The sequence below is a fragment of the Antennarius striatus genome, chromosome 10 (assembly GCF_040054535.1).
Source record: "Antennarius striatus isolate MH-2024 chromosome 10, ASM4005453v1, whole genome shotgun sequence".
In the NCBI taxonomy this organism is placed as follows: domain Eukaryota; kingdom Metazoa; phylum Chordata; class Actinopteri; order Lophiiformes; family Antennariidae; genus Antennarius; species Antennarius striatus.
Genome location: NC_090785.1, coordinates 12,400,316 through 12,540,000, shown reverse-complemented (window position 1 = coordinate 12,540,000; position 139,685 = coordinate 12,400,316). Strand labels below are relative to the sequence as shown.

The 139,685-nt window shown below is 40.2% G+C and overlaps 3 protein-coding genes across 3 annotated transcripts; 1 reads left to right on the top strand and 2 right to left on the bottom strand.

The window, feature by feature from the left end:
• Positions 1-70,047: 70,047 nt before the first annotated feature.
• Positions 70,048-87,718, bottom strand: LOC137602759 (CCR4-NOT transcription complex subunit 6). Its single transcript, XM_068325750.1, has 12 exons — positions 87,584-87,718; positions 86,433-86,554; positions 85,559-85,745; positions 84,769-84,854; positions 84,570-84,674; positions 83,597-83,665; positions 82,407-82,564; positions 81,338-81,492; positions 79,187-79,341; positions 77,334-77,567; positions 74,790-74,992; positions 70,048-74,646 (listed from the first exon to the last, which is right to left on the bottom strand). The coding sequence occupies exons 2-12, from the start codon at positions 86,542-86,544 to the stop codon at positions 74,434-74,436; spliced, it is 1,677 nt and encodes a 558-aa protein (XP_068181851.1). The 5' UTR covers positions 86,545-86,554; positions 87,584-87,718; the 3' UTR covers positions 70,048-74,433.
• Positions 87,719-87,949: 231 nt separating this feature from the next.
• Positions 87,950-101,506, bottom strand: simc1 (SUMO interacting motifs containing 1). The gene is made up of 10 exons (XM_068325460.1): positions 101,006-101,506; positions 96,310-97,551; positions 95,757-96,004; positions 94,152-94,233; positions 93,688-93,848; positions 93,066-93,149; positions 92,774-92,905; positions 90,626-90,782; positions 88,883-88,967; positions 87,950-88,319 (listed from the first exon to the last, which is right to left on the bottom strand). Exons 1-10 carry the CDS (start codon positions 101,156-101,158, stop codon positions 88,108-88,110), a joined length of 2,556 nt encoding a protein of 851 aa, XP_068181561.1. The 5' UTR covers positions 101,159-101,506; the 3' UTR covers positions 87,950-88,107.
• Positions 101,507-123,309: 21,803 nt separating this feature from the next.
• On the top strand, positions 123,310-126,304 carry adra2db (adrenergic, alpha-2D-, receptor b). Its single transcript, XM_068325641.1, has one exon. It carries the CDS (start codon positions 123,666-123,668, stop codon positions 124,941-124,943), a length of 1,278 nt encoding a protein of 425 aa, XP_068181742.1. The 5' UTR covers positions 123,310-123,665; the 3' UTR covers positions 124,944-126,304.
• Positions 126,305-139,685: the final 13,381 nt, after the last annotated feature.

Sequence of the window (139,685 nt, the reverse complement as noted above, 5' to 3'; positions counted from 1 at the left end):
CAAAAAATAAATGCTCATGTCTGTAGACCAATTTTGACTATACCTATTTACAGTGAACTCTTGAGAACAAAGTATTCATTCTATTGCAGTAAAGATGGTAGAGAGTGCTGAACAAATATCACAGCAACCCGCTTAAAACACTGATTTATGCTTTTACAGCAAGGTTAATTGACTGATTGTGTCAATATTTTTCTCTTTTTGATGGTTGGAGTGCTGTGAAAGCCAACGGAGCTCTATGGGCCATTGGGTCAATAGTGCCTACTTATTCACCAGCAATACCAATATATCATCATCCACAGCAGGACTCTGTCGGTCACCCACACTCCCACACTCCACCTTGCTATCGACTGTTCATGCATCATATGTTATCTAAGCTCTCAGTGGGGGCCACTGGCCTATTTCCCTTTATACCCTTAACTGGGTGCCCTTTCTGATAAGCGAACTACGTACATCCAGAGCATAGAGGGGTGTTTGTTTCTCACCAAACAGCTCAACAAATAACAGTAACCAAGTATGTTTTTACTTAGCATAATTAAAGTATTATTTGGTAAAAGTAAGCTTAGTACACTAGGAAAAAAACTCCCGAAAATATTCAACATCTGTTGGGAAAAAGTCCAGTTTATTTTCTCTTCTAAATTCCTTTCTTGTCTGGCACTAAATGAAAATTGCTTAATCTTCCTCTCTATGAAGGAGAATAGGATTAAAGTTACTATTTTTCTGGATGATTTAATTCTTCTTTGGACCTGGCTTCTGTCACTGACCAGGGCAACTGGACAAGTGGATTTTCCCAGACTGTGTCAAGTCAAAATGGTCCTGGATAATCAAGGGCAGTATAGCCTGTAATTCCAACATCCCACATAGAAGCAACTTGCCAGCAAAAACAGACTCCTCCGTACGACCACAGCTGCACAGTGGTCACTGAATTACACCTGGCCACAGGAAGCACACCATCCTGCTCAGGAATGAGTGCAATCGCAATGTAATTACTGACACAGAGAAATAAAGAAAAAATATGGCTTTCAGTCTAAAACTGACTAAACTGGTTTTCAAAGAAACTGTCATAACTTTAACACAGCCAGTTTCAGAGTTTGAAAATTGATTACTTAGCCTTTGGTTGTTAAGTGAAGTACACAGACACACACACACACACACACACACACACACACACACACACACACACACACACACACACACACACACACACACACACACACACACACACACACACACACACACACACACACACACACAAATAAAAACTCCTTTACTCTGTCACCAGATGTGCTCTCTGTTCATTTTTAGGTAGGGATATAAGAGCAAAGCATAGACAGACCACAGCACAGCTGTACATCATTATTGCATTATCATCTTCCCATGCAAAACACAAGTAAAATTTTTTATGCAACAAAAATGTGGGATTTGACGTTGCTTAAGCTATTTTTGACAATTTCTGGATACATCATACTTGCATCGGAGATAGGATCATTGTCCTGTCAGTGAGTCTCCCTGGTTTAAACATTAGCAGTTATGCTCACTGTATTAATATATGCAAACTTTATGCCTATTAACAAATCAGGCAGCCTCACCTAAATGCTCTCCTCCCTTGTGTTACAGTTTACAGAAAAAAGGTTTGCTTAAATTGCTTTCTACCTCCTCAGCTTCAGTGTGCCATTTGAAGGTATGTCACCTAGCCATTTAAAGTATAGCACCCACCATGGTCAAATTTGAAGCAATTTGAACTTTGAACACAGAGCTGGGTGGTAATTTGGAGCAGCGCACAGTGGCACAGTTAGAGCAGTTTAACAGTGATGATACATCAGCATAAGTATTTTTCACAATCTTGAGAAATCTGGTAGAATTTTTCTCATTAATTTGGTAACATGAGTGCTCTCTCTTGAGCCAGATGCCAAAAGGTACTCCAGAAAAAGGTGTAACAGGTTGCACACAAAAGGAATTTTAATTTCATTCACACATGAATGAATTCTTTAGGGCTCATTTACATATCTGTTAGGACGCTCCAAATTCAAATCATTTCTATACAAAAGCTTTCAGTGCTTGTGTCTTGTAAAGAATGCTTGTATGGAGTTGCACTGGCTGTCCAAAGACATGCTGTCTGGTTTACCCACTACTGTACAGGTACAAGGTTTTATTATTGATGTTGATGCTGAGTTTATAATGGTGAGTTTAAAGATGAGATTTATGACACAAATCTATAACAGGGTGCCATTTGACCAACTTGGAGATATGAATGCTGCAGTTTGCAAATAGCTAAATTTTCTTTGGCTAATTTTGATACAGTTCAGTATTAAACCAAAGATAGAAAGACAAGGGAGAAGGTCACTGTGAGTAACACCATAGATCAAAGCTAGTGCATAGGTAGATCAAAGCACAAGCTTTGATCTATGGTCTTGCAATGGCCTTCTCCATATGCACTAGTCTATGCACTAGTCAGGTACTACTTTCAGTGTACCCTGACTTACCCTGAAAGTAGGTCAGGGTAAGTCGTGGGATGTTGCAGTCTTTGACTGCCTTGTTTTGTATGTATCTGCTCACATTTGCATTCTTAGATTTGTAAAACAGTTTTCAGATGATTCAACCAGTCTCCTGTAAAGGAACACTATGTCTTCTAACTCAAAAAGAAAATAAATAAATAAATAAAACAAAACACCAGATTGAAAATAGTTTTCAGATACAGTATGTTCCAGTATTTAAAAACAGGTGGAAATAGAAATATGACCAATAATTATGTGCTATGTTACATGTACGTAGACTAATGTAGCCACAAGAGGACACAAGCCAGTGTCTTATTGTGCGGGTCCCAGGCCCGGACAAAGAGAGAGGGTTGCATCAGGAAGGGCATCCAGCATATAACTTTTGCCAAATCAAACATGCAAATCAAACCTGTGACTTTCATACCGGATCGGTCGAGGCCCAGGTTAACAAAGACCCCCATCAGTGCTGTTGACCTACAGGGTGCTGGTGGAAATTGGACTACTGTTGGTCGAAGAAAGAGAGGAGGAAAGTGTGTTCGTAGGAAGAGAGAGAAGAGGAACACCAAGAGTATAGGACTGAGAGTAGAGACGTTGAATGTTGGAACTATGATAGGAAAAGGTAGAGTTGGTTGACATGTTGCAGAGGAGGAATGTACACATACTGTGTGTCAAGGAGACCTGGTGGAAAGGTAGCAAGGCTAGAAGTTTAGGAGCAGGGTTCAAGTTGTTCTATCATGGTGTAGATGGGAAGAGAAATGGAGTAGGAGTAATCTTGAAGGAGGAGTTTGTTAGGAAAGTCCTGGAGGTAAAAAGAGTGTTGGATAGAGTGATGAGTCTGAAGCTAGAAATAGAAGGTGTGACGTTCAATGTTGTCAGTGGGTATGCTCCACAGGCAGGATGTGAGCTGGAGGAGAAGGAGAAATTCTGGCTGGACTTTGATGAAGTGATGCAGAGCATACCTAGAAGTGAAAGAGTTGTCATTGGCGCAGACTTCAATGGACATGTTGGTGCAGGAAACAGAGGTGATGAGGAAGAGATGGGCAGTTTTGGTATCCAGGAGAGGAACACAGAAGGACAGATGGTAGTTGACTTTGCAAAAAGGATGGAAATGGCTGTAGTGAATACTTTCTTCCAGAAGAGGCAGGAACATAGGGTGACCTATAAGAGTGGTGGTAGGAGCACACAGGTAGACTACATCTTGTGTAGACGGTGTAACCTGAAGGAGATCAGTGACTGCATAGTAGTGGTAGGCGAGAGTGTAGCCAAACAGCATAGGATGGTGGTGTGCAGGATGACTCTGGTGGTGAGGAAGATGAAGAGGGCAAAGGCAGAGCAGAAGACGAAATGGTGGAAGCTAAAACAGGAAGAGTGTTGCATGACTTTTAGGAAGGAGTTAAGACAGGCTCTGGGTGGTCAGGAGGTGCTTCAGATGACTGGACAACTACAGCTAATGTTATCAGGGAGACAGGTAAGAGAGTACTTGGTGTGTCATCTGGAAGGAAAGTAGATAAGGAGACTTGGTGGTGGAATGAGGAGGTACACGAGTGTATACAGAGAAAGATGTTAGCTAAGAAGAAGTGGGACACCGAGAGGACTGAGGAGAGTAGACAGGAGTACAGGGAGATGCAGCGTAGCGTGAAGGTAGAGGTAGCAAAGGTCAAACAAGGGGCTTATGATGACTTGTATGCTAGGTTGGACAGTAAGGAGGGAGAGACTGATCTATACCGGTTGGCAAGACAGAGAGATAGAGATGGGAAGGACGTGCAGGAGGTTGGGGTGATTAAGGATAGGGATGGAAGCCTATTGACAGGTGCCAGTAGTGTGATGGGAAGATGGAAAGAGTACTTTGAAGAGTTGATGAACGTGGAAAATGAGAGAGAACAAAGACTAGAAGAGGTGACTGTTGTGGACCAGGAAGTAGCAAAGATTAGTCAGGATGAAGTGAGGAGGACATTGAAGAGGATGAAGAGTGGAAAGGCAGTCAGTCCTGATGATATACCTGTAGAGGTTTGGAAGTGTCTAGGAGAGGTGGCAGTAGAGTTTCTGACTGGGTTGTTCAACAGGATCTTAGATAGTGAAAAGATGCCTGAGGAATGGAGAAATGTGCTGGTGCCCATTTTTAAGAACAAGGGAGATGTGCAGAATTGTGGCAACTACAGAGGAATAAAGCTGATGAGCAATACAATGAAGTTATGGGAAAGAGTAGTTGAAACTAGACTAAGGGCAGAAGTATATATCTATGAGCAGCAGTATGGTTTCATGCCAAAAAAGTGTACTACATATGCAGTATTTGCGTTGAGGATGTTGATAGAGAAGAACAGAGAAGGCCAGAGGGAGTTGCATTGTGGAGAAAGCTCATGACAGGGTGCCCAGAGAGGAACTGTGGTATTGTATGAGGAAGTCTGGAGTGGCAGAGAAGTATGTTAGAGCGGTGCAGGACATGTATGAGGACTGTAAGACAGTGGTGAGGTGTGCTGTAGGTGTGACAGTGGAGTTCAAGGTGGAGGTGGGACTGCATCAGGGATCAGCTCTGAGCCCCTTCTTGTTCGCTATGATGATGGACAGGCTGACAGACGAGATTAGACAGGAATCTCCATGGACTATGATGTTTGCAGATGACATTGTGAATTGCGGTGAGAGCAGGGAACAGGTGGAGGAGAAGCTAGAGAGGTGGAGGTTTGTCCTGGAAAGGAGAGGAATGAAGATTAGCCGCAGTAAGACAGAGCACATGTGTGTGAATGACAGGGACCCAAGTGGAAGAGTGAGGTTACAGGGAGAAGAGATCAAGAAGGTGGAGGATTTTAAGTACTTAGGGTCAACAGTCAACAATGGAGAATGTGTAAAAGAGGTGAAGAAGCATGTACAGGCAGGATGGAACGGGTGGAGAAAGTGTCAGGTGTGATGTATGATGGAAGAGTTTCAGCTAAAATGAAAGGAAAGATGTACAAACTGTGGTGAGACCAGTGATGTTGTTTGGCCTAGAGACAGTGTCACTGAGGAAAAGACAGGAGACAGAGCGTGAGGTAGCAGAGATGAAGATGCTGAGGTTCTCTCTGGAAGTGGCCAGGAAGGATAGGATCAGGAATGAGTACACCAGGGGGACAGCACATGTCAGAGGTTTTGGAGATAAAGTCAGAGAAGCTAGACTGAGATGGTTTGGACATGTCCAGAGGAGAGATAGGGAATATATTGGTAGAAGGCTGCTGAGTTTAGAACTGCCAGGCAGGAGGCCTAGAGGAAGACCAAAGAGGTGGTTTATGGATGTAGTGAAAGAGGACATGAAGGTAGTTGGTGTGAGAGAAGAGGATGCAGAAGACAGGGTTAGATGGAGGCAATTGATTCGCTGTGGTAACCCTTGAAGGGAAAAGCCGAAAGGAAAAGAAGAAGAAGAAAGAAGTTAGAGGTAAGTAGACACAAGTAGTGGAGATGGTGGTTAGAACATGCACATCACTTGTAGTCCTCCAGCAGTTGGTGTGGGTTCAGTTCCACTTGTGGCCCATATCTTTCCCCGTCTCTCTCCTACTTTTTTTGTTAACTGTCCCCTGTGCTAATCAAAATAAAAAAATAGCTGAAAGTTATACTTTCGTTGTATTTTTTCCTTCAGAACAGAGTAATACCACTGGAACTGGTTGGCAGTGAATTTACAAGTCAAGCGAAGAAAAACATACATGATTGTAAGTACTGAAGGAATTGACGGGAAAAGGTCAAAAATAAACCTTTATGCCCTGGACATTTCCTTTTATATACAGAGAGGAAGTGTGAATGGGCCTAATTTGCGAAGCATAAGGTGGGATAAAATGCAGTCCAGATTTTTGAAGAAATATAAAGATAATATCCCAACCACACAAATGTATACGCATGTTATGTTCACACATACACTGTTGGTATGATGTTAGTACAGTGTCAGATATAATGAGCTCTGCATTGTGTGGGTTATGAGATATTAGTAATTGAATGGAAACGTTAAGCTTCTCCTCCATGGTTCGGTTTCAGGGTCGAAGTCGACACAGTCGCACATAAACCATTCAGTTCTGTAAGCATTGGTGTGATGTTGATGCTACAGTCACACAAAGCCAAGACTTAACAGATGCAGCTTATCCCTGGTTTGAATTCTTTGACTATCAATTGAAGATATTGTTGGATGTCAACAGGATATGCTATTCAGTGTGAAGATACCTTACAGCAAAAGTTATAAGCTTGTAATTCTACCGGTGTTGTGAAGTATTAGGAACAGTCTGTACTTGTTCAATGCACAAAATGTTTTTATTATCATTTCACCATTTTATCTATCTGTCCGTCCGTCCGTCCGTCCACCCACCCACCCACCTATTTATTTATTTATTTGAACTACCTTTCACATATTTTGAAGTAAAAACTTCATGCAAACCAACGACTAATTTTGTCTGTCATCGCTTTTCTTATTCATACATTACATAATTTCAGAAATACTCAGTGCTTTCTGGGAAATTGGTATCAAAATGATAGAATTCTTGGTATTCACTCTCTCCTTTCCCCTGTCATGAATTTTCTACCTATTCATTTCCTTTCAGCTTTAGACATTCAAACTCTTTCGTACACTTTGAGTGTGTTCATCTTTAAAATACTATTAAAAACTTTAATAACAGTCAACTCTCTTTAAAACTTAGCTACTACATAAGTCAATGTAAAAACGTTCACCCACTCATTCATGCACTGGCATAGAAGCTTCATTCAAACTTTCACATGCTTACCATTTTGAGCTCATTCATATTCAATCAAATTTTGGAAAGCAACTAGAGTTATAACACAGTCCCAGTTTTGGGTTTCATGAAATTTACAGCCCTTGTCAGATCTTTATCTTTCTTTACTGTGTGTGGGGGTGGAATGTCCAGAGATTTGGAAGAGAGAACCGGTAAAATCTCAAACACATTCTTTCCCTTACACAACTTTTTTTTCATATACATCATTCATACAGTGAAACATAAAATCTGATACAGGAAAACATGTTAGACTGAGACATGTTTTAGCAGAAGTAAAATATTTGTGCTTTTGACTTTGGGCATTCAAGCAGCTTGAGCGCCAATCAGTTGCAGCAAAAGCTCTTCCAGAAAACCAACCCCTACCTTCAGGTAGATAATAAATAGAGCAGGAGGAGAGGAAATATTTCAAACTTTCACTTATTGCTGCAGGAGTCACAATGAATTATCAAGCACAGTCATGATTTTGTTGCGTCTTGCCTCAAATACTTTACGTACCTTTCATTCAATTTGCTTCCTATGCGTTAATATTTTGATGAAATATGTAATACACTCTTTGTATGGACAAAAGTGTTATGTACTATCATTTTTACTCATAGGTCTTATATGTGCTCTATGTATAATTCATTATTGTTTTGTCCAGGGTTGTACAGATCTGTACATTTGCACTACTCCCCAAGGCATTATCTTATCTCATGTTTCCACATTTTTTACATTCTGACACATTTGGCATCATTTATTGGAGACATATAGCTCAAATTGCAGTATTTACAGTATTTATGCTTATGTCTGTTTTTCTTTTGTTCAAGTCAGGGTGTGCTTCCTCCCACCTCCAAAAAAAATGCAACTTAGGGGAGTTAACCACTTTAAACTGACCATAACTGTGTAGGTGTACATGAATGTGTACATGAATGTTTGTCTTTCAGTGTGGTCCTGCAACGACGACTTGTCCAGGGTGTAACCCATCACCTGCCCAATGTCAGCTGGGATAGGCTCCAGAATAAACCCGTGACCAAGATTTGGATAAGCAACTGAGGATAAGGATGAGATAATTACTTATTGTGCTGTCATCAAGAACAACAAATGGATGAATGAATGAATGAATGAATGAATTAATGAATGAATGAATGAATGAATGAATGAATGAATGAATGAATGAATGAATCTATTTAACAACAACCATATCCAGCATTCATACTGTCATTTCTGCAGCCTTCAGTTATCTGGCTAAGGCTCAATATCTTTAGAATTTGGATCACTTTTTCTTAAGTTTCATCAACGCAAAGAACATGTACTGTAGAAGAAAATTTGTACTGCAGAAGAAAAAAAATGCTTAAAAAGTCTTATAAATCATATTCTTCTCAACAGAAAATATACACACGTGTGATTCTGCATACAAAACCAGCAGGAGTGGTGGTTTTTCCCGTAGTCTGTGACCTAGGTCAGTAAAATCAGACATCTCAGGTCAAAGGTTAAAAGAGTGAAAGTGTCGGGGTAAATGACTGACAAAGGAGGGCACTGATGAGAGTGATAAATGGAAGACAATGTAGATAAGAAGTATGGCCAAGACATCTAGTGACAGTTAAAGCAAGAGAGCAGCAGCAGCAGAAAGACAACAAACAACAGGAGAAAAGAAAATGCAACAGCCTGTTGAGGCTTCCTGTTTAAAGCCAGCAATCATTACTCAGTTATCCGTACAAACAAAGCACACATCCACAGAAAGCGGACTAAATTTCACAACTTCTTCTCTGTGTTTGGCCTTCTGTTCAAAGTAAGCCCCCATCGATCTTATCTTAAAAAACTAAACTTGGTGAGGAATGTCGCTGAACGGTGATGTTGAAATGCCTTGTATTTTTGTGGGGAACTATTAATGATGCTACTCAAGCAGTTTGGGCACAAGGTCAAAAAGTTAGATAACATTATGCCAGCTATATTACCCTTTGTGATCACTCATTTAAAAGGCATGCAGTGCAGGACCCCACAGAGAAAAGGGAGAGTTGAAACAGCAAATCAGGATCAAAATAAAAAAGAATCTGTTATTTTTCCTTTAAGTTAAAATTATTGATGTTTATTGCTTGTCACCACATCGTGATGCTTGTTAATTTTATGACAACAAACACAGGAAAATATGTACAGAGTTACTAAATTATTAGGTCTGCTTTTCACAGTAGAAGTGTGAGCCCAGATAGACAGTGAAGGAACTCTCCAACTGTTGAGCTGATGTAGGTGGGCTCTGATTTTTATAAAAACAATCAACAATATTTAGAATATACATATTTAATTTAACATACACCATAAACAAAATTATAGTTTTTAAGTACCAAATATATAATTTTATTATAAGCTCGAAATACAGCCTTTTGTAAGATAATTTCCAAAATGTAACAGTGACTTGTAATTCAAATTTGTTGTCAAGCTACATCTGCATATTTTCTCTGGGAGCCACGTCATGCTGTTGACTCATATAAGAGGAATGACCATTCTCTCCTTCCAGGAGATATTTATAATCTGTCAGCAGGCTGAGAACTTTCACGGCCAGACACTCCACACATGGAATACATCAAGACAGATTCTGATCTCTGTAATTATACTCCCATCACTCAGTACGCAAACATGTGTGCAACATGAACACAAAAACTTATGTGATTTACTGTTCTGTGATGCTATTCCGAGTATGCAAAAATATGGAGAAAAAACAGAACTTCAAAGATGGAGAACAGACGTTGTTGCAAGTTTAAGTCCAAATAAAAACCGAAAGGCGGACACGCAAACAGTGAGATGAAAAACTCACTGTTCTAATCTATGTTTGTCTCTGAATAATAAATACTTATCCTTGGATTAATGGTAAATGGAAAATGTGTCATACAATTATTGCAATGACAAAAAACACAATTACTGGCCTACTTCTAAATGAGGTTCATGGAATGTTTTCATATCGTCCAGAAATACAGCGATGCACAATGAGCCATATTTAGGCCAAAAAAAAGGACCAAACCCATGAAAAAATGGATTTCACAATTTTGCAAAGCATTGACCCTGTTTAACTCTGGAATTAATGAGACTCGGTGAGGAGGAAAATGTCACATATGCACATATTGGAGTTCCTCAAAATTGTTAATGTATACATGATGGTACAGAGTAATGTAGCCACAAGAGGACACAAGCCAGTGTCTTATAGTGCCGGTCCCAAGCCCGGATAAAGACAGAGGGTTGCGTCAGGAAGGGCATCCGGTGTAAAACTTTTGCCAAATCAAACATGCAAATCAAACCTATGACTTCCATACTGGATCGGTCGAGGCCCGGGTTAACAACAGTTCCCATCAGTGGGGGTTGTTGTTAGGCCGGAGTGAGGTTACAGGAGTGAGGTTGCATGGAGAAGAGATCAAGAAGGTGGAGGATTTTAAGTACTTAGGGTCAACAGTCCAGAGCGATGGAGAGTGTGTAAAACAGGTGAAGAAGCGTGTACAGGCAGGATGGTACGGATGGAGGAAAGTATCAGGTGTGTTAAGCCGCATTTTGTAATAACTTTTTCATTTCATTTTGTAATAAAGCCGCATTTTGTAATAAACTGCCCCATTTTGTAATACATTTTGCCGCATTATGTAATAACTTATGACATTTTGGACGTTTACTACAAAATGCACCGTTATTACAAAATGTGGCTCAACAAGATTTGATGTGTGATAGAAGAGTTTCAGTCAAAATGAAAGGAAGAGTGTACAAAACTGTGGTGAGACCAGCGATGTTGTTTGGTCTGGAGACAGTGTCACTGAGGAAAAGACAGGAGACAGAGCTGGAGGTAGCAGAGATGAAGATGCTGAGGTTCTCTTTGGGAGTGACCAGGAAGGATAGGATCAGGAATGAGTAAATCTGTCACAGTCCCTGCCTCTCATTCCCCTCCTGTCACACTGCTGCAGTATTTTTCCACACTCCCCTCCCTCTGCTCCACTCTACCTGCCGGCCACGCCTACTGCACCAGCCCACTCTGCTCACCTGCTGCAGATCAGTGTAATCAGTAGTGATGGGCTGATGAAGCCCCATGAAGCCTTTGAAGCATTGAAGCCTTTCATCCCAATCGGTTCACAGTGGTTCGGAGCTTCATGGGGCTTCATTTGCTCTAGTACGACATCTACTGGATGGTAAAATATCAGGTGGCATGAGTTTGAAGTGTGCGGCACTTTGCAGAAAGCCTGTTAATAAAACTGTCAGCAAAATAACGAAGTAAGAAAAACATGTATAGTTTAGTGATTATATATATATATATATATATATATATATATATATATATGTATATATATGTATATATATATATAAATATATATAAATAATAATAATTTAAAAAGAAATATATATTTATACATACAGTATACTGAATACATATACAGGCAAACCTCGGTTTCCTACCACAATTCATTCCTGAAGGCTGTTCGAATAGCGATTTGTTCAAATTCCAAATATAATTTTCCCATTTCAAATCATGTAAATGGTCTTAATCCATTCCAAGACGCTAGAAAATTACCTTTTTTCAAAATGTTATGTCATTTATATATCAAATTGTATAATAACGAAATGTATCAAAGAAATGTAAAAGAAGAAAGCAAACATGAGAAAGAAATCTGGTTAGCCCAAGATGCAAGTTATCGTCGTCTTTGGGACCGAAGTTCACGGTACCGTAACTCGTACCATAGGCAATGGAATGCAAATTAAGTGAAAAATGATTGAATACAATAAACTAAAAGAAAAAGCACATTACCGTCATGTTTTCTCTAGACTTTTTGCACGCCTGGCGGCGAGAAAAAGGCATTTGTTTTGCATTCAACTTCCAAATTTTTTTCGACTTCTAAGACAATTAGTTGCACATTTTCTGGTTGAATTCAGATTTGTTCGATATTTACAGTGTTCCCAAACCAAGGTTTGCTTGTGTGTATGACACACACACCAGCACTATGGAAAGTGATTATTTTCTTTTTCCTCATGTCCAAATAAACATGTACAGTGAGGGGAGGGTGGTTGTGGTTGGGACAATGATTGTGTTTCTGTAACACTGAGGTATAGCCAGTGATTATGCTTTGGTGACATCATTGGTTTTTATTTAGAAACAATTTCTCCACTGGGGCAGGTTCCATTTCCTGAATCTCCTAAACCGACTCTCTCCACACTATCTATACCTCACTCCAGAATGTATCTAACGCTATCTAAATTCCTAACTGTCTCCACACTATCTAACCACAACTCTCCACCAATCAACCAAATTCTGAATGGAGTGTGATGCTTTATATCGGTGTTAGAGCATGTGTCGTGAACCGAATCAGTCACGTGGTATCGGTGGCGGGGCGTTCCCGTGATGGGAGCGTCGATACGGAAGACATGCCTGAAGCCTCGCTGCCGGTGAGGCTTCGGACGTCATCAATTACAGCTCCTCCCATCGATGATGCAAGCCTCGATACGCGCTTCGCGGAACGCCCCTCTCCTGTTCGGCATTCGCTTCGGAGCTTCGATCCCCAGCGTCACATCACTAGCAATCAGGCCTGCATATAGTCTCTCCCGCACCTTAACGCCTTGCCAGATTGTCCTTGAGCGTCATGCGAGACTTTCCAGCGTTCATTCCCTGTCTGATCTCCCGGTGTCGACTCTGCCTGTCCCTGACCTGCCATGCTCGTCTGCCTCCCGGTAAACTCACCTGCCTTCTGTCCCTGACCTCGTGCTCTGCCTCAGCATCTCTGGTATCTGGCTGCTCGTCTGGTTTTGACTCCTCCGCCTGGCCTCGTCTCCTCTCCTGCCTGCTCCCCAATGGTGCCTCTGTCTTCGCTGACTGCTCACCTGGCTATGACCCCCCCGCCTGTCTCCGACCTCTCTTCAGCTCACTCCTCGTCGGCCTCACAGCACATGCAGCCGGCTCTCCAGAACGCAGAGCGTCCTGCTCGTCTTCTTAGTGATAATAAAGGTCATTACCAACTGTTTCTCTGCGCCTCTGTACTGCATTTGGATCCAAACCACACCCGTTTCAACATCAGATGGACAGCACATGTTACAGGTTTTGGAGATAAAGTCAGAGAGGTTAGACTGAGATGGTTTGGACATGTCCAGAGGTGAGATAGTGAATATATTGGTAGAAGGATGCTGAGTTTTGAACTGCCAGGCAGGAGGCCTAGAGGAAGACCAAAGAGGAGGTTTATGGATGTAGTGAAAGAGGACATGAAGGTAGTTGGTGTGAGAGAAGAGGATGCAGAAGACGGGTTTAGATGGAGGCAACTGATTCGCTGTGGTGAATCAGTTGTGGCGAATCAGGAAAAGAAGAAGAAGATACATGATGTTACAGAGTACATATGAAACCTGTGGAAATTCAAAAGGTAGTGTGGCGTATTATCCTATATCCTTGGTAGAGAGGGTAAGGAGGACAGGCCGTCTGATACCTTTTCCCTTGCATACCTGTGGTTCACATTCATTTCCCTCCTGTTGGATTACTTTCATCAATATGGAGCAATTGCTATATTTTTTTCTTTCAATTGGCAATACAGAAATTGAAAAGATGTGGCCAAGGATACCAATACCCTGGGGCAAAAACAAAATGTGCAGATAATTACGTGAAGTGTTCTCAAAAGCAATTTCTGATAGTCACCTAAAGAGATGTGGAACTGTGACAAATTAACTTTGAACAAACCAATGCTGACAATCCGCCTGTCACTATTGAGCTAAAAACCACATTGTTTTGACAGCTTCTCTATTATGAGTGAAATTTAAAAAAGGTTGAAGATACAAGATTCGTGTTGTTGTGGTTAGCCAGCAAACATCAGCTGACCAAATATTTACAAATCTGTTTTATTATAAAGTGTAGAAACTTTTGGTTGAGCTACGAGTTGGAGGTCAGACATCATCAACAGATTGTTACAGATTCCAACTCGCTAATGTTACCTGCAAGGCAGCAAGTGCTCCTGTTGAGAGTGGCTAAAATCATTGGGCAGGATGACTCTCTTTTTCATGCCTTGCTACATCATATCCTTCCAGGGCATGGCCACATTCAGCATTACCAGGAGAAATATAGTTTGTATAGTTTGTATCAGAGATGATATAGCATGCTATTCAAAAATAGTTTTTGAGGACTTTCATCATTTAGATGAATATTGTAACTGGGTATCCACAACTAATTGCTGATACTTAAAATTGGAATGGCAACAGGGCACAAAACAAGTGAGCATTCTTCTGTCAAACTACGTTTTGTCTACGTATACTGCCAAAACTATAGAACCATAATTTACAGACTTTATGCAAAACAATAAATGTAACTTAAGAAATTGAAAAACCGTACAATATTTATCAAAAAACTTGGCATTAATTTCTGATGTGACTGTATGTCCCTTGGAATTTTGGTAGTTTTTAAAAAAAAAAAAAATCTTGTTATGTATTAAGGAAACTATTCATTTTAGGCTGTTTCAATTGTGAAGTGTTTGTCCAAAACTTAAAAGTGTATTTCATAAACCTTTTGACAAATTGCACACATGATGATCCATGGGCAGCTGTGATTGAACCATTTTAAAGAAAAGGCTGAAGTTCATTTTTTTAGTCCTCTGTCTTTCTATTACACACACACACACACACACACACACACACTCACACACACACACACACACACACACACACACACACACACACACACACACACACACACACACACACACACACACACACACACACACACACACACACACACACACACAAACACTGATTAAATAACCGCTCTTGAACATTTTCAGCAGTAGCAGACAAGGCCGACAGCAGCCACACAGGCTCATGTAATGATGATCAAAACATCAACGGGTAGAACTGCTTTCAGTAAGTGAATCCCTGCTAACAACAGTTCCAAGTTTTCCTGCTCTTTTTGTACCATGACATGTTTTTGTGTGTATTATATTATGTGCAAGCATGTATGTAGCCTCCAGAGCAGCAAAACGTTTTAACAACCCAACCCAACACAATTTAATTTTGTATAATCTCAGATTTTCTTCAGGGAACGCAAAATATAATTAAACTTTATGGAACTGCCACACAGCTCACGCAGACAGGCAGGTTGTTACACACATACAATAACCACAAGAATGGGGTAGCAAGAAGGAAAAAAAAACAACCCAAAGAAAATTGTGTCAACTCAATGTATAATATGATTATCATGTTATTATTTAAATTCATCTAAAAATAGGTATTAATAAATCCTGAGTCGATGGCTGTGCATAATTGAAAGAACTGCATGAATAACCATGTAAACACATCCCTATATTACATGAAAGTGGGTGGATTTCATTGATTTGATTCTGTGCTTCATTATGTCTTCATGCATATTGGCAAATGTTGTGGCTGCAATAACACCAGTTATTAGAAATGATCCACAGAAGTTGATTCTAAATAGATTTTACACATTGCCGCTACTTTCTGTGCATTGCAGCTGAACATTACGAAGTGCTTCTATTAGGTTACCAAGGACATAACATGGTCATCTGTCTATCTGGATGGAGCTTAGTGTATTGGATTTTTATGAGTTTCCATGAGAAAGGAGTGGTCAGGACAATAATACCTCAGTAATACAGGGCTCAGGGTCTGAAGGCATCACCACAGAGACAGGCAGAGAGATCCACCCAGTGAAGATCACAAGTTTCATAGCCCATGGACACACATATGTTGTACCAAAGGTACATCCAAACACATAGGAAATACTATGTGTTTGTGCACCATAGACATATATTAGGTACGTGATATGTTTTCTTTTATTGCCCTCAGGGAACAGCCAGTGGTATTTCGCTGATGCACACCTATCCCCACATTATGTTGAACAAAGGTCCATTCCTCTGAGACTTCTTCTCCTCCCCTGACCTAGATTATCTGATTGATTTCTACCTAACTGCCCACTTGTATTACACCAGACACTTGGTGTGTGTGTGTGTGTGTGTGTGTGTGTGTGTGTGTGTGTGTGTGTGTGTGTGTGTGTGTGTGTGTGTGTGTGTGTGTGTGTGTGTGTGTGTGTGTGTGTGTGTTTTAGTGTGTGTGTGTGTTTTAGTGTGTTCACAAGGTTTTTAATTCTCAAGATCCCAATAAGAATAAAGCAAAAATAAATTTCAAATGAGCAATCCTTTCAGAAACCACATGTACAGCACACGCTAATTAACAACAGGAAATATATTCATAAGGTGAAGGCAATTGTTGCACAGATTGTACTAAGAGACAACTTTATTTGATATAATAAAACATAACATTTATGTGCCACTGAAGAGCTTGATGGTGGTGTTCCAAGTGTATTCCAACTTCACAATATGCAGGACTGTGACAATGGAATAAAAATTTTCAATGCACACTCAAATCGGTGGTTGTTCTGTGAGGAATAAGCTCTTTGGTTTCTGCTAAAAAAACGTTTCTGTTCAATGTTAAGTAAAACAATAAAATATACTGTATATTTTTAGTGATTGTAAAAAAATTTTAAAAAATTTAATGCATCTCTGAATTTTTAAAAAAAAGTTTACAATGAAAAATTATTGATAAAAAAATTTCTGAAAAATCTAGTTCAATGATCTTCAAATGCTTTTACCTCCTTTTCTGACATTATCTTCATGTTTTTGTCTCTGCAACATCATCCCTAGTTCTTGTTTCCACAAGTGAGCATTAAGATTCAATAGCTGTCGTCTTCAGTCATTTATCTCAACTTTTGTTTCTCCTGACTGGCATCCTCATTGTTCATAAATTTAACCAACTTAAAATTATTTAATATTGGTAATCACTGAACTCTTTGAACAGAACCCTCTCTACATATTCTCATGAGCTGTATTCCTATAATCAGCTCCAGACTGGTTTTATTTACAGACTCATTTACAAGCTCATCTTTATCATTCTCTCATATCGTAAAGTTTATAAGTAACAAGTGAAAATGTTTCCCTAATAGAATGTTACACTTCCACAAATGTCAGAATTTTGCAAATAAAGTTAGATTTGTTAAAATACAGTCAGATTTCTGAAAAGAAAGTTAGAATTCTCAGGAAATTGTTTGTTCTTGACTGTAGAAACAGTTCCAGATCTCTTTCTAAGCAGGATAAAACTAAACTAAACTAAACATATGTTTGCTTTAATTCTTCATCTCACCTCATTTGTCTTTTTTAACCTTTAATTTCTCAAGTCTATTTTCAACTCGCTGTACTTTTCTATTCCTCCTTAATCTAACCTGGAGTTAAGACAAATGAAGCTTGACAGTTCAGAGGCAAAGAGACAAGATCTTGTGCTTAGTTGGTTTTCAGTATGTGGTGAATTAAAATGTTTTTTTAAAATGGATAATTTTCCAAACTACTCTTTTTTTTCTCTTCAAATAACCTGACAGGAAACTACAACTCACATTAAGAGTTCCTCTGACAGACTTTATTTCAACACTGTTGCAGGTATGATTAAGTTAATTACCTGTGAGTGAATTAGTGAACAGAGGTGAGGTGTAGAGGAGACATAGTGAATATATTGGTTGAAGGATGCTGAGTTTTGACAAAGTTTTGGACAAAGTCTCTTGTGATCTAAGGCGTTGGAATAATCTTCTCATCTCCCCTCTGGGACGAATACCTACTGTTAAAATGAAAATATTACCTCAAATCAACTACATTTTTTCCATGATCCCATTTAAACCGACATCAAAGTGGTTCCAATACTTAGAAAAGGAGAGAACTAAAAAATCAGCGGTCAATGCATTCCAGTTTAGAAGGAATGGATATAAATGAAGTTCACACTTTAACTCACAGGTGTTGGTGTTCGGTAACTTAACAGTAATTGAAGAGATTAAGCTATATTGATGCTGTGGTCTCACAGCTGTGAGCTCCAGATTGGTCCTTTATGGGTACAAAGTCTGCCATAGCCACAGGCTATTAGTCACTGGATCAGGAGGAAGAATTCACAGCTAGACAAATGTAGGCCAGCAGTCATGTCAGCCCACCCTACTGGCAGCTATGCATGGACATGACATCACAAACTTATGTATGGACATGATCCTTCACAAACTGTATGGTTTTTACACAAAGACCAGCACATAAACCCACATTACACACACATCACTGCTACTCTGCCCCGTCTACTTTTCAATCCAGCTATGTTTTCCTTTCACTCCTAATCTTATTGATGCACTGTTTGATAGATGTGACCTTTTTGTTTTTATCTTTACCTCTTCAACTGCTTTTATCTTCATTTGCTACACTATTCATGTTAGCAAGAAACTGCACACTATCCTTCAAGCATGGAGATTAACTCCTTTTTATGGTATGAATGTATTGCTTTATGTCATAAGTGGCTCAAAAGAATAACAAACACACTGGTAGAGGGTCAAAGAGCTCCCAAGCTTTCATTTCACCACCTCCAACAGCAAAGAGCACATTTATCTTATAGGCTGCTACATAAGGCATATTCTGTCCTTTTTCATCCCAGCCTACTGGCAACATAAATGCAGCCCATTTATTTAATAGGATTAGTAGATAGGGCAGCTTTCTAACCTACCACAGTAGCAGCCCCGGACAATCTTACCATCACCCATAGCCTAAGGCTGATATTCATGCTACCACTAACAGCTAATAGCTACCACCTTCACCCATACAAAAGGGAGAGCTAGGACGCATGGATAGACATGATCCCAGCAAGTGAGCCCCAAGGCTGGATGATTTATCTTATCCTCTGCTTGCTGCTCTGGGTATGCAGTAAAGGAGCAGGGGGCCAGTGGACATGAGTGTGGCAGACTTGCCTCATTGCATTGTTGTTACTTGATCCAACAAAAACTGTATTTTCAAACTTCATTATTTCTTTGGCATCATAGAAAACACAAATTATTGATTCCAAAAAGTTTCATCAGGTGTCAGTCAGTAAGTTTAACTCATGAGACTTAAGGGTGGATTGGTCATGTGGCAGCAGTTGGCAAGGAAGAACCCTGTCACTACTGCCTTACTACCTGATATACTTTTATTAGACTTGGTAGAAATGGTTATGAAGAAGAGTTGACAAGGTCCTTTTGAATTGTTTTTTTCAGTTGTGCTTTTGTTAGTTATGCAAAGAGGGCATTATAAAAAATCTTTTTACAATGAGATGGTTAGGGTGATGGTTAGGATATTCTTCCCTTGAGCACTGTGAGAACCCTGAGGCCAACCATTTGATCAAAGGCAAAGTTGCATGAAACCTTTAAAGACATGTATTATGGATAGGAAAAGATAATTAAATATTGGGATGAATCCTCCCAGCAGAAGTGAAAAGTTGACTCTTGTCTCGTAGAATCTCTTTTCCCCGCTCCAAAAATTGTATATGGATCCTAGTTCAAGGTCTTTGTTTTCTGAGAGAGAGAATCCAAACACAGGTATAGATTTATAAATAGTTTCTCTCCATTTGATAGAGATGGGACCTTTTTGGCGTGAATGGTCATTGATGGATGAGGCTCGTGGATGTTTGTGTTAATTAACTGATAGGCTTGCTGTTGCTATTCTTGTATGCGCAAGCTGTTGACAGCAAATAAAAATATACTGTGTTGACATAACCTAATAAGGGGGGTTCATAACATTAAGATCAGCTTCAAGTCATGTTGACTGGCTACATCCAATGAGGGGTCTAAATAAAGGCAATGAAAAAAGCTATGATCCTTATCAGTCTGAAGATGCCTCTATTTCTTTGTGGTGATGTGGCAAGGGGCATAAACTTATGCCAGAAAAGAACAAGACGCTCCTGCCCTGACATTATAAAAGATCAGGAAGCTCTGAAAGGTCACAGTTGCCATATCCTCATTCTCTGTGGTATTGACACTTGGTATTTCTCTGATCTTTTGCTCTAATTAAAAAAAGAAAGGAAAACAGTTGTCAAGGCTGCAATTCAAGCACAAGTTTGTCATTTTCCATTTTTTGTAGTCTTATGATATGCATCTATATGTGCCTGTCAGAGTTTATGGGTGTTTTTAAAAGTCCAGTCAAATGATATAATGGTGAAACTTCCAGATGTATCACCAAGTAATTCCAAGAATATGGAACTTCTACATGCTCTTGTTAATGTCAGGATTTGCTGTTGCTTCTTTCTCTCTCTCTCTCTCTCTCTCTCTCTCTCTCTCTCTCTCTCTCTCTCTCTCTCTCTCTCTCTCTCTCTCTCTCTCTCTCTCTCTCTCTCTCTCTCTCTCTCTCTCTCTCTCTCTCTCTCTCTCTCTCTCTCCTCTCCCTCTTCTGACATCCTCCTAGTTTCCACCTACCTGGGTGTGGCTGTTCCTGGCAGCAGAGCTTCCCACCATTCATCGCCAGTTCGTTTGCACTGCTTGTCAGTATCTGCACCTTGGCTCTCTCCCATCATGAACAACACCAGGCACCCCCTACACACCACCTTCTCCCAGCAGAGAAGCACCTTCAGCGGCAGACTGCTGTCACACAGCGCCTCCACAGAGAGGCTGAGGTCCTCCTTCGTGCCCCGTGCCATCAGGGGGTACAATGACTCTCTCAGGAGGAGCGGGGGGGAGGTGGCGAGGTCAGCACGGGGTTGAAAATGGATTTAATTTAATTTTAATTTAATTTTATACTGTTGTATATATATATATATATATATATATAAAATTTATTTATTTATTTTTTATACTGTTTTTATATTTTAATTCAATTTTATACTGTTTAGATTTTATTTTATACTGTTTATATTTTAATACTGTAATATTTTTAAATTTTATACTGTTTATATTTTTAGTTATAGTTTAGTATATAAGTCCTGTTAGTGCTGCATGTGCCTGTCTGTTAGTGTAATGTATGTCTTGTGGTATGTCCTGTGATGTCAGTGTTTCCTTTTCTCCTGGTGTTTATCCAGTATTATTTGTTAAGTAATGCCTGAGCAGTATATATATGCAATTTCCTCCGGGATTAATAAAGTATCTATCTATCTATCTATCTATCTATCTATCTATCTATCTATCTATCTATCTATCTATCTATCTATCTATCTATCTATCTATCTATCTATCTATCTATCTATCTATCTATCTATCTATCTATCTATCTATCTATCTATCTATCTATCTATCTATCTATCTATCTATCTATCTATCTATCTATCTATCTATCTATCTATCTCTTAAACTCGCATCTTGACTTTTTTGATAACTCTGTTCTCTCCATGTTCCAGTTCCGGTCTGCTGCCTGTTTGCCCATTACCATTCCAGCCACCTGCTTGCCTTGACTTCTCATCTCCTGCTGATTCACTTGCTCAGCCTGATCATCTGGTCCATCATGTCATCACATTCGTTGTCAAATAAAGCTCTTTTTTCCTTTTACCTGACGTCTGCGCATTTGGGTCCTACAGCAAACCACGACAGTTAATGCTGATCCAATATCTGTTCCTTGAAGTCAAAAGCTGGTGATTATTTAAATGACACCAAACTAAATCACATTGTCTGTAACAATTCTCAGAAGTGTTCCTGTGCTACTATGCACTTGTGCACAGAAATTCATTCAGTCTCTCAGCTTTAAAATAGATGACAGAAATAAGACAAAAAATATGAATACGGTATGCCTTTCAGCATCAGTATAACACATAAGCTGGGCTTTTCTCTTCGTCACTATTAACACCTTCCTTACTGTTCAAACGTTCAATGTGTCAATATTTATATACAATCAGTGGCTCCAGCTCCCCGTGACCCGCTGTGGGGGATATAGAGGTGATAATCTGAAGATGATGACAGTTCAGTTGATTTAACACATGTAATGCATTGACTGTGTGCAGTTATCCAGAACACCTCCACTCCTCCCACTGTACAAAAATGAAGCCATCGAACTCTGAAACAAGACCTGGTGATGATGTTTGGAGGCAGAGTCTACTCTGTAATGTTTGGATTTAGGATCAAAGGACCTCATTATTGGATAATGAGATTAAACAAAAATATTTTCCTTGGATCGCCTAGGCAATACCTCATAATTTCTTGAAAGTGGAAACCTACTCCTAGCATTTGGAAGTACGTGTTTTTCACTAGAAGTAATGAAGAAATATATTTTTCTATGATGGCAGATCAAGTATTGGTTTTTTGATGTTGTTTGTTTGTTTGTTTTCAAAAAAGATCCTTACCTTTCACAGATACTGTCCATAAAATCTATTTAAAAGGTTATGGATTGGCCTAACTTCAGTTATTCGTGGTTGTGTCATATCTCTACTGCTCTGTTACCTTATGGTGACTCAATACATTACAGGTAGTCCTCAATTTACAAACCTACAATCCCCATTAATTATTGATTGAGTTAACTGAGAAACTTCATGAAAAAACAGAGTAATCAAACCTAATGTGACGTGTCAGACTTCTGATTACAAGGAAGCACATCAGTGTGTCATTCACCTTAAGTGCTTAGCCTGTACACCCTCAGGGTAAAATTAATTCAGCAGAGGAAAAGATGTAAAAGTTACATTATATAACAGTATTTGAATTATGTATTGTTATTCTGTCTGTTATTGTTTGTGGTAGGTTTTAGGGAATATTACTTTTGTATTTAGAGTAACAATGACATTAAAATGACCACAAATGGCGATTACAGATTGAAATTCAATAAATAACGACTTATGATCAATTCAATTTATGAACAAGCTCTCTGAACAAAATATGTTCATATTTTGAGGAATACCTGTTAATATTTTAGCCTGCTAGATCTTGATTGTAATCCTGACAGAAGGAGCCCAGATCATAGTCCAGATCTGGATCCAAGTGCATAGAATTGAGCATTTTTGGGTATTTATTGGGTTTTTGTCTTTTCTTTATTTTTTTTAAATTCCCTACCTTAAAATGTTGAAGAAAATAAAAACGTGATCCACAATCCATTCCAAGATCCACCTTTAAATCTGATCAGTACTTCCTTCTTGCAAGATGCAAAATTTCATCCAAATCCTTTTCAAGACACAAACATACAAACAAAAACGAAAATAAATGTGCATAATAACATGGTTGTCTTGACATTTCATGGGCTTTGGAATCAACACAGAAACAACACTTGGACTGAGTAGCTCAGTCCACTTAGTCTTGGGCTGGGGACCAGAGAGTCGCTAGTTCAACACCTGTGTTGGGAAAAAAAAATTTGGAGTGTGAACTGGCAGTGATGGTACTTCTGAGGTGCCCTTGAGCAAGGTGCCATCCCCTTTACAAGCTGCTTATTGAGTGCACTAAGAAGTAGCTGCGTACCGCTCTACTTCCCCATCACTTGCATGTCTACGGGGCCCTTGTGTGTGTGTGTGCGTGTGTGTGTTAGGGGCCTGTACCCACACGCACACATACTTTTTATCTAACACAGACACACACACATACACATAAGAGGCAGACACGGACAAAAAAAGTCCTTTGAGAGACTCTCCTCGGTCACAACATTTCAAGAGGCTTTTTCTGTCCTACGTCAACAAACTTTATGATAACGAGATAGATGGACAGAGGGACAAACGGGTGGGCGGAGGGACAGACAGACAGAGACAGATGTCTTCAGCCCAAATGTTGGATATAAAGGGCAGTTTTGTGTTGACCTGTGTTGTAGGCTATAACAGGCTTGTGCCAACTAAAGTGTAGGCAAACTGGAAAACTGTCAAGAAAGACACATGTGACAAATACACAAGCTATGAACGTAGAATTTGTAAAGCAGACCTGCAATTACTGTAATTACCCTCCATCCATTCTCCATGACTCCACAGGTGAGGGCAGCTCTCTTGAGTGTGCCCAGACTATAGGTTGCACGTAATTGACGAAAAATAGAGGAACTGTGGAAATACAGTATACCCTGATGAGGAGGTAATTCTTGCAGTACTTTTTTTTCTCCAAAAAAACATAGGACCATCAAAAGTTCACATCAATTTACAAATTAACCATTGTATAACATCCAATGTACATTCACACCTCAACAGATAATGATCACTGATGCTGTGGTACGGCATATATATGCTTTGCGGTGAGAACTGACAAAGAAAATCCACAAGTACAACTCACATGGTTCACAATACAGTGATACCTCTATTTACGAATGTCTCTACTTACAAAATTTTCTATTTACGAAATTTCTCAGCAGGAAAATATTACCTCTACTTACGAAAGAAATTTCGACCTACGTAATGTAAAAACAGAGTATCGGCTGATACTCGAATCTCCCACAGGTTCCTGAACGCAACATTCTCATAGCTGCTCTGCCGTTGTCTATTACCTATTACGTATCTTCCTGGCATCCCATTGGCTAAGAGGGATGCCACTCCACCTCTGTGTGGAGCTAGAACGGTGCTTATGCAGCTTATGCAGTGTCTTTGGCATTCGGCACTCAACCCGTGAGGTGTTCTGATAGTTTTGCGCAAATATAATAACTTTTTGAGGAAGTATTCATTATGGACCCCAAGAAAGTGATTGAGAAAAGAGGAAAAGAAAAGACGAAGAAAAGAGTTTTGAACCAAAGAGGACAAAAAACAGCAGTTAAAAGGTAAATGACCGTCATTATTACTCTTTACTCCATTCTTTGTTTTTTACGTTATGCACAACTGTCATTTACTATGTAATAATCTAATCGTAACATGTATGTGTTACATATTTTGATGCATTTTTATGTTTTATAAAACATTTATGTTGGAATTTTTGTGGGCTTGGAACGGATTAGGGCATTTGCATGGAAAACACATCTCTGCTTACGTAATTTTCTACTTACGTAATTTCTTCCGGAACCAATTAATATCGTAAGTAGAGGTACCACTGTATACTTAATCACGTTCTAGTTCATGCATTCACATGCAGACATGTCTGGCATTGCCTTCTGAACGTTTAGTCTCTTTCTTAAATTACATGTTACGTGACCTAGGTCACGACTTAGGGTCCTTAACCTTCCTTTCTTTCATGTAATGTTTAAATGATTACATCAGTTTAAAGGTGGAATCTGAAAATTGTGTCACACACTCTGACCCTTGTCACCCCAATTTACGCCTTTTTCAAAATGATTTACCTGTTCATAGTAATTTCTCCATCCTAAATCCTTCTGACATTGAACTTGATTTAAGCCTTTTTTGTGGCAATGTCAAAACATTCTTTCAATAAATTTGCAGAATTTACTAACTCCATGATTCATGATACACAGAAGTTGCTTATTATTAATACTTATGACTACTTATGAGCCCGCGACCTGCGTAAGTGGTTTCAGCGGGTTAAGAAAATGATTGACTGACTGACTACTTATAAGTGTTATAAGTTACTTGTGAATTACGATAACATCCATCCGTCCATTTTCTGCTGCTGTATCCGCCGTAGTGGGTCACGGGGGGCAGGAGCCTATCCCAGCTGGCATAGGGCATGAGGCGGGGGACACTCCGGGCATGACGCCAATGCACACACAAATACAGACAACCACGCACACACACTCACTCCTACGGGCAATTTGGGACTGGCCAATTAACCTGAAGTGCATACTCTTTGAAGGTGGGAGGAAGCCGGAGAACCCGGAGAGAACCCACACAGACATGGGGAGAACATGCAAACTCTGCACAGAGCGGAACTTGAACCCAACCCGGAACCGCCGTGTTGTTAGGCGACAGCTCTACCCACTGCGCCACAATTACAATAAAATAAAAATAATATGTTCGAAATTTCTTTGACAACCAAACACACGGTTTAAAGTGGCAAAAATAGCCCTGGCTGCCAGCAGCAGCTTCTCCCAGGTTGTCTCCAGATTGATGATGTACACATCGTCACTTTTTCTCTCATGCCCGTTGACATGAGTATGGGTGTGATTGTTCATTTGTTATTTCATGTGTTATTCCACGTTTCCTCAGGATGAGCAGGTGACTGGTCCAGTGAATATCTCACCCAATATCAGCTGGGATAACATCCAGCATCCCTGTGACCCTTAACAGGATCAGCGGTCCAGAAAACGAATGAATCAATGTGTTCTTACAATGACAACTACATAATCAGGTAAAAATTAATTTACAGCTACATTATTCTGAAATTTATTGAATTTTATTCAAACTTACCCAGCCTTCACCCAGCCAGGAACGTATTTCATGCAGAGCATTCACACATTGAATGTAAAGTGTAGAAATTTATATGAGCTGAATTTGCTTACTAAAGAAAAAACATTTCTACAAACATTAAATCAGTATTTTCCAGGCACACAGCACACAGAGGCAGATAACAAACTGTGAAATTCTAATGCTGTGGGATTTAATCACACCTCAGTGCCTCCCCTCACAACCTACCACAGTGCTCTCATTCCAACATAGCATGAAAAATGGGTAATAAAAGCTACTCCATCAGAACTGATCATGTTGTATCATTCGCTGCGATATCCACCGCGTGAAGTGATATTACATTACTGTTATTGGTTCATATCCATATGCCAATAACAGACAGGGCCTTTACACACACACACACACACACACACACACACACACACACACACACACACACACACACACACACACACACACACACACACACACACACACACACACACACACACATACACGCAGACAAACACACACAATTGCTCAGGGGAAAGGCAGAATTCAAAACCTCATCAACTGTTCTACTACATGTGAACGTGCTGAAACCAGACATATTTCAATAGTTTGGCAACTGTTGCAGCTGTACGTCACACATACATGTGCATGTGTAGACCAACAGTATTGCCTAAGGAATCAGTGATATCTATTTGTTTAATGAAGATAAAGTAGTGTTGGATGTTTCTGTGAACACACCTCATTCCTAAATGCTATATTCCCCAGCTGTAAAAACAGTGGATCGATCCAGATACTCATTTATCACAGTTCAGCTGCTGCCAGCATACACAGAATCGAGCTAGGAACATATGCCCCTCACCAACACACAGGGTCACAATGAGAAGCAATGGTTTCAGGCGTGCCTACGATTAGTTTAACTTCACAAAGACTGGAATTCATATCATTGCTGAAGATATTCTTTGTCTCAGGTGAAAGTATTCTCAGTTGTTTGGTTGCAAAAGCAATTGTAACCCAGTGACGATAAAGGGTTAAAAAATACAGAGCGCCGATAAGCCAATCATTATACATTATTGGTTAAGTCCCGCCTACGAGTGGACATGATTGACAGATCAATACGTATGCGCTAGGATGAGAGAGAGGAGACACGCAGAGCACAAATCGATGCAGTTTTGAAAAAACTTTAAAACTTAGTTTTGCAAGTTTTCAATCAACGTGCAAGATATTAGATATAAGATATTTGGAAGACACCGTGAGTTGGGAAGTCCCTGTGACTTGCTACAATATATCTCGGTAAGCTAGCAACATGTTTCAATGTGCTAATTGTGTGCGCAATGCTACGCAATTTATTGTACCGAGTTTAACCATTGAATAACTTGGTAAGAGTACATTTTAAAGTCCTGTTTGTTAAAAAACCAAACAGGTCAGGTCTTAAGGACAGAATGAGGACTACTTCGGGATCCAGTTCTATTGTTGGCGAGCCTCCCATCATTATTTGACCTGGACTCCGGATTCATCAAATACTCCACGTGGGGTAGGGTGGTGCCAGTCACCTGGACTGTCACCCACAAGTAAAAGGAGTGCACTCTGTTTCAGAAACTATTAGGAAGGGCCAGATTTTTGTTTTGTTAAAATGTATTTCAATATGTAATTTTTCTGTTGTTATTTACTATTTGCTTTAGTAAAACGAAACCTTTCAAAATTTATCTGGTCTGTGTACTTTCATGTAAGGTTATTACAGTTCTCTCCTTCAGCTCCTTACGAACCTGGATTAGAGGTGTATTCACTCGGAGTGGGTTACACAACATTAACAAGAACCCATGCAGTCAGAGACTGCGACACCCCTGAAATCAAAATTTTACCCTGACCTACTTGCATAGGTCAAAGATCAAAGCTGGTGCTCTGACTTAATTTTATGACCTAATTCAAATCACTAGCTTTGATCTATGGTCTTCTCCCTCGTCTTTCTATCTTATCTAGTTCCTGAGAGTACAAAAGTTGAAATTTGACCTTGACCTAGTTTTCTCAAGGTCAAGGTCATCATCTCATTTTCATCCCCTTTGCTGCCCGACTAATGTGCTTTTTGTTTCATCTTTCTATCTGCAACGGTTGCGAAGATATTTGGTAGACTAACAGACGGATGGACCGATTAACGGATGAACGGACAAACACACAAACGCTGACCATTACAATACATCATCGCTTTGAAGCGGGATGTAAAAAGATGATCAACCAACATGATCCTATCATGAGAAAATCTGCAATGCATTTGCAGTAAAACAAGGTGTTTTTTTGATAATTGCAGTTATCTAAAACAATATAGGAATACTCTGATAAAAGAGTCTCTTTTTGTTGATTTATTTAGTTTTTCATTTATATAAAATGGGATGAATTAATGGGTGGAACAATTCAACATATTATTCTGAAGAGGAGAAATTCAATCATTTGATTATAGGTAATTATTAATTTGTTACATTGCAGGCATATTCATCACATAGGATTGTAATTTATCTAAAATTAGAAGTTAATATTTAATCTTGTCTTTACTTACTAATGTTTAATTAGGAATTTGACATAAAAATTTAATTTTAGCCCTGCACCTCATTCTCATGTATGGATTTGCTAATCCTATAGCATATCTTCTAATTAATTCAATGTGACTGTAGGAGAAATTTGATAATCTGGGATTAAGTCATGTTTGCCAACTACTAAATAATCAAATGAAGTACAAATGAATGAAATACCCCAGGAAAAGCATTGTGCAGGAAACAACATGCCTCTAAGAGCATCAGAAACATCAATAGTGTGGATTTTGTATGGCTCCAGTGTTAGTATGTGTTCAAAACACCGGCCATCAAGCTGGGAGTCATAGAGGGTTGTATTTGTATTGTGCTTTGAAATCCAGTATCCTTAAATAGAATAGAGGGAACATTAAAAGGGTTGTGACTCTCTGGAGAAAAATCTGCAGACTGTGTTAAATTTAAATCTAAAACCCATTCTGCAGGCCAGGGATAAGTGAAAATTACATGTTATGTGGAATGAGATCTAGAGAGGTAAGACCCTAAATCTGACATCAATAACCCAATTTGAACATTTTACATTTCAACCTGGACCTGATTCACAGTAAATTCTACACAAAACCACCATCTGTACTGATCACTAAATAAATGTTTATACACATAAAGAATGAATTATCCTCATAAATACACAACGAAGACAATCACCTATAAAATACATATTACACACATTAGAGTTCTCTTTTGAAAGTACACACAAACACACAGAGCAAATGAAATCCCTGTCTGTCTGCTGGCTGTCCAATAATGTATTCGACTGCACACCTCTTGTATTTACTGAGCTCAGTGTGTCTGGCATCTCCGTAAAGCTAAAACACCTGGAAATATCTGTGGAGATAACCATCTTATCTCGGGGAAATGCTCTCCATAATGACCAGAATAGAGACTCCTAATGTAGAGTGGAGTAAAACATACAACAGAATGACATATCTTATGACCCCACGGGTCATTTGTGATTTTGTTTATTGTTTCCGCTCCATGGTGTGTGCGTGTGTGTGTGTGTGTGTGTGTGTGTGTGTCTTTTTTTTCTCCACCATATGTAATGGAATAGGAAGCTGTCGCTGCCTCCCTCCTGAACTGAGAGCAGCTGCTGCCTCGTTGTTGGCTGACACAATATTGGTCAGGGTGTGGAACCCCTGACTACTTGAACCCTGTACAGTCTTCACTTCTTGCTTCCTGCTAGCCTTTCCATCACCAGGAAGCAAGCATTGTTGAGACTGTTAAAGCTGTGAAAGTTTTGTGATGAATGTTTGTGCTCTGAAGTCTTGTTGTAGAACATGTGATCTAGAGGGAGTAGCCTTTTTTTCCCTTTGGCCAACCTTTCTCCCATTTCGGTTTGTAGGAAATAAGATAGATCTTTGTCATTTATTTGATATTATTTTAAGTAGGGAGATACGTAGACATGTTATGCCAAGGTTCCCCCTAGGCCAGGGCATAACAAATACAGTATCAGTAAGAGATTAAGAGTGCCACTGTATGGAGCAGTGACAGAAAATACAGGGAAGGTCTTGGACATTTGTGTGATTGCATCAGACACTGTATTGTAATGAAGTTAAATAATGTGATAAGGTGCTTGTGAAATTTGTTAAAGAGGAAATCCACTCTACTTTTATGCTCATAACCACAGTGATTCATCATTATATTTGGATAAACTAGAAATCTAAGCATCTCTTAGCATTTTTGTGTGATATTGCCTTTTGAAATGCTGTTGTGAAGATGACCCAATTGCTCCGTGTTTTTCTTCAAAGCAGGAGGTACAAACAAACAGGAAAAAGTCATGACTTTATTTGTTAATATTTTTAATAACTGAGACATGAGAGCAGATAGAAATGGTTCCAGGTTTGCCAGCTGAACACATGACTAATGACTTTTTTTGTGTGTCTTCCTCCATAAGGACAAAAGTGTCAAAACAGTTCAGTTGAACTCCACCTGTAGGGGACAATGTACTGCAAACATGAAGGACTAAAAACACCCAGAGGATGATGACACAGAAACACCTGAACATGAGAACACTCACAAACAATCACTGAACCTCACATCATGCCAGACTTATATTTTGATGGTTTCACATCATGCAAAGTAAAACAGAAATACTATTTTTAATTTTTATGTTGGTAAATCGGATTACAGTGTTTCACACTTTTTAATCCACCCATTCCCTTTTCATATCTGGCTGCTTGCACGAATGCAAAGAGTCAGAGCTAATCAGACACTAGTCGATGAACACCCAGTTCATCACAGGGCAGATTTGACAGTCACCAATTACACCATGTTACATGTTTCTGGGCTGTGGGAAGAGAGACCAGAGACAACATGCACTCCACAGTGAGGAGGAAGTCAAGTTCTACGGTCTACAGCATTACAAATTCGATCTTGTTAAAATTGACTGGCAAATAATGCATATGAAATATTTACGTGTGTTTTTGCTTTTCAATGAGTTCAGCAGCGTTGACCGTTGATTCATAGTTTGGCTCAGCAGGTTCTGTTACACCCAGCATTTTGATTCCTCTCCAGCCCCACTTTACTTTCCTCCAATCAATTATTCAATTGCAGCCGTTGATTAGATGACAGTGTGAACCATAAGTTGTCTTGGCTGCCAATTAGGAAGATGCCCATGCCTGAATGAGGAAACAGGGATGCATGATCAGACCTCTGGCCTGTGCGATTAGCTGGCTCTCCTCTCAGATGAAGAACCAGCACCTGAGAAGGGAAAGGAGAATGAAGGGTTACGCAAGTGCCTGACTGAATGTTATGAAACAATCGATTGAGGAGTGCAAACATAAAGAAAAAGCCATACCCCCACCTGAAGTCTGTGTTCCGTCAGCTAGTTCTCCCTGCCTCAGGAAGCCCCCAGACATCCCTATTGATTTAAAGAAAACAATCCGCAATGTGAATTTACGGATCTGGGCTTGCCTTATGCCTGATGCATTTGCTGCACTATAGATACAGAAAAGTCTGAATTCTATTCTGTTAGCAACCAAAACAAAAGTCACTTAATCAGTTCACTTTATCAATACCTCCACTTATATGTGTTCCAGGAGCTCCCACTATTTTGCGACCTTCGCTAACAAAACTAAAATTTCAAAAGACCCCAGTTTCTGTGAAATGGAGGAGATGCTGGAGTACTCCGGATTGTTTGGTCGATCACCTCAGAAAAACTTTTTCTTTAAATCTGATAAAATATGTGACACAACTTACAAATTAAGTTAAATGATATTTATTTTTACATTAATCTGACACTTAAGCCCAGTTCAGACTTGGTATTAAGATCTGTCCTGATCCAGTGACAGCTCCAAGTACAAGTCTGAATATTCTTTGATGATCCACCTGAGATCCAAAAAACCAACATCTCATTCAGAAGGAGTCTTGGCTACAGCAGTGTGAATGTTAATATGTCCTGGTCCTCACTGAAGGACTGCCTAATCGGCTGATGGCTTCAATGGAGTAACAACATCAGGAACAATTGGCTGCAAGTTTAAAGCTGCAGCAAACCTTTTGTGAAATATCACCAGACACCTTCAAATCTTTATCATCTCTGCATCTTTATAAATTCTGTCCACACTGCAAAACATGAATATTCTTCATAACTTGTGAAAAATGCAAATTTGTTCCTGATTCTATGTGATGGACTGAAAAGTTCATTTTTGCAGAAGTTTAAGAGCTCTATTTCAACTGATTTGGCCATTTACAACAAATTTATGAAAGAAAAACTTTTATTGACAGCAATCATGTCATATTTCTGAAATACAACAGACAGAAAAAGTATAAAAATCGTATAAACATTGGTCACCTGATGGGAAAATCTTTATGAAGGCTGAAGTCTTTTGTGAAAGGCTGAGGAGGAAACACTGTCAATGAACAATTGGCCTTTCATATTATGTTGTTGAGAAAATCGTTTCTTTGTGGCAAAGTTTTTATGTCAGTTTTTCCTGGTGATGTATGTGTTCATTTGCATATGAAGCAAGAAAGTGAACTAGGTTAACACGTTGTCTTTCAAGATATATGCCAGGTGTGATAGCCCGATTTAGAGCTGACTACTTGCTATAGGATTTCTCAAGTTCCAGAGAAAGGTTTAAGCAGGGCATTATTTAAGCTCTGAAATGTCATACAAGAAGCACACAAACATTAGTGGAAAAGTGTTACTGGCTTCACTGCACTGGAAAGTTGGAATGATCCTCAGGTGTGATGGATAACCAGAAACCTGATCTAGTCTGGGAAAATGTGAGGCATGCATCCCAACAGTGGAATGTTATGATTATGCAAGTTTCTGTCAGCATTGAGGAAATTATGAAATAGAATAATGATAATGTTTGATGCATAGTGGTCAAATTGGTGGTAAATCTTCTCTTCTTTTATAACAATGTCTCTTTCATTGGTCATACTGTTGGTGGAGTGTCTAAACACAGGGTCATAGATGTGTGCTGCAGACATAAAAATACTAATGTCATTCCATGTGCTCCAGCGTTCCCTCACAAACACAGTCACTCTTGTGTTCATGCACATTGGTGAAATAATAGTTCATCCTCTGAGAACTAGTCTGACTAGAAACGCAAAGACATTGATGACCTATTTTTGAAAAATTCTGAGACTGAATACATTCCTACAACCGTCTGGCTGGCATAACACGCACAGAACAAACTGGATGGTGAGGTGATGTCAAACATCTCAAGCTTGCTGTTAAAGAGATACCAGAGTGTCAGTAACAGCATTGTAGTTACTGTTATTACACCAAACCATTCTCTGCACATATGATTCCCAGTCTACATATATCAGGATTTTTGTCATCAAATCTATTTTTTCTAAGGTCCCACTGAATGCTATGTGAAATTGATTATTCAATATTATCCATGTTATCAAGAATTTTCTTATCTGTCTACTGTTTTTTTGTTCGTCTGCTCTATAATGCATGTTTTTACGTCAGAAGGGGTCCCTCTGTGACTTTCCAAGACATCTCATACGGTTTTTTTCACCATTTAAAGGTTTTATTAAGAAATGTAGGGGCAGAGGGTTTGTACACCATACATTTAGGAAAGCCACTTGAGTCAAAAAATGATTTTGGACTATACAAGAAAAATTCAAGTTTGGAACCTACTACTTGTTCATGTTCGAAAGGTTGTAAAAGTAATCGGTGGCTTGCACATGTTTAGTATACACAAAACATCCGCATGCATATTCATGCACATGCACACTCTTGTTATTAATACAATGAAAAAACACCTCACACCGTGGCCTTAGGCTATTATCTGATGCAGGTCCAAGCAAGACTCTCAGGATTATTGGAATGGCATTTCACTGTTTTTGGAGGGGGATTAGATTTTCTGTTCTTCTTGACCTCGCTCCTCTCTGCTTCCCTCAGGGCTTTTCAGCAAATGAACATGGTCGCCATGGTAAAACAGGCCCCGCCAAATGGCAGATTTGCTGCAGGCATGCTAGTGGCACAGCCCACCTGATCTACCCAAAAAGACAATAACCAACACATCACACTATGATTAGTTTTATGTCTGTCACCACAGAATAACACTGAGGATTAAGAGCAATTTGTCATAAGCTGGAACATTTTCAGTAACAGCTGGAGAGCTCACTGGTTTGTGTGAGGTTTGGGTAAAGATGAGTTGGTTGTAAATGGTGAGTCTCTCACCATTTATATTTTTTGTGGAATTCTTTTTAGCACCCATTCATAACACCTCACTTCACATGTTGACTTATTTCAAATGGCTGTTGGCAACTGCATAACCCTGTAATAGAGGGTGTCATTGAGCAATCTAAACACAACCCTCTCTCTAGGTCAGGTTTGTCCTGCTTAGGAGATATACAAGGGAAGGAACATGATGTCTGCTGTTCTTGTTTCAGCATTCATTATTCTCCTTATTTCTTTGTCTTCCTATTTGATTGCATATTTACCTTAATGGAATGCTTTTTATAGCCAGTAGCATAAATGGAATGGTCATTGTGGCCGTGGAGCAGTCATGCTAGTGACCGATGAAGGGGCCCATTATTTGTTAATACAACTTTTTCAAGGAGGATCCCTGATGATTTGGTATACTTCACTGGGTATTTCTTAAAATCTAAAAAAAAAATTTATATTGCTATAGTGTCTATACTTTTTTATATACTACACTTGTATACTGTCAGATACAAAGGTATTCAGTGTTGTTTGTAAGCTTTGTCAGCTGTTGAATTTAGAATCTAGTTTGGCAATAGACTTGAGAGAGTGTACAATTCTGATGTGTAATAATGGACAGTGCAAAAAAGTAGGAAAATTGCATCTTTGCTTCACTCCACAGTGAAGGACAATGAATTGAAGATATCAGGATGGAGAGTAATAAATCTATCATAGTTGCCAGTGCTAGTAGTACTAGCTCTGATTCTTTTGTTTATTTGAGGATTGTGGAATACAGGAGTTGAAAATGGAAGACAAGTCCTTGTAAACCTAAATTTTTGTTCTGGAGAAGTAAGTCCAAAATCAATAGTGAAATTCTTTAGTTCTATGTAAAGTTTATCCTTTCTCCACTGTATGCTACTGTTTCCGGTGTTGTGGATGGACTTTGTAGTTTTAATTTAATGTACATTGTAGTTTTGCATGCTGTGTCTAAGTTATTTGCTGACGGGGCAAGTACATTTGTCCTGTAGAGTGTGAAGCGGTAGTGAAATGACACCCTCATTGCATTTGTTGACTGTGTTGGCACTGCTAATGATCCTGGCTAGCAGGGATGTGGGCCTTGACATGTCTCATTGCAAGTCTCAAAGCACTTCATGATCAGTGCAGTAGGCTGATAATCATTTAAGAACGTTTATGCATAATGACTCAAGACAGGGATGATGATTGAAGCTCTCAAGAAAGTGGGTGACATGGCTTCCTTCAGTGACCCGTTGAATATGTCAGCGAAGACAGCCGCAAGTTGGTGGATGCATGATTCTAAGGTACCACATCAAGACCAGTTTGCTTCCTGCTGTTGATGTCAAGCAGGACCTACTTTACTTGGTACTGGTACAGTGCCATCGGTTTCCTCTCTTCCTGGGGGGTGGTGGATGGTGATGAGTTTTGTTGGCGGTTGAGAGAAGTTGAAGGTGTTGTTGTCACACTGCTGGGGCTGCAATCAAAACATGAAATGAAATGTTCAGCCTCTGATTCTGTCCCCTCAACTCTATCCCTTAAACCCTGGGCAACTGACTTATTTTGAGTCAAATAAAGATAGAAAGGGAAAAAAAAGGTAAAGATAATGTTTTACTGTTCAGCTCAGAGCTTCCTTTTGTTCAGGTAGCTTCTTTATGGAAGCATGAGGTCACAACTTCAGTTTTTGTTTTTTTCCCCGTACATGCTCACAGCCCAGCAGAGATTAATGTACTTCTGCCTCACAGTATGAATACTGAGACCTCTTTGCGTGGATTCTGGATTTTCTCCTCATGTTTGTGTGAGTTTGATCCAGGGGCTCTGACTTCCTTGTCCATTTCCATGTCAGGTAACTACTTGTAATTTAAATGTGTTTTTCTCAATAATTTAATGTCAGTATTATTTTTTTCAGTTCTTAGAATATTTATTCCTTTCCTTTCCTCTTGACAGGTAGGAACCACAAACATGGGGAGAACATGAGAGCACCACACAAGAAAAGTAGGTGGGTTTAAAGGCATAAAGTTCTTGTGAGGTGCATGTGTCAGATTTCTGGTGGGTTATTGTCTTTTGTACAAAAACACATAAAGTCTGTTGAATTCATTTCAATACAGTGTTTTAATACTGTCATTCTTCTTTTCCTTTTGGGTTTTACCTTCAGGGGTCACCACAGCGAATCAGTTGCCTCCATCTAATACTGTCATTACACATTGAAATATTTTAAGATATATTTTGAAAAGGTCAAACACGATATACAGAATATGTCACCCCCTAATGGTTACAAGAATCAATATTTACACAATCACATACAACTCCCTTCCATAACACATAATTCTACACACATCCTCTTCTCACTTTGGACATTTTCACCATGGATAATCAACCTAAGGCTCAGTAAGAGGATAATCGACGGTATTAGAGATGACCATAGAAATACCTGATTGGACGAGGTCACAGGAACAACATCTTTCATATTAAAAAGGTAATACCTCATCCACATGAATGAGGGTGAATCCATAAGCCAAGCTGCCTCCGTTTGAGGGAGCAGAGGGTCACACAACAATGTGTTTGTAGGAAGATGGACTGAGAACAGATGGCGGCAAAAACACAGAAATTCAGTCAACACTCCTGTGAATATTTTCTCTTTACACTGTAGTTAGTGCACACTTCCATTTATACCTAGCACTGACCATGGAAGTGTTGATTTAAGTGTGATGATATAATGTCGTATTTGATGGACTTGTACATCAATCAATATTAGTAAAACAAAGACAGACTTTTTGACCTATTTTCAAATGTGTAAATGCACAGTGATTCTTTTTCTCTACATGATTAGAAATAATAATAATAATAATAACAATAATAATAATAATAATAATAATAATAATAATAATAATAATAATAATAATAATAATAAAATAAATAAATAAATGATTAGGCTAAGGGAAAGGTTGCTCCCTCTACTGAATCTTCACAGCACAGTTGTATAACATTCTCAGTTGGCAGGTGGTCTTCTCACAGCAACTTTGGAACTTTTGTAATGATATCCCACGTTCTCCAACAATGAAGAGGACTCAAATAAGACGAACCATGGATAGCCCCCATAGCCATGACAGGATCAGCACTTGACAACTTCACAGAATTCGGGACTGTTTGTAGTCTGTAATGTTAGTGAAAAAATACCTACTACAATCACCTACAGTGACATAGCAACTGCTTTGTGTTAGGACGTGCTTGGTGATAATGCTTAATAATTACATCAACGGTTACAAAGTATTTATGTATGTATGTATTTATTTAAAATGTGCAAAACACATAAAAGGTCATCAAAGTTCGTAACATTATTGGCAGGGATTCATTTTTCTGCCAGTTCTTAGAAGCCGAGACTCCCCCTCCCCTAATTCATTTTGAGAGTTCCAGGTTCGAATCTTTTCTCTGCAGAGCTTTCATGTTCTCCATATTTCTGCGTGATTCCCACCAGGTTCTCCAGTCTCCCCCTTTTTCCAAAAATATGCAATTGAGGTGATCAGTTCTAAATTGTCCATATGTGTAAACAGGTGTTTGCTGTTTAGTTAGTGTGTGTGTGTGTGTGTGTGTGTGTGTGTGTGTGTGTGTGTGTGTGTGTGTGTGTGTGTGTGTGTGTGTGTGTGTGTGTGTGTGTGTGTGTGTGTGTGTGTGTGTGTGTGTGTGTGTGTGTGTGTTTGTGTGTTTAGGAGAAACCAATACTAAGTACTCTATCAGTTTTTCCTTGATGTCATAGAAGTGGAAATGATGTAATGATAATTAAACATAGTATGATATAAATAAAATAAAATTTATGAATACACAAGACGAATAAATGTACAGGTATGCATGACTACAGCTCAGGACCCTTCTGATAGTTTATAACCAATAAATAGCTATTTCTTAAAACTTCAAGGGGGAATGAATGACCTTTTAATGCTACTAGTCAGGATCACAAATGCACACACATGGACTATGCATGGGCAGAGAAACAGCAATGCTCAATGCAAAAGCATATATCTACAAGGAAGCAGCGTTGCCCACTGCCTGGTCTACATCTGCAGATGCATTTCCCCGGTCCATTTCAACCTCGTGTGGTCTGGTGGTGAATGAAAGAGGAGAGAAGTGACTCTGTTCTTCTCTCTAATTAATAACTGCCTCTGTTATTATGGAAGCCACACCAGTCTTTAGCAGGGAGGAGAGAGGAAGTTCTCCCACTGCATCTCATGAAAAAGCACAGAAGGTGGTGAAAGAGAAGTTTGGTGCCCATAGCTGAGGAGTAAAATACAGGACATACGAGCTGTAATAGCAGTCCCCCAGACCTTTTTGCGACTATGTTGCTTTTTCTGTCACTCCGACATATGATGATGGAGTACATGCAGCTGTTTGCAATTTTTGTAACAGTAATACAGATTATCCATTTTTTGACATATTGTATATAATTCATACATATTGGCACGAGTGTTGTGTTTGTCTACCTGTGCTGTCGTTTGTGTGCATGTGTTTGTCTTGTGGAGGTTATCAGGGACTAGGGTCTAATAACAACCTTGATGCTGTTCTCACAGAGCCCTCTGAAGTTGCCTCCACTCCATCAAGTCAGAGTGTGGTTGCCCGGCAACGAAGGGTCCTGTGTTCCAGAGCAGCGCTGTTTGTTCCCTACGAATGATTCGCCAGAGAGGAAAGATGGGTGGAGGTGAGGATGAGAGAAGGAAATACACAAATTGGTAAATGGAGGACCCAGCCTCAAGGGGCCCTAAATCAATGCCTGAGCAAACAAGCTGTGTTTGTCTCGCCACCATTTCTTCTCTACTTCAGCTTCACTGTCTTGTCTTACTCTTTCGGAGTCTCATTCTTAGAAGTCCATAATTCCTTTTTATGAAATTAAATGCACACTTCCAACTTATTGAGCCCATTTTACTTAAAAATAGTTATTAGGTTCCTTTAAATTATTCAGATGTGTGTCTGGACACACTGACTTTTATCTGCTCAGTTCATTGTCTCTCTCCTATTTTTGCCCAAAAATTTTTTGTCCCTGTACAATAAATAAAAATTGAAATTCTTTCTTCAATCTCTCTACAGCAAGTAACTGATGAAAATAATCTCATATCTTGTGCCTGGTGATTGAGTTTGTGAAAGTAAACTTTACTCCTCGGGACAAACCCACGGAGCCGGAAACACCACATGCACACCACATACTACAGATGTAGAAAATGTAGAGATAACCTATTCTTTTGGACATCAAAAATATTGAAGTAGCAAGATGCTTCTAGCTCAGCAGAGCTGTGTGGCTCCCAATAGGTCTTACTGATGTTATCAGTAGACGGCTATGAAAACTATATGAATGCTGAGTAAATTGAAAGCCAGGAACCAAAGCATGCATGAAAGTTCAGCCTGAAGAACATTATACTTTGTTCCTCTTGTTAGCTTTTTCTCAGACATCAAAATAATGTATAGGGTTTGAGCTTTAGGTCCACCATTATCTCAGAAAACTGACACATTTTGGAATGTCAATGTTAAGTGTACATGTTATTCGTTCTGTGTCTTTGCCGAGTATAGGCATGTAGGCCACAGGCCTGGAGACATTAGCAAATAGCATCTTGCTGGAACCCTGGTATTTGAAATCATAAACAATATGTGTGTCTGTTCACCATGATTTTTTTGTTCACTTATAAAGATCCAGTTCAGTTATACATGAAAGACAATCTCAGATCTTTATCAGACAAATCTTGAAGCAGACTTTAAGCAACAACTGACTGAACATGATGAAATATCAATAACAAAAGCAAACAAATCAGATTGCTTTCAGAATTTATAACTGAATTTGTTAGTTTTTGCAGAGCAGTTGGACCCAAATATACAAAAGTTAGAACACAGTGGGGGATGAGAAGTTTGAACTCAATTTTAATGATGCAGTATATGACATTGTAATCCAAATGTACAAATGAATAGTGAGTGAACTTGATGGGGCTGAGAGCAGGACAGGCGGGTGGTAATCTTCTGAGGTGGAACAAACAACTCATCAAATACAGACAGTTATCTACAGCACCACAGGAGCAGAATGGAGATGAATGATCGGAGGCACAGGACAAGAAGTCAGGAACAAAAAAGCAAGCAGGTAACAAAAACTCACTACAATTAGCAGACAGATAAATGCGTTATCACTGGGTTGCAAGGACAGGTTGACAAAGTGGGTGACCAATGCTTTGTCTCAAATTACACATTTGTAATAAACATAACCATATTGAGAGGATTGGGGCACCCCACTGCTAAACGTACCAAAGCACAGTGTAATATAAGTGCCCATGAGGCGCACTCAATACACCGTCAATGGTGACGTGACTACTGTACACAGCGTGTACAGGCAGGATGGTACGGGTTGCAATGCAAAGACTTAGTAGTTGGGAAGCAGATTGACTGTATGATTGAAATAATGCACGAAACATTTTACAAAGTTGCTCATTTTAGTTAATGCTACTTTTGTTACCAGTGCACATGCATGGTAAGACCAAGAATTACCATTAAATAGAATTATCAAAGGCAGCATTTTGGCACAGCAACAAGGTCTAAGGTTCAATCCAACTGGGGCTTTTCTGTGTGGAGTTTGTACATTACTCCCCGTTTCTGTGTGGGTTCTCTTCTGGTTCTCTGGCATCTTCCCACCACCCACTCCAAAATTGTTCATTGTTTTGAATGTGATCGAGTGTGGTTGTTTGTCTTTCATGTAGCACTGAAAAGAACTGAGGCCTGTACCATAAAGCCGGATTACGGCTTTGCGAGATAACTTCAGGCTTAACCCTGGCTTTTCGGTACCATAAAGGTGGCTGACTTTCTATCAGGCTACGTTGTCGCGGTAACCTATGCTGAATACCTAACCTGCTCCGGAGCAGGATAAATTCAGCATAAGAGCTCAGCAGGTATAACAGCCCCACCTATTGACCAATCAGAGCTCAGCGGGTATAACAGCCCCACCTACTGACCAATCAGTTCTCTTTGGAAAATGGGCCGTCCGTTTTATGAGAACCCGGTGGATCTTGGTGCACAGCTTGTGGAAAGAGCGCTCAGGCAGAGAGAATATTTAGAGATCGCTGTAATCCATTCGATTTGCCTGAACAATCACTGTACGAAAGTTACAGGTTTTGGGGAGAGGGGTTACATTACATCTGTCAGCTGCTGGAGCCGTACATCAGTAATGTAACGCACCGCAACCACGCGCTGACAGTCCTGTAGACAGTGTGCATTGCACTGAGGTTCTTTGCCACAGTTAATATATTTCTTAGTGATGTTCGTAATTATTATGATGTCCTTAAGTCCCTCGTTGGATGGGTTACAAGCAAGCCACAGATAAAATGCCATTAATCAATTACTTGTTTTAAGTAAATCATGGATTGATTCATTCATTCATAGGTACTTTTATGTATTCTGTTGGCGATGCCGAAAACCTCGGGAAGAACACAGTATGTAGAGCTCTTCATAAAGTCGCAGGGGCTACAATCACATGCCATAATGAAAAATGTCGTACACACATACATTTATGGAACACACAAATGTTACTGTAGTCAGATATACAAGTGCAGTCATAGTGGGGAAGTAATATTATAATGGCACTAACTTCTGCATTGACACAGTCGGCGATTTTGTGCCAGCGATCCTTGTGCCGTTTGGCAGCTGCAACTGTGTTGCTTTTTGCCTGGATTATTGATTTGTATTGCTCGTATTCATTAATTATTATTGTTTGCTCCTCCGTTGTGAAATATGCGGCTTGGGCCGGTTTGTTGCATGTTTGCAATTGGTCGCATGCAGCAACCTCCGCCCTTTTTATGTGAGCGCGCACTGATCTAGAGTGGACAGGCCTGAATTGAATTAGTGAGTTGGTAGCCGGCTTTATGGTACCGAAATCCGGAGGGCGGATGTCTCGGTAAGTGAAGCCAGATAAGTAAGAGGAAGCCTGGCTAGCTTTATGGTACAGGCCTCTGGTGACTTATCCAGGGTATACCCTGCCTCTTGACCGTAGCCAGCTAGGATGGACTCCAGCACAACCCACGACCTATAACTTCAGATATCAGTTGAAGACAAGAATGATTTGTCTCATCTTTGGGAACATGAGGAATGAATGAATGTAATTATTAGTGTTCTGGGAAGTGAAGGTAAATGTAGTGTTGCATGAAACTGTAAGAACTGACTTGCAGATAAAATCAATAAAGAAGTTATGTTCTTTTTATGAGCCCAATGTAATTTTTAATAGGATATAGCAAATTGGATTGTGTTTTTTTCTAGGCAGAATATTATTATAATTATTAAAAATATTCTTATATTTCTTATATATGAATGTCAAGTTTTAAGATACACTTAAACAAATAATGAACTCTAAACATACAAAGTTTGTCTGTCTACACAGTTGATAGAAAACAGCCATGAAGTGTGACATCCTGCTTCACGGGTACATAGTGAAAGTAGGAAAGTGATGTGACACTTATATTCATCTGAAGACTTGTAGAGCAACTTGTAAAAAGTAAACAATAAATTATGTTGTTATTTATAAATGCATCATTTTTTCTGTTGAAAACTCTTGAATTGTATCATTATAAATTATGGAGCTGGACAGGAGAAACATATGAAGACTTAGCTCATTCATACTGATGTAGTGTACTCTGCACCTTCCCCTCACTGTCAAGTCTTTGCAGAGCTGTTAACATTGTTCCATCAGTTTCAACAGAATCATCAGCCATCGCCACGACCACCACCACCACCTTGTGATCACATTCTCTCTAACATACAAATGATCAATCATCATCTGTGGTGTTAAGTAATTATCTTTTGCCTATGTATTGCTGTTGTATAAAGACCATGTTCTGGAATCAGACTGAACTAGTCATATAAATTACAGGTTCACAGATACTGAGCACTCTTGGTATGAGAAAAATAGGTGTCACAGCTATAACATTATATAAATGAAGTATTTAATCAACATTATGGGTGCATAAAATACTTTTCACTACAGGTATGCAGTGCAGCACTACAGTGTAGCATTGCAATCCACAACAGAGCAGATAAAAGATAAAGTAATGTTTTTATGTGAGCAGTATTTTTCACATTATTGAACAATGTGAAAAATAATGTTTGAAACTGCTGGCTTTCACAAGACGAAAAGATCATTTCACTGGCTTGCCTCTGACAGCAACAAGATTCATACACTGTGCAACCTTGTGGGGTTGTCTTCATTTTTGAATCTGTGGACGCTGCATTAAATCATGTTTCCATAAGTTTTTGTTTCACTGTTCAGCATGTGTCTATCCATTAATTATTACAAAATGAAATATTTTTTCTGGGAATTTAAGGTTACAAATACTGACAGTTCTTGTTATGCAACACTTAAAAAAAAAAAGATCTCTGTGTAGTCAGGTTCAAAGCAAACACTGGATACACAATGAAGCGTGAGAAGGCTACTTGGCCTTTCCACCAAATTTTTGCTTACGTCATCACTTAGACATAAACAGCTACAGGTCTGAAGAAGCTGACACATACTGAGCTCTGCATAGGACACAATGTATTTCAAATTTTTAATTCCTACCTTTCTTTTCACCCTTATTCCTTTCTTTACCTAATTACAACTGCCCTTATGCTTCTCTTTCCTCCCTCACACTGCAGTTCTGGTGTTTTCACCACCACTAATGACATGGTTTGATCTCACATATGTTCTATATTATCTCCTGAGCACTTCCACATGGAAGCATGCCACATTACCAAGCCCTGACACAAGCCTCTGAGCCAAAAAGCAGAGGCAGAAAAACGGACAATGTGATATCTTGGGCAAAAGAAGATAGAGCAAACAATGAGGAAAACAGAGCAAAAATGTGGGCAAAGGGAAAAGGAAGAGGTGAAGATACAGTATATGTAGAGGAATGCAGAGAGAGAGAGAGAGAGAGAGAGAGAGAGAGAGAGAGAGAGAGAGAGAGAGAGAGAGAGAGAGAGAGAGAGAGAGAGAGAGAGAGAGAGAGAGAGAGAGAGAGAGAGAGAGAGAGAGAGAGAGAGAGAGAGAGAGAGACTGGGACAGCCCATTACAAAGGAAAACCAAAATAAGAATAGTTTGAGTTTGATGGAAAAAGAGCACATTCTAGCACAACTTTTTTCCTACCTGTCTATTGGCTTAGGAGGACAGAACATAAACAGAAAAGTCTAAAATGATTAAGCACCGTCCTCATGTCAAAAGATAATCATACAAAATAAATTAAATCAACATTTCTGAATTGATTAGAAAAAGATTCAAACAGATTGGTTATATAGTATATAATTATCCTTCATATTATGTATCCTCCTCTTTCATTAAACGACTTGAGAATCTATTAATATATTTTTTTACTGCTGTTTCTACAGGTGTATAAGATGTATATCACAGTTATGTTTAATGTACGATAAGTGCTGATTTAAAAAAAAAAAGCTGTGACAACTCTACGAATTATGTGGAATTTCATTTATTTATTATTTAATTTATGTCAACAGGTGAAGTGACCTTAAAATGTCTCGAAAACAAATCAATTAATTATGTTGAGACCTACAACATCAAGTGCAATACATGTGTTTCATTAGCAAATGCTATTTAAAGTTTGGAGTGTTTTTTCATTGTTCATACTTGAAATCAACACTGATAATTACAATGTAAATTCAAAAAAGATCACTTTCACACCAGAAACATTCCGTTCTCCTGTGTGAAAGTCATGTGTGTGACCCCCTATTGAAAACTTACTGAACTTCTACCCTACATAGGACTTGCTCTTGTTTTTTATTTTTATAAACTTAATCTGACTGCAGACTGCAGATGTGTTCAAAGTGGAGGTACATACTCATTCAGTTTGCCAGATTCTGTTTGCCAGATTCAGTTGCCAGATTCTGTCTCATATATAGCACTGTTTTTATGACAAAGACAAGTTCACAATCTTCACCTTATGAAACCTCAATCACTTTACTGAGTCTGGGTAAATGGCAAATGGCGAACAGGAGATGGCAGAAGACAAACAATTTGGTTTCCATGCAGATGTGTGTGGAGGATTTGAGAATGCAGCTCTGTCAGTAATCAGCCCGTCACTCTGACAACATCAAGCCTTTTAAAGGTCCCATATTATGCTTTTCTTTAATTCATGTCATTTAGCTGCCAGATGTCGAACTACACTGTATTTGAAATGTCTTGCCCCAAAGTGAGCCGTGGTTCTCAATATCTTTGATTGAATATTGATAAAATCGCTTCCGGCCCCAAATGCTCTGTGTTAATGGGGCGTGGCTCTTAGCTCCCTATCTACACCACCCTCCTCCCTCTGAGCTGCCGCTATTACCAACTCCCTCCCTCCTTGCGTTAACGTCCATTTTGTTTGCATGAGCCACTTGAACGTGCACACTAGTGTTCCATCTGGAACTTTTTTAACTTTCAGTAACTTTATTACCACGTATTTTGCTCTGATTTTTCTTGTGTTTGTCTCTCTTGTTAATATCTGTTGATTTCTCTGGGCTGACTGCTTTCTTACTCGGCCGAACGTGACTCAGTTGTCATTATGTAAACACTACATGGGCTAATCCTATTGAGATCACCGGTAAACATCACGAAAAATTTTGCAACTGGAAAAAAATCAGTGACAACAACAGATACTTACAGACAGGAAATACACTGTTTTGCGAAAATCTTCATGGACAATGAGAGATCGCTGGAAGCGAAACTATCCATCCATCCATCCATCTTCCACCGCTTATCCATAGTCGGGTCGTGGGGGCAGCAGCTTTAACAGGGAGCCCCAAACTTCCCTATCCCCGGCCATATCCACCAGCTCTGACTGGGGGATCCCAAGGCGTTCCCAGGCCAGTGTTGAGATATAATCCCTCCACCTGGTCCTGGGTCTACCCCGAGGTCTCCTCCTAGCTGGACGTGCCAGAAACACCTCCCTAGGGAGGCGTCCCGGAGGCATCCGCACCAGATGCCCAAACCACCTCAACTGACTCCTTTCCACGCGAAGGAGCAGCAGCTCTACTCTGAGCCCCTCGCGAACAGCAGTGTTTCTCACCTTATCTCTAAGGGAGACACCAGCTATCCGCCTGAGAAAGACCATTTCAGCCGCTTGTATCCGCGATCTCGTTCTTCCGGTCATGACCCATCGCTCATGACCATAGGTGAGGGTAGGAACGAAGATTGAACGGTAGATGGAGAGTTTTGCCTCTCGGCTTAGCTCCCTCTTTGTGACAACAGTGCGGTAAAGCGACTGCAATACCGCTCCTGCTGCCCCAATTCTCCGTCCAATCTCACACTCCATTGTTCCCTCACTCTGAACAGGACCCCAAGATACTTAAACTCCTTCACTTGTGGAAGGACCTCATTCCCCACTTGGAGAAGGCAGTCCACCGGTTTCCTGCTGAGGACCATGGACTCAGATTTGGAGGTGGTAATCCTCATCCCCGCCGGGAAGTGAAACTAATGCAGTCTAAATGAAACATGGGAAAGGTAAGACTTGAGTACTGTATATTGAACTGTAGTAAGTACTGTTTATTGAACTGGCTGTTGGGCGCCGTGCCTATTTTCTCTACAGTGAGGAAAATGCAGGGGTTTTACATCCTGTAAGGGATAGAGTCAGTCACTTCTATCTCAGTTACATTGCTGTTTTGCCTCGACTTGTAACGACACAGGGAGCTGGGGGAGGTTGTGTGTGTGTGTGTGTGTGTGTGTGTGTGTGTGTGTGTGTGTGTGTGTGTGTGTGTGTGTGTGTGTGTGTGTGTGTGTGTGTGTGTGTGTGTGTGTGAGAGTGCGTGCGTGCGTGCGTGCGTGCGTGCGTGTGTGTGTGAGTGTGTGTGTGTCTGAGAAGGTATCCAGCCTTACACAAGGCTGTGAATGAGTGAAAATTTCACATCTTGATTTCTGCCTGCATTATTTCACATGTAGGATTTATGTCAGTTGAACATAACCCTTGACTGGTGACAGTGAACACGTCTTTAGGGGACACACACACGACTGAAGTAGTTAGCCAAATGGTTGATGACTTCAATAGTTTGTGAGGAACTTTCAGTGTGTAGCTCTGAGCTAGGACATTACCGCACAATGCTACCGTAGCCTGAACAAACTCCCCCCTCAGGGATGGCCATGTCCTTGGGCATGCCAACCAAATAATATTGTCAATCACTCTGTCCAATCAAAGTGCCCTTTGTGACGTTTCAAATACCACTCAAAATGTGTTGTTTTGAATCAGTCTGGGCCATGAATTCCTAAAACTCCAAATATCCATTGATGCAGGAAGTGTTTGTTTACCAGATTCTAGGAGTTGGTCGGGTTAAGGAGGACCCCTATGTATATGTACAGACCTGAAAAAATGTGATTTTCATAATAGGATCCCTTTAACATTGCAACTTACCCAGACATTGGAGATGAGACCTCCTGATAGAAGAAAGGAAAACAAGAGAAGGATGAGAGACATATTCAAAGCTACTTCCAATAAAACACTTTAGCTATGTGAGCGTGCATGCACAAAATGAAAATACACACATATAATAAGATGTAAATAGAAAGGTGTGAGTGTGTTTTCACTGGTAAAAAGTATTTTTCTCAGCATAATTGTGGGCATACTCGTTTTATATATCAACAGCCTGAGCTAAAACACCCTCCAGGGTGTGACATATGGTAATGAGTCCTATAGGGACAGAACAGACTGTTCATACATCCTTCAGTGCAGCTTGTAACATGCAGGAGACCGCATCCTTCACATGCAGCATACTGTATGAGAGACATATTCAGGAAAAAATATAGTTCCATGGGGTGATCTGGGAATAAGAGTCATGCCGAAAACACATCCTATCTCTGCATAAACAATATCTGAGCTGAAAAGCCAAATGATTTCCTTCTCTTTGACTCAACATTAACAACTTAAAAAATTTAATAAACGAATAAAGCTTGCAGGGCATCACTTTGGCACAGTGGGAATGCTGTGGCCACACATCAAGGCATTTCAGGGTTTGAGTCCCACTCTGTGCAGAGTTTGCATGTCCTCCCTGTGTCTGTGCAGGTTCTCTCTAGGTTCTCTGGATTCCTCCCACCTACAAAAAACGTGTGCTTTAGGTTATTTGGCCTGTCCCAAATTGACCATAGGTATGAGTGTGTACACCCGAGTTGGCTGGGATAGGCTCCAGCAACCCTCGACCCGGGACAGCGGATGAATTACATTTAGAAAATGAATGAATGAATGAATGAATGAATGAATGAATGAATGAATGAATGAAGTAAAGCGTGCCCTATGCTTTTGTCTAAGAGCTCCTTCTCAACAACACAAAAAGCACAGAACACAAATACATTTTCTTTGTGTGCTCTCTCTGTCAATGTTGGATATTTCAATCAACATTTCAAATAAAACAAAGACAGCACAAGTTCATTTAATAAGGAAAAACTGTTATCCAATATTTGAGTCATCAGTATTATTTACTGTCTTAGAAACTTAATCCAAAAAAATACCAAACGGAATAATAACTGGTTATAGATGGACTAGACACACCCTTGTCAGATTATTACCAGTCCTATTCAATTAAATCATCGCTTGGTTTAATATCCCTGCCTCAGGCTTTCATCCTTCTACAACTCCGCCATTGTTGGCTTTTCGCTAAGCTCTAGAGGAACAGCCTATCTCGGGTATCTGAGTAATCATGTCTGAGATGTCTGAGCTTTTCTCAGACCCACTGGAGGCCCAGGCTCAACAGGCTAACCTTCACGTCCACGATCGTCCACCAACTGCAACAGTATCAGGGTGGAGAGACTCCTTCTTGAGAAATGTATCCTGTCAAATAAACATGGTTTTCCCACCACCAACAAGAAGGAGAAACTTTCCAACAGCAGAAGGAGTCTGGTTGTTAAAGGTTGACCTCACCAGTATACAATAATACACAAGTACTTCTATAAACACTTTTTGATTCAAGGCCAGTCCAAAAAATCAATTTCTTTCTGAAGTACACTGCTGGCTTTTGACAAATATCTACAAACAACTATACATCATCTGTACAACCGTCTCATGTATGACTTTCACAACACTGAATTTAGTCACTACCTCTCAAGAATCCATTCTTAACAGCACCGCTTTCCAAACATTCATCATATGTGACTGCCTGGAATTACTTAAATGCTTTTCCATGATTCCTTCCATCTCAGAAGTTAGCAAAGTGGGCACATGCTCCTGGGTTCCTCACTTCTTATGCCAAATGTTAACCAGATCAGATCAGAGGGCACGCCTTCTGAGCCACTGCCACCCCAAGCCACCTGAGTCTGATCCGTCATGACCCCCTGTCGTCTCTGCCACCCATATGGCAGCACACCCGACCCCATCAAGCATTCCTGCAAGTGATGGGTCCACAGGGGTAAGTTATGCATTAATAATACAAAAATATACACATGTACTGTTGTACATCTGCAACACATCCCAATACTATAGTTTTAAACATAATTTGTAAACATCCATCAATCCATTTTCTTCCAGGGTCACGGGGAGCTGGAGCCTATCCCAGCTGGCATAGGTTGTGTAGCGGGGGACACTCCGGGCGCGATGCCATTGCGCCGCGGAGCCATACACAAAGAAAGGCAACCACGCACACACACGCACTCACTCCTACGGGCAATTTGGGACCGGCCAATTAACCTGAAGCACATGTGTAAACATAATATAATATAATAGTAAAACATAGCCGAGCAGAGTAGAGAGAATACAGTCGAGCGAGTAGAGTATATAGTAGAATAGAGTGCAGAGTAGAGTAGCGTAGAGTAGAGAAAATATAGTAGAGTACATACATACATCTTCAATACCTGCTTCTCCCGTGGATTGCTAGGTTGCTGGAGTCTATGCCAGTGGACTTGGGGCGTGAGGCAGGGACAGTTTAGGACCCGCCGATTCACCTTAAGTGCTAGTTTTTGGAGGTGGGAGGAAACCGGAGAACCCGGAAAGAACCCATGCAGACATCGGGAGAACATGCAAACCCCACACAGAGCGGGACTCAAACCGGGAACCGCCTCGCTGTGCGGCGAATGCGCTACCCAATGTGCCACTATGTAGCCTTGTAGTACAGTAGGTTTCATAAAATTTATATTGTAATAGAGTAAAGCACAGTAGAGTTTAGAGGATGTAGTTTAGTAAACTAGAGTAGACTAGAGTAAAGAATTCAGTGGACTAGAGGAGACTAGAGTAGAGAATGTAGTAGAGTGTAGAGATTATAGTCATGTAGAATAAAGTTATAAAGTATAGCAAAGCAGCATTTTTTTAGCAATTGACCAAATATAATGTTATGTCACATTATCAAATATAAGTCAGTGATTATTATAATCACTCACATACAAAAAGCAACGATGTACAAACAACAGTTGTGTTGCATTTGTTCAGGCAAACAAACCCAGTTGAAAGGAGAAGTCTCCACTTTCTAAAAGAGGGAAGGATTTTTTCAGGACATTTTGAGTAGAGTTTAAAAAATGTTCTTTTTAGTTCTGTTTTGGGTGTTTTTTCTGTTCTGATTGTTTTAATGTAGCAGAATGACCAGATTTAGTTTCAAGGACTTTGTGTAATTGTACGGGCTGGAAAGCCCTATTGAGACCAATATCCTTCAAAGTGTTGCATCTTGCAAGACAAGTAGTTCATCTTATACCAGGTCAGATCATTTATATGAACACATTTATTAGCACAACATTAAGGAATATCAGAAAATTATGTGGTACGACATTAAAAGTAAATATTCATGAAATCATAACTAATGTTAGTCCTCAATTACAACCAAATCTTCCAGACATGAATGATAAACTAAAATTGTTTAAAGAACTATTCTGTCAAGTAAATGACAATCTTTCATGTGTTTCTGTCACCTTCCAGAGTCTAACACCCACACATTTATGAAGGACAGTAGACAAGTGACCACAGAGAGATGAGATCCTCCCTGCACTGACTGAGATGAAAACTGCACAGCAACAGAGTTCTCAAAGTGAAATTGTGTGATTTTATTGTGATGGACACATTATGTGGCAAATTGAAAATATGGAAACTTTATTCTTGATGTGCCTTTTACAATCATTTCTTCTATTCAGCTGTTGATGTGTGTTTTCCCTTCAAAATGTCATGTGTTGCTGGTCATGGTGCTCTTGTTATTCATGCTTTGTGGGGTGGATGAAGTCAGGACAGTCTTGTCTCATAACATTTTGTCTCGTATTCTTCCAATTTGTCCTTTATAGATGGAACAAGAGCATGTGTTGGGGATTGGATGAGCTGATGATAGTGACTCAGTGGACATGGGCATTTGCAAACATACCTGTCCTTGAAGTCTCCACCACAGGTTTCCATGGAAACCAGGGAAATCAGTGTGGTTGTTTATGCGAGTGTGTGTGTTGAAGCAAAGTCTTTTCACAGCTTCTTTATTCCGTGGGTTCTTGTTATTGAGGTAAAGTAGGAGACTTAGCTGATCGTGAAAAGTTTAAAACATTTATTCCTGACAAAAAGTCTAATACAGATATCCGGGCTCTCCACAGTCCCTGACTGCCAGTACTACACAGGTCTTACATCAGACGCAGCTGAAGAAGAGCAAATTCTATCTTGGCCCGGTCAGATTTAAACAATTCAGATTAAGAATATGCATGAGGGGATGTGGTGTCTTCTGGACCAATCCGTGACAGGTTTCCGGCCGCATCGTCTCAACGTAGTTTCCGTCTCCGGTCTCATCCTGTAAACAATCCTGCCTACATCCTGATCACCCCATAACTGTGTAGACTTCCATAAATGGAACTGTTACCTTGGATATGTGGGGGTGTGAAGGTTTGTGTGTGTGTGTGTGTGTGTGTGTGTGTTGTGTGTGTGTGTGTGTGTGTGTGATTGTTCAAATGTGTACAGAATTCAAGGGTGAGAAAAGATTAGATGAGTTCTTTGAGCTCTGTGTGCACTGGGATAGGGTTCAACTGTCTGCAAAGATTAAATGAAAGTGTGATTGAAGTTGACTACTATGAAGCTAGCAAAAATAGCAAATAGCATTAGCAAATAACGTGTATAATGTCTAAATCTCTTCATATGTGTGTGTGTGTGTGTGTGTGTGTGTGTGTGTGTGTGTGTGTGTGTGTGTGTGTGTGTGTGTGTGTGTGTGTGTCTGTGTGTGTGTGTTTGAGGAATGTGAGTTTGTAGTTGCAAGGGTGCTCACATATTATAGAACTCATTTTATTTTGAACACCTGGTTGTTTCCAATGATAAAAGGATGTTTGAGGTGAATAACTGGAGTCATAACTGTAAAATTCAAGTTAGTACTAATACCAAGAAAGTAGCTATATATGCAGTGGCTGAATGTATGCTGACAAATCACAGTTCTCAGAAAAATACGCACCGCTTGAGGAGGAAAGAAGGACATGAACAAATCCTATGCATTTGTCCTTGACACCAAAGTGAAAGATCAAGCGCCATGCTCTTTCAGACAGTCCCTTCATTAGCCACAGTAAATGCAACTATGTACTTCCAAGTGACAGACAGAGCGGTCCCAGTGAATTTTTAATGAAATCTCTGTTTGAAATTTTGAACAAGCTCAAATTGATTCATGATTTTTTAATGGAGCATTTGGAAGCTTCCAGAATGGCTGATTGTTTAATCCACTATGACTTATCATTCACATCATACACATTCCAGTCTTGTCCAGGTATTCTGAATATTTTTTCATGTTACTTGATGACAGTGCAGGTCAAATACTTTTTAGACGTGCCATTCTGGTAAGCCTCTACTTACTCTTCCAAAACTGTGATGTTATCAACATGCCTGAACTTGACTTTGCCTTTGAACTGCAAGGGAAAAAAACACCTATAACAGGGCTAATATCCAAATGGAGGTCCATCTAAAACGTAACAGCAGTGACAGGAGTCTGCCACTGATAGAGCTCCTCTGCTGGGAGAAGGGGGTGTGCAGGGGGTAGCTGGTGTTCCCCCAGAATCACTCTGAACTTGTATATGGTCTTCCTCTCCAGAACTGTCTCCACAGAGTCAAGGCTCTAATTGAACACAGAACCAGCTCTGCAGATGAGTCTGTTCACATGTTCCATGTCTCACTTCCTGGCACCACCACCCCAGCGCACAACAGCGTAGGACACCACACTGGATACAATGGACTGGTAGAAAGTCTGAAGGAACTTTGAACAGACATTGAAGGAGGTCAGCATCGTTAGGAAGTACATCCTATTCTGCCCTATTTTGTACACACAGTCCAAGCTGTTAGACCAGAGGAGTCTGTTGTCCAGCTGCAGCCCCATGTACTCCTATTTTATCACAAATATTGAGCCAGAATGTTAAAGAAATGAAAACAGCTACCCTGACTGTCTTGAGATCAGAGAAACAACAGTCAACACCTCTAAATCACACTAATTAGCACATCATATCTAAATTGTTTTATTTGCACACAAACAGAATTGTAAATTAAAAACAGTTTATGGTTTCAGGGGAAGTGACACATTGTAGTAATGTCCAGGCAATTTCAGTCACTTCCTGGTGTCTTGTTGTGACAGCAATTAAGCAGGTTGTTTACCATCCTGCCTATAAAGAGACCTCCACTAAAAAATTGGCCTGCATAATAAAAAAAATATTGATAAGGGAAACAGCAAAAGTTGATGACACTGTTGCCATCTTTCCGCTGTATTGATATATCCAAAGTCTCCTTCACCTCTCAGGTTCTTGAAGGAGGTGATAGGATAGGAGCAAATGAAAAGAGAAGAATACACAGTGATACCTCTACTTACGAATGTCTCTACTTAAGAAATTTTCTACTTACAAAATTTCTCAGCAGGAAAATATTACCCCTACTTACGAAAGAAATTTCGACTTACATAATGTAAAAACACAGTATTGGCTGATACTCGAATAAAAACACAGTATCGGCTGATACTCGAATCTCCCACAGGTTCCTGAACGCAACATTCTCATAGCTGCTCTGCCATTGGCTATTGTGTATCTTCCTGGCATCGCATTGGCTAAGAGGGATGCCACTCCACCTCTGTGTGGAGCTAGAGCGGTGCTTATGTAGTGTGTCGGCATTCGGCATTCAACCCCTAAGGTGTTATGATAATTTTGCGCAAATATAGTAACTTCGTATGTATGTATTCACTATGGACCCCAAGAAAGTGACGGAGAAAAGAGGAAAAGAAAAGACGAAGAAAAGTTTTTTTGTCTGTACAAACAAAGCAGGAGATAATAGAAGAGCATGAGAAAGGGATTCGTTTGGTTGATCTCGCCAAAGAATATGGCCGTAATGCATCTACAATCGCCACGTTATTAAAACAAAAGGAAGTTTAGGGAGTTTAAGGCATTGCGTGGGTGGTTGGAGAAGTTCTATAGGAGGACTGGAATTCACTTTGTTGTTCGGCATCGTGAGATGGGAGCGCATGAACCAAAGGGTAAAAAACAATGGGGACAGCAGTTAAAAGGTAAATGACCATCATTATTATTCTTTACTCTTTTCTTTGTATTTTACGTTATGCACAACTCTCATTTATTGTGTAATAATCTAATCATAACATGTATTTGTCACATGTTTTGATGCATTTTTATGCTTTATAAAACATTTATGTTGGAATTTTTGTGGGCTTGGAACGAATTAGGGCATTTGCATGGAAAATGCGTCTCTACTTACATAATTTTCTACTTACGTAATTTCTTCCGGAACCAATTAATTTCGTAAGTAGAGGTACCACTGTATCTCATTCATCGTCTAGCCGCTTCATCCACTGCCGTGGGTCGCGGGAGCTGGAGCCTATTCCAGCTGACTGAGGGCGTGAAGTGGGGGAAACCCCAGCTGATACCAGTGCAGTGGAGCCACACAGAGACACAGACAAACACGCATGCACACACTCACACTTACTGTCATTTTGGGATCGGTCAATTCACCTGAAGCACATGTTTTTGGAGGTGGGAGGAAGCCAGAGAACAGGGAGAGAGTCCACACAGGGAGAACATGCAAACTCCGCACAGAGAGGGACTCGAACCCGGAACCGCCTTGCTGTGCGGCGACAGCGCTACCCACTACGCCACCGTGCCGCCCCCCAAAAATATCATAAATAATTTTGTTCTTACTATATCACCCAGTTTTTACCAATCCCGCATTCACCTGTCTCAAGAAATCTGTTATATTTTTAGATATATTTTGTTCTCAGTAGCAAACAAAATACAACATGTTAATTAATTAGCCTTGTGCTTGTATACTTTTTTCTTCCATTTTTTTCTCTTTGATAGGATGATTTTTTTCCCCCAGAAGTTTTAACACAATAAACACAAAATACAACATATTGTTAGTAGTAAAGATTAAAGATTAAATTTACTTTATTGATCCATCAGTGGGGAAATTATCTTTTTCACTCTTCATGTACATGCATATGTATATGTTAATTACAGCACACAATGTTATGTACAGGCCCCTGAAACAGACATAACACACTAGGGGCCTGTAGGCATGCAATTGGTGCAGCAGTGCAGGGAGGGCAGGGTGCGCCACAAGTGAGCAGCTTGTAGGGGGGACAGTGCCTTGCTCGGGGGTGCTTTGGTGGTGACCTGGGGTGAGCTAATGCCACCCACCGTCGGCTCACGCTCTGGGGATGTCTGGCGGGAGCGGGAATCGGGCCACCGATGGCTAGGCAATGTCTGGTCTTAGGGTGTCTGCTCTACCGGTGAGCCACTGACGCCCCAAAGGTGCTTAGAGTTTTGTATTTATTTCATTTGAAAGTTGGATCAAGGGAGAAAGCATAATATTTCAGTCAAGAGAACTTGAGTTTGTAATGTTTGTTATCACAGCAGCACCACATATAGTTGTTTGTGTTCAGTGACTAGACACAGACCTTAATCACTCCCTTAAGATGTGTTTTTGTAGTCATTGGGGAGTGATGACCAAACTTCAAGAACCTCTTAATGAGATCCTGTATGTGGATGGCATACAGGATGGTGGGGTTGGATGTGCATGCAGCAGTATGAGTAGATGGTAGCAGCAGCATTGACAGTTAGGCCCCGTTCAGACTGCAGGCATACCAGATTTCCTTCCATGTCTGATTTTTAGGGATGACTGTTCACACTGTTTTTAGCAAGTGTCCAAATGTGTTCTAGCTCTGTTCAGACTGGACCACATTGTCGGCCAATCTGACAGGTTGCCGTAGCAATGACGTTGGGGTGGAGTTGTCATTCAGTGCGCGTAATGTGTGAGGTCATATAATTGCGACGATGGCAACAACAACAACGACAATGAACGTGAAGTTTAGTTACCTTAGCATATTGGTGATATCACTGTCTCGTAGAGGCGGAGAAAATCTCACACACACCAGACATCGTCAATTCCTTCTTCCATCTTTTACCGCTCTGTAATGCGCGACGCTTTTCCTTGTGGCGCCTCGCTCTCGCGTCGCAAATATGACGTCACGGCCCCGGTATCCGATCGGAGTGCTTGGAGCTGTTCATACTGAAGACGCATCTGTACATAGCTGACATGAAACTACCTCCAGAATGTGGTTTCAATTCGTATCGCAAAAATCCGATTTCATGTGGTATGGGACTGTTCAGACTATAAATGAGATATGCAACATCAATCTGGATGGGCTAGAAATCAGATATATGCGACTAGTCTGAACAAGACCTTAGCCAGAAGGATGGGAGATACGAAATTTTTGCAGGTTAAGTCGTCAAGGAAGTGATCTTTGAGGAGAGCGGCGCTTGAGTATTATGTACTCAAGTTGTCTGCCTGAACTTGCTGTCAGGCTTCATTTGATCTGAAATATTTTTAAGTAACATTTTCTACATGTAAAAGCATAACCAGCAAGAGGCATTCACAATTAGGTTCATTCAAATTCACTTTTGAATTTTTTTGTTGAGATGACAGCTACACTTTGAGTTGGGTTAGGTGAGCTTTTTTTTCTAAGATGATTTATTGCCCTCTGGATCCAACAGGGTAGTCACCAAATAGTAGTATGGATGATGTAACCTCACTCTATTTTCTAATAAACAGAATAGCTGTGTATTACAGATGCTAAATTACTGACAATGTGCAAGAGCGTTTCACTCTTCATGCATATTGGAAAAGGTCTGTGTGTCTGGAGTGACCATGCTTAAGAGCAGAAGGAAACAGATTCAACTTCCTCTGGCTTGTGTCTCCCACTCAACTGCATGTGATGTTGAAAATTTAGATCAAATTAGCCGGGAATGAAAATCAACAGCTGTAAAGCAGCAAATGGCCACAATTATTAATATCAGCAAAATGTCTCTGCTCAGTTTTTGTCAGCACAGGCTAACAAAGACATATTCGGTAGAGATGAAAATCTAAATAATCCATAAAGATCCTCCTCTGGCAACCTCATCACCTTATTTAAATATTTGAGGTTCTCTGTAAATAGTCCATCTAAAAAACAATGATGTAAGATTATCTCCAGTACTCAATAAGCAGAAAGCAAAAATGAAGTTCAGATACTAAGCAGGGCCAGTTAGGTTTCATGGTTATCTTAAAGTGAGGGGTTTCTTTGTTTAAACATTACCCATAAGGTCAGTAGAGCAGTACTTCATGAACCAAAACTTAGCCTTGTTCTATCCAGCAGTTAAAAATTATGAGACAAGAATATTGGTTCATGAAGGAAGTTTAGGTGAGCATCCTTTCCCCTCCTCCACCCGTATTTAATCTAGATTACAGATGTAGAGAAGTCTCAGATCAGCTAAAGGTCTCCTCCAAAACCCTCAGGGTCACAGCTCACCCTTGCAAGCAATAATTCATGGACAAAGTTGTCAGGCTTTACAAGAAAGGCATGCCAAGATTGTAATACCTTGTTTTTATTCTGGACACGGACTCTGACTGTCTACCAATATAGATCAAAGATTGTGGCCTGGTTACAGAATAACAGAATGGAGCACAGAAAAGACACAAGTTTCCAACTGACTTAATTTAACCTTAGTCTAATGAAGTAATTGTTGAGGAACCACGTCGTTGTGTGAATTACATTGATGGCAGTGACATAGGTGTCATGACGACATGACACTTAGGACAGGTTACTTGCTGTCAATTGACAACAGCCTGCAGGGTGATCATTATTCTAGGTAGGAGCTTCAGACCATATACAGTATCTGCACTGGTAAAGACACTAAGTTGACATACAGGTATATGTTCCCCGTGTCTCAATGTCACAATAACTCTCCTCTGTCCCTATAGTGCATTTTCTTTTGTGTTTTGTCTCCTCTCACTATCCATCTCTCTCCAAGTGTCCTCATCCCTCTCAGTGATTGTATTTGTTCACAATCTTTTTTTTTAAATTTTGCATACAGTACATCTAATGGAGTTACACGAGAACCTGGCACATCATGGAATGGGAGCAGAGGCCATTCACATCATTCAGCCCTGGCAGATACTTGGTCTCTTTTGGAAGAGTAGGGCAAAAGTATTAGACTGCTTTAGAGCTATCCATCACCCTTTTACTCTGCACTTCGTGGCATCTCTCTTTCAACTTTTTGGAGGTCAGGGGATAGAATTTCAGTGTTACTTGGTGTTTCTGCTTTATGCCTGTGGTGGGGAGCTGCAGGGATGAGTGACGATAGGAAGAAAAGACTGGCATTTCCACAAGAATGAGCAGAGGGTCGAAATAATAGACTAGTTTCTGAAAACAAACACTCCTGCTGTCAGCTGACATGGGTTAAAGAGCTGGTGGAATAGTGAGAACAGGTGCCCCTACTGGTATTGTAACAGGAGGATGTAGTTGAAAGGCTCCTGCTGTTGTACTGTCTGCTGTCTGTCACTGTGTTACACAAGTACAAATATTTGTACTTTGCTTTCCACCAGCCTCTGCTGGCCTGACTTGCAGGTGTGATATCCATTTTTGCCATCTGCAATAGAGCAGCATTGAACGGTTTTACCTCAGACATGACAAAAAAGATTTTTAAAAAGCTGCTTCATTACCAGCTGGAGCAACTTCTGACTAAAGGGACTGTAGTGAGAACTTTAGCGGAATGGCATCATGTCCCAAGAATGTTTATAGACTCTATACAAATGGAACATGTCAATCTGTGTCTGTTGGGTTTCAAATATGTGCTTGCACACAAAGCTTTGCAGGAGCTTCAACACAGAAGTTGAAGGACGTGTTGAAAACAGCGTCAGGACAATATCAGGTAATAAACAGTGGAGGGTGAAGATAAATCTCTCATCCAAACAAGTACATTTCAGCAGCCAAATCCCTCTACCTGGTCTCAGGACAAAAGAGCCACTATGTGACGTCAGAAACAGGACACAAAGGCACTTTTCCCAGAATTCTCAGGAGCTCACACACCAGCTGCATCATTATCTCCTCTCACTTCAGTCTTTTCCCTCTGTCCAGCTTATAAAATAGCACCCTCTGTTAGCAAACTCTTCCTCAATCTCTTCTAAACAAAGTTGGGTGATCACATTTATAATGCTGCTTCAGCGGTGAAGAATGTAGCATAAAACAACAATCTGTAGTCAACCTTTACCTCTCTAACATAGCTGTGGAGGCAGGCCAAACATACTCTTTATGCTGTCAGTTTTTGACTGTGGAGATCAATCCTCATCTGGATTGTGTACTAATCTGTTTAATGCTGAATCTCTGGAATCAAGCTAGGATGGGCTAAAGATAGCATAGCATCAGAGGGATTGGCAGTGCCTTGGGGAATGTGAGAATCCTGCTTGGTAGCATCTTAATTGATGGTTATAAATGTTTACAAATTTGCTGAGGTGAAGTCAATGGATAGTGGTGAATAATTCAATTTATGTGAATGTTGTTAAAAACAAAAAGAATGTTGATGTTGTGATTAAGTTGTGTTAATCAGGGTGGCCTTATATAAGCAATTTGCTTCAGCCCGGTCCTTTTTTTGGTTACTATTAATACAATTTAAATATGTTTTTTTTTTAATTTTATGTGAAATATGAACAACCAAAATAAATTTAATTCATTTATTCATTCATTCATTCATTCATTCATTCATTCATTCATTCATTCATCTTTACTTAGCATAAAACACATCCCGGTTGAATGCCCATGGCCTGTCGCTCTCACTGAGCTTGAAATTGATCCCTCGCCATAGACTTCATGTTATATGTGCAGGAATGATTAGCAGATTAATAAGAATATTATCTGGCCCACATTTTTCAGAAAATGGGAACTATACCACAAGCTTAAACCGCTTGTGTGTGTCACTGTGCATTAGCGCCATTTAGTACTGACATATTCTGATAAATTTACCCTTAATAGTATAGAGAGAGGTAAGTAAAATTACTCACGACCGCTTGACATTTAGTCCTGATGGGTGTATTTGATTGCCACCTAAGACACAAAATTAACAGTTTATACGATAGTTTGTAGTACAAGGAAGGATTACAGTGTGTGAGTGTGGGGGGGGGGGCTTTATTTAAACAATATTTTGTGGCTCAAAGATGTGAAAAGTTGCATTTCATAAGAATGATCAGAATTTTGTAGCTTTGCATCCCTGCTTATTTCTGATTTCACCCACAAGTGTTTAAAGACGCAGTCAGATGCAATGAATCGTAATGTTCTGGACTGGATTGTTATTGTTTTTTTTAACTGACCCATCCAGCACACTCTCAACCCAGCACATAGTGTTTTGTAAAAGTTTCATACACACCTCCAACACATCGTTGTAACATATGTGCTGCATGTGTGTATTGACAGGATCTGGTTTGAATGATCTCTCAGGCTTTAACCGAATGAGCCCAGATTCCTGTGATTGGGAGTGGATAATACATTTTTCTTGTTTTTTGAGTATCTAAGCAGATACATGCAGATAATGGAAAGAGGTTAGATTCATAAATGGAAAGTGCTTACCTATAATTGTCTGCATTCTTATGGTATAAACCCAAAAACATTAAACCAAATACTGATAAAATCTGATTTTTATTGATCTGGAACACTCAGACATGTTCAGTAAAACAGTAACGGTATTTTAAAAAGGGGTCTTACAGTTCAACATTGTTCAGTGACGTTTTAGACAAACGTGTGTGTAAACAAGAACCTTGTGGTGAACCTAAGTTGTATCTCTGCAGAAATTGTGTATTATTTGATTGGAGATGTTCAGAGGCCCTCAGTCTGTACCAACACTCTGAACTTTTGAACCAAATGCCTGGATTCATTAGTGTCCTAGGAGAAGCAGAATCTGGGAAACTATAATTAAAGATGATTAAAGAACATTCCTGGGGTTTGTTTCTGCATGTTAGTTTGCAAAAAAAAGGTTTGCAGGAGACCTGGGTCACAAACGGTCACTTTCATAGCTGAGAATGAAATATGTTCCTTCATCAGGAACCATGACAAAGTGATCACAAACATGTGCTTTCGCAGGCAGTTAGGAAAATGCATGCATGCAAGACGAGAAAAATATGAAAGCATCCAACCACTGTCACAAAATTCCTTGAATGTGTCCTGTACTAAAATCAAAAAGGATGACAACTCAGAATGCTTTGGAAAGCCAACCAGTCATTACTACAACCATCCCCACAGCATCCACGGTATAATTAGCTGAAACAAGCAGCACTGTAACTATAAATACCAGACAAGCTAAACAGTAAACAAAAGGACAACCGCACCCAGACACCTCTCACATCAGTCTCCAGCTCTTTCCCACAAGCGCTGTCAACAGCATCATGAACAGTAACTGCTGTAGAATTGACAGCATCAATATGACTGTGATCATTCGATCGCAGCAGCCACACAGTTGAGGACTGTTCCTCACCACACAACCTCTACAGTACGTATGTTTCCTCCTTTGCTCTTGTCTTCTTTTCTTCCTCCACTTTCCTGTCTGCACTTTTCTCTCACTCAGTTCCTCCCCAAATTCAAATTTATGCATTTCAGTTTATTCAGTTTGGTTTGGCCAGAGTGTTAAAATAAGTCTGAAGTCAAACCAACCTCAAACTGGGCCAGGGGGAGCAGGAGCATCACGTCATGGAGTGTATGACTGCTAGAAGGCTGAGGCAACACTGATTCATTAGTATAGATTTTCACAAATGAAGTGAGATGTGTGTGGTAATTGTTGCATATAATTCAATGATTTAAAAATATATGTCACAAAGATTTTATATAGTAATTTACGAAAACTACAACATGAATATTGTTCAAAACATTTATATCAATACGGATTCAACTGAAGGTCATGAAAAGTTCAATCTAAATGCTAATGTTTTTCTTGTTTCAGTGTGGTACAGAGAAACATATCTTGCTAATTACTCATTCACCTTTAATTGGAGCAGTCATTTCCATCCGATGGGTTTTTTTTTAGCAAAGGTTAATAAAGGCGTGGTCCGTGTTTAACTCATTTTCTGTCAGTGTCTACTAGTTTCTTTGCAACTTCACATTGATGGCAGGAATTCAGGATGCCATGAAGGACATTTTGTCTAGCATAAAATGAGAAGTTCCAGAAATAAACCCAGTAAAGGAGATTGCAATATATATAGAACTTTTCTGCGGACAGTGGCGCAATGGGTAGTACTGTCGCCGCACAGCAAGGCGGTTCCGGGTTTGCGTCCTGCTCTGCAGAGTTCGCATGTTCTCCCTGTGTCTGCGTTGGTTCTCCGGCTTCCTCTCACCTCCAAAAACATGTGGTTCAGGTTAATCGGCTGGTCCTAAATTGACTGCAGGTGTGAATGTGTTCATGCATGGTTGTCTGCGTCTCTGTGTGGCGCACTGGCATCGCGTCCGGAGTGTCCCCCGCCTCATACCCCAAGCCAACTGAGATAGGCACCAGCTCCCCGCGACAGCAGATGAAGCGGTTAAAAAAAGATGGAACCATTCCTTCACTCAACTACAATTCAGTAAAACACAATAGTGAGCAAATTCACCATTGAGATATAGTGATGTTTTTTCTGACAACCCACTGATTAAATCTTAAATGGGGAAGTATGAACCTCTTGATACTTCTTCTTTCTTGCAACACCATTATATTTGCCGAATCTGAGGTTGCAGTGTTCATGTGCCTGCAGTTCTCAAACACACACACACACACGCACACGCACACGCACACACACACACACACACGCAGAAAGAGGAGTTGTCACACTCCAGTCCAGTTTTTGTTTTGCAGCCTGTGACCCACAGACGTGAGTTTACAGGCCTCGAGTGACAGACGAATGCTCCGCAGCTCTGAGAATAATTGGCAGTGCCAGCAGTGAAGACAGAAAGAGATGAAAGCAAGGGAGACAGTCAGCTGGAGGCAGCTCACTGGAGAGAGGAGAGGGGTTACGGTCCTGCTCCAGTGGACTGGGGTGCTCGACACAACGAGATTCATTGACAAAACTAGAACCAAGGCAACATCCTGCGACACCCCTGAATTAAAAATTCTACCCTGACCTACCCACTTGCGTAGGTCAAATATCAAAGCTAGTGCTCTGACCTACTGTCATTGATCAAAGCACTAGCTTTGATCTATGGTGTTACTCACACTGGCCTTCTCCCTTGTCTTTCTATCTTATCCGGTTCCTGAGTGTACAAAAGTTGAAATTTGACCATAACCTTGTTTTCTCAAGGTTAAGGTCCATCCATCCATCCATTTTCTGCCTCAGTATCCTCTGTAGTGGGTCACGGGGAGCTGGAGCCTATCCCAGCTGGCATAGGGTGTGAGGCGGGGAACACTCCGAGTAGACGCCAGTGCACCGCGGAGCCACACACAAAGACAGACAACCAAGCACACACACTCACTCCTACGGTAATCCTACCGTTCATCATCTCATTTTCATCCGTTTTGCCTTTGTAATGTGCTTTTTGTTTCATCTCTCTTTCAACAACGGTTGAAACGGTTGGTGGAGATAGGAACAGACGGACGGACGAACGAACGGACGAAAACACGAACACTGACAATTACAATACATCACTGCTTTGAAGTGGGATGTAAAAAGAAAGAAGCAATCACTGTGACAAAAGCAGAGCTGAGTCCAAGTCTCATTTCTTATTTTGAGGTATCTGGAGAGAAGGTCTCCCTTCCTCTTCCACTCCAGGCAGCCTGATCCTGCGTAGTAAGAGGAGAGGCCATGACACGCTTGGCTGAATAAAGCGATCTTGGACTTGCAGCGTTTCGATCATTACATGCAAAACAAGCCTCTTAACAGCCTTCCATTATTTATTTTAAAAACATCCTCAATGCAAAGCTAAACTTCAGGTCTTGGCCAAAAAAATCTTTAAAATGTTCCATGAATAACTGCAGCTCACTGCCAAGTGAACTGATAGATAGATAGATCATTGTGCCTTTCACACTTTGACCACAGATAAACTCAGGAAGTACAATGTACTGTTATGAGAATAATCAAGGTTTTCTTCTGGTAGTATGTGTGTTGTGAGCTGCTGGCATGACTACACAGGAACATAGCCTTGTTTTCTGTGCTCTTTGTGGATAATTTATATTGGCGATGGCAGGGGTGCCTCTGCTGGAGGGAGTGTTCGTGTATGCGTTTGCAGTAAGGTGTTCTACTTTATCTACACGTCCTCCATCTCAATTAAATTTGTGCTTTAGTTGCACCTTTCCTGTTATCATTCAAGATAAAAAGCAGGCAAATCTCACGTGATGAGAAAATACCAACGTTGATGATTTGTCTTGCATTTCTACTGTAAGATAATCAATCAAATAACTTAATCAAATAGTTCACAGAAATCATTGTTTTTTATCCACTGTTCTATTTACAGCGTATCTAGTCTTGCAGAATCAAAAGAACAACAAGGCAGTCAGAGACTGCAACATCCCGCGACTTAGCCTGAACTACTTTCAGGGTAGGTAGATTTTACCCTGACCTACTTGTACATAGGTCAAAAATCAAAGCAAGTGCTCTGACCTACTGTCATTAATCAAAGCACTAACTTTGATCTACGGTCTTATTCACACTGGCCTTCTCCCTCGTTTTTCTATCCTATCCGGTTCCGGGGTGTACAATAGTGGAAATTTGACCATAACCTTGTTTTCTCAAGGTCAATGTCATCATCTCATTTTCATCCCCTTTGCCGCCCGAGTGATGTGCTTTTTGTTCCATCTTTCTATCTGCAACGGTTGCGAAGATATTTAGTAGACTAACGAACGAACGAACGAACGAACGAACGAACGAACGAGCAAGCGAACGAACGAACAAACGGACGAACACTGACAATTCTTCACTGCTTTGAAGCGGGATGTAGTTGGGGATCTGTTTTCTTTAAGAGTTGCAGGTTTAGTGAGGAGCAGTGATAGCAGCTGAGTTGGTGAACTTAACATAACGCTTCTGTTTTATTTGACAGCTGAAAACATGAATTCACAAATGCTTAGCAGCAAAGCAAATCTGCTGAAAACATGTTCATGTTTGGAGTCTGTCCGCCACATGCACACATTTTATAATGCTTTTTTTAGGACCCATTACATAAACAGCACATGACATCTTACGTTAGTAGAGGCTCGTCCTAAATTTTAGCAATAAAACTCAGCTCTTAAAAACCATTGAGTGAGTCATAATAAGGGACCATGCGAAGAGGACTGGACAGGACATGAAACAAGAGATTTGGTTCCCATTGAGTGTGTGAACATGATGCTGCAGTTATATCCAAGCTTGAGGTTGGTTTTTGGGTAATGTTCGCGTGTGGGTTTAACCTCCCTGGATCCCGGATAAACAATGACTTCAGTTAATACATCACATCTGACTGGTTTGCCACCTGCCCACCATGTTCTTACAGGAAAAAGACTTACAACACGCACGTACGCACGCACACACACACACACACATACACACACACACACACACACACACACACACACACACACACACACACACACACACACACACACACACGCAGACACACACACACACACACACGCAGACACACACTGTAAAACATTAGAACATCTGAATCATCCAATCTATTGAGTTGTAGTTGTTCTCTGATTTCTAATTTGACTTGTGGTGATCTTATGTTTGGATCACTTAAACAGTCAATGAGCAAAAATCTACTAACTTGTAACGAGCCAGTAGCAGAAATAAGAAATGAGCTGTAGATGAAAAAAGTATTACATCTTATTCCAAAACAATAGCTGAGATCTGAACATTTTAAAACATCTTACTAACAGGCTAGCAAGTGCTGAGTAGGCTGAACCATAATGAAGTAGTGAGAGCTGAGTGTCAGTATTATCAAGTTGAGTCAAGTATGTGTTTTAAATTGAACAGTTTCAGCAGCACGTCAACACAACTGTGTGAAGTCCAAGGGTGGACAGACGTACCAATCACTCACAGCCCGCACTTCAAAACGCTAGACATTTGTCAAACAGTACCAAGCAACTTTTTAAAGCTGTCCAAGATTTTAATGCTTCCACTGTCATGGCTGGGAATCAGTTTCATATCATCTAGAAACCTGAGGAGGCAGAGGAAAGCGGGAGCTGTAAGTCATATTTATCCTCCCTGTGCAAAAGTATTGCACATCTGTTTTAAAGAATGTATCTGGCACTGCTGACACGCTTCCATGCATCTGTTCCTGAGACTTCAATGCATCCACAAGACGGCAACGAGGAGTCAGAACTCTCCTCTACGACAAACATGACAGTAGAGGATGTTGCAATAAAATGCAAAAACAGATGCAACTGCGTTCTCAGTGGTGGTCTGAGACCAGCAGAAACAAAGCAGCATGTCAGCGGGTTTTTCTCCACGTCTTCTTTTAACACTGTATCAAACTTTTTTTGTTGTTGCTAAAACTGTTAAGTTTTTAACACAACTTTTGGCCAGCATTTCAGTTAAATACCTCAAGTTTGTTGGACTTGTGAATTTGTTGGACAGTGAATTTACCTCAATTGATTCCATGTTAAAACAACTCAATGCAACTTCAAAATTTAAGCTGATTTCGTTTAAGAGGAACTAAAGGGACTTTTTCAGTGAATTTAGCTTTTAATGTTTTACAGTGAACGTCCTCTGTCCAAACCTGCTGCAGGCCAATGGACATAACTCATTCTCCTCTCTAATAGGACAAAACCACACCCCTCTCTTTAACAAGAGTAATAAAACACACACATGCACCGACTCAAGCACGTCCTGTTTCATGGGAACACATATGCTCAGGTGGAATGCCATTCACACCAGAAGATATTGTCATTTACTTCAAATGGTTTGACAGATTCTCTTCACTGATCGGCTTCAGGATGAGATGATTTTCATTAATACATTTTTATCAAGGTTGAAGTTTGATCACTGGTCCACGACTCTGTTTTGGCTGTCTCACACACACACACATAAACACACACACACACACACACACACACACACACACACACACACACACACACACACACACACACACACACACACACACACACACACACACATAAACAGCTATATTTGATGTGCTCAGTTGTGGAGCTTAACAGCTTGAACACACAACCATGGAACCCAAAGAAATATTCTGAGAGTGCGTTGGGAGGAGTTGGCAGAATATCACACATGAAACTGGCCTAGTAGTCATGCGAACAAACACACTGAGAGACACTTGTGGGAATTCCAGAGGAAAAGGATAAAATGAATATAAGGGAGGAGCAATAAATGAGGACATTGAGAAGGAAGAAAACAAGCAGGAACAAGACAGATAGAACGTCCACATCTGCAAAGGACTTTACAGGCTGAGCAATCATCCTGCCACGTCAACACGAGACAGATCGTCTTATAACACAGAGACGACACAAAAGGAAACACATCTTCTCTCTAACTGAATAACAAACTCCTTCATTTTTTTCTGAAACGCAATTGCGTGTTTTCAAAAGCCCTGCAAGAAAACTTAAACCGGGCAAGCATTAGTCCATGACTCCCGACTGGGAAATTTCCTCTAAGTCTACAATATTCTCTTCCAACTTCAAAACTCTCATTTTGAACCAATTAAGTCAATTATAGCAATTTTTTCTAGAAGCCCTGGTTTCCACATGAGTGCATTTAGGTAGGAATCATATCTGCTGTCACAGTTCATCTTGGTGTAATAATACGAGGCCTTGCAGCTCTTTCTATGCAGCTCCTTCAGTATTAACAAGTGTTCGTAACTCCATAGATTTAAAATGTTATATCTGATAGTGGCTCTGTTCTTAAGGAATTCAGCAGAATGGGGTATCAGTTCTCTCTGTTGTCATCTGTTGAACATGTGCTTGCATCACAGTGTGAGTCTCTCACGTTTATTCTGCAGCAACTTCATTACATCCAGCTATTTTATGGAGGTGAGACGATGGCTTGCATCCCTGCAGCTGTTAGCTGGTAGTAATTTCAAGGACACATCCTCAGCACTTTAGTGGGAAAGTTTTGCAAAATGTCCCAACCCAAATGTTTTAGGACTGGTTGAATAGCTGAGTGTTATGTCACACCACATTGGTAAGGGTTAAGGTTAATCGTGCAGTGTTCCTACCAGAACTAGTAGTAAGAACGTTAACTTGATGACAAGCTTTGTATGATAGAGGTTAAACCTCCAAAATCTATTCAGAACTACTGACAGCTTTGATTATTTAACCTCCTGTTGTCTGAAAAAAATCCCAAGAAGTGTGAAACTCAATGCAAGCACCATGACTCTGGTAAAAGTGGCTTATTGGGAGAATTATTTCTATAATTTCCAGCACATGAAGTGAAGCTACCTACAAAATTTGATTTCCACCCATTATTTTCTTTTTTTAACAAATGTATTCATTTTGCAACATAATGCATCATCCTCTTTTTTGCAGTGCTTGTCAAACGATATGTATATTAATGTTATTCACAAAATCCCATTCACCCATCTTTAACATTTTTTGAAATGTATAAAATTGGAATGACTTGCATCACAATGACCCAAAGTTGAATGTGACACCTTGCAAGTTTTTTGTCAGTTTGAAATTCCAAAATTAACTAGTAGTTCATTACAATAACCATATGAAGCAACACTTCTTCACTGTTACTTTTGTTTGATCATGACACAGTCCTTACGGCAGTGAACCTCTTCTGTCTGTATTCCGTCCGGCTGACGTCAGGATCCAGTAGCGACTTCTCCGGACATCCTTCAATGCGACACGGACGGGTCAGTTCTCGGTACATGTACTGATCCTTTGGCTCCCCCGTGTGGTTACAGGTGGTACTACACAACCTGGGCTCCCTACGCTAGTTTAAATATTAGACGTAAATGTTGAACGCTATTGCTCCCCAATGACAAATTCTCTTTTCATTCGTCGAGCTGGAGAAAAAATCAACAGGTCAGGCTTGGCTGCTAGATAGTACCCGCCACGCTGATAATGATTCAGGCTCCGACAAAAGGACACTTCAGGGTGGAGAGTGTACTTGCTGACAGAGGGTTCCACTAAGACGGCCTATGTTACCCACTGGTATGACACAAAGCTGCAAGTGAGCAGATTTTCATTTCAGCTAACACCCACTGATGTTTCGGCCCAAACAGCTGCAGCGTAACAGTTTGAACAGAAACCTGCACATTCTTGGGTGTTGTGACGCAGATACCAGCAGCTGTTCTGACACAATTTGAATGTCAACAACCACACAATCCCTGAAATTGTTCTTTGGGAAGCTGGACTATGGTTTGTAATATGAGCTAGTAGTCACTAGAGAGAGATTTTTTTAAGCCTCCTGCATTTTAGCTTGTTTTAAAATTCAGATTCTTTTTTAAATGAGAACAAGCAGGCACAACAAAGCAATACAAGGAGAACATATCATTTATTTTCAATATTCATCGCAAAGAATAACAAGTGACACAGCTTGAAACAGATAATATAGAATTTATTCTGAACCAGAAGTAGGAAAATACATACGTAGGTGTAAATGAAATGAGCAGAACCTGCAGTCAAACAGAAAAATAAAAGAATGAAACTAGTCCAAAGAGAATCATGAGGACGGCTAAGGGGTACAACAGAAAGCATTGTTTACCATTCAGTCTCTTTTTAAAACTGTATGTATTGATTTGAAAACAGCTGCCTTGATTTCTTATCTGGGTTAATGGACATTCTACAACATTGTGCAAGTGCTTCATCATGATTTTTTTTTCTTTTTTGCTGGTATTTCATGAATGGTAAACAATAGTTGGTCCAGTGCATAAACACAGTGACACAGATCAATATATGTACTCAGCTGACTACAGATAGACAATCCTGTTCATTGAACAACTACCACTAGATCAGCAGGGAGGAGAAGATGAGTAAATATACAAGATGGATGGTGAAAGAGGGAAAGGTAAGCAGAGAGGTGCTCAGGTAACAAAATGTACTACAAAATTGGAGAGTTTGAAGTATAATGCAGAAAGTAAACCACAGTTTGAAAGAGGACATAGCTACATTTCTAGTTGAAATAAAAAGATTAAAAAGCTATTCTGAGTGAATGTTTCTGGGGATTATTGCCAAGTTTGTTACATTGTTTTTTTATTATTTTTCTTTTTAAAAAGCATGTATTTGAAGTAGTTGACTCATGTAGTTGAGTAATCAAACCCCAATAGGAGTGATGAATATGAATGTGGATGCAACATGGTGATGTGATTCAAGGAAAAGGACAAAAGTACCTTTCTTCCTTACAGCCCCAACACTTTAAGAATATGGTTTGGATTTTAAAACCGGACTGGTTGGTGAGAGAAAAGACTCTACAACAAAGAACTGAACTACAAGCAGCTTTGGTGTGCATCGTTACAAGGAGCAGCAGCCTGGAAAATCACTCTACAACTAGCAAGCTTACTATGAACCAATGCACCGGTGGAAAGTACAAAGGCAAAAAATGGGATCACTCGCTGAGGATTATGGGGAGACATGTCAGCTCTTATTCCCCTGATTTTCAGTCAGAAACCATCGTCTGGTTTAACAACGGTGTGATGGGGGGACAACAATGAAAACAATTCAAGCATTAAATCAGAGACTATCAATAGTAGCTAACTAATGTAACTGATTTAACCACTGTGATGCACAAGAGTGAGATGGACTAGTAGTACTGAAAATAATCACAGGACCAGTCTAGCAACCAGTGGAACACCATTAGCTTAGTCTTACAAACACATTTTACACCAGTCAGAACAGTGTTGGCCAGTCCTGAACTGCATTCTCTAGTAAGACAGCTCTGCTGCCCTAAACTACAGGCACTAGCACTCTCCAGTTTGTGCCATGCAAAACCCAAAATAAAGCTGAAAAGTAACAAAACAGAAAATCCCTGTGCTGAAAGTTTTTCCTCCAATAAGCATCCTTCATTCTATGAAGCTACATAAGGAACATTCCACTGCTCTAATCGACCCAGCAAGACAACACCATGATTTCTACAGAGGTTTTGGTTTGTGGTGGGAATTAGAGAATATGGAAAAAAAATATACTGAGTAAAAGTAAAAACAATGCAAACATAACACCATCATTGAAATTCATGATTTACACATCAACAGCACAATTCAATTTTTGTTTAGAAAGGAAACATGAGATACATCTTTTATTCACACTTTACAAAAAAGCTATCCTTTAAATCTACAACAATACTAATGCCATTGAGGGGGAATCCAAGTGGACAAATTGGTTTTCATTTGAGAACAAAGCTAAAAACAAACATGTGGGAAGAACGTAATAGGACAAGTCCTTGCTCTGAAGAAGCCTCCTATTTACTTCTCTTGCTCTGAATACAGCTCAAAGTAATGAGAATTGTATTTGCTAATCTGATGAAAAGAGAGCGAGGGGAGCTTCATTTCAATCTGCTAAGTGCTTATCAGTTGTATCTGCACAAAAGTGAGGCCACTGGAAAATTGTCTCACCAATGACAATCTTGTTTCTTTTTGATGTAACAAATTTGATTTATAGCTACAAAATTTGCAAGAGCAAATCAGGCCTTTTTAAATCGAGACATTGAGGGTCCACAAATGGCACTATAGCTGCATTGACAAAGGTAAGAGAACTATACAACGTAATTGAGGAAAGGGGTTTTAAAATACACACTGGGAGGGAAAAGTGAGTTTCCTTTAGTGGATGGGGGTGTGGGGGTGCAGGATGATGGACAGGCTTCAGGAGATTAAAAATTCATGGCCAGGGAAGGAGCTATGAGCTACGCATTTTGGGGGTCTGTGCAGGTGCTATGGTACAAAGAAGGAGCAAAACAAAATCCAGGTGGTGGACTTCAATTAAGACATCCTACTTATGTTCCTTAGGGTGAGGAGAAAACATACCTGATTACTAGAGAGCTCAATGAATAGAAAGGATATACACATCATCATAACATTGTCACAGCTCTTAAAAAAAGGAAATCAGCATTAACAAAACCCAATAAAAGGACATAAAATCTTCACAAATGTCTCAACAGTATTTAAAAATAAAAAGAGAAAAGGTTGTTCAGGCGTTCGTCATATGTAAATAGTGCAAGACAACAACAACCGCTACAGTGAGGCACAATGTTTTGTTAAAATGTGGGATTTTTAGAAATTGTATCAGTCACACAGAACTGGTGGTCAATAGATTAACAGAAGTGGAGTTATTGTGGGGCTGCAACTCACCCTTGCTTGTACATTGTCTAAAATGATGGCAGCAAAGTGAATAAATGGCGTCTTTAATGGGCAACAAGCAACGAGAAGAGTTTACTATGTCTATTTACATTCGCAGCAATGTGCTGGCAAATCAAATTGAAGGAATGGGGGGGGTCTGTTTGGGCTAATGAAATAAAACAATACTGATACATTAATTACAGTTAATCTTTTAAGGAGTGCAAAGTAGTGACAGCGAACGCCTCGAACAACCTCTTCTTAGGTCTTTTGTACAAGCTGGTAATATCAATTCATCTTAATATTAACTGGATAAAAATTTAGCCATAGATTACAATACAATCTTTTTCAAATCTGATCATAATTTACTCTTAGTACAAAAAACGCCAGAAAAACAGGTCTTTTGTGGTTCATATACAATCATGTAAAGGCTGAGTCTAGATTTCTATTCTGTACAAACCCTAGTGAAAAAAACACTGCTTTTGTGTATGGAATTTATGGCTGGGGGAATCCACTACTGGCCTCAGAAACAGTGCTACAGATCTGTCTGCAAATTATCTGTTTTATGTGTGTGCATGCAAGTGTTTGTGTAAGAGTGCAGTGAGAGGAATGCTGGTTTTACTACTGTGTTACAGCCATTACCCGCTCTCTGCTTTAAAATGAATCAATCAAGAAAAAGAAAAGCTTTCAGAAAGATTCCCTCATCGCTTTGCCCATCAGCCTAAAACCTTTGCCCCCTGACCAAAAAATGTTGGCACATGGGCCACATGAGCTCCTCAGTACAAGACTAGCCTAACAACTATACAAGCTGAGGTGAAACAGTCAGCAAAAAGGATGGTAACTGCTCTCAGTTTCTCACTGTATCTGTCCTTTAAAGATTTCCACTACAAACAGCTGATGTGACAAATCAAGCAAATATAGTTCTGATCTCTGGTTCTTGAGGCGTCTATGGGTTTTAGTAGCTAATACACCAGGGCCAGGTGTAGACAGTAGCACCACAGGAGGCCGTGACCACGCAAAAGGCCTCAGCACCACAGAATGACCTGATGTAGCGGTGCTGCATCCACGCCCACAGGGGATGCTAAGCTACAAGCTAAATGTTGCTTTAACCCAATGAAATCCATGAGACCAAAATGAGAAGGAGCCAAATTTGGAAGTCTGTAACAAGTCTGCTGTCTTTGCTGGTTTCAGATTTGTACAGGACAGACAGACAAGCAGACCATGAGCTATGGAGCTTTTAAAGTGAATGTCGTTCTTTCAGTCATTTCCAAATTTCTTCTTGTTCTGAAACCAAAGTGTTCCATGTGAAAAATCTGATAGAGCTACCATCCCCTCTAGTTTAAAAGACAGAAGCAATGTGGGTGGATTTGAGAAAGAGAGTCCAAAACACAAATTATGATACACTAACATGACTGACTCAAGCAGTTAAAAAAAAAAGAAACAAAATAAAAAACAGGAAAAAAGAAAAAATATAGAATATCTATAACATTATACGAAATCCCTGTCGGCCAAACCTCACTGTACGAATAATATACAGGTTGTGTTTTTTGTCTTCCTCCTCCATTGTGGTGAAGGGAAGAGCTGGTAGAGGGAGGGAAGAGGGTTGGAAAGGGAAAGACTGTGGTTGCAGCTCCCCCTGGTGGTGTGGAAGGGACTCACTACCTGCGTGAAGGCATATGGAGCCCATTGATCTGGGGGGGCACGTTGAGAAGCAACTCAAGCTGGGTGAAGAGTGAGAAGTGGTCGGAGGGAATGTGGGGATGTGGGCAGCCGCTGACATTGTTCTCTACAAGCCAGTGGGGGTCCAGGGGGCCTAAGATGCCCAGCACGTTCAGATGAGGCTTTGAGTAGAAAATATAGTCGATGACACCCTGAGGAAAGAAAAAACAGGAGTCAACTCAACATTTTGAACACATTTAAACCAATTAATTGCTGTCAGGGGTGCCTCTGTTTGTAGCATGTAAAAAACAAATACAGGGATAAAACTCCAAATATGTGCCATCAATGCAACTACCTTGAAGTCAAAGGTATAGTTAGTGTAAGGCATCAGGCCGTTCTCATAGGCGCTCTTCAGCTTGAAGCCGTGGGTGATCATGCCGTTGGATGAGCTGTTCTTGCCATTGCAGTTGAATTTGGTCAGACTGTCACTGTAACGAAGCTCCTTGAAGTCCTTGTGGGTGCAGTCAACTCCACCAGAACTCAGGTACTCAACAACACCTGAACAGGGAACACAGTATTCATCTTCATTAGAACCAACAAAGAAAATGAGACTTGAACATCCTCAGACCAAAGCAAATCTATTTCAACTCACATCCAAAGGTAGCACCAAAGGGAGTTACAGTACCTTTAGGCAGACATATTGGATGCTTTATAAATTAAAGTGGTCATTACACCCTTAAGCTAAAAACGCCAAGGGCTAGTTATAGTTAGTTACAATACATTCAGAATATCTTAGTGATGTGGTGAAGCTTGATGGTCAACACCTTTAACAGAAACAACTGAACACTGTGGTCTCTGCACAAGCTTTGCACAAGCTCAAACACGTGTGGAACCACACAAACACTAAGCCTTCTTTTGTAACGGTGTTTTTCAAAGATATTAAAAAAAATAGAATAGATTTGAGATGCCTTCAAAACTGGTAAGCAGGTATTCAGTTGCACTAATCTGGGAAAAGATATTGCTATTCAAAATTAACAGAACCAGAGTTGTTGTTTTTGTACCCTAGTATTACTTTATAGTGCAGTGCATGATGGTCACCTAAATTCTGTTATTCTAGGAGTTTGCCTCCCTAATTTTATAATCAGGGTGATAATGTTGCAAAAAAAAGTATTGGATCAGTTAATGAAAAAGTAATTGCAGCTGCTAGACTTTAATGGAAAGTAAACTAAATTAACAAGCTTGTGCACACTGTATAAATTATTTAATAATACTTGTTCAGCACCACCAATATAAAAACTGCTGTGGAAGACAAAAAAAAATCTATTAAAAAAACAAACAGGCAGCTTTAGGAACAAAAGGGGACTAAACCTTGAAACCTTGGATGTTGAAAACACAAAAAAGAGTGGACTAAAATAAAGCAGCTTAATCTCACATCATCAACGAGGATGTCACTCTGTAAACTCAACCCCCCCACAAAAGTTCTTAAATCCATTGCAAGTCCATACAAAATTAAACAATGTCACCACAACTTACAGGAGAAACAACTCCGATAAATTGATAAATGATAAAAATTGAAATAACACATCATACATTTAATATTAAGAATTCAGATTTTTTTTAAATTGGTCCCACACCAAAATCTACATTCATACCAATATTGAGGCATTGTTATCTTAAGAACTAACATTGTCTTTTTTGGGGTCTATTTTGGTAACTTTCAAGGACAACCATCTTGTGGTTTTGTGAAATTTTGCAAACAATGGTAAATACAAAGAGCAGACCTAGAATCAGGCAAACACAAGTTATAAAATTATATACTTGTTGCGCCCGTACTGTTTAAGGTCCCTGAGAAGAGTAAATGTGTCCCAGGATGTTCTGTGGAGAGCATCCTCACCAACAATATGCTGGTGTGGTTTAACAGCTGCTCCGAAAGTAAAGGTTTACATGTTGGAAGTCCGTCCCAGTTAGGAACACCAGTGCAATGCCCTTGTCGCAGTTGCTGCTACTGAGCCCTCTGCTGCACAGTACATCGTACAATCTTGAGGGTTCATTGTAAATATATTCTCATAATTGCTTGATTTTGTACCTGTGCTTTGTTTTGCTTTGTTCACATATAAATTTTGGGGCCAGGCTTTTCAAGTAACAAATCAAATCTTGAAGTCTGAGAAGCCACTGTCTCATCTAAGGCATGACCAGCATTAGCAGGACTCAATGAGCTCCACCACTTTCTACTATTACACTGTGCAGCAGTGACACCTGGTGGAAGGCAGGTGACATAACAAAAAGAAACTCCGGTCCATTTATATCAGTCCAACACTTTTGGTGGCCTTCCATCATCCAAAAAAAATGACTGTTGTCCAGTCGTTTGAAGTATGTCTTCAAGCTAAACGAACATGTGAAAGATACCCGACTATCTGAAGTGCATTAGGATCCAATGGTAACAGTGCAGAACCTGAGTCATCCCGTAACAGTGAAGTAACTTTTCAGACTTAAATGAGACAATGCTTAATATCTACAATCAGTCTGATGAACAATTTGTTCATCAGACTGACTTATGAAACTGTAATATATATCATTTGACAAATAACATATATATTACAGTTTCATAAGTATCCTGACAGTCTAGACACAGACGCAGGGAAAGATAACATTCGTATTTCTAGTCAGTGAAGAAAGGATGAGTATAGAGTAAACTACTTCAGGAACATCATCATGTATTTAATCATTTAGTTACAGAATCTGTCTTGGGGCGACAAAAAAATGCTGTTTAAGTGAAATAGGAGCAAGATGAGTTGGGTTTAACAAAGAAATCAATCTTTTGTAATGTGTGTTTTTGACAGACATAATGATCATATTCCAACTCAGGGTCAGGACGATCCATTTAGCCTCATTTACTTACCAGAGTCTGGCAAAGAGTTGAGGTCAGCACAAAGCACCAGTGGAATGGCATTGGTCTCTCCAGAGACAGAGGACAACTTTAGGCTGCGCGTGGCCTTGTCCACTATGTTCTTCACTTCTGACAGAAACATCATGGTCTGGACCAGCTTGACATCAGAGTACTCTGGATCCCAGTGCATGTGTGCATTGGCTACCAGGAGCAGCTGCTTCTCCATTCCATGAAGTGACTTTCCAGCTGAAATACAAATAAGCAACAAAAAACTAAACCTGGGGTGAAATGAGGAAAATTAAGACATCGTAAGATCATTTCAATCTGGATCACGGTCCCAGTAAATTCAGGATTTCAATCACGATTGATGGCATAAGTAGTGTTGGTAGATCGCATGGCAAAACCGGGGTGGAGTGTTAGCCAATGATCCACCCTCGCTATGGCATTTACCACTAGACTGACAGTCTGAGATCAATAATATAAACAACAAAAAAAATACTAAAGAAAATGAGTGGGGGAACTGGACCAATTAAACAATAAAAAAAATTACTACTTTGGAACGGGATGAGGACTTTTTTCACTGTTCTGAAGAAGCAAAATGAGGAACAGCACTTTCAGATTGTTCATAAAAACTATGACACTGACTTCCCTCTAAAAGGTAAGCTCAGGAAGGACCACCAGGCTTATCATTTTGATAAAAATAAGATGTAATTTTCCTTTTTTTCCTTTTTACTGAAACAGTTATGATGTCTTTATTCATAAAAATTAGCGGTTAAAATTAATCGTTTAGTTTTGATATTGTACTATTGGCAAATCTCAATCCTTGCGTACGCTTCTACTGTATTCTCTGTTATAAATGTTGGGATGCATAAATTTCATGTTGGGATGCACAAAATGTTTTTTAAGCGCAACCCAGGGATGCACTACTTCCTTGAGCTAAAATGAACTCTGTACAGCCCAGTTGTACATTTCTAGCAGGATGAAATGTACAGATAACGGCAAAAGACCTGTTAAAAATTCTTCCCATGAAAGAAAAAAAAATTATAGCGAAAACCCAACTCCCAGTAGGCAAACTGGTGTCAACCATTTTACGGACCATGTGCCCGCAGTCACTGGCTGCTTTAAAGGATTTATTGCCAAGTGCAGGGAAAATAATGCTTTCCCAAAATTTCTTAACTACCACTGCACAAATTGCCAACAAGTATTATGTGTAAAACTGCTAAACATGAATGAATTCAGATGTGGCAACAACAATCGCCTGTTCTATTTGAGCTCAATTTGAGTTCAAAGTTTACTTTTCCACATTTGGAGAAAGCTGGTGACAACGACTTCCCGTTCACAACTGCTTAACTGGTTTAATGTAGTTTGAATTGTGTCTCATAGGCGTTTCTCTTTGATGACACCGTTTTCGGGGGGTCCTTAACCAAACAAATGTTGTTTTGCAGCGTACAGGTAGTACAGTGTACCTACCTTCAGAGGTAAGCGTATGCTGTACGTAGCTTTCCGTAATGTTCTCTAATTGGTTTATCACTGCCAGCGTACGTAATGACACATAACGTCCCTATGTCGGCAGAAAACGGTCTGAGTCTATCTAACAGAGCGCTGACAAAAATTGCACATTTTTGATTTTGAAAGACTTTGAAAATCGTTGCACACATAAGGCGCTTCTGGTTAAAAAGTGCATTGTTGATTTTTGAGAAAATTAAAGGCTTTTAAGTATACCTTATAGTACAGAAAATATGGCATGTTTAGTGGGACCTCAATGAGCTATCTCAGAATCCAGTTTAAAATGACCTGGCTAGCCAAAGAAGTACCTTTACTCTAGCCTATTTTCCATAAAATTCCATCGAAGGTGGTTTACTCACAGGACGCCTCCATCATCTCTTTGCGGACTTCGAGCAAGACAGCCACTCCGATGTTGTCCTTGGTCATCACCCTGTTTAGCATAGCTTCTGAACCCTCAGAGTTAGCCATGGCCAGCTGATTGAACTCCACTGTGTGCTTTTGCACTGCACTGAACCTGAAAATAAGATGAGGGGAGGGCTTAACTTTAAAAAAAATCATTCAGTTCACACATAAAACGACAGCCTACAAACACAATTATTCCAGAAGGCAGTTCATAAGCCAAATTGCTTGTTCAGTTTATGAACCGCCTCATAAGCTCTACATTTGCCGTTTGAGGTCATTTAAATACCATTACTACTCGAAATATGAAAATACTATTCATGAAGACTTACCATTCACAATTACAGAACATAAAAACAAAGGAAACATATAAAACATAGTACCGTAATTTAACTTTTACATCTCTACCTCTGCTGAATAAATTATGCGTTGATGCACTTCCTGGTAATCAAAAATCCAACTTTTTATGTAATTACTCGGATTCATTTTCATTAAGTTTCTCTGTTAACTAGACCAATAATCAACATAAAATAGAAAAAGCTTCAACGGATAATGCTTCCAAGCAGAAACCTAACCCAGCCACCATTGGTTCCTAAATCATGTAGTTCCTACAGGGAGACAACCTCGTCAATAATTGAAAAAATAAAGAAATAATAGGCAGGTTGTGCCAGTCCACGTTGCTGGCACTAACTTTCAACCTGATCCGAATTGTCTTTAGTCTCAATGTTCGCAAACGTACCTATGCATATAAACACATTGTGGGTTAATTTCCTCCTCAGAAGTTCAGAGATTTGGATAAAAGAAGGACGAAAAGGTGCAGATGATGTGCCAAAAGGAAAGCCGCGTGATATCCGGTAAGAACAATTGTAGATTGTTCTTCGGGCGGCAGTGGCTCAGTGGTAGAGCGCACGGTAGATCAGGTCGTCCAATGTTTCAAAGATCGCCGGTTCGGTTCCCGCTCCCGCCCAAAAAAGAACACCCGGAGGTGACCTGACAGTGGGAGGTGTCAGCTCCCCTACGGAGCACTGCAGAGGCGCCCTTAAGCAAGGCGCCGTCCCCCTTACAAGTTGCTCATTTGGGGCACACCACAAAGGAGCTGCCCGCCACTCTACCTCCTCTGCATGCGCACAGGCCCCCTTGTGTGTGTGTTTGTGTGTTCAGGACTTGTACACACATATATATGAATGGTTTGAACTAACTCGAGTGTGCCACTAATTTCCCTGCAGGGATTATAATCAGTATATAAGATTAAAATTGGGAAAAAAACAAAAACAAAACACAGTTAACTGTAAACTTAAGTCTGGTATTTGCCGAGTTATTTCCATACGAAACATTAATCTATGGAGCATTAATGTTACGCTGCTGGGAGGGGGTTGCGAAAGAAAGGGGGAACGACAGTATTTAGACATAGGGGTAGGCGGTTGCTCTTATCAACAATTGCTCTTAAATCGAGGACTACCTTTACAGCTAAATAAAAACTTTAATTTCAGTCAATTTAATAATTAGATGATACTTCATTGCCCTTTTCCAATAAAAAGAAGAAGAAAAAAAATTAACAAGAATCCTTTAAAGATCCCCAAGAAGGAAATTATTAATGTTTGGGGAGGCTTCATAAACGTTTAATTTACCTTAGATAATAAAATAGTTTGTCACTATATCGCACAATTTCGTTCTTCCTGGAACACATTAACCTCGGGTATCGAGGGATTACTGTATACGTACGTTTAAATAAACTGACAGGCCAAAGTAAATCACACTCAATTTTTTCAATAAAACAAATTATTATTAGTTTGCAAATTGTAATATGTTAATGTTAGTTATTAGTGATGCCCATTGTCCAGTTCAAGATTTTCACATCATCGAATAAAAAATTTAACAACCTTATATTAAACACACATCGTACAGACATGATGAATAATAGAGCAGTTTAAGTTGTTTATCTATTTAAGGTGGGCATTTAGAAATACAGGCTTGGCTATATTTTAACAAAAGCTCATTGGCAGTTATCCTCAAAATTGTAAATGCTGGCACGCAAGGTTTTCCCCACCCAGTAGCTTTCTAGGCTAGATACATTCCAAACAAGAGCAGCGCCAGTAATTGTAGGAACATACTTCTCTGTCTTGTAGAAAATTGCACAACCATCTACGTGTTTACGGTCCGACTCGGACATAGTCCTTGCTCGTGACTTTGGACTGAAAAACCCATCGTATCCCTGCTCCTTCAGCTCAGGCAGGAAGAAATTGTAGTACTGCTCCGTCTCAACTTCCTGTCAAAAAAAGAAAAGATTGTTCAGATGGCAAAGTGCTGACAGCAATATGTAGCAAACAACCCCAAAAGCATTTCTTCAGTTCAAGATTCACTCGAATCCCAGATATGAAATATTTGCACAAAGTAGAATCAATAAAATATGCTGACGTGTACATGTAAGGTAATAAGAGCAAGGTAAATATGACAGTTTCTTTGTTTTGATGTACAAACGCAGAAAAACATTTATATTTAACCTTCCTGCTTTCAAACATCCATCCATCCATTTTCTGCCGCTTTATCCGCTGTAGCGGGTCACGGGGAGCTGGAGCCTATCCCAGCTGCCATAGGGTGTGAGGCGGGGGACACTCCGGGCACGCCGCCAATGCACCACGGAGCCACACAAAGAGACAGACAACCACGCACACACACACTCACTCACTCCTACGGGCAATTTGGGACCGACCAATCAACCTGAAGCGCATGCTTTTGGAGGTGGGAGGAAGCCGGAGAACCCGGAGAAAAACACTTATATTTAACCTTCCTGCTTTCAAACATGCAGAATTAAAAACATGTTGACTCTTATAGAGGGCGATCAATGCAGGGAGCAGAAGACTACCATCTTGCCAAACAGTAATGGCACTCTTGGAAAAATTTTTTGGGAAAAATAAAATTGTGGAACTAAACCATTGTGCTGCCTTGTAGGATGCTTTGCACTGTAGAACACAACATCCAATTTAGATGTTTCAAAAATCTCCATCTCTTTAACTACTATTCATTGTAGCTATTTGTTGTTACAATAAAAATAAAGCAAACCTGGGCAAAACACTGTACTGTGTCAACCCTCTTTGTTGATCTTGATGGATCTGCATTAAATACAAAATTATTGTTAATTCCATGTCAAACTGAAGACATGCTTTGATGTCCAAGTCTCACCTGTAAGCTGATGATATCTGCATTGCAGCCCAAGATCTCCTGCATGATGTTTTTTTTCCTGTACTCCCAGTTTAGAGCCCAAGAGGGGCAGTAACCATACAGCTGTCGCGTGGCGTACTTGTCACACAGTACATTGTAGCACATCACAGAGAACAGTGCTGAGGGGACACACACAATTAGGACTTAAGAAGCTGGAAATTTTCAGTTGTGGGAAATATCGGCGGATGGTTCGAGATGAACAGTTATAAACAGCAATGTGCCACAATTAATTATTTGTCAAATTTAATGTATGAATTGGTTGACAACATATTGTCATGAGAGAAGTGTTTTGTTGATTCCGGGGACGGGAAATAAACAAGGCAAATGGTTTCTACCCATCAGCCCCCTTTTTTTGGATGTTGTTGATGTTGCAAATGTGATTAAGTAGGTGAATTCTGTTGTAATTACATGTCTGAAAAAAAAAGAACTGAAATAAATAAACCAATAAATAAATATCACCAAGGTGGTGTAGGGACATTAAACTTAGATCAACATAAAATCTATTGCTGTGCTGTATCGTTTTCCCTGTCTGGATCTACAGAAACAAAATACAGTATATTCCTTTTAGATTTACAATTTGACGACCAGTGGTGTGATCATCTGCAGTTAACAGCAATGAATCACAGTGCATTTTCACTGCATTGTAACAGCTCTGCCTTATTTAACTCAGGTTTGGTATGAGGTAAGAAGGTCTCTTTCCTTTACGTGATAGTACAACCTTAGTGTAGTTGGTTGTCATAGCGATATAGCGTCAAACTGCCATGTTAAAGTCCTCAAGGCAGCACACACTTCTTATGTTCCCATCATCAGCTGTCAAAGACAGGATTGCCCTCAATATCGCAGCCGCAATAAAAAACGAGTTAGTTTGGCTGTTTGATTACGATGGACACTGATTTGTGCTGTGTAGGATATTTGATGTCTGTCACACAGTGCTGATGTAACGTCACAAAGGATTCTTTTCTTTTGAAATTTAAGTTTGTTTGAAATGTCCTTAACCCAACCAACAAGATGAGCAGAGTAAAGAGGAGCTGAGAAATTTTAACTTAAGTTTCAAAACAACAGCAAAAGATCATACTGCAGGCACAGCAAATGATAGTAGTCTGTTGTTGTGGTTATCAACGGTATTTTTGAGCATTCCATGTTGTCATTACCTGACGGCCAAGTTCTGTCAGGTTCCTGGAGTGAGATCCATGACCGAGCTGGAGGCTGCTCTGTGGGCACTATGTGAAAGTGGGGGGGGGGGTTCAACGTGGCAGATGAAATGAATGTAAATACTGCACAAATACTTCAACAAGTCTAAGAGCACAGAAGACTGGGTTTAGCGTCCCTGTCCATTTACTGTATATAAACATAGATAGTAGTATCTTATGGAGAATACAGCATTAAGTATCCAAGAGCCCCCACCACTAGTGTATTTCACTGAAGCTGTTGATTGCAAATCTGAGAAACTTCCCAGTTGTGTCAAGAGAACACTTCCATGCTGTACCCATGGAAAGGGAAACGTTAAAATAGTACCACCACTTGTGTTAAATAAGTTTTAATACAAATTTTTGTGAGAAACTTTGAGTTATCGAACTTTTCTCTGCAAATTAAATCACCGGAATGAGCAGAGGTTCGATTTGCATAAAAAATTAAAAACAAAATGACAAAAATCCCTAAATAAATTCAGCACATGGCTGTTATGTGTAGAGTTTTGTGAAAAAATATTAAACATTGTTGTAACATGCTTCATTAAAAAAAAGAAAAACAACACAGATGGATGGAAGCCATTCCTACACCACCCTCCTCAGTTTGGTAACAGAAAAGGACAATAGATTCAACAGGCAAAATTTAGGCACCATTTACATAACAGGTTGACCATAAAATGTTTTTCACATGTTTCACATGGCTTTAACCATTCAGTCACACATCAGTGATTTGGGGACCTGAAAAAAAAAAAATTGAGAAAACGCCCCACACTGATAACTACTGCCTCTGCATGCATATTACAATTTCTGAAGATCTGTCAGCCCAGAGACTGTTGTGAAAACGTTGCCCAGTGAACTTAAAAAAAATAGTCCATTTTTTGCAAAAATGTTGTGTAAACAGAGCCCTAGTCCCAAAACTGCTTGGGGGAGGACTTACTGCGCTTTATAGCCCCTGCCAGATTGTCTAACAAGTAGTTGAGCAGTCTTCGCGTGCCATCAGGTTCCTGGTAGAGGCTCATAATTTCTTGTGCAAGTGGATTTCCTGGTGAAGGAAAAGTAATGTGGCTGAATTAATGTGAAGAGAACCATGGGATTTCAAGGCTGGAATGGCTACGACACATTGATAAGCCACTCACCTTTCAACCCCAGTGTTTGTAACTGAAAAAGTTTCCCCAATTCAAATGGCAGAACCCGCAACTGGTTGTTATTTAAAAGCAGTTCCCTGTAGAGGACATAGTGGAATTCAATCAAACCAGCCCTCCTGACACGCAATTCTTTCTTCACTTTCAAAAACATTATATACTAGGTATAAAGAATGTCTATGCTATAGTTTACAATTTTAGATTCAGTGCTAAGGTTAGCCTAAAAAAAACAAACAAAAAAAAACCCGGCGGTGAGCTGACAGTGGGAGGTGTCAGCTCACCTCCGGAGCACTGCCGAGGCACCCTTGAGCAAGGTGCCGTCTCCTTTACAAATTGCTCATTTTGAGGCGCACCAAGAAGGAGCTGCCAGCCACTCTACCTCCCTTGCATGCCTACAGGCCCCCTTGTGTGTGGTGTGTGTATTACAGGGGCCTGTACACACTAATATGCATGCATGTGATTTGATTTGATTGACTAACAAAAACTAGAGTGTGCGTTCTTAATTTCCCTTCGGGGATTATAACAGTGTATTAAATTAAATTAAATTAAAATTAAAGGTGACATCAAAATGAAAATTTTCAGTAAATATGAATATGAAAAACAAAGCCAGAAAAAAAATCAAATATACAATTAATCTTGACTGAAATTAAAAGCTAAAATGGACCACTTAGAAGTGAAACCAGTGTGAAGCATGTGAGAGCACAAAAAATCAAATCAACCCCTAAGCTTACAGTTACTGTTTTTAATTTTACCCAATTTGCATAAAAAGCATAAAATCACCCACCTGAGAGAAACCATGTTGCCAAGCTCTGCCGGCAGGCTCCTGATCTTATTGGATGAGAGATCCAGGTACACCAAGTTGTGTAGTTTGGCAATGTCTGGCGGGATTCGTGACAAGGAATTGTCACTGAGGTGCAGGGCGGTAAGGTGGGTGAGAGACCACAGGGCTGTGCTGAGACTCCTTACTCTGCCTACAGCACAAGCAATACAAAAAACATGACAGACGATTAGATTCCAGCATCCAACTACTCTAGTACTAGTTTTTGCACCAGAATAAAAGCCTTGGAGGATGTAACTTTAGAAGGGCATAAATAGGCAAATGTGGATTATTGTTGAGTTTCATTAAGATATTTCATTAATGTAATTATTTAATGTTAATATGATAGACCAAGTACACAAACAAATTCATGTTAACACATTATCCAGAATCAAGTTATAAAACCTGAACATGAACTTGAACATGACTCAATATAACAACAAAAACAACACCATGAGTGAAAAAATCATTTCCTATGGGATCAATAAAGTACATTTCTTCTTATGAAATGCCAAAATAACCTGAATGTTAACAGCAATAAGAGAAAATTCATTTTGTTCATTTATCGTGATCGTTTCATAATGATACATACAAGAAATGTCACTGTGGGCCGCTGCAGAGCCGGTGATATATTTTAAACAGAACTAGTTTCACATCTAGATCAAATCACCCTTATCTAGCACTGACATATGCATAACTACACAGTGGTGAAGCTGTACCCAATGATGCAAAATGAAACGTGGTATGACCACGCACCATGATCAAAGTAAAAAGTGTATGTGGAATGAATGTATTACTTTATCGACACGTTAGAAGATCGTCACAGCAACGCTAAGCTCACCGCTGATTTCCAGCTCAGCCCAGTACGACTTCTTCCCGTTGGCTGCCTCCTCGCTGGACATAATTGTGTACATCCGCCTGGGATCCGGCGGGTCATATTTTTCCTTGGGCATTCCTATAACACTACAGACACAACATCTCCACATAATATCCAGTAGCTTGTTAATTGTGACGGAAACTTGTGATGAAACACGACGCAGTAACTTCAACAGCAAGTATTGACATTAGCACGTAACCTTGCTTAAACGAAAAGTTACCACGTGTTAATTGAAAATGCAAAAATATTTTAAGAACAATTTCACATATCACAGAATGTTTCGAATCAAGATATAATAAAAGGCATGTTGCAGTTATGCGTTTACTAAACAAACATTTTAAACCGTCCCTAAGACAGTTGAGTCGAGGGTAGTTACATAATGATGCATATTCATATCAGCAACGTGGTGCAATATTTTTCAGGCAAGATATTTGGCTCATATCTTCAATGGTAAATGAAGCCAAGAGTTGAATTTCGAGCCGATTTTCAGCGCGTAAAAAATAACCAAACACTTGATAAGACGACACGATTCTTCTCACAGTCACTAGCTTTGTAGCCTAGCTTCACCCAAACAGGAGGCTATCAAACTATACAGGCAAATGCTAAAAAGCTAACGCTAGCCTACTTGCTAATCATCAGTATGGAAAGACAACAGCTAGCCAAGATAGCCACATCATGAAAATCACTAACTTTAATATCCTGCTCAAGCAGGCTGTCACTAAAGCTGCAAAACGATATTAAAATATGTCGTGCAATTGTTGTTTACATAATAAGAGTACTGCCTTGCGCATTAATAATTAGGCCACGACACATCGCACTAACAGTTTGTTGCTACTAGCTTATGTCTAGGTGCAAAAATGATCATCGCGGAGATAAACATTGAGCAAACGAGACCACAATGCAACACAATGAGGGATCTGCAAGCAATTGTGAGCTACTCAGCTTATCCAGAGCTAGCTTGCTAGCTAAAAGCTAATACATCCCAATTATTCGAAGCTAGACGTCTATTCGTTCAGAAAAGCGATTCGTCCATATATTATCAAAATGCATTAGACCTCTAATAGTGTTCAAGCAGACGCAAAACTTCAGACTTCCAAGATATTATACATATTTACCTGCAAGAGCATACCAAATCGCGAGGACGACTGCGTGTTCTCTTTTGTTTTCTAGCTACTTCTCGCCAGTTTCCGCTGCTGTATCATGGCGACTGAAGGATTTTTTTTTCCTCTGCCGATAACAGCGCTTGTTCTCATTGGTCAGCGTGAAGAGGTTTGAACCAGCTGTTGAGCCACGGTAAATAAATCCTGACCGAGTGACTGACAGCTCGCTCGAACAGGTAGCAACATTACCACTGTTAAACGTATTTTGTCTTATTTACAAATTGATAGGAATGGAGATTTAGCAACAGCTATGTACCATCTGCAAGAAAAAGATGCATAGAAAAACTGGCTTTTTGTTCTGTTTTTTTAAAACACTTTTATTTAGAGAAATTATCAGCTGTTAATATGCCATTAAATGAATCAGCGAGGCACAGCCTTAATTCAAACAGTACATTTTGTACAAGTCATAGGAACTGGAGGATTACTCCATAACAACATCAAAAAACAAAGAAAAGAGGAGTCTGTTTTTATTATTAAATTCAAAACTGGCAGACATCCAACAGGTGATCCTGCAGATAAGTGAGAGACTCTTCGATGTGGAGCGGTAAGGCTCGGCCCAGGTCCTCCTGAGTTCTGGACAGGAAGGTCTCCACAGCTTCACAAACAGCGGGCTTGGTTAACCTGTCGTCCTGCTTGTAGACCAAGGTGCCAACTCGACTCCTTCGTTCAGTGACTGAACTGTACAAACAGCCTGTAAGAGATGAAGGCAGTAAGGAACACATCAAAGTGGGCTTGGTAGTCAGGTAGAGTAATATTAATTATTGTTGTTGAAATGACTAAATGATGTTGGACGTTGCGGATCAAAATATTAATAACATGTCTGAGAGGCATTTTCCACAAGACAAACTGTTTGAAATAAGTCTTTACATGCCACAGACATTCCATATTTTTAATAATGTGAAAAAACATTTTACTTGAAATGTTGTCTAAAAAAGGGACGAAAAATATTATTGTGTTAAAGATGGTCAAAAGTTTTCAAGTTCATTACACAGTTACTGGAGTCTGAGGTTCCTTGTGAGCCGCGATTGCCTGATTCCTGGCAGCAGGACACTGGAGAGCTGGTCAAGATGTTGGTCTTGATTCAGATACGACCACAAAACCTACCTTATCTTGTATTTTAAAAAATATGGTATTTGGATTACATTGTTTTTGAATGAAGAAATAACTTATTGTCACTACTGGAAATTACATGCTGCAATATCCTCATTGTAGCTTCAAATATTGTTATGTAGTGATATTTACTAAAAACCTCACCTTTCATTGCTTTGTTATAGCTGAGCAGTAGCATCCACAGGAGATGGACCAGCTCTTCCCACTTTTGCCACCGTTCAGTACCATCCTGAAAAATACAGTCACTGATCAGTTGTATTATAAGTCACATTTTGTAGCTTGCTTGGAAGTATTAAACTTAAAAAAGACCTCTAATACACCTGAATATTTGGTCAAAAACATGTACCGTATTTTCCGCACTATAAGGCGCACCTAAAAGCCTAAAATTTTCTCATAAACCCATAGTGCACCTTATAATCCGGTGCGTCTTATATATGGATTAATATTCATATTAATATTGGTTACAAACGTGATCGCTGAAAAAAAGCCGGCAGTCTGGCCGCCAGTCATGCCGCACTCCGCCAGCAGAGGAGCTCCCTCACAAGGCACTCGGGCCCACGCCCCCTAACAACGGTAGTCAAGGGGCGTCACCGAAGTGACCGAGGCCCCGTCCACACGATGACAGATTTTTTTAAAAACGGAACTCTTTAAAAAGGCAACAAAAACGATTTGCATCCACACGACAGTGTTTTTAGAAAAATCTCCGTCCACACATAAACGCACCAGTGCGTTTTCGAAGATGGCTATAAGCATGCCAAACCATGTGGTGGTAGTATTGAGTCAAATTTTATCCAATAGGAATCCTCCGTGTTTTGTTGTCACAACACACGGGCCCATAAATATGACGTCACAGCAGTTTTCGGCGCAGACAAGACGTCAACGTAAAAAGTCGCGGACAGGCCGTCCACACGACAACGCAGACCCAGTGTTTTTTAAAAAATCCACCTCGGCCAGCGTTTTAAAAAAGTTTTGTTTCGGATATCTGCGTTGTCGTGTGGACGGAAGGCGTAAACGCAACAGAAAAGTTGCGTTTTCAGAAAATCCGTAATTGTGTGGACGGGGCCTGAGCTGATGTAGTTGTATCTCTGGGCGGGTGGCGGAGGGGCGCATTCAGGGTTGTGTATTCTGTCTGCAGCAACGTGCTGTGAGATTCACGACGGTGAGACACCGACCTAAAGTCAGTTCTAGGAGTAAAACAGCGTCATATTTGCCAGTAAATTAGCTAGCTAAAAGATTGTTTAGGACACACAGGAGCAAATAGCTGCACCTCACCTCCGACTGGACTACTGATCCATTGAAACAATATTTAATTAATAAACGAAGACGAACGTCGGAGCTTAAATATCTGCTTCGAACTTCAGATCAGGAAATAATCCGCTCTCTTCGCACTGACTGCACTCGTAATGAATTTAACCAGTTTTTAATGTCAGGTTTGTTAATATGCGTGTTGACTTTTTTCTAAGATGGCAAAGTGATCAAGTGATCAGGTTTCCTTGTTGAGGCTCAGAATGGCTTATTGACATAACAATAGGGGCCATTCAAAGGTAGTCAGGAAGTCATGAATGCAATCATTACTGCCTGAGCAGTGCGGTCTATCTAGTGGACGGATTGCGCAACTACAGCCGCTGCAGTTTATCAAATAAATTGTATTTATTTTTATTGTGTGCGCCTTATAATCCAGTGCGACTTATGTATGAAATAAATTATAAAACAAATTATTGAGGGTGCGCCTTATAGTCCAGTGCGCCTTATAGTACGGAAAATACTGTAATTTTATTTAAACTTTAGTTCAACAATCATTTTCTTTTAAAATACGGTATTAGCTTATACCGCTACCCCTCTGCAGAGCAAAAGTTAGTTAAATTAATACATGAAGGTAATATTTACTGCTGGGTCTGATGCCAAAGTGCAGTTCTGCATATAGTGAAGCAGAAGGCTGAGCGACATGGGCAGACAGGTTTTCACTGGGCATGAATAGTCCAACAGCTGTTCCAACAGCTTACATCTCACCAGCTTGCTCTGCAGGCTCTCCAGCAACAACATCCTGGGTGTCAAAAAACACACCAAACAACAAACAATCAGTGGATTAGGATATGTTGGAAAATTAGGGAAAAAGAGGTACATTGTGCCATTGGTATATAATGCTCATATAATCTAAGGGAATACTTAATCACACATAACAAATTATTCAAGATGATTTTTTTTGGATAAATGCAATAATAGATAATATCCCAGAGGTGTCCAACCAGATTTAGTTCAAGAGAAAGAGAGGTCCAGCCAATGGCATCAATGCCTTCACCATCCATGAACTGTCTCCATACTCTGGCCATGAAGGTCATTGATCTATAAGACCTACTATTATTAAAATTATTCATTATGGTAATCTAATCCAGAATTAAAAGCATGAGTGAGTCTTTCAACATCTAGCTGTCAGAGAATTACTATGATTGAGGATAGTTATTTTTAAATTGCAGTAGGTCATTAATTTGACGATTGTTTTAAACTTAAAACCGAATTATATATAGTACCAAGATTTCTTACTTGACTCGCATCTCTTTCTCTCTGACTCACACTCTTTCAGCAGGTCAAAGACAATTTTGTCTCTGTGGTGTAAAAATGCTGTTCATCCAACCATATTCTTACTAGAGAACACTCAATCAGGAAGGAAAAAACACATGCAAAACCATTCCCTTTTTGAGTGTTGTCTCGATTGCTCCACTCCACTGCACCTGTTGTCACTTCCGTTAATATCAAAGCAGGTAAAACTGATTCACAGTTACTTTCTTCTTAAATTGACAGATTGAGATACCTGAAGTTTAACTGACTGAAGTTTAACTGGTGTTATAGAAAGTAGTGGTAGTGGCCCAGCCCACTACTGATGGGCTGTGACGGAGAAATGTATGAATGGCGTATGGAAAAACTGTCAAGTGTTATGTGAACTCTTCTGCTGGATTTGAAAGTGACGAAGAACTTGATCAGATTCGGGAGAAAATAGTGAAACTGGCAAAAAACCTCTCCTTGGAGAGCTTACGAATGAAGAACTGATAGCGCTGGAAGAAGAACTGATTGCACTGGAAGAAGAAAGAGTGGAAGAAGAAGAGAGAAGAGAAGCAGAGAAAGAAGAGGAGGAAACGGAAAACATGTTCACCACCAAAGGCTTGTCAGAAGGCTTTTCCCTGTTAAATAAACTCCTTGCACACTTTGAAGAAATGGACCCAAACATAGAAAGATTTGCAAGGATTGAACGGATGGCACACGACGCTTTCCGTCCATATCGTGAAATTTATGAGGAGAAAAAGAAACGAACAATTCAGACAAAGCTCACAATGACTACGCGCTGCCCCAGCTGATGATCCAGACGACTCACAGCCAAGCACCAGCACCAGTGATGCTGGATTGAATTTTTACTTAAGAGTCGATTTACGACCAAGTCGAATTACAACCGATCTGTCGGGACCAATCACGGTCGTAAGTCGACGACTACCTGTATCTCTGTTATATTACATGCCATTCATATTGTATCTAAATTTAGATGCCAATATTATTACCTCGTAAATATACTTAAGTCAAAATTCAATCGCTTGTTCGTGTAATACAAATAGCTTTATTGTCCATTGAGGAAAACCTACTGACTTTGAGGAGAGTAAACCAGATTTGACTGTTCTTTATAAGTTTTGTTTAATATACCAAGTGAAATCATCACCTATCATTGAAAAATAACCCATGAATAATTTAGGATCCCCCTACAGGTGCAAGAAAGACAGAAACAATGGTATGTAATTGTTCTTGTTAATTTCATATGTTAGCCGCATATCTGAGAAAAATAAGTTTTCAACAGATAGAAAATAAAAAAGCAAAAATCCACAAATGGTAAAGTTCCTGAACAGCTAAAAGCACCACTTCAGTACTCAGACTGAAATAAGTTGTGTTGAAAAATATTGAATAGTCTTTTAAATCAGTTCTATTAAAAAATAGAACCATAAAATGAGCCTAGGACGAAATTGTAGCCATTCTTAGTATCTATCTCATCCTCACCTGTGTGCCCGTAGATGCATTTTACCAATAAGCATTAAGAAAAGCTCTTGAGACAGCTGGGCAGAGTTCAGAGCTGGAGAACGGTCCACCTCCAGAGCCAAGGACAGCATCCTTTGCAAGATGGACACCATTCTGTGAGGAACTAATACTTCAGTATTGGCAATGTAGGACCAGCAATATTATAGCATGCATGTAAGGTTGAATAAAATCAAATTTCAATTAATAACATTGGTTTCAGCTGAACTTGACAATGCATTATGGAAAAGCTTTTCTTTTCTTTTTTTAAATTAACCTGATTTGTTCATCCCTTTCAGCTTTGCTATCTTCATGCACTGTTGATTTCATAATAGCAGAGAAGAGCCATTTGACAACATCCCTGCAAAGGAACCACAAACAAAAGAACAAACTTTAGAGAAACAGAAATAAATGTTGTGATGTGACCTGTGTCACAAAGCAACTATAAAATTTGGTTAATCTGTATAAATGATCTAATTTCAAGACATTTAAGTCTCATATAAAATAATCCATCTGACAAATTCATTTTTTTGGTATTTCACTGTTTGTTGTAACACTGATATGAGATTGATTAATGCAAAAAGATTTATGTGTAATTTTAACACAGCTTAAAAGATCAGCAATACACGAGGTAATGACATAATTTCTATGAAAAATGGTCACATAGATGGCAGTTTTTAAAATGGTGTATATGAATGATCATTTGTGCAAGCAGTAGACAAGTTTGGATCACATACAACTAAAATAGATTGTTTTATGTACAAAAATACACTTATTAATATTATATAATCAATATTGTTCAATATTGATAATTGTTAAATATGAACAATTTAATAAAAAGTGTAAATCAGCCATCCCTAATCAATTTTACAGTAAAGGTCCCTGCTGACCAAGCTCACCTGACACGAGAGAATTGTTCACCACATGACAATGTTGCCTTGGCAATGGACTGATGGAGAGCAGATATTGAATGTTTGGCCTGGAAGTCATCTTCCAAAGTCTTCAAAACATAATCAAAGAACATGCGAACAACCTCACATCGAAGCCTCTTTGTTTGGTCCTACGGGGGGAGTCGCAGGCAGAGAGACGCACCAATTCAACTAAATCTTAAAATATATGTTTAGCTGTATATTGGTGATGTGATAGTGATAAAGCATATCTAAATATTCTGCAGCAAAGTCAGCACAACATTACAATACTTTGGGAATAACTTCATAAGACATTGATACATCTGAAAAGTTTCCTTTTCATTAATTTTCCCCTTTCAAATCATGTTTAACACCACTAATGATACTGTGCATTAATATGTAGATTAATATAATATATAGATGTCTCCCATCTGTATATTCGACATACAATCTACCTGTATTTGTTCCTGATTGTCTATGACCAAGGTCAACAAATCCCAGTCCCAAGGAACATTGGTTCTGTCAGCCATGCGGTGTCTGCAAATCAAGAAGCAGCTTTAGTATCAAAATTCATAGGAAAGAGGTGAAACAAGATGGCAGTCATGACTAAAAGTCAGTTTAAGAATTACAATACAGTATAAAAATATTGAAATAATAGATTACAGTATTTTCCGCACTATATTGCGCACCTAAAAGCCTATAATTTTCTCATAAACCCGTAGTGCGCCTTATAATCCGGTGTGTCTTATATATGGATTAATATTCATTTTAATATTGGTTAAAAACATGATCGCTGAAAAAAGCCGGCAGTCTGGTCACCAGTCATGCCGCACTCCGCCACCAGAGGAGCTCCCTCACAAGGCACTCGGGCCTACGCCCCCTAACAACGGTAGTCAAGGGGCGTCACCGAAGTGACCGAGGCCCCGTCCACACGTTGACAGATTTTTTTAAAAACGGAACTCTTTAAAAAGGCAACAAAAACGATTTGCATCCACACGACAGTGATTACGTAGAGATACATAAGGAACTTTCAACAATTCTATTAAAGTTTGACTGACTGACTGATCTCAGTATTTCCTATTTGGCGTCGGAAATAACCCACTTCAAACTTAATTGGTCTAAAAATGCCATTGTGCTGGAATCTAGTGACGGTCCATTCTATTAGCCTGTAGAAACACACGGAGAAACTGGCATAAAGGTGAATGAAAGACCCTCAAAGCTGAACTTCCAGCCTTTTCTGAAATTTCAAGAGCAGAGTCACTGCTAGACAAAGGTGTCTACTGTACTGCAATTGATTTACAATTATAGTTGATAGCTCTGGGCGGGTGGCGGAGGGGCGCATTCAGGCTTGTGTATTCTGTCTGCAGCGACGTGCTGTGAGATTCACGACGGTGAGACACCGACGTTAAAGTCAGTTCTAGGAGTAAAACAGGGTCACATTTGCCAGTAAATTAGCAGCCTGACATTAAAAACTAGCTAAAAAATAGTTTAGGACACACAGCAGCAAATAGCTGCACCCCACCTCCTACTGGACTACCGATCCATCGAAACAATATTTAATTAATAAAAGAAGACGAACGTCGGAGCTTAAATATCTGCTTCGAACTTCAGATCAGGAAATAATCCGCTCTGTTCGCACTGACTGCACTCGTAATGAATTTAACCAGTTTTTAATGTCAGGTTTTTTAATATGTGTGTTGACTTCTTTCCAAGATGGCAAAGTGATCAAGTGATCAGGTTTCCTTGATGAGGCTCAGAATGGCTTATTGACATAACAATAGGGACCATTCAAAGGTAGTCAGGAAGTCATGAATGCAATCATGACTGCCTGAGCAACGCCGCTCTATCTAGTGGACGAATTGCGCAACTACAGCCGCTGCAGTTTATCAAATAAATTTTATTTATTTTTATTGTGTGCGCCTTATAATCCAGTGCGCCTTATATGTGAAATAAATTATAAGACAAACAAATTATTGAGGGTACGCCTTATAGTCCAGTGCGCCTTATAGTGCGGAAAATACTGTACTTATTATTAACTCTTATTCTTACTGCTCCTTCACCTCTGTGTCCTTATTAGCAAATTAAAGGCCTGCAGAGACAGGTGATAAGGACACTGTGGGTTGAGCAGAATGTCATGCAGAACATGGTGGGTGATATCCTTGGGTGGAGAGTAACCAGGCTGCAGTAGGTCAGACAATAGCTGTAAAGTGCCCTCTGTGTAGTGCTCATCAATGGTGCTGTAAACCAGGCTAAGACTCTGACGGCACAGCAGCTCTGGCATTCCAATCCCTTCATCTTCTTCATAAATCTAAAACACAATACAGAAAAAAAACCCAAAAAAACTCACATAATATATTTGAGCATGAAAACAAACCTTGAAAACTTTGTCTAACAGTAAAGAAAAATATTTACTTCTGGATTCAATAGAATGTCAACAAAATGTGTACTATTAACCTTTAAAATCATCTTGCAGAGATACGCCGATGCAAAGACATGGTAAATAAAGGTAGTTTTTAAAACTAAATAAACACTGAAAATAACAAGACATGCTTATATATAATCATGTAGAATGAACTTGATGAGAGCTACACATTACACACATATGCCTCTCACCAGTGTTTGAGTCGGTCCATCCATTATTTTCCTTAGCGTGACTGGACACACAAAATGTCTGTCCTGTCTGTCTGCATTCACTTGGTCTCCATCACCCCACTCTTGCCAAAGATAAATAGGACTGTCATTTCCTTTGTCCCCTTTCATTGTCTTGGGCCTTGATCTGTTACCCTGGTCCTTGACTTTACAGTTAGTTTCACTTTGTCTGCAACTAAGCAGGAGATATGGGCTGTTGGAGGCTTCTTCCCTCTTAAATGTCTTTAACTGCATCTCAGATTCATTTTCCAGTAGTGAATGTTCAGAGTTGTGACTTGTGTATGACAGACAGTCCACATCAAGAGGCTCAGTGGGTTGCAGCCCTAAGATCGGAGAAAGGGGGGATGGTTGATCAGAGAGATCAGTTTGTCCAGAATCAGTTTGGTTTAATTCCAGTTGTTCTGGGCTGGAGCAGACACTTTGTCCTTGGAAACAATGATGAGCTTTGTCTTGAGATAAAGAAGAGGATGCGAGAGAGATGTGTGTGGATAAGTAATCATCCTCCATTTCTTCTTCTCTGCTGATGTGCTCCATGAAAGTTGTAAATGAGCTTTCTTTATCGGACCAGTAAGTTGGGTCCTGTTGATACTGAAATATTTTACCATTTATCTGTGAGGTTGTAAAATCACTGCTCTTTTGTTCCAGTTTGACAAGCGATTTGGTTACCTCAGAAAGAGACTCATCCAATGAAGGCTCCACATAGGGATGATTTGATGTGGTAGTTGTTCGGGAATCACTAATGCCTTTTGGTTCTTCTCTATTATCATCTCGTAGTCTGGACTGCGCACAGGTTTGCCTATGGTCTTCACTTAGGTGAATCAAACAATTTATTGTTCTCAGTTCAGTGTCATGACTTTCACCAATTTCCAGCAATTGTCTTGATGTTAAACTCACATCATCAATTTGCTTTTGTGTTTGTATTTGAGAATCCACATGGTGCTTTGGTTTTAGGATTCCACAGTCCGAGTTTCGTGTTAAAATAAGTGGATCTTCTAAAGTGCTTCTATTTGCATAAAAAATTTGTTTGTTTAAATTTTGAATATCATCTGTACAGTCTTTTTTTATGAGGTAGGCATCTTGTGTCAACTTCTCTGTTGTGATGTCATCTTCAGTCAAATCCATGAATTTGAAGGAAGTATAATTCAGTCTTTTACCAATCATCATCTCTGGACTAGTCCATCGAGAATTTGAGACTTCAGTATAATGCTAGAAAAAGAAAAAAAAAGTTAACATTTGTGTTCAGATTAATGACAAAAACAACAACTTGGAATCTCAGTACAGCAATACAAACTAAGGCTGCATAAAACTGGAGAAAGAAAGCATTACAATTTTTTTCTGTAACAAATATTTTACATTAAAACCTGGTTGAGTGACCACCCCGTTAAGGCAATGCCCTATTCACAACAATTTTTATTTATTTTTCACAGTCCTGTTTTACTCCCCATCAGCATTAAATAACCTGTATTAGACAGAGAGACAGATTAACTCCAAAGGAAATTATGTACAGTATATGATTTGCCCTCATACATTCACAAATTCCTCAAGACAGCACAACAATAAAAGAAAAATTAAAAAGAGGTAAACATATAACCATAGAAGAGACAATTATTACACTAAAGAGTCAGAGACATACAATAAGATACCTATGAGCAAAAATAGACAAAACGGGAATAAATACTAAAATTTAAAAACTTTTTTTTTAAATTAAAATCAAACAGTGAGCTGGAGGCCCACATGGTTGGCAAGGCACATACATCATAACATCGTCATCCCAATTACACCCTAGTTCCATCACATTATAGCTCAAGTTCATCTCCTACCCCCTATTCATCTGCTAGTTGCTGACCTGAACACCTCTTACTCCTCCTGAGAGTTTCATTATACCTCTATTGGCATTGGGAACAATGGAGATCCTCAGTCTCTCCGTTGAGGAGCTTGGTGACAGCAGTCTGCCACTGAAGGAGCTCCTCTGCTGGGAGGAGGTGGGTGCAGGGGGTGATTGGCATTCCCCAGGATCAGTTCTAAACTTGAAAATGGTCCTCCTCTCCAGAACTGTCTCCTCAGAGTCAAGGCTCTGACTGATCACAGAACCAGCTTTGCAGATCAGACTGTTCAGGCGTTCCATGTCCTTATTCCAGTGACACTATTCCATAAAGTCTGTCACCATTCTCAAACACTCCCCCCTCCTCACCCTGCCTGATACATGCCACAATCGCAGTGTCATCGGGGAACATCTGCATATGGCATGTATCCGAATTGTACTGGAAGTCTGTGGAGCCCTCGTGCTACTGATGACAAACAGTCCCCCATAAATACTGCAGTCTGTCAGGTAGTTGGCAATTCAGCTCACAAAGTGGGGGTCCAAAGCCATGGTGGTCTGTTTCTCCTACAGTATCTGGGGTTAGATGGTCTTAAAGATGCTGAAGAGGTCGAAAAACAGCACCCTACCAGCACAGCCGTCCAACATCTAGGTAGGAGAGAGCACAGTGGACGAGGTACAGGATGACATCATCAACCCCAGCCAAAGAGTGGTTGGCGAACTGGAGAGGGTCCATCCGCACATGGGGAAGCGTGAGCTCTATGACCAGTCGCTCTAGAGTCTCCGTCACATGAGAAGTAAGAACGACTAGTAATCATTGAGCTCAGAGGGTTGTACCTTCCTAAGTGCGGGGCGATGCGAAAGATTTTTCTACAAAGACAGAACCCTCCCCACCTCCAGGCTGATGTAAATGGGCTTTTTCAAAGCAAAAATCCATTGTTTACTCTCTACAGAGAAAGAGAGAAAACCAGAAAAACAAAAGCCCAAGCAGGAGGAAGACAACACTTGTCTTGAGGTAAACCAGGAGCTCAACAGGCTCTGTTAGGATTGTTTGCGCAACACAACATACCGACTTATATAGTGCACTGTATCAGTGCTACAGAAAAAGCTGGCTGATGATTGCTGTAAAGCCACTGCAAAGATGAAAGAGGTGGCCGGAAAGTTCCAGTAAATGCCATCATATGTCAAAGTAATCAATGTAATGGAGGAAAGTCGACAATTCATCACGTTGTCATAAACATGTCGAGAAGAAATGACCCTCTGATCTAGTGATCTAATAAGTCTGCCTTTTAACATCATTTTAAAATTAAAGAGTCTTCAGTGTGACTTACAAACAACAAAAGTTGCCAAAATAAAATTGAGTTACAAGTTTATTTTTCGGTCCTGAATCAATTTTCAGATATAACTTCCACTCTAAGTTGTGGCTGTGTGATTCTGATAATTGCTTGGAGTAGACAAGGAAGTAAAAATTTTAACCAAAATAGAAAGATGAACGGCCTTTTACTGTGGATCAGTGAAGGAAAATAAGAACTTTGTAAAAAAAAAAATTCTTTTGTATCGAGGAGGAAAAAATCTTTAGCCTCAATAACAGGATGCATTCTGCAATTCCAACATTTTCAATGGGCCAAACAGCATAAAGGTTGTCCAGTTGACAGGGAGGATTTTAAAACATGAAGGGAATGTTGTATGGATGGAATGTATTGTTGGCTGACTAACATTCCATTGCATGTTATGTTACTACCAACAAACAGATTCATGCTTCTGAATAAATTTCAGATACAAAACACACACACACACACACACACACACACACACACACACACACACACACACACACACACACACACACACACACACACACACACACACACACAAAATAAACACAAACAAGGCAGTCACATACTGCAACATCCAATGACACCCCTTAATTCAAAATTTTACCCTGACCTACTTACATAGGTCAAAGATCAAAGCTAGTGCTCTATGGTCTTACTCACACTGGCCTTCTCCCTCATCTATCTATCTTACAGTACATACATAATGTGTGTGAAAAACTAACACAAAAAAAATGTAACAAATGTACACCTGAGTGACAAATGTAATTTCCCCTAGGGGATCAATAAAGTGTATCTTCTTCTTCTTCTTCTTCTTATCCGGTTCCTGAGAGTACAAAAGTTGAAATTTGACCTTGACCTAGTTTTCTCAAGGTCAAGGTCAACATCTCATTATTCATCCCCTTTTATGCCCAACTAATGTGCTTTTTGTTTCATCTTTCTGACTGCAACTGTTGCAGAGATATTTGGTGGACATACAAACAGACGGACAAACACACTTACACTGACAATCACAATACATCACCGCATTCAAGCGGGGTGTAAATAGTTTCAACATGACAGCGGTCACAATAATGTTTGAGTTATCCTGAATAACTGCAGCATACTTCATGAAAGCTGCTGATGTTTTCAAATATAAACTTTATGGATTTGAACATAGAAATTTAAGTGTCATATAGTTTCAACATATTTGACATAAGGCAGATTTCATTCTAGATGCATAAAAAGCATCTAATAACAGACAGGGACTATTCATAGTTTGTTTTTCTTACATTATTTTCTAAGTAGGCTGTGACATCCATAATGCTGACCTTTACTGCGAGTGCGCTTGTTTCCACTTAGCTCGAATAGAATACACACACACACCCATCACAATCCAACAAAACGTTAAAATTGTAATTCACATATTTGCAGTTTACTTATCTGGAGGCTGTGTGAGAACGCTGCTTGTGTTTATTTGTGTTACAACTGTCAAACCTGTTCTCATGGCGCTGTTTGGTTTACTCACCGGTGGGACGTTCACCTTCAAAGCGTTCACGTCAACCCGCACAGCGGACAGGGGCAGAGGGTCATCTCTGGTTAGGATTTTCCCGTACGACCCCACTATTTCCACGTCGGAATCGTCGCCATCACTACCAGAGCTGATGTCAATAACATCCATTTCTCCTCACACGTTTAACCTTAAACTTAAATGGCTGAAGTGAGTAAAAGCTGCCTGCGAACCGGATCCCGTCAGGTCCATGTGTAATCCATCATCGTGTATAGCCAGCATGTTGTAAACACCTCAGGACAGCTGCTGTCGTCCAGGACCTGTGACAGATCCCTGGACAGGTGTGTGGGAAAGGACGAACGCGCCTCGATGCTGCCGGTATTCCAGAATGGCTGCTAGGGCATTCACGTGATGAAACGAGGAACAAAGAACAAAGAGCAAACAAAGACAATTATACCTTTCAAATCACTAAACATCTGAATGTTACAAGCGAGACTTTTCCTGTATGTGACGCATTGCCCCGCCCTCTTCCGCCAATAATTGGTGTGACGTAAAACGATGTAGATCTCTTCCGCACGTCTTCTTCACTTTCTACAGCTTTCGCTGTGTCTCAAGCTTTCATACATATTACCGCCACCTAGTGGACAAAGAACGTTCGACAAGTAGATCGATATTATCAATTTTTTTGGTGAGCTTTCATGAGAGTGCTGTGAGTCCACAGTGCGGATTTTCATGAAGGTTTTCTGTGTTGTGAGCCTTCACAAATATGTACACAAACAGTTCAATGTTTCCTAGTGGGTTTTTACAACTTCTCTCCTTTGATTTCACTTTGTTCTCCCCTTATTCATGCCTTTGATCACTACCAGAGACTGGTCTATCAGATCATGACTATTTGTAATCTGGAGGGAGTTTGCTCAACTATTTTTGTTTGTTTCCTGTTTGTTTGTTTGTTTGTTTGTTTTCTGTGGATTCTGCCATATTTTTATTACAAATTTTGACAAAAGCATCAAAAGTGTTGAAAATCAACTCCATGAGGATGATTTTTCTTGTTGGAATATAAAGTGCTGATGCTTTAAATATTCATTAGCTTTGATTTTACAAATGTCTGTAGCCTATAGGGAAAATTTGAGATTTAATTTTATTAGTATACTTTAGTATACTTAAGTATACTAATGTATGTTTTAGTATACGCAATCTTGGTTACAGTTTGAAATTTTGAATTCAGGGAAGCTACAGTCTGTGACTGCATTGGTTCTAGTTTCAGGCTGCGATTTGTTGGGGGAATCATCTCCCTTCTCTGGTTTTTACATCTCTACTTCTGCTGAACTAATTTTATGCTCATGGGGACAACCCATGTCAAAATAATAATAATAATAATAATAATAATAATAATAATAATAATAATAATAATAATAATAATAATAATAATAATAATAATAAAGAAATGAAAAAAACAAGCAGGTTGTGACATAGTGTTCTTATAGGTAGTTTATGGTCTACATGGCTGCCACTAATTTTCAACCTGACCAGACTTGACGGAGGTCTGGATGTTTGTGAACATCTCAATGCACATACACAGATATTGGTGATGCTAATAAAAGCGAGAGGAAAATGAAAAGTGTCCAGAACAGTAGAGCGTTCTTCTTCACAGGACCAGCTCAAAAAAGTGAAGCCAACATCCACACACACACCTGTACAGAGGATGAACAGGAAGAGAATACCCCAGCCCAGGAAAACTCCTGTGGTGATAAAAGCTCCGACGTTGATCAAGCTGCAAGGAGCATCAGCATGTGTTTGGTGGCAGTATAGACCCAGCATGATTTGTTAAATGTCAAGAGGGCCAAGAGTAGTTAACTTTGTCAACTGATGGGTCAGTCAAATGTGCAGCTTGCTCCGAAGTGAAAACTGTAGGCTCCCAACACAAACAACACCTTCACATCAACCCTGCATTTGTAAATGGAATTTAAAAATTCTCAGCTGAAAAGCTGAATTAAAAAAAGCACAGCAAATTTGTTAACATTCCTGCAAAATAGATATGATGGAGAATTTGAAACGGCCAATAATGTAAGCGTAGCTCTTTGGAGAAAGAAGAATGAGGAGAGGCTAGCGCATGTACATGGCATACTAGTACATGATCTGCCAAAACAATCTGTCAATTAAAATGGTCTCCCCCGTGATTGAACTGCAGCAACTGAACGGGGTTGGTTTAGGGTCCATGCTGCATCCAATAAATCTTGTCACAGTGTGCTAATGTTCATTGCCCAGAAAATGACATGCCAATTAGAGGAGTACATAAAAAGGACCTGTGAAATTTCAGCAACCTCATCGATGAGAGCACGACCGCCTCAAGTAAAACATGTCATCATTTAATTCACTTTACCTCTGATGAGGATTTTCAACTACTTTTACCAACTCATTGAACTGGAACCATGCCCAGACTTTGCCATACGTGACACTTTGCTGGCGACTCTCGAGAGTCATGGCATCTCCAAGGACATGTTGCGCTCCCGACTCATTGGTTTCACTACTGACTGAGCTGCTGCTATACTGAGCAAGCTTCCACTCTCCTGCTTAAGGAGATTAACCCTGACCTGGCCGTAATTCATTGCATGAATCACAAATTGAAACTTGCAGTACATGATATGGTGAAGCACAATACTGTGTTTACAGACTCCCTCAATGCATTTTTCTGTCAGAGCCCGAAGCATACCCGAGTTTGAAGTCACTGCCTCCAATTTGGGGATGCATGCCTGCAGAATAGGCAGAATGTTTGATGTGCACTGGCTGTCTTCATCCTGCACATTTGTGACGGCTATCTGGGAGAGTTATCCAGAAATGGTCTGTCTATTTGCTGCTCTGCTGAGGATAGCTCTACAGCAAACACTGCTGCTTGCTAAAACAGTTTAGAGAATATACATTTCATGGAGTTCGAGGAGACAATCTCTGCAATGTGTTTACTGCTGTCTCCACGCTTCCCGTGTCAACGGCAGAGCGTGAACGTGCATTTAGTGCAATGAATCATATCCTTACTGATGAAAGAAACAGAACGACTGTGTCCACACTGAATAGCAGTGACGTCCGGTGAGCTTCATGGCTGGTGAGGCACTGATTTCATCATAATTAGATTTACAAACATACATAGTTAAAGTAAAGCAACACAGAATCCCTTAAAAACACGCAACACAACATGTATTAATTAAAAATATTTACTCTTCATTGCAACAATAAATAAGCTTAAACTAAACTATAAGAACTGCCACTCCCTCCTCTGCTCAGCGCAGTGAGCGCACTAAGCGCACACAGCGAGGCACAGAGGAACCAGTTTCCATTGTTCACCTCAAAGAGCCAGCTCTCAGAGCCATTACTTTCGCGAACGACATCACTACAAGTTACCCCTAGATCAGCGCATCCCAACTATTAATTCTCATTATTGTAATAATTATTATTTGATTGAATTGTTCATCCTTTCATTGGAAATGATCAGTATTTCTCAAAAGTTAAAGTCAAGCAACAAAGAATCCCTTAAAAACACACACACACAAAAGAAAAATATTTAGTCTTCAGTGCAACAATAAATGAACTAAAACTAAACTATAAGGACTACCCCTCCCTCCTCTGTTCAGCGCAGTGAACGCACTAAGCGCAGACACCGAGGCACAGAGGAGCTGGTTCCCGTCGTTCACTTCAAAGTGAACGAGCCGTTACTTTCGTGACCGACATAGATTGATTCACCGATTTATTCACTGATTGATTCACCGATTGATTCACCGACTGATTCACTGATCGATGGTCATCTTTGTTGCAGCCTGACTGCCGCTCAGGCCGTGATGAAGGTCTGCCAGACGGACAGCTCAGCTTCCCAGTAGTGATGTCCGATTTATTCCGGCGCTCCGATACACGCCCCGGCCTCCATGGGCGTTCCCATGTGAAGCACTGCTCCAGAGCCTGCTTCAAACATGGAGAAACGCCTTAGGCCCCGTCCACAAGGATGCAGCATCGAAAACGATTTGCATCCACACGACAGCGTTTTCAAAAAGATCTCCGTCCACACGTATCTGCATCAGTGCGTTGATCAACACGTGTATAAGCAGAACAACTCCGAAAACGACAGGAGAGAGGACCGGGACATGCAGGAATTCACGGCATTCCTCCTGGAGAACGACCTCCATCACGGAGTTCTCCCGCTAGGAGGCAGCGCGTCCCGGTCTGACCCAGAACTTCCGTCTGCGTCTTTGGCGAGGAAAGTGAATGAATGAATGAATAAATACATATGTAAACTTTATGACACATAAGTAAAGAAACAGACTAACAAATATTTAAGTGCAAAGCATTTTTATCAATGCATCTTCGACGTGGAGCTGTTATACATCATAAAATAGCCAGTTTTAGCTACGCTTGTACATGTAGACAGGGGTCACATGCATGACGTCACAGCAGTTTTCGTCGCATGGACACACCCCCCAAATATAAAAAGTTGTGGATACAGCTTCCACACACAATGCAGACCCAGCGTTTTCAAAAAAATCCACCTTGGCCAGCATTTTCAAAAAGTTGTGTTTTCGTTCCAGATATCTGCATTGTTGTGTGGACGGAAGGAGTAAACGCAACAAAAGAATTGCGCTTTCAAAAAGTTTGTGTGGACGGGGCCTGAGACCGTTACGTTGGCGACCAACTTTGAGAGCTGGCTCTTTGCAACCGCGCTCTGAGACCCTTACTATCGATCGACTTTGAGAGCCGGCTCTTCGCGACCGGCTCTGAGACCCATTACATTTGCAACCGACTCTGATAGCCGGCTCTTCGCGAGGCCCCATCTTCGCCAAGTCCCAAAAAGCCACCAGAAAGAATTGTTGAAGTACAGTATATAAGGAAAATCAGTTTTTATTAACAAGAACTAAATAGCAAACAATATGTTGCGCTCAGTTCAGGTCTGACTAATGCCAAAATAATAAACAAAACGATCCTATCTGTAAAAGAAAAACAAGTAACCTAATCGAAAAACAAATGACAGATGAGCAAGTCTGGTATCGTAACAAGTTGGCATATGTGAACGTTGGAGAGGAGGAGGAGGTTGGATGTTAATGCATTTGTTTCGCGCTCGACTTCCAAAATTTGTTCGACTTCTAAGAAAAAAAATTCCGAATTTTTTGGTCGAATTCCGATTTATTCGATGTCTAAAGCGTTCGAAAACCAAGGTTTGCTTTGTAGTTTGCTGTCACTTCTTCTACGGCCGAAGAAGAAGACTCCTTGGCCGGATCCCTGGGATCACCAGCACCTCCTACCAATGAGGCACGACATCATCATCACCTCCGGAGCACTGCCGAGGCACCCTTGAGCAAGGTGCCGTCCCCTTTACAAATTGCTCATTTGAGGCGCACCAAGAAGGAGCTGCCTGCCACTCTACCTCCCCTGCATGCCTACAGGCCCCCTTGTGTATGTGTGTGTGTGATACAGGGGCCTGTACTCACAAATATACAGTATATGTATGCATGCATTTGAATCAGTAGCTAGAGTGTGCGTTCTTAATTTCCCTCCGGGGATCAAACCAGTATATAAAATTAAATTTAAAAAAAATTAATGTAAGCAATATAAATTCATAACATCATAATTTTCATTGTCGATGATCAATCAGCTATATACTGTATATATATAAGTCATGATCCTTATGTTGATGTTCCAATACTTGTGATGCTTTATTCTCAGAACAGGACAAGTGAAGCACAAGCAGCCAATGAAGTGCCATTCCACTACATGTATGCAGGAAACCTTTACTAATAAACATCGTCGCAAAGTTATTTTACATTGTGAAGTTTCAAAAATGACCACTGGGATGTGCTCATGTTGCACAAATTTTTTTCAAATTTATCAGTTGTGTTTATATACTGTGCAAAAGATGGGTTGCAGCAGCCAAACATCTTCATGAGTAGAACTGTTAATCTTGTAGGGTAAGACTAGACATAAAGCAGATGATTTTGTTGTTGTTGATGTTCTTATTTAAATTTGAATTTTTGGATATAGTGTATTTTTTTATAAACTGAAAAAAGTTATCCAAACACACAACAGTGACCCTGGGTAAACATTTCTGATATTCCAAAGACCCAAATAAAAAAATAGCAGAGCCAGTGTTTTATACAAATGTGTGGTTTAATAATACAAACACGATATCTGGGCTGAATGGGCTGCAGGAAACAGATATGTAACGCATTTCTGTATTTGAGAGCCATCCACAGATGACACACTGAAACTTGCATTACATTTTATTTTACAATTTATTTTCCTGTTGAAGATGAGGGCTTTCAAGTGTTTTTATGATGCATGTATCATTAGAAGCTGCTTCCTTTTGATTGGGAGCTGTTACGTATGCCTGTCAGAGTGTTGATACTATGACTATGATACACACATTGCTTAGCAGTGGGAAATTTATACATTGGAATGTTGTCTGCTCACTTTCTTATTTGCAATGTCTTTTTGTAGAGCATGTTTATTCAAAAACATAATTCTGTTTTCAAAAAGCACATATTGGGGAAAAGAAATATTCCAGAAAAGAACAAGCATTATGCAGCAGGCTGAAGTCGCGTTATTGTTTTCTGAGAAATGTTCATTTTGATGCTCCATTCCCTATAATCGGATGGAATGAGCTATTAACCGCAGATGCCAGCAAACATTACACCCTGTGAGACACATCGGCGAGAATGAGTCATCATGTCCAGACACAACCTTCTGACACCCATTCACCATGTGAAGATTTTATAAGGCTTGTTTTAGAGGAATCAATGGTGTGTGTTTGTGTGTGCGTGCATGCATGCATGCGTGTGAGTGTGTGTGTGTGAGTGTTTAGCTGCATGTCCACCAGTTTTTTGTGTTTTGAAAATCATCTTTACATTGTGCACTTGAGTGCCATTATGTTATTAATTCTAAGGCATATATTTTGATTTGGCTTAAGAATAGACAATGCAATAGTACTTTTCAGATAAAGGAAACATGTTATTATATTTGAATACTAATGTAAGACACAAAAAAATAATAAATCCATACTGCCAGTCACTTATTGTGGTCAGTTCATTAGTTTTGAGAACACAAAAGGAGAAACAAAAGCATTTCTAATTCAGATGGAAAGGTGGTCCAACACATATTAGACAAAGAGAGAACTGTGGAGGTTTTTTTTAAATCCCATATGGGCATCAAGACAATCTTCTGCACAAACAGGGACACAGATTAAAGATAAAATACTGACCAAAAACATTTGATTACATTTTCTGCTTTAAAGGCAAACCCTGGAATGTCTACATAGTAGTGTGTTGCATTGAGAACCAGAGATGTGACTCCAAATGGCTGGAGATGTCTTTCTGTTCAAACCAGGCTGTGAAAATTAAATTAATGAAACACTGAAACACGGCTCAACCATGAATTGCCTACTATTTGACTGGTGCTACTGTCTAAATGTATTTTAAATGTTTAGCAGGATTCTTCATACACTTCATACATACACTAACACAATACTAGATGTTGCATCACCTCTATAATTTATAAAACAGGCTATTTTCCAGCAGGGACACAAGTCTCTTTGTATATTTCCACTTCAATCACACAGCTGTGCAAGTGCACCACATTATTTACACACATTGCAGAAGAACAAGAATTTTTTTTCATTTTTAGTATATTTGTCATTTTATTTCATTATAATTGATTTGATATAAATGAAATTAAATTACAAGAACATTAAACATGAAAACTTAGATAAATGAAATACTTGTACTCACCGAAACAACAGTTCAAAAGGCTGATTTAAACACAAAATCCATTCTCCTTTCTTTCCCAGAACACTCCACTAGCTAGAACAGGTTAGCTATTTCAGGTTAGCTAGCTAATGTTTCCTAGAACAGATTAGCTAGAACAGGCTAGCTCCTTCAGGAATCAGACCCTCCTCTCACTAGAGCTTCTCTACAAATGTGCGTCTGCATGGCGCAGCCTTCTTAGAGTGAATATCCAATCACAGGACACGTACATGTCAGGTGAAAGTGAGGCCAGCTAGAATGCCTTAGCATCGCCAACTCATGATTTGATTGGCTATCGCATCTGTCTATTAACTATATGTTCCTGTTCACTCACAGTGCAGGGAGACCTGCATTCTAGAGTCTGAAGGTCCTGGGCAGATTTCATTCAACCTTGCAACACAGCTAGCGGAATTTTGATTGGATAAAACCTCACTAACCTAAAAATAGAACACCGACCCAGTGTTGGTCTATATCATAGTATATCCAAATGTATAATTACATATTTATACATATATTTGAATATATTTATTTAAGGAAAACGCATTAAAATATAATTAACTTTTATTATAAATATTATTATGATTTCTGGTTATGTTAGACCAGCAGAGAAGGCCTTGCTGGCCCTGACGGCCCACCACTGTTCAAATCCTTTTATGGGGTTTAAATCCATTTGCAGGTTGCAGAGAGTTTCACATGCCTCCCGTTAACAATGTTACATTGACAACAGGAAGTAAAGAAATACATATTGCAGCTCCCTTTTTCACCTAGAACCATCTATGGATTAAATTAACAGGATATGATGCTTAGTTGATTTTTATTGCTGAGGTAGCTAGGAAGAAGTTATATTTAGTCACTTTTATAGTTATACTGGAATGATGCACTGTATGTGATTTGGTCTTTGAATTTAACTCATTACCTGAGGAGCAGGGTGCAGTCAGTATGGCGTCATAGAGAGATGCTAGAAGTGGTAGAATTACGCAGTCTATCTGTTTCACCCTGTTTCCAGTTTCTGTGCTGAGCGAAGTAAAACCACTGTCTGTGTCCTTATCTTTGTTCTTATTATTAATGAGGAGAATTAAGACTAGATGTCATCTTTACACTATGTTGTTTTTGTCATACTTGGTACTTGATGTTCTGTGTGTCCTTTAAAATTTTTAAAGACTGCAATTTACAGGAAGAATTTTCCTCTTCTTCAACATTGTATTTTTGTTAACTTTGTCTTGCAGTGTGTAGGACAGAACATTAGGACTTGAGAGTCCCACTCACTCATAGCAGTTTTTGTGTATTTGTAGAGTACACTGCACACATATTCCTAAGCAACAAAATGTTAAAGCTTGCAAGGCATCAGTCTTTATTTGCTGTCTGACCCAATGCATATTCTTCAACCAAAATCTACTGTATCTGAAAATAGTACTATTTCTCCAGCACACTATTTTCTAAGGAAATCCACAAGGGCACATAACTGAGACAGACTGCAAAAGATGATGGAAGCATTTATTGTCTGCCAGAAGTGCTGTAATGAAAATATTTGTAACTTTGCTATGTTTACTTTCAAGCCTTTACAATAAGTCTTATCTTAAAGGTTCAGATTTTTTTAAACAATGGAATCAGGGAATGAATTGAGTTCATGTGTCAAAGTTACTTTGCATTTGGAGAAGGATGCATGCTTTCACAGAAAATTTTTAAAGACTTGATAAACATTTGTCGTCTGACATTTTTCCAGATACATAGGATACAAATAACAGTATTGTTCAAGGACACGTCTGGGATAACAGCAATAGATTCATCCCTCTGTTTGCATTTCAGACTTAGACAAAAAGCAAGCAGAGAAGGAGACTAAGTAAGACCGCTATCTGAGTGAACTTCAGAGCAGACAATGAGATGCAGACCTGTGTTTATTCCTTCATGTCATGGCTGCAGTGATTAACTATGACCCTGATGATTGATACACTGACTGATTATGGGACTAGAATTATTATTATAAGAATGCATTGCATTGCATAAGCTTATCATATATTTAATGAATATCTAAATTCGAATATAAGAACTGTATACTTCCTTCTGAGTTACAAGTGTAACAAGAGCCAGCCAATGAATAAATTCATGGCTGAGTTTATCAGTAAAAACCACTTAAACTTGAGTCAAATTCAATTTTGTTGATGGGCTGATAAAGCTTTATCCTTTCAGTGAACATAGAAGCATCATAGAAGTTTTTGATGGATGTTGCATGATAGGAAGAATCTTCCTATCATGTTATTATGGTATAAAGAGCATGAGCTCCAGAGCTGCAGGTCCATTGCCGTAGAGCAGTAAGTGGAGAAAAACACCAGCTGGTCAGGGCAGAGGGCTCCATCTCATGGAAATGCAATGAGGAAGATAGGGGGGTGAAAAGAGACAGCAGAGCTCAGAACCAATTAGTGTGACTTGTCACCACAAGAAAATGAAAGAAACAAAGAGTAGACTGTTCTGACAAAGTCAAACAAGGATGGGTAATGTAAGGACCCTGTCAAAGATACATTCTACATCCACCTCCTCACTCTCTTGTTCTGCTGTCCACATCCATATCATGCTCCAGGTTGTTTAAGACATGGCTGCCAAACATCATGTTTCATATTACAGTCAAATTCAGGACTGTCAGTCACTGATTATTTTTTCTCTTGCAGTAAAATCTAACAAAGTTAATTTGAGTGGCAGAGTGTGCCAAGTCCAGAGACAGAGGAGGCTAATGGTGGATCACAGCCCAATCTGCAATCTGTGACCCCAGATACTGGTAGATGTGACAAAAGCATCCTTCATGGAGCAGGGATACGTTGTGGCTGCCTTTGAAATACTTAACGTCAGAGGATTAAAAACGCAGGTTGTCCTTAACCATTATGTAAAAATCACGGAAAACTTTTACTAGTACTAATGTCAGCGCATGTATTTTAGCAGAGATATTTCAGTCTGAACTAAATACACTGACACAACCATCCTGTTAGTGACTGACGTGGCTGACTTCTCAGTAAACTGAACTCCATCTTAAAATATTAAAGAAGTCAGTGGTAGAACATTCACTGCTGCGTATTAACTATGCCATCTGAAAACTCATATTTAATGGTGAAGTGTAATGACCTGATAACAATGGCCACTCAATCCTCCATCACCAGTGATTATTATTTTTTCGCTGTTTCAAGAAAGATAACGAGCAAGAGTTTGAAACTCTGTGGGCCATATTAGAAATGCAAAATATTTGATTTTAAGAATTTTCATAAAATAAACTGATCCAATTGTCTTTTACAAAATGTTGATTTGTAAAATTTTACTCATCTGTCCTTCTTAACTCTAACCCACGGCCACCAGTCAAAGTGACAATCAACTAAATCACAGCATCATTCACCTTTGCCCTTAAAATAAAGCAATGCAAAAGTTCAAACAAAATTTATATGAGGTGAAACTTCATTCACTAATGTGTGAACTTTGATGTTTCATTATTCTATGCACAATTAAATCCCTTTTTTTAAATGTCTTAAATTGGGTATAAATCTGAAGTAAATCTTGTTTGAAACAAACCAAAGGTCAGCAGTGGTGTATTTATTCAGATCAAGCCTCCTGGTAACAATAGCAGCACTAGAAGGAGGTGGGAGATGAGGAGAGCTGTGTGTATGCTGAGAAAAAAACAAACAAACAGAAAATATGTGAATCACAGTGTGGCCGTGACACACGCAGAGTCCTCTCCCACTTCTTTGCTATCTCCTGAAACTTTACACCTCACCTCAAGTAACACATGCATGCAAATGATTTTACATTCATAGCATTTAAGTAATCATCCTGACTGAGTGCCACAATGAGAAATTACCTGCAACCTTAGATGAGGTTTTCACACACTACCTCAGGCCGTTTATTCCAGGAACGTTACATAACGCAGCAGTGGGTTCAGCTCACAACCAGCTGAGACAGCCTCCGTCCAACGACACAGAAAGGCAAGAGGATTGAGGCAGCAAGCAAAAACACAGCCATCAGTCACTTCTGAATACAGTCATCTTCTTATGATCTTTTTTTTTTATTTGCACACAATTGTGCATTCAATATGTTCTGAGCATTAACATACATCTGATCGCAATTGTTACTTTCCTCAAACCTGGACACGCACAGAACATTTTGTTTTATGTGAGCTAAAACAAATCTCTGCATGTACGTGAGGGTTTGTAGAGCTTATAATGAGTGCAGTGTTTTAGCAATGATATGAAGCCAAGCAAGCAGATTATTAATCCCTTCTCAGCTAATGAAACATTCTGAAGGTTGCAGTTTTATCACTAATACCACTATAACTGACAGATATAGCTACTGGCAACAGGACAAATTGCTACATCATAGTTAATATATAATGACTGAAAAGTTGGCAATAAGGTTAAATGTTTATTCTGCTCTAAAAGTCTCAGTGGCTTCACAGAGCTTTTAATGTTTCATAATATGAAAGTATACGAACGCAACACCTGTGACCTAGAGGGCACACAAATGTGACTGTCACGGTTCAGTGCGGCAGTGCTGGTGTGTGACAGGGAGAAGCCAAGCTTGTGGGTGGAGCCACGGCTCCACACCTGTTGGTATTCTCCACACCTGAGACTCATCCACACACCCGTTCTGATCGTCACACCTGAACTTGTTTTGAGTTCATGACCATAAGGCTTTTTAAGCCTGGCTTCGGTGTTCTGCATTTGGGTCCAAACCCCTACTTTCGTGAATGAACCAGCCTGAACTGGACCCAGCTGACACCCTCCTTGCTGCCCTGACCAGCAGCAAATCCTGGAACCCAGAACAGGCTGCCAAGTGGAGGGAGAGACATCTGAGCATGGTTGGCAGCTTATGCTGGAATTCCAGCTCCACCTTTTTTGCCAGACCTCGAGCCTGTTCCAGTCCACGCTCCGGTCCCGCGCCTGGACTCCAGCTTGCCCCGCCCGCGCCCACTCCTGCAGCCCCGCCCGCACCCGCTCCTGCAGCACCGCCCGCGCCCGCTCCTGCAGCCCCGCCCGCTCCTGCAGCTCTGCCCGCAGCCCCGCCCGCTCCTGCAGCTCTGCCCGCAGCCCCGCCCGCAGCTCCGCCCGCAGCTCCGCCCGCAGCCCCGCCCGCAGCTCCGCCCGCAGCCCCGCCCGCAGCCCCGCCCGCAGCTCCGCCCGCAGCCCCGCCCGCAGCCCCGCCCGCAGCTCCGCCCGCAGCCCCGCCCGCAGCCCCGCCCGCAGCCCCGCCCGCAGCTCCGCCCGCAGCCCCGCCCGCAGCCCCGCCCGCAGCTCCGCCCGCAGCCCCGCCCGCAGCCCCGCCTGCAGCTCCGCCCGCAGCTCCGCCCGCAGCTCCGCCCGCAGCCCCGCCCGCAGCTCCGCCCGCAGCCCCGCCTGCAGCTCCGCCCGCAGCCCCACCCACAGCTCTGCCCACAGCCCCACCCACAGCTCCGCCCACAGCCCCGCCTGCAGCTCTGCCTGCTCTTGCTCCTGACCCACCCTGCGACCATCTATTGGATGTCAAGGGACGTCCTTTGAGGGTGGGTACTGTCACGGTTCGGCGTGGCAGTGCTGGTGTGGGATGGGGACAGGCCTAGCTTGTGGGTGGAGCCAAGGCTCCACACCTGTTGGTCTTCTCCACACCTGAGACTCATTCACACACCCGTTCTGATCTTACACACCTGAAGTTGTTTTGAGTTCATGTGTAACAGGACTGAGGTAGGATCCAAGTACAGCACAGACTGAGACCAGAGCAGGAAAAGTCCAACAGTTTATTCTGAAGCTTCGCACAGAGTGGCAGCAATATTCCAGAAAAACAGTCTCAGCAAACAGGAATCCCAGTTGACAGGTAGCAGACAAGGAACGAGCAGGCAGGGTAGTCAAAGACAGAAGGCTGGTCAGATTACCGGGGGGCAGAGACGAGGAAGACGGGTCGAACACAGGCAGGGTCGAAACCGAGGGAGCAGTCCGGAGATAAACGCGAGAGAGCTATGCATGACACAAAGACAATCTGGCAGAGACTGAGAGGAATGGGAGGGTATATGTACTGAACAGGCAGGTGAAAATATGCACTAAAACATGCTGATGAGTTGCAGAGGCTGGCATCTGAATAATAATTTGATGAGAGATTTGATCTGTGCAACTTCATTTGCAGAAAAATATTTAGTCAGGCATAAACAGGGAGTGTCAGGATGGACAGGTATGTACAGTATAAATGCCCATGTGTCATAACAGGAAGCTTGAGCTAGAGTGACAGGATGCTGGATATTGTTAACAGGAAATAGAAAGTACACAGGACTACCGGGCACATGGGTGTAATTATCTTTATTTTTGTTGCCTGGAATCTTAAAATACATTTTCTATGATATTGTTGATATGGATATAACAGCTGTCAAGATGTTCTGGACTAATCGAATATTTTCTCCCCAAGGCCAGTTGTATGTATACATGTTATGATGTTATGCAGCTAACTATACCAAATTGTGCTTTATTGTTTTCAAATTCTATCTCTAGCAACTGACTGTATTTCTGTGTAGAAATTTGTTGACACCTGCAAGTAGAACTGCATAATTTGTTTTTCATGGCCAAAATTAAACTATCTTCAGTTTTTTTCTAACTCTTAAACTGAAAGACGGTAAAATACAAGTAAATCTGTATAATTACATCTTCCATAAAAGGTCTGTAATATTTGTAAGTCATTCCTTGGAGCGGTTCAACAATTGGATGCCACGTCTATATTTTTCAGCATGTTTTTGTTGGATGGTGCTGATTACTGACGCCAGGTTTTTTTTTTTGTTCTTTTTTTTTTAAATTAGTGTTGAATTTAGACCTTTTGTGTAATTGATTACTGATATACAAGGATGATTATACTGTAGATAATTTGCATTGTTATTATATTCATCCTGTAGAATGGGATTGTAGTAAGACAGAGAGAAAGAGAAGAGAGATACGAGAAGATTGGCTGTCCAAAATCCTCCTCCACCTCCTCATCCTCCTCAATCTCCAAATCCATAACCACTGAATGATATTCTTTCTCAGCCTCCACACACTTCATTCTACATTCAAGGATGAACAAAAACACACAATTACAGTATGCACCAATAATTTAATACTTGCATTCATCAATCAACTTTACATGGACTTAAAATTGCATTCTGACAGGCTTCTGACTTCTAAGTCATACAAATACAGTTTTGAAAATCCCATATCTGTGGTTTGTTTAGCAGGTCTATAATCTGGTCATTACTTGTGCAGCATTTTTGTCTCAGGTATTTTTTTTACGTCATACTTTACTGGTAAATATTGTCTGGCTCGACTGGCTGCCTAACATGAATGCATACGTGTTATATAACTAAACCTCCAGAGGAAAGAGATGAAAGCTTCTCAACAACAGGTAGTATGGTCACTTCCACGCACAAGCACAGAATACTTCAGGAACAGAAATAAATAAATGTAGTGATGTTGCATAAAACAAGTCTGAGCCTCCATCAGAGACAAGCATGGAACTTTCATACATTTCATCAGTCAGCCACTGCTGCATGAAAAGCTTTTTACTTTGAACACTTTGGCCTCCCAATCGGCAGCACTGCAGGGTCGACACATTTCAGAGAAACCTCTCTGTGTGTTTTTTTACAATGTCCTTCACTGACTTTAGATGGTCAAGCCAACCAGTGCCTGGGCCGATACTTAGCAATGACTCACCAGCACTTGTGAATATTATCCACTTGAGCACCTTTACATCTTACTGCACACAGCCAACTCCTGGTGTGCCCAGATAACCACCCCTGAACACCTACATAACTTACTTTGCAAAGCAGAAGGATAGCAAATAAAAAATCTGATGCATCAGGTCAATATTAATTCAGATTAATTTCTGCAAAATAGGCTAAATACTGCCAAAATAAATAAAAGAATAAAGGATTGGGTGGAGAACTTTACACATAAGAAGATAGAATGCCAGATTTTGTATTGTTCAAAACCTGAAACTCCTGAAGGATTGGAGCGAAAGTGTAGTAAACTTTGGATGGCCCATAAAAACACCGATTTAGCTTTAGGAAAAGAATCATTGACTGCAAAGAATCTCTCACTCCTTCTTTTGTCTCTTGGCATACGTGTTTTCCTCATGCCTTTCATTTCTGGATCTTCCACCACCATCAGTCTCCTCCAGTCCCAGTGATCGATGTGTTGCTCCATTTCTTGGGCCTCCTGATTTTTCCTCTTTGTCCTCTGTGAATCCTTATGCTATAGGCCTGCTTGTTATGGCTCTCTGAAATAGTTATCTTTTTAATGTGCGCCATCCTGAAAAAGAAAAACTGAAAAAATATCTTCTCTCCCTGGTATCTGAGGCTCCTCATGTGAAGTTGTAGCAGGTTTGAGTGATTATTCTTTGCTAGTTTGCAGTAATTATTGAGGCGTAAATAACATCACCACAAGTGTCCACTTCCTCTCACTGGCTCCACTCTGCCTCAATGCACTGTATGTCCCAGGTTAGTAAGGTGAGCCATTAGCAAAGTAGACAAAAAGCTACAATTTAATTTTCAGCAAAACAAACCATCCTCTGAGCAGAGCAGATTGTCAGAAGAATGCACATATAGCCAGGTACCAAATTGCAGCCCCTGGCCCAGATCCAGTCAGTGAAGCCTTTTGACATATGAGGAAAAGAAGATTATTTTGTTAAATTTTTTTCAACAAAGGAATTGGAAAGATTGTACTCCACAGAGGACAGTCTGTGCTTATTGAAGGCAACATGCGAAACAACATTTTAGATATTGATAAACCTTCTATTGGAGCCAAACAGTTAAAAAATATTCACTTATATGTGTATTATATAAATATGTATTTCATGCAATGGAGGAAGAAGATGGAGACAAGAAGAACAGGAAGAAGATTTTTTTTTGCAAACACACTTTAATCACATTCAAAGATTTTACAATTTTACATTAGATGAAAGCACTAAAGTGCTTCAGAAGAAGATTTTTTGCAAAAATACTTCAATCACATTCAAACGTTTAACAATTTTTCATTAGATGAAAGTACTAAAGTGCTTAAAAAATACTAAACACCAATAAACAAAGGGAAATACAATATAAAAATTAATACATTATAACAGGAAGTTTTGTAACACCAGATGTTCCTAAAGTTAATCAGGTCTTTTGTCAATTTATAGAAACCAAATTCTAGTTTTAAGCGACATCTGATGTTACAGCAAAAAACAGTAGCTGCTTCTTGAACAATTCTCCTCTTCCTGGTCACATAAATGGCAAGTTTTGCCTCTCCAGAAATAAAATTCAAAAGCTGCCACTTTCTCTGATTCGATCTATTGTACCCAGCACCGTAGATGAATTTCCTGATACTAAAATTTTCACTGAACAAATTAAAAACATTCGTTAGAAGAGTGAAGAGCACTGCAAGTGTCCCACACTCACTGAAAGCATGAAAGACTGTTTCACAAAGGGGACAGAAGGGACACTGGCTGGACACCGCAGGGGTAAAAACAGAGATAAAAGCATTGGAACCGATGGCACCATGTAAAATCCTCCACTGGAGGTCGGCTGTTTTTTTCTTGAGGGGAGGTTTGTACAGAAGTCTCCACTGTGGAAGAAGAAGAAGAACAAGAAAAAGAAGATTTTTAAAATCACGTTTATTCATAAAAGTCAAAATACAAGATAGTCAAGTTGACACAAAATCCAAAAGAGATTCACACAAACTGGAACTCACATTTCAAAAACAATAAAAGCAAAGAAGACCTGCACGTAGTTTGGCTTGACCTGGCAAATGCCTTCGGCTCACTTCCCCACCAACTCATCACGTACGCACTCAGCTTTTTCCACGTATCATCATGCGTCCGGAATCTAATAGCCAACTACTTCAACAACCTGCACGTTTGCTACACAACCTGAGATCTATCAACCGACTGGCACTTGGTCGTGAAGGGGATAGCAATGGGATGTGCCATCTCTCCCATCCTCTTCACTGTGGTTTTTGGGATCCTACTGATAGGTGGAAGACAGATGGTCCGCGGGGTCAGAGCACAGACAGGCCAAAGACTACCAGCCATGAGGTGATATATGGATGATGTCACCACCCTCCTCCAAACAGCCTCGAACGGCTGGAAGAGCTACTAGTTTGAGCTCGCGTGAAAACCAAGCCACTAAAGTCTCGCAGCCTATCGACATGTCTACATGTACACACAGAAAGGATGGAGTTAAAACCGGCTATTTTCCACATCAATAACGCATTGATAAACATGCTTGACAGTTGGATATTTGTTTGTTTCTTTCTTTCTTTATGAGTCATAAAGTTTATTTATTTATAAATTTATTCATTCATTCATTCCCGTTCTTTACCAAAGACGCCGACGCCAATACTGAGTCAGACCGGGATGCGCTGCCTGCTGGTAGGAGAACTCTGTGATGGGTGCGCTTGGTTTATAATACCAATGCATTTGTTTAATATGTTTGGTATGACATCTGATATTATTGTTTTATCGTGGAATTTCCACGGGTTCCCGCTAGTGCTGTATATATGTATATATATGCATATATACAGTACATAGATATGTGTATGTACATATATATGCATATACACATATACACATACCTGTATGTGTACGTATATGCACATGTGTATATGCACATCTGACTTTATCCCCAAAACCTCTAACATGTGCTGTCCCTCTAATGTACTCATTCCTGATCCTATCCTTCCTGGTCACTCCCAGAGAGAACCTCAGCATCTTCATCTCTGCTACCTCCAGCTCTGCCTCCTGTCTTTTCCTCAGTGACACTGTCTCTGGACCAAACAACATCGCTGGTCTCACCACAGTTTTGTACACCTTTCCTTTCATTTTAGCTGAAATTCTTCTATCACACATCACACCTGACACTTTTCTCTACCCTTTCTGTCCTGCCTGTACACGCTTCTTCACCTCTTTTCCACACTCTCCATTGTTCTGGACTGTTAACCCCAACTACTTAAAATCCTCCACCTTCTTGATCTCTTCTCCCTATAACCTAACTCTTCCACTTGGGTCCCTCTCATTCACACACATGCATTCTATCTTACTGTGGCTAACCTTCATTCCTCTCCTTTCCAGGACAAACCTCCACCTCTCCTCCACCTGTTCCCTGCTCTCACTGCAGATCACAATGTCATCTGCAAACATCATAGTCCATGGAGATTCCCGTCTAATCTCTTCTGTCAGCCTGTCCATCACCATAGCGAACAAGAAGGGGCTCAGAGCTGATCCCTGATGCAGTCCCACCTCCACCTTGAACTCCTCTGTCACACCCACAGCACACCTCACCACTGTCTTATAGTCCTCATACATGTTCTGCACCATTCTCTGCCACTCCAGACTTCCTCATACAATACCACAGTTCCTCTCTGAGCACCCTGTCATAACCTTTCTCCAGATCTACAAAAACACAATGCAGCTCCCTCTGGCCTTCTCTGTACTTCTCTATCAACATCCTCAAAGCAAATACTGCATCTGTAGTACTCTTTTTTGGCATGAAACCATACTGCTGCTCACAAATGCTCACTTCTGCCCTTAGTATAGCTTCCACTACTCTTTCCCATAATTTCATTGTATTGCTCATCAGCTTTATTCCTCTGTAGTTGCCACAACTCTGAACGTCTCCCTTGTTCTTAAAAATGGGCACCAGCACACTTCTCCATTCCTCAGGCATCTTCTCACTATCTAAGATCTTGTTGAAATACCCAGTCAGAAGCTCTACTGCCACCTCTCCTAGACACTTCCAAACCTCTACAGGTATATCAGAACCGACTGCCTTTCCACTCTTCATCCTCTTCAATGCCCTCCTCACTTCATCCTGACTAATCTTTGCTACTTCCTAGTCCACAGCAGTTGCCTCTTCTAGTCTTTGTTCTCTCTCATTTTCCACGTTCATCAACTCTTCAAAGTACTCTTTCCATCTTCCCATCACACTACTGGCACCTGTCCAATAGACTTCCATCCTACGCTTAATCACCCTAACCTGCTGCATGTCCTACCCATCTCTATCTCTCTGTCTTGCCAACCTGTATAGATCAGTCTCTCCCTCCTTACTGTCCAACCTAGCATACAAGTCATCATAAGCCCCTTGTTTGGCCTTTGCTACCTCTACCGTCACCTAACGCTGCATCTCCCTGTACTCCTGTCTACTCTCCTCAGTCCTCTGTATCCCACTTCTTCTTAGCCAACCTCTTTCTCTGTATACACTCCTGTACCTCCTCATTCCACCACCAAGTCTCCTTATCTACTTTCCTTCCAGATGACACAGCAAGTACTCTCCTACCTGTCTCTCTGATTACATTAGCTGTAGTTGTCCAATCATCTGGAAGCAGCTCCTGACCACCCAGAGTTTGTCTTAACTCCTACCTGAAAGTCATGCAACACTCTTCCATTTTCAGCTTCCACCATTTCGTCTTCTGCTCTGCCTTTGCCCTCTTCATCTTCCTGACCACCAGAGTCATCCTACACACCACCATCCTATGCTGTTTGGCTACACTCTCGCCTACCACTACTTTGCAGTCACTGATCTCCTTCAGATTACACCGTCTACACAAGATGTAGTCTACCTGTGTGCTCTACCACCACTCTTATAGGTCACCCTATGTTCCTGCCTCTTCTGGAAGAAAGTATTCACTATAGCCATTTCTATCCTTTTTGCAAAGTCAACTACCATCTGTCCTTCTGCGTTCCTCTCCTGGATACCAAACCTGCCCATCACCTCCTCATCACCTCTGTTTCCTGCACCAACATGTCCATTGAAGTCTGCTCCAATGACAACTCTCTCACTTCTTGGTATGCTCTGCATCACTTCATCAAAGTCCAACCAGAATTTCTCCTTCTCCTCCAGCTCACATCCTACCTGTGGAGCATACCCACTAACAACGTTGAACATCACACCTTCGATTTCTAGCTTCAGACTCATCACTCTATCTGACACTCTTTTTACCTCCAGGACATTCCTAACAAACTCCTCCTTCAAGATAACTCCTACTCCCATTTCTCTTCCTGTCTTCACCATGATAGAACAACTTGAACCCTGCTCCTAAACTTCTAACCTTACTACCTTTCCACCTGGTCTCCTGGACACACAGTATGTCTACCTTCCTCCTCTGCATCATGTCAACCAACTCTCTACCTTTTCCTGTTATAGTTCCAACTTTCAACGTCCCTACTCTCAGTCCTATACTCTTGGCGTTCCTCTTCTCTCTCTTCCTATGATCACACTTTCCTCCTGTCTTTCTTCGACAAACAGTAGTCCAATTTCCACCGGCACCCTGTAGGTCAACAGCACCGATGGCGGTCGTTGTTAACCCGGGCCTCGACCGATCCGTTATGGAAGTCATGGGTTTGATTCGCATGTTCTATTTGGAAATTGTGAATAGCAAGCAAGGTGCTGTCCCCCCTCATTTTGGGGTGCGACCCCCCGAAATTCAGTTACATTTACTCAATTTGTGTAGGTAACTGAACCAAATCAATTTGTTTACACATACTAGAAAATATTGCTTAGATTTTACTCATGACTCAGGTTTTGTTTTAACAGATTTGAGAGGTTTCATATCTACTCAATATTTGTAAGTGTAAAAATGTTTCACTGATTGAATTAAGTAACATGCAGTATTATTTTTTTGGGTGTGGCTTGAGCTACTGCCACCTCAGTAATAGAAAACAATACTAAGATAAGCTTAAGAATATATTCAAGACATTGAATATATTGACATCACTGACTGTAATTATTGCGTTAGAGCCATGTCACCTGTTTGTGGGCTGATCTCATCATAGACTATCATGTATCATGAAGAAAGACAAAGCGCAAAGAAAATTATGTAATTAATGGAATTATGGAGCCGAAAATCCCATCAGAGGATTTTTCTGTCGGGAATGTTATTATCTTGTGTGCATAACTTATAATTATTATTATTGTTATACATGTAGAAGTTATTGTCTTGAGGGAACAAGATAATAATCATGTGCAGACAAGTTATTGTTTCATGTGGACAAGTTATTGTCTTGTGGAAACAAGAATATCTTGTACCCACTAATTATCAGAACAATCTAGAGCTTAGATGAGATTTCCATGCGATTCTACAGTTTATTTTGAGTGATGAAATAAATAATTCATTTATTATCACTCAGTCTTCTGTGGCTGGCCTGCAGATTGGAAATTATTATTTTAAACGTGCCTGTCATGTGACTTAAAATATGAAAATTTCTATTAAAAATAATTTTAAATCATGATATTTTAAGCATAGGTGTTCTGCAATACAGGTATTATTTCTTTCCCGAATGTTATGGGATGATCATAAAGAAATAAATAATGTGTGACTGACATCAAGAACACAGCAGAGTCGAGAGACTCACTTGAAGACAAATACTTCCTTTGTCAAGAAATCGCAACTGCAAAACAATGCCTCTCTCTCTCTCTCTCTCTCTCTCTCTCTCTCTCTCTCTCTCTCTCTCTCTCTCTCTCTCTCTCTCTCTCTCTCTCTCTCTCTCTCTCTCTAAATTTAAATACGGGCCGGTCCTCGGAGTGATGTCACCTCATTCTTATATGAGCATTTATTCTAACAGCTATGTGCGTTTTCGCGTCGTATCCAATTGGATATTGTTCTCCAAAACCCAAGATTACGCACAGAGACGTGATAAAGAGGAATGACTCTTCTGGTGAAGACTTACACTGGTAACTCTGATCATACAAGGACTCTCGGAATTCCGTGTTTTGGACTATTTGGACGGGCTGCTATGAAGGGTTTTGTGTTTGTGCAGTGTGTGCGTGTCATGTGGGCGACTGTGCTTGTTCTAAACGCGAACATTACGCACAGCGTTAGAGGAAAGCAGCTCAGCGCACAGTCTTAACTGTTTTGGAAGGAAGACGGTCGAAAAACAACAAACATGATTCGAAAGGACAAACTGGACCCAGAATGAATTTCACCCACTTAAATGAACTGGTGGAAAACGTTTCCAACGATGAGAACACCACGGACGCACCGTTTACTTTGCCACATACGGGCACAACCACTGCTCTAATCATTCTTGTTGTTAGTGTCATCATTTCTTTGACCATTGTCGGGAATGTGCTGGTGATTGTAGCTGTGCTCACCAGCCGGGCGCTTCGTGCGCCCCAGAACCTTTTCCTGGTCTCTCTGGCTTCAGCAGATATCCTGGTTGCCACGCTGGTCATCCCTTTCTCTCTCGCCAATGAAGTCATGGGCTACTGGTACTTCGGGACTACTTGGTGCGCGTTTTATCTTGCTCTGGATGTGTTGTTCTGCACTTCATCCATCGTGCACCTGTGCGCCATCAGCTTGGACCGCTACTGGTCGGTGACAAAGGCGGTCAGTTACAACCTGAAGCGCACACCTAAGCGCATCAAGTCCATGATCGCTATCGTGTGGGTAATATCCGCGATTATCTCTTTCCCTCCTCTCCTCATGACCAAGCATGATGAACGTGAATGTCTGCTGAACGACGAGACCTGGTACATTCTCTCCTCCTGCATGGTGTCCTTCTTCGCACCGGGACTCATCATGATACTTGTTTACTGTAAGATCTATAAGGTGGCTAAACAACGCTCCTCCACTGTGTTCGTGGCCAAGAATGGTCTGGAGAGGCAGCCCTCTCAATCCGAGACCTGTTTTGCCAGAAGGGATCGATTCGAGACGGAGAGCCCCAGCAGTCAGAGCACCGGCAGCCGCGAGCAGAGGCAAGGGGAGCTGGACGACATCGACCTGGAGGAGAGTGTCGGTCCGACGGATACTAAACCTCGCAATCATCGTTTCACTAAACGGAGAAAGGTGGAAGGGTCGGAATGCTGCCCTCCTCAGAACTGTCGACCCTCCTGGGCAACTGCCAGGGCATTACAGGTCCCCACCGAACAGAAGAACCCAGTTGGACGACAACAGTTGACGGCGTCGGCAAACAAAACTAAAGTGGCGCAGATGCGGGAGAAGCGCTTCACCTTCGTGCTGGCGGTGGTGATGGGGGTGTTTGTGCTTTGCTGGTTCCCCTTCTTCTTCACGTACACCCTGCGTGCTATCTGTAGAGACAGTTGTCACATCCCTGGCGCACTTTTCAACCTTTTCTTTTGGATTGGTTACTGCAACAGCTCGGTGAATCCAATTATATACACCATATTCAACAGGGATTTCAGGAAATCCTTCATGAAAATCATATGCAGGACTTCCAAACGGCCACAGTGACAGGCTGACAGGTTGCCAAGGACAGATCTGTTTGCACCTTCCAGTTGGGACTTTTTTCCGTCCCTTGAAACATTTTAATTCATTATACTGAAAAAAAAAATCCAGTGTTATCTTAAAGTCTATGAAATAAATTTACGGTTTAAAAGTACATATTATAGTGCTTCTATATGCTACAATTAAATAGGTGAGTTAACCTTAGGATATTCTTATGCCAGTCAGCATAGACAAAGTTCTAATAACTAGGTCGCTGTAAAGTAACTCCTGCAAACCTGCACCTTTCAAGAAAGTGCTCTATTTGATCAATCTTTAATGCTGCAGCAAACAGGAGGAAAGAGCCACTTCTCAAGGAAGTTGAAGCTATGAATGCAGCAGGATTTCACTTTTAGCAGCTGGGTAACAGTGGTTGTTTGTGTTGAAATAAAAAGAAAATTGATCGTCTTTACCTGTAATATATGAGCATGGGAATCAAAATGACAAATGACATGAAATCCGATGGACTAAATTATTCAAACAAGATATTTTATTAACATAACATTGTTGAAATGTTTAGCCTTATGAGTATTTCAGATACATGTTTTTCTTTTGTGCAGTTGAAGCTGCAGTGAGGCCATTTCTCATCACTGAACCCATAATGTTGTGTAAGCACCTAATCGCGCAACCCCTACCACATCATCAAACGTGCATAAATGGTACATTTGACAATAAAGTTGACCACGACCATGGCCATGACGTCTTTGCAACAGAACAATAGCAAAGCTGAGGTATTGCTAAATCCATTGGATGAAATAATTTCTATACCCTCAGTCTTTTCCTGTAAATATTTAAACTTTGTGAGATTACAATTCTGCAATACAACTTGATTTTAAGGTTGTGAGACAGAAAACGTAGCCGGATTACATTGTCCAGAAAATATGACTTTTATTGTGTTGTAAATTCTTTGTTTTTAATATATTACAAATAAAATGTCACTGAAAAGATGGCAAATAGAGTCTAGATATTACTGAACTTAGCAGAGGGAAGGTGAACACGTTTGTCACAGCCAAATTATCAACATTCCTGCTCCTTCTATCTAAAAATACCAAACGTAGACTTGTTGTAGGTAGAGCTGCACTTTGTCCCGCAGGAGAGCTTAAATTCCATGAGCCAAGCTTTGAGTGTAATCCTGTGCTTTATAAGGCTTTATCATCATCGGGAATAACTTCAGAGATAGTCACAGCAGGAGGAAGTTTTCACCCCAAGGGGGGAAAGAAAACAAAGCACAACACTGTTTATCATGCTGCGGTTGCATCACGATACCCCTTGGATGCAGATTGTATGAGACATGTCGCATATAGAATGAAGATTGCACAAGGAGGCCTTTGCTCATCTGGGAAAACTTTTATTAGAGAGAAAAAGGCTAAGCTGCTTGATATTATCCTACTGTCTGCATGGGGGTGCTGGAAGTAAATATACTATTTATATCCTCTTAGGAATGTCTTCAAAGCGCTCCTACAGCTCGCTGGTGCCTGGCCAAAGATAATCACACCATTTGTGGGGTGTCATGCTTCAAACAAATTTATTAAGAAAGAGTTTAAGGACTTTTTTTTGTGCGGTGTGCAAGTTGTGAAGTTAAGGTTGGTTCTTTCTTCTTCTGTTGATGAGCTGCACCATTGTATTGATGCTCAGTCTTAGTCTGAGGGAAGCAGGACCAGAGAGGTGAAGGACACTGCATCTCAAAGGGATTTACGCACTCCTGAACTAATGAAAAGTCTGGGATGAGTCCTCCTCACATGAAGCCTTTGTCTTCACCATGAATTACCTGAATGAAAGTGATTTTAATTGGGTCATGTGCAAGTTAATAAGATGCTGTTGTGTTTATGTAATACATAACTCAATTTCTGTAGCGGGTGCACTCATCAATCTTAATGCCTGTTACATTATCCAAGGAAGATAAATTTAAATAAACATTCATGTAATTTTCCTCTTGGTAGTTTACTGATGACTATGAGAAAGGACATTCCACTCCCTTGTTAAATCTCACATCCAAATGTAATTACCTTGTTAATCACCTGCACAGTCATTTCTCAACGAGTGTCTCTTTGCACACTTGTTACATTTTCTTCCAAGTCCAGATAGAGAGACATTGATCGCTGTGGCATGTTGTGTTATTTTCTCATGGAAGAATGTTCACACAAACACAGATCCCCTCTGTTTATGAGATAGTTTGATGAGTACATTGTAATTCAACAGAGAATTTTGGCTGATTTGCAGGCTACTGCACTCTGCACTGCAAACTCAGCCTGTAATTCACCCCAAACTGTAAACAAATTAGTGAACTTGTTTAGGAAGTGGATCAAAAATGCACTGACCACAAGTCTTGTTCTAAGAGTTTAATGAGTCCAACTGACTGACTGGACAGAGTGAAAACATTTCCTGGCATGGGATACTGAATGGGCAATGTTATCCAGGGCCATTTTTTAAAAAGAGCAAGAGTCGAGGGTCAGAGACGACTGCAATTTCTGTTTACGGTCAGCAAGCAGTGTGGACAAGGCCATTTGCAGTCTCTATAGTCACAAGAGATGTGGTTATAAATGTTTCAAGATGGGTGCAAACAGAGAGAGAAGCCTCTTAAAAGGGGGAGGATACTGATGGGAGGAGATGGCTGTCTTTTGCTACATCCCCTTGTCAATCACAATGCTAGCATATACAGGTAATTGCTTTTTTCAGCTGTCTTTAACAAGACCAGGGCTGAAGGTGAGCAAGGCCAAGGCTGGTGTCAGTCCCATGGAGCTGCATGTCTGGAGGAGACCAACTGGATGTCATTAGTGTAAATCAGCCAGTGTCATTTTGAGGTGAGAGTATGGAGTGAGGTCACACGCTATGTTAAACACAAACAACCATGTTGAACTTGTTTGTCAAAGGGATTTGGGACACAGCAGTCAGATTACTGGCACCAGTGTTTGTTTATCTGCATACAAACATATGAAGCAATGGGTCCTGTGTACCTCCTGGTAGATCGACCAAATGAAGATGCTTCCATGAACATAGTCACCATGAAATATCTATTTTTGCAGACCCATTTATTAAGAAAAAAAAGTTTTTAAAAAAAAACCCTAACAACAGCGAAAGTAAGATGATGTTTCATCATTTTTCTTGATGCCAGCCCAAGAAAAGATCAAACACCTGACATAGTTTATTCCTCTGTGTCTTAGAGCTCCAGAATCTTAAAACACATCAAGGAGCTGCACTTTTGCACCGTTTGACATGTTCCTTCATCATAATGAATATGGGCACTGTTTATGTGTTTATGTCACTGGCACGCAACAATTGTGTGTTGGACCATGATTATCCATAACAAATGCTCTATTTACAGATGTTCCAGTGATGTTTGATGAAGCTGCAGTGCCCGGCTGTTTAAGGAAATTATCCATTTCAAAGTGAATGTATTTGTGCCTGCTTTTAAAAATGTATGCCCTCGGTGGAAGCATAGAGGAGAGACATAAGCTCATTTTAAACAGATTTTTCAAGTTTTTATTCCTCACTTCTATCTTTATAAACACAGCAGAAGGCAAAATAGGGGTTTGTTTTGTTCCACCTCTGTGATAGTAAGGGAGGTAGGAACACTACAGAATCATATGTCTGCATAAACACAAGGTTGAAAAGCTGTGGCCAAACTAAACCGAAAATGCCTTCGGATTGGAAAGACAACACAAGACTGAGGACGTCTATACCCTCCAATTAGCAAATGGGATCAACCATCATTTAACAGGGAAGATCAACTTTAATCCATTACTTATAAAGCTTTCTCTTTAGACATCACATTACATGCTGATGCTGCTCTTGTCATATTTGGAAAGAAGTGAGCCTTTTCATGTTTGGTGACAGGATCTGTTGTCAAGAATTATGATATAGGAATCAGGTAGTTGATGTTAGGAAATGTTTGACTGCACATCCAAGAGGCTTCTTCAGTTCCAAATGTCTTTAGGCCCTAAACAGAAGGCCAGTTGTTTGAGAATTACCGTCACCTGGATGAATGGGAATTATCAAAATATTGTTTCTCTCTCCTTCCATCTCGCTTATTTCTTGAGTAAGTTACTCTGGAGTGTGATTGATGGTTTGTAATGTTCTCTCCCTAAAGGTGTGAGTTTGAATCTCATGTCCTGTTGCTTTTCTTGTTTTCCTACACCATGTACAAAAAATGGCATTCTAAGAGAGACGAGAAATACAGGGTGACACTGTCTATTTATGCACAAGTTATTTTAATACTTCAATTAGCAAAGCACATTAGTTAGAATCTACCTGTAACAATGTCTTTGCTCTATAACATTTAACTTTACATTGAATCTTTGCTGTGTGCAAATATTTAACATTCAATGCATTTCTGCAGTCTCCCTATTCAAGTAACTTTGATCAATGTCTTGATAGCAGATGGGAGAGGACAGATGAATTTATTTCATGTGGACAAGGAGGTCTCAGGTAGTCTTGAATGAGATATTGGTTTGTTTGTAATTTCACAGCACTAAGGGATGTTATATATCATCCCAACACAGTTTCATCAAGTGAGCATACTTCCTCCACAGGCTGAGAGAGATGAAATCTTTTGTTTCTAGTGGGCATTCACAGGCAATATTAATGCGTAAACACAAATGTGAGGTAAAATAGGTCAGTGCTAACTTTGGGGTTTTTTTGATCTTGTTTGTATGACACAGGAACCACACCAACTCCACGACGAGTGGACTTCATTTCTCTTCATTCTCTGTCATCTAAAAATATTTCTCATGTGATTCTCAAAAAGTTTAATTCAAAAAGCAGTAACAACAACAACAATAACAACAACAAAATACCTTCTTGTAACCCACAGTATTTATGAAGATGATGAGGTGTGGTTCACACACTTTCTGTTGAGACCAGGCTGGTGAAGTTCATTCCTTCAATAGGTAAATGTTTAAATTGTGTCTCCACCACTTTTTGTTGCTATCTTTTATATGCAAGTGTTTTTTTCTTCTGATCAACATCTGTAAAAACATTCTCCGCCATACGTCAGTAGTCGCACCCTTAGAACAACACCCTCAGCCTGAGAAAGGCTGATATACAAAAACAACAAATGAATGTCTCCTAGTATCATTCAATCATAGGTTATTCCTGAACACAGTGTGAAGAAAACCCAGTTTTAAAAAAACAAAATAAATTTATTCATAGTCATCTTTGCAAGAACATCCTACCCACTGGAATTTTTCAAATAATTCCATGTAGATCCACACACATCTGTCAAGCCTGTAACACATTATCAGTTCTAATTCCTGACAGAATCAAGTTTTTAAAACTGTCTGCTGCCACCCAAACCGGCAATATTAGCGAATAAATTGCTTAACTACAATTTGTAAGACCCAAAGGTGAATCAATTGTATGAGTGATAATAAGGAGGGTAATGGTGCCATTGTACAACCACAGAGTGAGCATCTTTATCAATAATTCCATCTTTTACAACTCTTTGCAACCCTTCAGTACACACTCTGCCCCAGTTTACATGACAAGAGGAGATGGTGTAAATATAGAGAGTCATTAAAGGGTCCCCATACTTGTCTTGGTCATACGCCTCCAAAGAACTGCGTGCACCAATTTGTGGGGCACAGACAGAGAGTGTAATACTTCACACCAGGAGTTGTGTTAGTCATGCAGACTTGGGAGCTGTACTCATCATGAATCTTGGATTCAGTTTAACAATCCACACAGAAAAAGGACCTACGTTTAACTTAATAGAAGACGTAAAAATATTTCAGCCTGAGCTTCATGCATAGCCCAGACTTCCTCATGTCTCTTGGCAGTTTTACAAAACTGCACAAACGATTTTGTATTTAATACCAAATATGATGTTGAACAAGGAATTAAGTAAATCAAGACCATTAATTTCAAACTATCACAGTTTACCTTAAGCCTGGTGTATTTTTTAAGTAAAACTGAAACACTGCATGCCATGTTATGGATTGAGCAATTTACCTCTGACTAGGTCCATCTCATGTATTCAGTTTATTGCCAGAGCTTTCTTTTGTTGCCACACATTTCAAATATAGAAACCCTTTCCAAAAAGTGTGTGCATGTCACTGCTTTGTTGCCATCGGCTAAGAACTGTTGATAGCTGCACAGCTCTTTGACTCGTCTAATCCTAGAAGGGAACATTTTTTCTTCTTTTCAAGCTAGAGGAAGAGGAATATAACATGCTTTTACTCCTGTCCCAAAATGTAGGATCCAATTTGCATCTCTCTCTCTCTCTCTCTCTCTCTCTCTCTCTCTCTCTCTCTCTCTCTCTCTCTCTCTCTCTCTCTCTCTCTCTCTCTCTCTCTCTCTCCCTCTCTCTTGGTGCATGCTGGGAGATTGTGGTGTGAGACGCTGATCGAGTGCTCATTGAATGTTTGTTCGTTTGTCTTTATTAATATCTTTATTAATATCACAGTTTAAATCAAATAGATGTGATGTTTTTATAAGAAACATACATCGAATGTGAGAATGAGGCTGACTGGAGGAGAGAATGGAAAGGGAAGTCATTTTAGGCACCAACACCTCTCTCAGTGGAGGAGTGGGCTTCCTCTTCTCAAAAACTCTCTCCAGTCTCACTGGAGGTCGAGCATTTTATCAAGGGGAGGTTACTTTGAGCCTTGTTTGAGGAGTTCACTGTTAATTTTGTTAACGTCTATGCTCCGACAAACGGTGCAGAGAGGATCTTGTTTTTTAAAACAATCAATGAGGTTTCAAATAGCTGTTTCCCGGAGGATTTCTTATTTATGGGTGGGGATTTTAATTGTACTGAAAATGCATCCATGGATTGCAACCATACAGCATCCCAACATGTTCTGAGGCAGCTGATCCACTCTCATGGCCTGGTGGACGTGTGGAAAAGGATGCATGCAGACAGCAGACAGCAGACAGTACACCCCTTCCCACATCAGAGAGGGTAGCATCTCCTCAGCCAGACTTGACTGTTTTAGTATATTTCAATAATCCAACATCTTACCTACTGGTTTTACGGATCATTCCCTGCTTTTGTGTCATGCTTTTATGAGAAATATTTTACCTAAAAGTGCATATTGGCATTTTAATTCAGTCTTAATATTAGATAAAAGGTTCAGGGATCTTTTATTTATTTCTGGAATGTTTTTAGGCAGAGGAAGGGTGATTTTAGCAGTCTGAAGCAGTGGTGGGACCATAGTAAGACTGAAGTCAAATTACTCTGTCAACAGCACACCCTCAATACATCACCAGATCTATGAAGGACCTGGAGTCTGATCTAGTGGAACAAGAGAAAAAAAGTGAGTCCACAGAAGATTGAGGATATTGAAGTCCTCAAAGAGAAAGAAAATAGCGCTAGCAGACCTCCTAAATAATAAGGTACAAGGCGCACTGGATTCCTAAACATCAGTGAGATGTACTGTATGTTCCCTCTAGCTTCTTCTTCAGCCTGGAAAAAAAATGGACAGAGGAAGGTGGGGCAGGAACTTATTGAACCCAGTATGTATGAGGAAGAGGACACACTGTTTGAGGGGATTCTGCAATGAGCTACCTCAGGTGTCTGAGGACACCAACTCCCGGCTCAAGGAGCCATTGAAGATGCAGGAGCTGCAGGCCACTCTGCTAAGCATGCAGGAACAGAGGGCTCCCGGCATCGATGGTCTCACACTGGAGTTCTACAGGGCTATGCTCTGTCTGGGATGCTTTACACATTCTCCCTCGAACCTCTCCTGAACAAAATATGCTCTAGCATTCAAGGACTGATTTTACCAGGTTGTAATAGAAACATTGTTTTATCAGCATGTGCTGATGATATCATTGTTTTTATTGGAAACCAAAAGGAAGCAGACATTTTAACCAATGTCATTAACTAGTTCTGTGTTGTATCAGCAGCGAAGGTCAACTGGCAAAATAGTGAAGCTGTTGCTGTTGGGGAGTGGCATGACAGCCTACCAGTTCTTCCTCAGAACCTGGCCTGGAGAAAAGACAGCCTGAAATACTTGGGAATTTATATGGGCAATGAAAACATGGTCCAGAAGAACTGGGAGGGCGTCACGGAAAAAAATTGAAAGAAAACTCTCCAAATGGAAGTGTTTGCTTCCCATGATGTCTTTTAAAGGTAGGGTTCTGGTTTTAAACAATCTTGTGGCACCAAAACTGTGGCATAAGCTAATATGTGTGTAGACCCCCAACAGGCTTATTAGCAAAAATACAGAAAAGAATAGATCTTTTTGGGATGGTCTACAATGGGTGCCACAAGGGGTTCTGTTTTTTACCAGAGATGTGGGGGGACGGGGCCTCATCCACCTGGCCAGCAGAAATGCCACTTACAGAAATCAGTTTAATCAAAAGTATTTAACAGGGTCATCTGATTTAATGTGGAGATATGTGGCCAGCTGTATTCTCAAACGTGCCAATAACCTGGGGCTGGATACTGCTGTTTTTAATTGACACCAATTTTTTAAAGTTAAGCGAGCTGCCTCCGTTTTAACAAGGGTGTCTTTAAGTCGTGGAACATTTTTATCAAAGAAAGGCACCAAAAATGTAACTCTATGCACTGTTTGTTAAAGGAACCATTAGTCCATGGAGCCAAGCTGGATATCAGCAATATCACACCTGGCCTGACAGCGGCACTGTGCAAATCTGGGACCTCGTGCCTGCAGATGTTGGTGGATGCAGTGAGACCAGAAGTATGTGATGCTGAGGCCCTGCGCTCTCTACTGGGTCTACACTCCATTCGGGCCGCAAAGAAGGTCCTGGAGCTCTGGAGGGGGAGGCTTTGCTATAAGGAGAAGAGCCTACTTTCGGACTACAAACGGAAGAAAATCGAACCAGACCCAGCAGACGCCTTTCCGGAGATCAGCCTGAGCCCAGGGCTGGGAGATCTGACCAGTCCCCTGCTCACCATCACCAACTCAAAAAAACTGACCTTACACAGTGCTGACAAGAATACGGTATACTACAACGGCATAAAATACATCAAAATGGACAGAGCAACAGACCCCCACTGTGTGGACAAAGAGATTGGCTGGGGGAACCAAACCCAATCCACAGCGGAGGGTCCTGTATAAACCTCCCCTTAAAAATGGGCTGCTGACCTCCAGCAGAGGATTTTATAAGGTGCTATTGCCTCTAATGCTTTTATCTCTGTTCTTAATCCTGCTGTTCTTAAGGGTCCATTTTGTGACCTCAGGGAAACTGTGTTTAATGTTTTTACAGAATGCCAGAGACTCACTGAATTCTTCACCTTTTAACTGTGGTTTTTCGTCTGTTTGATGTAGTTTTTACTGAAAGTGTTTTAATGTGGGAGCTGGCTACAAAAAAATTAACAAAGAAAAATGGCAACTCTTAATTTTTCTTTCAGGAGAAGCAAAAATTGCAATCTACATCAGCAGAAAAAACCGAGTGAAGAGCAGGCAAGGACAGGAAGCCAGCTCAATCTGACTCTGTAATGTCAGGGCCAGACTGAGACTAGAACACAGTTATTTTAAACAAATGGGAAATGTGGATGAATTTAAACATCTTTGGTGCTACAAAAACATATGTTCTGTTGCTGGAAATCAGCTAGAACATGATTTTACTGGTTGATTTAAAAAAAAAAGATCAAAACAGGAAAATTTGCACTTTATCTTCTTTTTGTAAAAATCCAAAAAAAATATCTCTCTCTCCCTCTGTCTCTCTCTCTCTCTTGGGGTGGTTGGACCAATCTTTCCACTGCAAACATTTAAGAGCAAAATATTGAGAAGGACTGTTACAAATCTTGGTAAATTTTACCAGTAAAAATCTTGGTAAATCTTTCAATACGTGATGACTGTATTTACAGCGTATACTTCCTCCAAAGGGTGGGGGGGAGTTAATTGAAATTCAAACATTTATATATATATATATATATATATATATATATATATATATATATATATATACAGTATATAGAAATAAATATATATCTCCACCTATCCATCCGTTTTCTTGTAAATGAGACAATCGCTGAAGCTTGAACCTTCTTGCTGTGAGGCAACAGCGCTACCCACTGTGCCACAGTGCTGCCCAAGAAAATTCATATTGTATCACACAATCCCACAGCTAGAGAGAATTAAAGTCTTTTCTAATGAAAAAAAAACATTGAGAAATTTAAAGTAGAATCTAGGTCATCTTCAAAAACTGTTTTGTTTTACACATTTTCAATTTGAAACTGAAGTGAAATGATAAATTATCACTTTTCTTGCAGATGGGGGGCCCAGCTGTTGGAACAGGAAGTGGAGGGAGATGTGGGAGAGGTGGAGGAGTGTTTCCTCAGGCCTGACCTAAGTCTCAGTGACCCTGTGCTCAGTGCAACCTAAGGAGGCCTGACTCTCACTCCACAAGACACTCACCCAGCAGAGAATTGTTTATGCTTTATACACTTGTTTATCATGGTGTGTGTGGAAGGACATGTTTGTCAGAAATGCTACAGCGCTATTTTAATCATGCTAATCCGGATAAATGATTGTGGAACAATGACTCAAATGTTGCCCTAAGATACGGTTTGATGAGAGGCCAAAAGTTAGTTCTCACAGTCTTCACAAGCCTCCAACCTGCCCACAATTAAAACCATTTTGTTTTCCGTCCCAACATTTCTTTTGTCTCATACTCTGACTCTAAACTATTTTAGATGCACTGCTAAGCCTTGCGGTCAGCAATCCCAAGCACCAGAGGAGCTGGAGTTTCAAAAATTAGTGACATGGATTGTCTAAGGAAATACAGCAAACCCAAGGAGAAGAGTAACGTGAGAATGTAGGCTGAAAACAGAACCAATGTGTGAAATAGTGTCTCTTCATATGTAATAGATTGTGGCAATAAAGTAAAGCAAGAAACAAGAGGAAAACACAGGAGTAATCAGAAAACACTGTGGGGAAATGATGGTCCAGAGGGATAGAAACGGAGCATAGTCCAAACAACCATGACAACTTTTTAGTTTGTTTGTTTTTTTAATTGAATCTGTCCAATATCAGTCTGTTTGCCACATCTTTCTTTGCTTTACCCTCTGTTCAAATACCGTAACTCTTTTACAAAATAAAAATAAAGTGTTGATTTAGCTACTTTTGCATTCTAGGACTATTTTGATTTAACATTTTCAGGGTCACACGTCATTTGTCACGCTTTACCTTTATTTTTTATAAGAAAATATTTCTCATGAACACCAACAGTGCATTTCCTCTAACTTTGATTTAAGGGGGTGGCTTTGTCTGGCTTTGTCCGCCATAGTAGGTCACGAGGTGCTGGAGCCTATCCCAGCTGTCTTAGGGCGTGAGGCGGGGCGAACTCCGGGCGTGACGATAATGCGCCACAGAGATATCAGTACATCATGAGCTTTACTTCACTTGTCTAATTAATGCCTCAACTCTGCTCTTGTTTTCATACCAAGAATGTGTCTTATCCATGCTTAAAACACAGAGGATTATTTAAGGCAAAGTTCCTATGTTACATGCAATATCAAAGACAGACAAAGATCAACACTGAAGTGTAAACCAGAGTAAAATATCTGTGCATTTAAAAAGCAATGCTACATGCCACCGCCCAACCTGATCCTGGCACCAGTGGTGAAGACGCTAAAGGCTCCACTGTTGTTGAAAGGAGGAAAGCTAGCCCTGCCCTGAGCACTGACTCAGCTGCACCCACCAACAAGCACAGCAAGACACGCTTTGACTCATCTTAGCTGTGAGGGAAACAGTCCTCCTGAAACTCTAAGACAGGTATGGTTTGTTGAAAAACTAAGGAAAATATCATGCATCATCATCATATCATCATGCATCCTGATGCACTCAAGACAATAGCTGCACGTGTAGTCTGGATGATGAAGAGAACTGATGGAATATAATACATGTACAATCAACTACCTATTCACTGAAAACACCTGGTATAAACATAAACACACACACACACACACACACACACGCGCACACACGCGTGTGTGTGTGTGTGTGTGTGTGTGTGTGTGTGTGTGTGTGTGTGTGTGTGTGTGTGTGTGATTGTTCAAATGTGTACAGACTTCAAGGGTGAGAAAAGATTAGATGAGTTCTGTGAGCTCTGTGTGCACTGGGATAGGGTTCAACTGTCTGCAAAGATTAAATGAGTGTGTGATTAAAGTTGACTACTGTGAAGCTAGCAAAAATAGCAAATAGCATTAACAAATAACACGTGTATAATGTCTAAATCTCTTCAGCATTCACTGAGCAGTTCATCTGTTGGGGCCATCTTCCTGATGTACTCTTGGATTTTGGATGTCTCATCCTGGACAGTGCCCCTGATGCTCACTAGTCCTCGGCCTCCCTCTTTCCGCTTAGTGTACAGCCTCAGGATGCTGGACTTGGGGTGAAACCCTCCATGCATGGTGAGGAGCTTTCTCGTCTTGATATCTGTGGCTTCTATCTCCTCTTTTGGCCAGCTTATGATCCCAGCGGGGTATCTGATGACATTCTCCACCCTTGTCCATGTGTGTCTTGTTCCAGTAACCCATTTCTCATCAGATTGCCCTGGTTCCCTAGCATGTGACACTGACCTTGTTAACCCGGGTGACGTCCAAGCCAGTATGACTCTGTCTTTATTGTGTTCACTCATCTTTGAGGTAGGCTGGTATAGCATTAAGGGTCTTGCGTAAGGACCCTCACTGGATAGTGTCCGCCATGTCTGGGGTTCGAAACCACGCCCTCCTGCATTCCAGACCACGCCTGTGTGTGTGTGTATATATATATATATATATATATATATATATATATATATATATATATATATATGAAGACACAAACACACACAAGGGAGATGTAAGCATGCAGGGGGAGGTAGAGTGGCGGTCAACCCCTTTGTGGAGCGCCCAAATGAGCAGCTTATAAGGGGGACGGCTTCTTGCTCCAGGATGCCTCGGAAGTGCTCCAGAGGTGAGCTGACACCTCCTACTGTCAGATTTGATATGTGTTGGTAAGCTTTTATCATTTACATAACTGGTAGCCTATTGGAGGGTTGCACAGCAGCATCATAAATAAATAGTAGCCCTTTGAATGACTTAAGACCGATTCAGAAAAAAAAAAAAAACAGCTATTGCTTGAGAAAGGCTAGGTGACCTAGCATTATATATTTCTATTGTGGTTCTTGTGACAGGACATTAGTCTCTCCTACTCAGAAGAGATTCAGCTAGTAGAGGGAAGAACTATTTATAGTTGAGTACTTTAAATCCATACTGAATCTCCAATACTAAACGCTGCGTTAATGCAAAGGAAAAAAAAGTCTTCATGTCAATTGTTTTCAAAGGGTGCCCATGTAATGCTAGGGATTTTTATTTATTTTTTTTGCTTGATGACTAAAGCCGTAATTAATACATCCCAGTAATCATTGAATTTGTATTTTTCCCTCTAAAACTGCAATTTAATATACGGTATAAATAAATATAATGTATAAATATAAAAGACTACATGGTTTCATCAAGACAGTCACATCCAGTCTGATACAATAATAATGACATAAAGAAAGATTATTTTGCAATTTCAGCATGCAGTGCAGTGCAGCATGCAGTGCAGCATGCTGTTTGAAAATACAGTATATACATATACACTGCCTGGTCAGAAAAAAAAATTGCCATCCAAAAAAGTCACACCCTCTCATATTTTGTTGGACTGCATTTAGCTTTGATTACAGCATGCATTAACTGGGATATTGTTTTGATGAGTTAATGCAATATCACAAGAGTTATTGCCATCCAGTGATGTGATATTTTTCCATATTTTTCATCAAGATCTTGCATTTATGATGATGGGGTCTGACCACTATGTAAAGCCATCTCCAGCACTAATTGAGATTCTCCTTTCAAAGAATCTCAACGAGTTTAAGGTCTGGACTCTGTGGTGGCCAATCTATGTATGAAAACAATGTCTCATGCTCCCTGAACCCCTCCCTCACAATTTTAGGCCAATGAATTCTGACATTGTCATCTTGGAATATGTCCGTTCAGCTCAGGTCTAGGTTCAGCAACAGTGTGTGTTCAAAGAATGAGATCAGCTGATTACCTGAATATACTGAATGACCAGGTTATTCCGTCAGTGGATTACTTCTTCTCCAAAGGCACAGGCATATTCCAAGATGACAATGAGTCCAGACCACAGAGTCCAGACCTTAAACTCGTTGAGATTCTTTGAAAGAATGAAAGAAGAATCTGATGGTGACTTTTTTTTTGGCCAGGCTGTGTAATATATATATATATAAATATATAAATATATATGTATATATACATATACTGTATGTGTGTGTGTGTGTGTGTGTGTGTGTGTGTGTGTGTGTGTGCGCCCTCGTGCCCTTGGGCATCAACGCGATACTGTATGCACATTCTATTGGCTGATGGCATCCGGCAGTGCGCTCTATTCCGTCAGTCTTGGACTTTCGTGCTTTAAACAGTCAATAAGAGTGAGAGAAAAGGTAATACAGATAAAAGGTGGTTTAATCTCAGTATGGGGAGGGTTAATAAAGGTTCAAATTACCGTAGATAATATGATAAATAGTTCATCGCTGCATTGCAGAATTTGTTACTCGCATGTGGTTCCTGGAATGCATTAACCTCGAGTAACAAGGGCGCACTGTGTGTGTGTATATGTGTAGACATATATATATATATGTATGTGTGTGTGTATGTATATATATATATATGTATATATATAGATATATGTATAGATATAGATATATATACTGTGTGTATATGTGTATACTGTATATATACACACACAGTATATATATACT

Coding starts and splice junctions, on each gene's coding strand:
- LOC137602759 (XM_068325750.1), bottom strand. CDS start 86,544: ATGCCCAAGGAAAAATATGACCCGCCGGATCCCAGGCGGATGTACACA. Junction 84,675..84,768: donor ACAAACACTGGGGTTGAAAG/GTGAGTGGCTTA, acceptor TTCCTTCACCAG/GAAATCCACTTGCACAAGAA. Junction 83,666..84,569: donor GGCAGGGGCTATAAAGCGCA/GTAAGTCCTCCC, acceptor ACTTTCACATAG/TGCCCACAGAGCAGCCTCCA.
- simc1 (XM_068325460.1), bottom strand. CDS start 101,158: ATGGATGTTATTGACATCAGCTCTGGTAGTGATGGCGACGATTCCGAC. Junction 97,552..101,005: donor TGAAGGTGAACGTCCCACCG/GTGAGTAAACCA, acceptor TTCTTTTTCTAG/CATTATACTGAAGTCTCAAA. Junction 90,783..92,773: donor ATGCATCTACGGGCACACAG/GTGAGGATGAGA, acceptor TTTGACACCCAG/GATGTTGTTGCTGGAGAGCC.
- adra2db (XM_068325641.1), top strand. CDS start 123,666: ATGAATTTCACCCACTTAAATGAACTGGTGGAAAACGTTTCCAACGAT.